This window comes from Acanthochromis polyacanthus, chromosome 16, assembly GCF_021347895.1.
Source record: "Acanthochromis polyacanthus isolate Apoly-LR-REF ecotype Palm Island chromosome 16, KAUST_Apoly_ChrSc, whole genome shotgun sequence".
In the NCBI taxonomy this organism is placed as follows: Eukaryota; Metazoa; Chordata; class Actinopteri; family Pomacentridae; genus Acanthochromis; species Acanthochromis polyacanthus.
In genome coordinates, this window is record NC_067128.1 from 11,254,809 (window position 1) to 11,395,663 (window position 140,855).

General features: G+C 41.7%; 11 protein-coding genes and 1 long non-coding RNA gene across 15 annotated transcripts; 6 read left to right on the plus strand and 6 right to left on the minus strand.

Annotated features, from left to right (window-relative positions):
* Positions 1–1,599: 1,599 nt before the first annotated feature.
* On the plus strand, positions 1,600–16,575 carry ppp4r4 (protein phosphatase 4, regulatory subunit 4). Of its 2 annotated transcripts, none has more exons than XM_022212417.2 (25): positions 1,600–3,112; positions 4,439–4,512; positions 6,639–6,741; positions 6,861–7,038; positions 7,141–7,214; positions 7,428–7,534; positions 7,705–7,812; positions 8,329–8,450; positions 8,562–8,684; positions 9,564–9,706; positions 9,787–9,906; positions 10,162–10,239; positions 10,727–10,810; positions 10,959–11,132; positions 11,221–11,326; positions 11,456–11,603; positions 11,705–11,849; positions 11,966–12,004; positions 12,097–12,168; positions 12,248–12,311; positions 12,397–12,471; positions 12,581–12,671; positions 13,986–14,047; positions 14,818–15,409; positions 16,303–16,575. In XM_022212417.2, exons 1-25 carry the CDS (start codon positions 3,005–3,007, stop codon positions 16,346–16,348), a joined length of 3,036 nt encoding a protein of 1,011 aa, XP_022068109.2. In that variant the 5' UTR covers positions 1,600–3,004; the 3' UTR covers positions 16,349–16,575. The 2 variants fall into 2 exon arrangements, with proteins under 2 accessions (XP_022068109.2, XP_022068110.2); XM_022212418.2 differs by having other exon boundaries at positions 1,601–3,112; positions 6,861–7,008.
* Positions 16,576–17,801: 1,226 nt separating this feature from the next.
* Positions 17,802–24,983, minus strand: LOC110963897 (protein Z-dependent protease inhibitor-like). 2 transcript variants are annotated; one of them, XM_022212419.2, is made up of 6 exons: positions 24,845–24,983; positions 22,686–22,982; positions 22,309–22,602; positions 21,850–22,123; positions 21,152–21,299; positions 17,802–19,750 (listed from the first exon to the last, which is right to left on the minus strand). In XM_022212419.2, exons 2-6 carry the CDS (start codon positions 22,972–22,974, stop codon positions 19,559–19,561), a joined length of 1,197 nt encoding a protein of 398 aa, XP_022068111.2. In that variant the 5' UTR covers positions 22,975–22,982; positions 24,845–24,983; the 3' UTR covers positions 17,802–19,558. The 2 variants fall into 2 exon arrangements, with proteins under 2 accessions (XP_022068111.2, XP_022068112.2); XM_022212420.2 differs by having other exon boundaries at positions 22,686–22,985; positions 24,845–24,976.
* A 101-nt stretch (positions 24,984–25,084) lies between these two features.
* xrcc3 (X-ray repair complementing defective repair in Chinese hamster cells 3) lies at positions 25,085–31,290 on the minus strand. Its single transcript, XM_022212422.2, has 7 exons — positions 31,003–31,290; positions 29,908–30,045; positions 29,208–29,420; positions 28,955–29,109; positions 28,664–28,876; positions 26,785–26,822; positions 25,085–26,292 (listed from the first exon to the last, which is right to left on the minus strand). Exons 1-7 carry the CDS (start codon positions 31,055–31,057, stop codon positions 26,073–26,075), a joined length of 1,032 nt encoding a protein of 343 aa, XP_022068114.1. The 5' UTR covers positions 31,058–31,290; the 3' UTR covers positions 25,085–26,072.
* Positions 25,610–26,504, plus strand: LOC127537662 (uncharacterized). The gene is made up of 2 exons (XR_007947439.1): positions 25,610–25,728; positions 26,073–26,504. It is a non-coding gene; the product is annotated as an uncharacterized LOC127537662 (long non-coding RNA).
* Positions 31,291–31,432: 142 nt separating the features above from the next.
* On the plus strand, positions 31,433–56,335 carry brf1b (BRF1 RNA polymerase III transcription initiation factor subunit b). The gene is made up of 19 exons (XM_022212407.2): positions 31,433–31,687; positions 32,691–32,900; positions 43,733–43,813; positions 43,908–44,081; positions 44,221–44,252; positions 44,338–44,410; positions 52,555–52,704; positions 52,809–52,902; positions 52,986–53,112; positions 53,456–53,495; positions 53,614–53,709; positions 53,799–54,113; positions 54,228–54,289; positions 54,598–54,679; positions 54,824–54,876; positions 55,004–55,272; positions 55,390–55,441; positions 55,516–55,705; positions 55,820–56,335. The coding sequence occupies exons 2-19, from the start codon at positions 32,717–32,719 to the stop codon at positions 55,855–55,857; spliced, it is 2,112 nt and encodes a 703-aa protein (XP_022068099.1). The 5' UTR covers positions 31,433–31,687; positions 32,691–32,716; the 3' UTR covers positions 55,858–56,335.
* LOC127537666 (uncharacterized) lies at positions 40,097–43,726 on the minus strand. Its single transcript, XM_051960569.1, has 5 exons — positions 41,596–43,726; positions 41,436–41,513; positions 40,772–40,942; positions 40,570–40,666; positions 40,097–40,478 (listed from the first exon to the last, which is right to left on the minus strand). Exons 1-5 carry the CDS (start codon positions 41,599–41,601, stop codon positions 40,210–40,212), a joined length of 621 nt encoding a protein of 206 aa, XP_051816529.1. The 5' UTR covers positions 41,602–43,726; the 3' UTR covers positions 40,097–40,209.
* LOC110963891 (BTB/POZ domain-containing protein 6-B) lies at positions 45,325–51,581 on the minus strand. Of its 2 annotated transcripts, none has more exons than XM_022212410.2 (5): positions 51,438–51,581; positions 49,907–50,198; positions 49,019–49,109; positions 47,553–47,671; positions 45,325–46,538 (listed from the first exon to the last, which is right to left on the minus strand). In XM_022212410.2, the coding sequence occupies exons 2-5, from the start codon at positions 50,113–50,115 to the stop codon at positions 45,506–45,508; spliced, it is 1,452 nt and encodes a 483-aa protein (XP_022068102.1). In that variant the 5' UTR covers positions 50,116–50,198; positions 51,438–51,581; the 3' UTR covers positions 45,325–45,505. The 2 variants fall into 2 exon arrangements, with proteins under 2 accessions (XP_022068102.1, XP_022068103.1); XM_022212411.2 differs by lacking the exon at positions 51,438–51,581 and adding an exon at positions 49,271–49,391 and having other exon boundaries at positions 49,907–50,029.
* A 1,291-nt stretch (positions 56,336–57,626) lies between the features above and the next one.
* On the minus strand, positions 57,627–63,044 carry LOC110963903 (activator of 90 kDa heat shock protein ATPase homolog 1-like). Its single transcript, XM_022212430.2, has 9 exons — positions 62,449–63,044; positions 61,170–61,360; positions 60,313–60,395; positions 60,112–60,229; positions 59,929–60,026; positions 59,685–59,846; positions 59,102–59,203; positions 58,369–58,420; positions 57,627–58,256 (listed from the first exon to the last, which is right to left on the minus strand). The coding sequence occupies exons 1-9, from the start codon at positions 62,526–62,528 to the stop codon at positions 58,099–58,101; spliced, it is 1,044 nt and encodes a 347-aa protein (XP_022068122.2). The 5' UTR covers positions 62,529–63,044; the 3' UTR covers positions 57,627–58,098.
* Positions 63,045–63,631: 587 nt separating this feature from the next.
* Positions 63,632–69,446, plus strand: vipas39 (VPS33B interacting protein, apical-basolateral polarity regulator, spe-39 homolog). The gene is made up of 19 exons (XM_022212408.2): positions 63,632–63,681; positions 64,117–64,209; positions 64,869–64,974; positions 65,082–65,219; positions 65,302–65,340; positions 65,418–65,482; positions 65,597–65,653; positions 65,744–65,836; positions 65,930–65,963; positions 66,268–66,370; positions 66,479–66,506; positions 66,623–66,696; positions 66,895–66,970; positions 67,377–67,511; positions 67,912–67,953; positions 68,041–68,217; positions 68,313–68,402; positions 68,498–68,602; positions 68,675–69,446. The coding sequence occupies exons 2-19, from the start codon at positions 64,117–64,119 to the stop codon at positions 68,693–68,695; spliced, it is 1,476 nt and encodes a 491-aa protein (XP_022068100.1). The 5' UTR covers positions 63,632–63,681; the 3' UTR covers positions 68,696–69,446.
* Positions 69,447–69,572: 126 nt separating this feature from the next.
* Positions 69,573–79,322, plus strand: LOC110963892 (probable G-protein coupled receptor 132). Its single transcript, XM_051960570.1, has 3 exons — positions 69,573–71,007; positions 76,471–76,541; positions 77,820–79,322. Exon 3 carries the CDS (start codon positions 77,866–77,868, stop codon positions 78,937–78,939), a length of 1,074 nt encoding a protein of 357 aa, XP_051816530.1. The 5' UTR covers positions 69,573–71,007; positions 76,471–76,541; positions 77,820–77,865; the 3' UTR covers positions 78,940–79,322.
* Positions 79,323–86,269: 6,947 nt separating this feature from the next.
* cdc42bpb (CDC42 binding protein kinase beta (DMPK-like)) lies at positions 86,270–120,036 on the minus strand. Its single transcript, XM_022212402.2, is given in 39 exon segments — positions 86,270–87,078; positions 87,229–87,290; positions 88,048–88,156; positions 89,419–89,649; positions 89,844–89,961; positions 90,847–90,964; positions 91,059–91,143; positions 91,227–91,324; positions 91,443–91,797; positions 91,888–92,129; positions 92,208–92,270; positions 92,574–92,790; positions 92,874–92,955; positions 93,452–93,591; positions 93,675–93,811; positions 94,020–94,125; positions 94,743–94,814; positions 94,895–94,969; positions 95,704–95,783; positions 96,757–96,854; positions 96,942–97,090; positions 101,820–101,925; positions 102,011–102,135; positions 102,257–102,362; positions 102,468–102,712; positions 103,083–103,193; positions 104,118–104,360; positions 105,929–106,062; positions 106,670–106,777; positions 106,905–107,142; positions 107,414–107,662; positions 108,138–108,338; positions 108,638–108,731; positions 109,578–109,726; positions 109,811–109,906; positions 109,985–110,068; positions 115,837–115,928; positions 119,677–119,766; positions 119,769–120,036. Coding segments are annotated over 39 exon segments (5,301 nt in total). The 5' UTR covers positions 119,839–120,036; the 3' UTR covers positions 86,270–86,955.
* An 11,139-nt stretch (positions 120,037–131,175) lies between these two features.
* On the plus strand, positions 131,176–140,808 carry LOC110963902 (photoreceptor outer segment membrane glycoprotein 2-like). The gene is made up of 3 exons (XM_022212429.2): positions 131,176–133,628; positions 136,283–136,529; positions 139,003–140,808. The coding sequence occupies exons 1-3, from the start codon at positions 133,048–133,050 to the stop codon at positions 139,255–139,257; spliced, it is 1,083 nt and encodes a 360-aa protein (XP_022068121.1). The 5' UTR covers positions 131,176–133,047; the 3' UTR covers positions 139,258–140,808.
* The last annotated feature ends 47 nt before the right edge of the window (positions 140,809–140,855 follow it).

Genomic DNA, 140,855 nt, shown 5'->3' on the forward strand with positions numbered 1-140,855 from the left:
TAAACTATGACGTTTTTGAAGACATACTGAACTATGACATTATTTTTTCCTTTTAATATTATCTTTTGGGCTTTCTTCAATTTTTTATTAATAGGCATAGTGCAAGAGTGACAGGAAATGGGGCAGAAGAGTTGGCGGAAGACATGCAGTAAAGGGCCATGAGCAGGAACCGAACCCGGGCCACTAGGTCGGGACCAGCTCCTGTACATGGGTTGCCTGCTTAACCCGTTGAGCTATACGAGTGCCCCGAAGTAAAAAGTTTTTGATCAAATTTTAGACGACATACGAAAGTATGACGTTTTTGATCAAATTTTGGACGACATACTAAACTATGACATTTTTGATCAAATTTTGGACGACATACTAAACTATGACATTTTTGTCCAAATTTTGGACGACATACTAAACTATGACGTTTTTGATGAAATTTTGGACGACATACTAAACTATGACGTTTTTGATGAAATTTTGGACGACATATTAAGCTATGACATTTTTGATCAAATATTGGACGAAATACTAAACTGACATTTTTGTCCAAATTTTGGACGCCTTACTAAACTATGACGTTTTTGATCAAATTTTGGACAACATACTAAACTAAGACATTTTTGGTGACATTTTTGACGACATGTGACGTCCTAAACTAAAACGCTTTTAATCAAATTTTGGACGACATACTAAATGATGACATTTTTGTTCATATTTTGGATGACATACTAAACTATGACATTTTTGTCCAAATTTTGGACGACATACTAAACTATGACATTTTTGATCAAATTTTGACGACATACTAAACTATGACGTTTTTAAACAAATTTTGGACGAAATACTAAACTGACATTTTTGTACATATTTTGGACGACATTCTAAATGATGACGTTTTTGTCCAAATTTTGGACGACATACTAAACTATGACGTTTTTGATCAAGTTTTGGATGACATACTAAACTATGATGTTTTTGATCAAATTTTGGACGACATTCTAAACTATAACGTTTTTGTCATATTTTGGACGATGTACCAAACTATGACGTTTTAGTGATATTTTTGGACGACACACTAAACTATGATGTTTTGGTCACATTTTGGATGAAGTACTAAATTATGACTTTTTAATATAGTTTGTACAGCATACTAAAACAATGAAATTTTTGTCACATTTGGGATGACATAATAAACTGACGTTTTTTACACAATTTGGACGATATTGTAAATCAGGACGTTTTAGTGACATTTTGGATTACATACTATGCTGTAACATTTATTCTAAGTTGTTTTCATTTTCAGTCAGGTGTGTTTATAGTTAGTTCACAGTCAGGTGTCATCATACAGGTAGTTTGATCATACAGTTAGTTTACAGTCAGGTGTGTTTATAGTTTTCACAGTCAGGTGTGATCATACAGGTGGTTTTATTCTTCAGGTGGTTTTCAGTCAGTCTGCAGGTGACCACACATAAATTGCACATTAACTGTTCTCAGTGTTTCATCTGTGCGTTTCTGTGAGCATCGGTGTGAAACCACCATCAAGTCTCTTAAACTGGACTTTGTGAATGAGCTGGATCACAGACAGCCGTTTCCATGGAAACCGGTTTAGCTGCTGCAGTGCGGCCGTTAGCCTGCAGCTAGCCGCCCTGCTATTCATCACCCGGTCCTGGTCCGGTTTCAGCCCGGTTCGGGTGCCAGTCTGCGGTCAGGGCCGCTTCATCAGCAGGTCAGACAAGTCTATAAAACCACACTTAGACATTCGGACTTACTGCTGTCTCACAAATGTCTGTTCACATTTTTAGCAATTTTAACGCCTCACAGTTTGTGTCGCTATGATGTCCTACCGTAACAACCTGCTGTAGGATTTTGTAATAAAATCAAGATTGAGGAAAATCTACCGACAAGATGTATTTCCAAATAAAATCTCAACCTTTAAACCCTATTATTTGAGACAGCTCGGTACCGCCCTCCGTGTGGGAGCGACCAGACGGACCCGAGTTCAGAAACACCGACTCTTTATTAAAATAATTGCTCGTTGATGTGAAAAGTGTAGGCCGAAGTGAGTGGGACGTTCCGTTTCATCAAACATGCCATTTCTTTAAGGTCTATCGGACTGCCAGCTTCACCCATGAGCACAGACGCAATACAGCGCTGAAATTTTAACGCAGTTCGGCGTGACGCTCCTATCGCACAGACCTCCACCGCTGAGAGGGCTGGAGAAGGTCTGGATTTGATCTCAAGTGGGGTTTTTGGACTACTTATATGCGCCGAACTGAAGAGGATACCCTGTTGATCTGCTCCCTGTCTCATTTTTTAAATATCTCGCCTGTTCTTTAGTAATGATATGCTTTAATGTGAGTTTTGAGCTGGACTCTGGTGCTGATATAGCTTCGTTTGGAGATGTGGGTCCTGCTGGTACCCCGAAATGAAGAGAGATTTTATATGACACCTCTGCTTTAGGTTTTAATAGGTCGTTGGCTTAATTGTACTGGAAATAAGAGTTAAAACCTCCATTCTGTTAACGGACTCTGGTGTGTTGTTGCCTCCGCATTAAAGAGAGCGAGGATTGGTTTGGAAAGCGTCCCGGGGATGGTGTTTGACAGTGGCAGGCTATGGGGTCTGTTCCCCACTCCAACTAACACTGTGGGATGTTATAGATGTTCCTCGGAGAAGTGGAGATTTTACTGAAATATTCGCAGCTTGTGGGACACTGTGGGCGCCGAATCGAAGACCGATCAGTGTTGATTTGTAATATGTTTGCTTTGGAACTTCTGACCGTCCACTTCGCCTGCAAATGAGCGAATGAATGTTATATTATTAGACTTTTGAGCGGAGTCTGGCGTGACGTTCCCTCCGCCGCGGACAGAGCGAGCAGGGATCTCCTTGGAAACGGCTAGTGACAGTCCCCCGCCCCTCCCGCCCCCTCCTCTCATCAGGGATGGTTGGTACTGAGATCCACCGCCTGCTCTCCCACTAACAGCCAGTAGCAAACTGGGCCGCTTCCAGTGAGCAGATGTTCCCCAGCAGAATGGCTCTGAGCCAGTCCAGCCTGCTGTGCGGTCCGCTGGAGGAGCTGCAGGAGCTCGCCTTCATCGAGAGGCCGATCCGCAGGAGTCTCAAGGTAGGTGTGCATGTCAGCTTGTCAGCTTGCTCAGATTCACGTTCTCATGAAGAACTATTCCCGCACACATACATGAAGCAGGCGCTCATGTGTCTCCAGCACATGTGGGAGACATGAGAAGTGACGATGATGATGGTGATGGTGATGATGAGAAATGTTGGATGAGTCAGTGGGAGGAAGATCAGCGGCCTCCATGCAGGAAGCAGAGGGGAGACCCGCTATCTGCGCAGCATGACGCAGTTTGTCCGTCTGTCTCTCCACCTGTCTGTCTGTCAGCGCAGAGAGACAGACAGGTTTCAGGATCTCCTCCTCCTCAAATCCAGTCAGCAAAGAAATCCGAACATCATTATGCAGTGATCATCATGTTTGCAGAGCAGGCTTGTGTGCACAGGAGGAGTTGAAGCTGTGAACTAATGCATTAATAAATAATCCATGTATGATTAAACAGTCAGAGGTGTGAGAGACAGCAGCAGAGTGAGGGCTGATGACACATAATTAAAGCACAGAAACACAAATGCTGACCAGTTCATCATCATTCATTCATTTTAATTGAATTGATTTAATTTTATGAGGCTTGAAATCAAGGTTTGAGTCAGTGTTGTAATTTATATAGAGGGTGAAAAGGAAACACCTAGCACAAGTCAGTTTTTTTTCCATCAGAATGAGGCACAGAGATGTGACATTAGAGACAGACAGACAGACAGACAGCTGGAGAGATAAACACTTGACTATAATGAAAAAGACAAAAGGAGGAGGAAGAACAGTTCTGATTCTTTTTACACGGAAGCATCAGCATCAATAACTAATCAATAAAAGGAATCAGAAAACAGTCTGATGTCAGATTTCCACCTGTAGCTGCGGGGGCGGGGTTTCGGGGGTGATTGTGTCACGAGGGGGCGGGCCCGTGGGTGTTCTTATGGGAGAAACCCGACGTCATAATGACGCAGACACACACCCCCGTCTTCTCCCACACACACACACACACACACACACACACACACACACACACACACACACACACACACAGTGTATTCCTATCCTTGTGGGGATCTACCATTGACTCCCATTCATATCTAACCCCTAACCCTTACCCTAACCCAGACCAAAACAATGCCTAACCCTAAAGAAACGTTTTTGCACTTTCACTTTTTTTAGTAACAACAACATGGCACACACACACACACACACACACACACACACACACACACACACACACACACACACACACACACAGAAACACCTGTCTGAGGGTTTTCATCACAGGCAGATCAGACAGATCACTGCCGGGTGATGAGTCGACTTGCTGTGTCTGTTGTTCCCCATCAGACTGCAGAGGAGATCGATCAGCTGACTGTGGACGAAGACTTGAACGACATCGAGAGGGCCGTCTACCTGCTCAGGTGAGATCTGACCTGCAGCTTTAAGAACACAAGTGGGACCTCTCCTCTGTGGAGTTTAAGCTGGATGAGAGAGGTGGACCTCAGAGCAGGACTCCAGGCTGGAATCTCACCTAAAGTCTGCACTACATCAGGCCAAGCAGCCACACACTGGTTATTAACTGTTTAAGTCAACTCACAGTTTCTGAATCTGGATAGGAATGTGTTCACTTAAAAAGACATGGACATGTCTAAAGCTGCATATTTCCCATGAGAAGAACAAGCGCTATACTAATATGAGTACTTTGTGATACAGACTGAAAGCAACAAATATGCCAAAAGCAATAGCAAAAAAGTGAGGTGAAAAAAATCTCACTGTGAATGTGTACAAGCTTATCAATCTCACTGCTCATCATTAAATGTCCCATACAGCAAAAATTCGGTTTTATTGTGGTTTAGTGGTTGTTATAAACTTGGAGGTGTAAAATCAAATCTGTTAACATAACAAGACATTCCTGAAGAAAACCTCACAGCTTTACAACCCAATAACACTTTTAATGCCCTGCCAGGTATCAGCTGGGGAACTAATAGCTCAAACTTTGTATAATCCTCACTCTCACTGCCTGCTGCTTCTAGGTGAGACATTCAGAAACAAAATACGCCAAATGTTCTGCTGTTGGCTGTAAGAGGGAACACAAGAGTCTTCATGCACTCCCAGCAACTGAGAAACTGAAGATCCAGTGGATTCTTTTTTTTTATTGATGGAAATGTCACTACAACAACAGGAAAATCCCTACAGTTTGCATTTGTGCTGCTAATGTGGCTAATGCTGTCGTTAGCTGTGATCATATGACCTCAAGTCAGAGCTATGTGAAATTGGACTGAGTATGAAATAGTGACTTAAGTGAAGTCCATTAAGACTACATGTTAACTAGCAGTCACTTATGAGCCATTTTACCTCTGCACCGCTAACCTACTGATTTTGTAACTATAACGCTGTCTGAAAAACGACATAGAAATAACAGCTGTGCTGTGAATTCTTAGACAAAAAATGAGAGGCTGTAGAAAATCCTGGTCTCATATATTCATTCACGTCAGTGCCATCTCTCCCATATAGTCAGTTAAAATTAAAACGAGTTAGTTAAAATTTCCATAGTGAACATTAAAACTAGCAAAAAATAAGACTAGTTTAAAATTAAAACCATTTACATTGAATGAGATGAGTAAAAATAAAACTAGCTAAAGTTAAAACTCGGTAAACTTAAAACTAGTGATGATGACCACCATTTAAAATGAGACCAGTAGCAATTAAAAGTGGTTAAATTAAAAACTAGTTGAAATAAGACCAGCTACAATGGACATGACTTAAATAAGGATAGTTTAAATGAAAGATACTTAGAATTAAAACTAGTTGCAGTGAACGTTAGTTAAAATGTGGCTGTCTACATTTTAAAGTAGTTACAATAATAAGTAAATATAAGACTAAAAATTAAACTTGATAAAATGACTAGTCCAATGAACACCAGGTATAATAAAACTAGTTCAAAGTAAACCTAATTAATTAATTAAACTTAAAAGTGCTCACGAGGAACACTACTAAAAATAAGGATAGTCATATTTAAGGCTAGTTAAAATATAAACAAGTTAAAGTGAGACTAGGGAAAAACACCAGTGAAAAATAACTAGTGACAATAAACACTAGTTAAAGTAAGACTAGCTAATATCTTGGGTTGAGAAACAAGAACAAATAAACAAGCTTTTATATGTATGAAGATTTCAGGAGGCCTCAGGCGGAGCACAAGGCTCTCAGTTCTCCAGCAGTCCTCCTTCACTGTGACCCAGTAAACCCTGGAGCTAATTAAACACTGGAGGTAATCAGCAGTCCCATCCCAGAGGAGCTAAACTAGTTCACTGAACTGATTCGTAAACAGGACAGTGGAGACAGGAAGAGATACTGGACATTGGAGTTCATAGCTGGACATGTGAGCCTGTCCTGGTTCCAGCTGTAGAGTAATCAGGGTTCAGGTTTGGGTTCTTGGCTTTTTGATGTGGAAACATTCTCACTTCACATTTTGCCGACCATATATCACCCCTCTGTCACCCCTCTGTCTGCTGTCTGACTCCCCTTTGCCCTCCTCTCTGCTCCTCAGTGTGGGTCAAGAGGTGCAAAGGGCCAGTGTCATCAGTAACCTCCCAAGTCTTGTCCGCCAGAATCCAGCTGAGACTTTTCGCCGTGTCGTACCAAAAGTTCGGGTACGTATCATCTGCCAGAGAAGGAGGATGAGGACAGGATGTGGACAATACTCCAGGACATGACAGGTGTGTTGTATAGGTGTGTCTCACAGGTAACCTTTCCTGTCCTTGTGACCCAGGAGGTCCTGAATGGAGCTGGGGGTGAAATCCAGCTGGCAGCAGCAGGGTCATTTTTAACAATCCTCCAGGACGACATCATCCTGATCCACACCCACACCTACTCCATCCTGAAAACTGTTCTGCTGCACCTGAACCACCGGGACACAGGTAACCCACACCTGTACTATCAAGACACAGGTAATGACGCCTGAGCAACCAAAACACACCAGGAAATACACCTAACCCACAACGTGTTGACATCGCTGTAACAGTTGCTCATTTTGCCATCTTTATTGACAGTGATTAGCAACGCCTGGTTAGAGACTCTGCTATCAGCCATCAACGCTCTGCCCAAAGAGACCATTAAACAAGAGGTCAGTTAATGATCAATATTTTCCAGCAGAACTGCTCTGGATTCACCTGCTAGTAACTGATTAAAATTGCATGATTTAAGTGAGGGACTGCATCACAAACAATGTGAACAAAAGATCTGAGAATGACTTCCATTTTTTTAAGATTTCTTTGTTTTCAATCCTGCTATACTTCTGAACCTGCTTGTCTCACCCTCTACCTGTCTGTCTCTACAGGTGCTAAACCCTCTCCTGTATCAGTCTCAGCTGTCTCACTCGCTTCAGGCTCGTCTGGCCAGCTGTCGCATTTTAGGGAAAGTTGCCTGCAAGTTTGATTCTCACATGTGAGCTGCATCACAGCTTGTACCATTATATACTCTGAACACTCTTCTACGACCCATACAGCATACACTCTGAACACTGCAGTACTATTGTAATATAGCCTATCTTTGTACATGTGCTGATCAGGTGTCATCTCACCTGCTCTGATACTAACAGTATTTCTGTGCATCAGAGTGAAGAAGGAGCTACTGCCACTGGCTCGTTCTTTATGTCAAGACCCGGAGTTTGAGGTCAGAGCATGTATGTGCCGTCAGCTGGAGGGTATCGCCAGAGCTACTGGGTAACTGCCAGCAACTGACAGCCACACACGAACCTAACAAAAACCGAATGAGTTCTACACAACAATCAAGCATAGACCTGACACCGACTAAATGGTGACCAAACAATGACCAAATGACAATCAAACAACTACCAAATGATGACCAAATATAAACACAGCAACGACCAACATTAACCCAACTGCAAACGACTACCAAACACCAACCAAACAAGAACCTTATACCAACCAAGCAACCAACATATAGCTATTCACAACCAAACATAAACCAATCACCAACGAAACAAAGACCAATCACCAGCAGAACAATAACAAAATGATGATCTACCACAAACCTAACTCAGATCAAATAGCAGCCAAACAACCAGCAACACTAACCAGTAACCAAAACAACAACTAAACAACGACGTAACATAAACCTAACACTGATCAAATGACAACCAAAAGCTGACCATACAACAACCAAATGTAACTTCAACATGCTGTGTGATAAGACAGTGTGTACTGTCTGTCCTTCAGGGTGGATGACACCAGAATGGAGCTCCTCCCTGAGCTGGTGGAGCTTGCTGGAGATGAGGAGAGCACTGTCCGTCTTGCTGCCTTCGACACCATCATCAACCTGATGGAGATGATGGACAGCGGTGAGTCGGAAGTTTGGTTCTATTCAAGTATTAGTTCTTCAGGCAGAAGAAGTAAGTCAGCGGTGCAAATCTCTCTAAACATCTGGTTTATTGTGTCCTCTTCCTCTTCAGATGACCGACTCCATGTTGTGATTCCCCTGGTGATGTCGGTGTGTGAGGCCTCATCGCAGGCAGATGAGGCCATTGTGGCGTCTCTGTCATTCCAGTTTGGGAAGCTCTGCAGCGGACTGGCAGGTGAGATTCAGCACAAAAAGTGGAAGACGAACGCACTTTGGTTTAAATTGATTTCATATTCAGAACAAAAGACTGATTGTGTAATCTCGATCAACTAATAGACACCAGTTTGATAAGCAGGTATAGGTCTCTGTACTAGAGCCAGAGAGCTGTATGGCAACAGTTTCTGGTGGGTTTACTCAGCAGCAACTGGTCCCAGGAAAGGGGTGAGGCTAAGAGTGAATCCAGAACACAGATGAAGCAGTGGCAGCCCTGAGAGAGGAGCTCATCATGAGCACCTAATGGTCAGGTTAGGGTTAGCACTGTAAGTGGGATGTTGGCATGCACATTTTAATACATTTTAGCTGTTTAAACTTGTTCCAGGGATATGGGAAGTCAGTCTCTAAGAGAGAATTAGCCAGTGTCTATGCCAAAGGTAAAGTGTTACCAGCTTGATGTAGTTGATGTTGTGTCCCCATGTAGCACCAGGTCTGGAATCACACTGGACTTCTGGGATCAGACTCTACTTTTTTGAGTTATCCAGGGTGGAAGATGCCATCCAAGAGGGTCATCTGTATTGTCAACACCTTCTCAAACAGTGTCATTCGCAAGTGTCTCATAGTTAGACCATTCTGTGGTGTGGAATGGCTCCACCTCATCATTCTGCTGTAGGGAAAAAATTTAGTCAACACTAGTCACTGCAAAAATGCAATTCAGTGCGTACAGTCCTCTTTGAATTCAGGAGTCACTGTTGCCTTGGGACTTCATGGTTTGGCCGAATGACAACAAAACCTAGAGAGGATGGAAGGAACAGCTTCATTGGAACTAGTGTAATGTTTTTTGTAATTGGTCTGTGCCAGGTGGATCATCACATTTCTGAGTTTTATCACTTCATTTCAGGGTCTCTGTCAGATGAGCAGAAGGGCCGTTTACTGCAGAGGTTTAAGGTGCTGTGTGTCGCGGGACTGCAGACTGAAGGTAACCAGGCTGACGGTAACAACGAGGCTACGCTGATTCGCTGCAACTGTTGCTACAACCTGCCGGTACACAGGCAAACACACACTCAGCTTCAGGGTTCCTCAGTTCTCCAGGTGGTGAGATCACTTTGTGTTCTCTTCCCCAGGCCATGGTGGTGTTTGCAGACTCGGTTCACTTTCTGTCGGAGCTTTACCCCTCTTTTTCGAGTCTTTGTAGTGACCCAGAGGTCAGCGTCCGGCGAAGTGCTGCAGCCAGTTTCCATCAGGTGAGATCACCATCACCACAACACTAACGGTCCTACTGGTGCCCCTGGTGGGTGCAGCAGGCATTACAGTCTTATTAAGGTTCAGTAATGGGTTTGTTTGTGGGAACAAGAACTGTCCCTGTAATTAGGCTAGCAGCTTTTTTTGGTAGGAAATCAAGATATAGCATTTAAAATAAAAGATGACACATCACAGCAAATCACTCTGATTGGCTGTCTCCTATGATGTCACATGGTGTCCCTGCATCCTCCTGTTAGGTGGTGAAGCTGCTCGGTTCAAATGTCCAACTTGTCCACAAGGAGCTTCTGTCTCTGCTGCAGGACGATGCTCTAGAGGTGAGACCCCACACCCACCAATACTGTTCTGCCAATCGGGAAGCATCTCTGTATTCATTACTTTAGTATCCTATAATGTCACAATGTTAATGTTTGTTAGGCCAAGTTTTGTATTTTATGTTTCGATAATATTTTATGGGGAAAACAATCAGCAGATTAAGCCATAGTTAAAACAATCATCATATGCAGTCCTATACAAAATAGATTAAAATGAGCTCCACCTCAACCAGCTACGAGAGTAATATGCTACTTTTACAATAATGCATGAAAAATCATCCAGTGATATGATATTTAACAGTTTTACTCTCACACAGGACAGTTTTCTGCACCACTTTTATTTTTAATGCTTCAAGTACATTTTTCTGGCTATATATATGTATTTTCACTTGAAGTCATTTGACTTACAGCGCTTTTACTTGTGACAGTGTTCATTGGTACTTTTACTTAAGTAAAGAATCGCAATCCTCCCTCCACAACTGCTGTTTAGGTGTTGGATGCTTTGATGAATTACTTGGAGGAAACTCTGGAGGCAGTTCTATCTAGGGGAGAGAACCTTGCCCTGGACAATAAGGTCAGAAGTAAAACTCAGTTCAATGTGGTTTAGTTTCTTCTCACGTAGTTTCTCTTTCCATGTGGTACTTGATCTTCGAGCTGACTTTAAAAATGACATTTCTGTTCTCCTGTGTTGTTCGCTCGTGTTGTGCCGTGGTCATCCTCAGTTTCCAGAGCTGCTGTCGGCGCTGCTGTTAGCAGAACAGAAAGTTGGATGTTCTCTGCGTTGGCGGCTCCATGAGAAGCTGCTGCAGCGTTACTGCTGCCTGGCCAGACTGCTTCCTGGAGAACTGCTGCACCAGAGCTTCTCTCCTCGTATCTTTATTATCCTCACCACTAATGTCAGCACTACCAGGCGCCACATCACACAATACCACAGGTAAACCAGGCGACAGACAGGTAACTCTGCTCTGCTTGTTTTGGTTGCAGAAAGTATTGCCAGTGCAGAAGGAGGCGGCTCGTACATTTTGCACTTTTCTGCGCTACAACCGCAAACAGGAGCAGCGCCAGGAGATGATGGAGCGACTGATCCAGGGTCTGAACATTTCTGCTTCTACTGGTTCCTCTGTTTCTTTTAACAGTAGAGTCAGCATCACTTCAATCTATGTGAAAAAATTACAGAACCTCTGTCAGGATATAAGACATATTGTGTTTATGATCTCAGATCTGGCTCAGGGTCGCAGTTACTGGAACCGTCTAAGATTCCTTGATGTTTGTGAAACTGCCACCGAGATTTTCTCCCGAAAATATTTCAACGAGCACTTCTTGATCCCAGCACTGGAGCTGGTTCATGACCCTGTTGCCAATGTCAGGTAGATCCTCATCATTCTTTTCAATGACACAGCTAAAATCTGCCTGACATCACACATAGCACATCTGTCTGTCTGTCTGTCTGCCTGTCTTTTTTTCTCAGGTACAAGCTGTGCCAGTTGTTGCCCAGGTTGCGTTCGTCACTTCGCTTGCCAGCTGACAAACAGCTGCTGCAGAAACTTGACTTCTGCGTCCAGAAACTTCTCTGCAGAGAGAAAGACAAAGATGTGGTGGCCACAATCCGCAAGGTAACACCTACCAGAGACCAGTCGAGGGTGTTGCTGTAACATTTAAACCTGCCAACCAGTTTATTTATGAGGGATGAAAGTGATCAAAGATTAACTGTGTCCATCATGTTTTTCAGACAGTGTTGGAACTGGACAAATTGGACCTATCAGAACCTGTAAGCAGCTGGTTTAATGAAGGCCTAAATTGTTGATACATCAGGTTCACTTCTATCCTCTAACCACCTTGGTGTCTTGTGTCTGTGAACAGTTTCACAAGAGGCAGGAGAGGGACTTGCTAGACCAGAAGAAGGAGAAGGAGGAAACTCTGCTACTGGAGATGGTGAGGCTGAGCTTAAAAGCTGGTCTTCAGTTTTTAACTGGTCTGTGTTTTTTTTTAATGGCATCTGTTTTGTCATCAGGAACAGCTGGAGCGCCAACAGAGCGATGGAAAGCTGAACTCTGATAAACATACGGAAAGAAAACGTAAGCTGAACTTTTACTTTATAAAAAAAGTCACAGAAGAGGGTTGTATTTGCAGTCCCGTCTGTAAACCACATTTCTTTGACAGGAAGAGACAGTAAGACCAGTCTGTCTGCAACAAAGTCCATGTCAGTGTCTTCGTCTGGAACAGTCGCGTCCTCTGGTGAGATGGAGAGAATGAAGATGAGCTCCAACTCTTCCTCATTGATGATGATGATGTCATGATGGTGAAGGTGATGGCGTCATGATGTTGATGATAATCCTCTGTGCAGGTAAAGAAATGAGGAAGGCTAAACTCTCTCGGAGTCGGTCCCTCAGCAGTCAACCAACATCGTCCAAACCTCTGAACTCAGACCGAACTCTGTAAGAATTCAGCTCAATTGAGTTTTTTTATTGCACCAATTCATAACACAAATAATCTCAGGGCACTGTACATCGTAACCTTGCAAAGGCTATTGCAAAGCAAAACTCCACAAATCCAGCAGCTAATTCCACTGAAGAGGAGCCTTATGGCTGAAATCTCGCATTCTGCTTCTAGAAACTCTAGGAATAAAAAGGAAGCCTGCACTCTGAGACCAACGTGCTCTGTTCGAATAGTACTACGAGTTCTTTAAGATAAGTTGGAACATAGTTATTAAGAGCTTTGTGTGTGAGGAGAAGGGTTTTAGTCTCTATTCTGTTCAGGATTTTACAGGAAGCCAGTGTAGAGAAGTTAAATGTGGGAGAAATATGATCTCTGTGGGTGGTTCCCGTCAGAATTCTAGTTGCAGTATTTTGGATCAGCTGGAGGTTTTTCACAGAGTTATTGGAACATCCTGATAGAACGTGATCATAACTGTCCAGACTGAAGGCTACAAATGTATGGAGTAGTCTTTTAGCATCACTCTGAGACAAAATGTTCCTGATCTTCCCACTATGGCAGCTGAAATAAGGCTGCCCTAAAGACTTCTGTTTTGTGTCAGTTTAAGGATTCACCTTGTTCTAAAATAATTTAAACTTTCCTGTTTGAAATTTCTAATTCATCATATACAAGCCTTAATGTCTTTAAGACATGCCTGAAACCTATTAAGTCTAGCTAGATGTCACCTGCATTGCAGTGAAGGTTTATGTAGTGTTTGCTAATAGTAATGCCTAAGCGGAGCATGTGCAAAGTGAATAGTATTGGTCCTAGCTCAGAACCCTGTGGAACTCCATGATTAACTGTTGTGGGCATGAAAGGATCATTGTCGACATGAAAAAACTGGAATATATCTAAATGATAGTGATGATCAACCAGCCTAGTGCAGTTCCTTTAATCCCAATGACATGTTCCAGTCTCTATAATGAAAAGTTGTAATCACCTGTGTCAAATGCAGCACTGAGATCCAGCTGAAGAAGAATAGAGATGAGTCCACTGTCTTAGGCTATAAAAAGATTATTGGTGACATTGGCCAGTGCTGCTTGTGTGCTATGATGTCCTCTATGTCCTGACTGAAAGTCTTCAAACAAACAATTTTTGTGCAGATGGTCATATAATTGATTTGCTCCAGGTTTTTCAAAGGTTTCTACACAAGGGGGCGGTTGGATGAAGGTTCAAAATTACCTAAAACACCTAAATTAAGAGGTTGCATATTGAAGGGTAAAACATTCATTAACCATGGTTTACTAAAATTTAAAGCACGTTTTTTGGTGTTTCAGGAAAGTCAAAGAGCTGAGCAGCACATCCGGATCTGGGAAGTCCTCCATGTTGTCCAGTAAAGGTACAGCCTCCACACACCCTCACACAGCCAGAACCCTGACATTCAGTGGCCCAATCGCAATCTCCACCCTAAGGCCTAAGTACTAAACCCTCACAGACTTCACTGACATCACAGCTGGAGTGTCTGAGTGTGTGAGTTCATGAGGGCTTGAAATGATATAAAATGGAGGAATGAGACACGCTATAACAACTGCACACTTTGCTGTAAAACAATATATCATTATTCAAAAAAAGTGAACTTGGACTCCTGTATCATTCTGGGTAGTTTATCACTCCCTCTGTCTGGCATTACAGTATTTGTACAATTTACAAAACTACCAAAAATCAGGAAGGCAATGACCATCTATAAATTCTGTGCAGATGTTTCACTGAAAATTCAAACAACTCTACAAAACTGCAATAAATATTCATAACGCGAGCAGCCTGTGCAGTTTGACAAACTTCCTAGCCGATTCCTTGTACACAATTCATGTGTGGTTTGTGTATATGTTATGTTTTGTGGGGGTGCAGGACAACCACAATTGTATGTCAGTAATTTTGCTGTGACTCATGTGCAAGCCCCTCAGGAATGCCTGCAGATATCTGAACTTACAGAACAAGCACATATGAGCATTGGAAAGTCCACGTCAGAGCCCTCATGTACTTGACGATTTGAGAGTGGGACCCTCCAAAGCCCTAAAGCACTTAGAAACACATCTGAGAGTCCATTATTCTGTTAGTGTGGAGATAAGTATTGGGCCAGTATTCCACATCACTTCTTGTGTCTCACAGATGACTCCCTAAGGACGGCCCACTTCACCATGGCCACCCAGTCCGCCACCTCCATGCCGGTCTTGATCCGCAGCAACACGACTAGCCTCCTGGACAGGGCCAGTACTCTGGATCAGAGAGACCATAGATCCAGTACACTGGACCACAGAACTAGTAACATGGACCACAGGAACAATATGATAGACCTCAGAACCAGTACCTTGGACCATAGGACCAGTGCCAATGACCAGAGAGACTACAGAACCAGTACCCTGGACCAGAGAGACTACAGAACCAGTCCCTTGGACCAGAGAGACCACCGAGCCAGTACCTTGGACCAGAGAGACCATAGGACCACTACCTTGGACCAGAGAGATCACAGGACCACTACCTTGGACCAGAGAGATCACAGGACCACTACCTTGGACCAGAGAGACCACAGGACCACTACCTTGGACCAGAGAGACCATAGGACCACTACCTTGGACCAGAGAGACCATAGGACCACTACCTTGGACCAGAGAGACCATAGGACCAGTACCTTGGACCAGCGTAGTAAAACGATGGACCGTGGGTGTGGGGTGAAGGACAGCCAATCCAGGAAGCTCTCAATGTGAGTTCAGGCTGATAGTTCAACCTCACAGTTTAATGGTCCCATGTGATTGTCAGGTTCTGCAGGTTTTACAGTTTCAAAGGCCCCTTAGACCAGTTTCAGGATTGGCTCCAAAACTAAGTACCATTGGAGCTTCTTCTTCTTTTTTTTAAAACCAATTTAAGATCAGTCCTTTACAAAGCCACCTGGATGGTTTGGTCTTTTGTGATTCCACTGTCAGAGCCTTGGTTTACTCCTGCCTTAAGCCTTGTCTAACTTTGTTTAGTCCTGCTATTGTTTAGTCAACACATTTCTCTAAATTTGCCCTGTTTAAACCCAGTCTTTATTTAGTTTAACTCTTGTCTATTATCGCTGAACAAGGAAGACACCACATGTCGGTGGGTGCCCGATGTCAAATGGTCACTGCAGAGGCGGGTGTTGAAGTGAACCTCAGTTCTCCATCTCATCATTCTTATGAAATTTAAATGAGAAAGCAGAGCTGTTTCACAAATTCTGCCATCCATTGAAGATGCATTTAAATAGCTATCTAGTAGACTGTAGACTGTAGCAGGTGTAGTAACTCATGATTGAGTGGGAGCACCACAGATGCCAGTGTGCTCTAGTTTAGTGTGCTCTAGTTTGGATAATGTTGTAGTGTTGAAGTAAGATACTCATGTACTCATGGCTCCACTGCATCAGTGAGCCATAATTTCTTGAACCTAAAAATGTTAAATTTGTTGAAAATATTGAACGGTCTAACTCCACAATCCCTGTTATTGAGCTCTGACTTCAGTCTGGTCTAAACCTGGTCTGATTTTAGTTTTCACTTTACTTCTGAGTATTAGCTAAATAGTCTGGTTACATTTTAAAAATAATCAATGTTTTTTTCTTTTCTTTTTAAAAAAAATCTCTAGAAACAGGAAGTCGAACTCTTTTAGTGTCCAGTCAGGACGAGACTGAAGATGGTGGTCATCATCCTCCACCAGGCCATCAGCGAATCAAGGAGAGGTTGCCATAGAGACAGCAGTTACAGGAGGCTACCCAGAATGCAACAGGATATCATCTCTGCCTTACAGTCACAAACAGAGACAGTAGAGTCTGACTTCTATTTATATCTACTGAGCACTGTGTATTCTAATGATTTCATTCTGCCACCTGATTGGTTCAGTAAACTCCACTCATACAAACTTTTGGTGTCTTCTTATTGTTTTCGGCTGCTAAAGTGTGATTAGTTGGATAAATGGTGAAGTCACAGCGGTGGCTTTACTTTTTGATTGGTCTGTATGATGGCTGCGTTGGTCATGTGAGGTCACTGAGATTTTGTTGTAGGGGTTTGATAGTTTCATATTGGATGGGCACCTAACAGTAACACCTAACAGTTAAGTTTCAGATTTAACATTATAAACTAGTTGTAGTCATATCCCAATCATCTATGACATCATTCTGCAGTCAGAACAGCATTTGGATACATGTATTTCCGTTTGGACTAGTCAAAATTGTTGCAGAAACTGTTGCATTTCGCCACTCATGTGAGACTTCTCTTTGAATATCAATCCAACAAAGAGTTTGACCTGTTTTAGCAGAAGTAATGGTAGCTGCTTTGGTGGATAAGCTTGTTCAAAAAGTTAGTATAATAAAAAGAGCTTAATGGTTAAAGATGTTTTAATGGTTTAAATTACCTAGAAGGCTGCTCTGACATGCCTTTAAAACAGCTTGTCATACACAGTTGCAGTTTCGGTGCCACAGTATGTCTGAAAACCAAACTGCTTCCGCCTTCGACTTTCCATAGCTTTTAATGTGACTACAGTCTTCTACAATGTGATTTTAACTTGTCAACAGTCTCACTCCAGATATCTGTAATTACATTTTGATACAAAAGAATTCCAGTTCACAACATCTATGTTATTTTGACTAGTTCAAATATAATTGATATAAAAAATGACAAAGTAGATATGTTGAGCGGGAATTAAACATATCTTGAACTACAACCATGACTAGTCAGGTATCTTGAACTGGAATCAATACTATCCATAATTCGACTGCAGATATCCACAGTTCACATTGCAGATATCTGTAGCAAGAAACCCTATATGCGCACATGGTAAAAGTGACGACATTTGTCCAGCTCAATATGTGCAAAATGACAATTGTGGATTGGATGAATGATGACATAGATACCTGAAATGTTCTTTTTGACAAATAGATCTTCAATACGTATCCAGTTTAGCCACTAGTTGCCAAAGCGGCTTGCCATACGTTGCTAAGATAAAACTATGGATGTTTTCAGAGCTCTGATACGGTGCCATGATTCAGCCTTGCTCATGATCCAGGTGAGTAAGTATGCCGTCGCCAAGTCTTTATTACATTTTAAGGATATTTCATCGTTTCTAAACACATTACAGTGACACAGAGGTAAATGTTTGACAGTGTTTTAATGTTAATACACTATATCAGAGAAAACAACGGTACAATGAGTGTTTTCAGTAACTGCAACCAGTATATATGGTGTCATAGTGGCTGTCATGCTGACATGCTAATTAGCTCGAGACAAAAAATCTAGCCGAGGCTGATCGGAAATAATTAGTTATTCGTATTTCAGTGTTGTTGGTCACATTTAAACGTCTCTATTACCCACCACACCTCTCCCAGCAGGTTCTGTTTTTCAGGATAATAAGTAATGAGTCATGCTTTGAGTATTCAGACTTTCTTTCAGTTTTCTTTCAGGACAGAGAGGTTAAACAAATTCACACTGCCTGATAATAGTGCAATAAAGTTACATACTTTTCACCTACAGTGGGTAAGGTTACATTACTTCATTAGTTTACCATCTGGACACTTTTTTGTTGCTTTCATGGTAAAAAATACTGAGGCTGTTATAGCTTATATTAACAACTATGTTCCAAGAGGTACACAAAAGGGTGGCATCAGCTAATAAATAACTCAAGCAAACATTCACAGAATCATAAGTGTTGTCCTGTGAAATGTCTTTACTAATACCAAGCATGTATTATATCTGAAATGTGTCTGACTCGTTAATCAAACTATGATGTAACACTTTAAAACAACATGGTGTTGACCTGTGATCTAAAGAACTCATCTGTTAGTTAAGACCAGGTCGACCTCCCCTCCTTTTAATTTGGACTCATTTTTACATCCTGGACTTATTTAGAAATTGTCAAGAAGACCACATTATTAGTTTCCATCAGTGCTCTGAGCTAAATAACATCTGCTAACTAATATGCTCACAATGACAATGCTGACATGCCAATGTTTATTAGATATAATGGTCATCATCCGAGTTTAGCATGTTAGAATGTTAACATTAGCTAATTAGCAGTAAACACAAAGTAGAGCTGAGGCAGAGAGGAATGGCGTAAGTGTTGGACACATATTTAGGGGTTGGATACGTTTACATGTTGACCTGATGGTGGCGCTATAAAGGGTATTCATCATAGTCTGTCCAACAGGTTTTGATTTCAGTTTAAAACAAAGTGAATGACGGGAGGTGTGATGCTAATGCGATCATATCAACATGATGCAAACATAATAGTGACTAGTGCTACTGCAAACAGGATACTAACATTATGTCAATATGATGCTAACACTATATTAGCATTAAACTAATATAGTTTTAACATGATGCAAACATATTAACATAATGTCCACACAATATTAAGAATTATATACCTTGATGCTAGTGTAATAGTAACATGATAACTTAACGTTAACATGATGCTAGCATAATGTCAACATGATGGTAACATAACTGTAACTGCATGGATAAAGCTAACACAGTGCTAATATAATATTAATATGACGCTTCTACAATGATAACATAATGGTACTATAATGTTTACAAGTCGGTAACAGGACACAAACATAAAATTAACAAAGTGCTCAAGAACAGAGAAATGATTGAGAAGTAAAACATAATGCAGTGCGGTAAATATTTGTTTTTACTGTCTATTACCTCAGGACCCCTCATGTTTGTCTTGGAGTATCTTGGGGGGATCCTGACACTCCTGTTGGTACAGACCCTGAAATTAGTAATACATACTGGCAGTAAACAAAATAAGAACACAATCGAGCTGTCATTGGATTAAATTGTTAAAATGTGAAAATCCAACAGGTGTAGGTACAGCAACCAGGCGGACGGGACATAGTCACTTATCACTGAAACTTGGAGGGGTCATTCACTCGGCCCATAAACATCAGACTGTTGGTTCTTTCATGGTAGATGATGAAGACGAAAGGTCTGTTGAAGGTCAGTCGAGGAGGAAGCGATCGGAACTCAGTGGCTCCACCTCCTGTAGTAGCATCACCACTTTGCTCATCTACGGAGATCATGGCTTTATGAAAAACCTGCAGACGAAAATGCAAATAGGTAAATGATGTGAACAAGAAAAGCACTCAGAGAATGCAGTTCTTCGCCAAGGCTGCTCAGTCGTATGATTTCCGACGGATAAGGCCCGAAAGGTCCACAGCTGTGGATTTGTAGTAGGATCCCAATCATGTGATCATCAGCAGGCAGCTGACATAGCTGACTATTTCACAGTGACATGGAAATCCTTAACAAATCTGTGGATCCAGACTATAAGCTGCATCACTGATAAAATCTAATCAGTTAGTCCATATGTGACTTCTGACTTTCACTGAAAATTTCCTCCAAATCATTATTCTGTTTTTCAGTAATGTTGCTAACAGACACACAAACGTTGATCGTCACATAACTCTGCTGCTTTCCTTGGCAGAACAATGAATAAAGACTTTTTGTACTTGCTGATAATTAAGGAGAGCAGATGTGATGTGTGTTTGTTCCATGATGAACTCAGTTATTGATGGTATCATGAGGTAGGCTATACAAATCAGTGATCAACTCTAGGGTCATTCACTTTGTAGCAGCCAAAGAAGCCCAACCAACACAAACAACAATGACAGGAAAACAAAAAGATCAGCTCATCTGTTCAGAAACCTGCAGCTGATCTGATTCACTGGGTTGAGCATAGGTGTAGCACTGCCAGAACAACAGTTGTGAGGGTAGCATAAACCAGCTAATATTCATACAATTCTTTACACACCTGAAAATCTAAAGAACATTTGTCATCACTCTGCTTTGGGGGGAAATGCTGTGGTTTCTGTGTATTTCTTTATCTTAGGTGGTGCTAAGCCCAGAGTGTAGCAACGATGTCCCTGCAAAATGGGGACAGAGGAATTGTTCTCACGGAATGTTTGCAAGCAGGGATTTGTCTGGAGCACTCTGGTCCAGCGTCCTCAGGTTACAATAGGTCCAACCAACAAACAGTGTAATTTTGTCTATTTTGCCGGAGAATTTTGATTGTCTTTTCTCATTTTTGTCATGGCCAGGTTGCTTGCTCTAAGTATGTAAACTCGCAACTGTTGGCATAGTGGCTAAATATTCTTAAAACCAAGCCACGATTTAATTGTCAAAGGTGCTCTCCAGTACTCCTCTGGCAGCAAATTATTCCTAATTGTGACTTCATGTTTTGAAGTGATATGTTATTTCCTTTCTTTTGTTTTTTGGTGGCCATAAAAGACTCACTGCTGCCAGCTGCTGCAGTGGAGGCTCTCACTAGAGTCTTCACATCGGAGCCTTTGTTCACGAATTGTTGCTGGGGGACATATACAACATCATCTCACATTGTGCAGATGAGGTCAAACATTTTTAATGGTTCTAAATTTTAGGAGAGTTCATTTTCATGCATTTAAAAGTTTTAGAGTTTCATCTTGAGCTTCTTCTCTCACCTGTGTGAGCTTCGGTCCTTTAGCTCCGCCCATATTGCTGGTGTCAGCATCGTCCTCAAACACCTGAGTGATGTCGAGAGTTTGCAGGATGTCCTTCAGAGAGTAAGACTGCTGTAGCTTGAAGCGAGGAAGCTGCACCTCCAACTTGCTGTTTACATCATAAAACAAGAGTTTTAGTGCAGTGTGACAGAAATGTTCTTGAAATAATTATCTGTGAATGTCAAACTGTGTGCAGCTCACTGGTATTTATGGTGTCATGATGAGTGAAGGAGGGAAAGAGGGAAGGAAGGAAAGAGGCAAAGAAGGAAGGAAGATAAGGACAACAGTGATAAGAAAGTAGGAAGGAAATGAAGGATGGAGGGAAGAAAGGGAGGCTGTAAAAGAGAAACTAAAGAATGAAGGCTGCAGAATGTAAAAGAAGAAAACCTACTGAAAAGAGGAGAGGGACACAACAGATTGGAGAACTGAGCAAAACAAGAAAGAGGAAACAAAAGAGGAAAGAAGAAGGGCAGGAAGGACAGATGGATGTAAAACGTGAGGTGAGGAAAGATGAGACAGGGAAGGTTCAAAAAGGAAGGAGGTGAGAGTAGGATTAAGGAACTGAGTGTGAGGTGAAGGAAGAAAGGAAATACAGAGGTGGCTGAAGGAGGGAATGTTGCAGTAAAAAAGAAATGTAAAGAAAAAGAAGAGCATCTCACGTCTTCTTCAGCTGTTGGATCCAGCCCCGGACCTTCTCTCCCGTCACTTCCTCCTCCACACTGGTGATGTCCACGTCTTCATCGGGCAGTACAACCAACATGGCCGCCCCGTCCGTCATCGGCAGCTTCAACACACCGGCCTTGACTGAGCGGTCGTATGCCAGGAAGTACTTACCTGACCCGAACATCATTGGAACCATGACAACGTGATACTTGTCCACGAAGAAACGCTCGTCCTGAGTGGATGACGAATTAAAAGTCGTACTGAACTGAGCTAAAACACAGAAAAAAAACTCACTTATATACACAATAGAGACAACTCAAGAGCGCGATTGAAAATGTGACTCCTGAAATCTGCTGGGTCTTGTGCATGAAGTTTTTAAAAACACTTGTGATGTTCCAATAGAGGCTCAGGTGTCAGATAACCCAGTGTTCTGATAGGTAACAGGTGACACATACTTTGGTAGGAGGCCACGGTGGTAATCAGCAGCTGAGTTTGGGGGTCCAGGTTGGATACCAGCTCTTGGATACGTTTTCCAGTCTTTTCGTCCACCCAGCGGTTAATGGTGTCCATGGCTTCATATGGGGTTGTGTAGGGCAGACTCTGAGCGTTCCCCCTGAACTTTGTCTGAACCAGGTCCCCATAAGATGAAGACACAGAGAAACTCTGAGCAGGAAGGACAGCCATGCCCTGCTGGAAGTTAAAACCTGCATTCTCCTGCAAGATGTTGTTCCTCAGATTCTGAAAGACATCTGAGAGCAGCAGATATTGGTTTAAAACCCAAACACCGTCTTAAATCCAGTCCTTGACCTCTGACCTCCAACACCTGACCTACCTGGGATGGTCTGAGGGTCCAGTCCGGTCAGTGTGAGTCCCTGCAGCAGCTGGTCCTGGGTTGGACCGTTGGTGGCACTTAACAGCGCCAACAGTCCAGCAGACACCGTGAAAGGACACAGGAAGACGTTGTCGTCAGTACGGCTGGCGATGGCTCGGTAAAGCCTGGCAGCAAAGTCTGCGTTCTTACTGGACAGATCCTTCACTGAGGCATCAATGGTCTGAGAGGAGGCTAGGCTAAGTAGGACGACGAGGAGGCCGACCAATGAGAGGGGGGTGGAGGGAGTCATGGTCTCCTCTGCTGAAAGAGATCCAAACAGAAGCTCAGTTCTGTAACAATGACAGGATTTATGAAATAAGAACACATCTACAGCAGCCTCTGACAGTCAGAACTCCATCTGCAAAACTATGATTTTAACAGAAACACAGAGCTGACCAGCACTAGTGGCACTTTTCCACTGGCACCTACTCAGCTTGACTCTACTCCAATCAACTGGTGTAGGTCGTTTTCCATGACAACTGAGTACCACCTCATTGTGAATGGAGTCATCATTGCATGGCGGCCCGGAAGCATAGACATCTTTGGCTAAGCATATGTTTTGCTGCTATCAGCTCAACCACAATGCCTTGGACTAAACAGGAGGCTTGAGCACAGACGATCTAAGTTTACTGATGACACCACCATCATAGGACTGATTACAAACAATGATATCTATAGAGAGGAGGTCCAGCATCTGCGGCGATGGTGTCACCATAACAACCTGAACCTCAACACCGGAAAAACTAAAGAGATGATCATGGACTTCAGGAGATCAAAGCAAACGGAGCACTCCGGTCTCTACATCGATGGAGAGGAGTTAGAGAGCTTCAGGTTCCTCGGTTTCCACATCTCTGCAGACTTCACATGGTCCACCCACATCAAACACTAGGTGGGGAGGTCCCAACAGAGACTGTACTTCCTCAAGAAGCAGCATCAGGCTCATCTCCCCCAAAAGCTGCTCACCAACTTCTACCGCTCCACCACTGAGAGTCTACCAACCTACTGCTGTCCAGCGTGGTTCAGCTGCTGCACTGCAGAGGACAAGGAGCAGCAGAGGAGGTGATTGGAAACACACTACCCCCAACTTAGAGACTTTTACAGCGGCAGACTTCAGAGGAAAACCAGGGGAATCACCAGAGACCTCTCACACCCCGGACACTCTCTTTTCTCCCCCATCCTCTCAGGTAGACGCTTACAGGACACTTAGAGCAACAGACTCAAAAACAGCTTTTAACCACAAGCTGTCAAATATTTTCTCCCTCCCCTTTGAAAGACAATATCACACACCATGCCCCATCCCAAGTGTAATATTCACGTTTAAGTGCAATTCATATTATGTGCAATAATCATGCATAGAGCAGGTCTCTAAACACAAACTGTTTCCACACTGTATATCTTGCTCGTATATTTCAGTTGCACATGTTTTTAGTCTGTTAATATTGCTTTATATAGTTTATTTTTTAATGCTGCTAAATGGAAAGTGCTAAACTTATTTTCATTGTTGTTGTTTTTTTTTATGAGAGTGACAATAAGGCTATTCTATTCTATTCTGTGGCGGCTTTAGTTAGACCGACCGCACCTCTTTTCCCTCTGCTGGGAGGATTATGAAACAAACTGACTGTGACTGGGAGGCATGGATCCATATCCACAAATCTGGTTTATTGCAATAAACCTCTAATGGACACTTGCTGTTTGAGAATTTATTTTTCGTAGAATTTCCACAACCATCAGGCTGCTTCCTGTTTGCTCACCTGTCACACATTAATAGCGTAAATAAACATAAATATTCACTGCCTGCAGTTCTTTATTCTCATACTAATAGCTCTCAGGATGGACACATCCGGTCTGCAGGGCCGAGCCATCAGCATCCTATGACGTCATCTGTTGTTGTTTATTTTCTGTATTTCTATAACACGCTTTGAAATGGCATGATTGCCTTTGTATCTGTGCTGCTGCTGATCAATCGGCGATATTGATCATCTGCTGTCCGTGCAGTAAAAACCTGACGCACTGATGAGACAACCACGGGTTAGGTTTCTTATTGACCAATAACTGACTACGCAGCCTCTAAATCTGCTGCTGTAAACAACAAACAAACAAACAAACGTCATCAGGCTCACCTTCAGATCCTCCTGATGATCTTCCGATTTTGATTTTCGATCTTTCTGCTCTGAATCGTCACGCGCTGCGCATCACCGTTAAGCTCGCGCCCACGATCACCACCGGAAGCAACAGGGCTGTGTCCGAACTGTTACTTTCAAAATAAAAGTCTTGTTACTTAAACATAAAAGAAACAAAGACCTACAGTAGAGTCCAGACGTTCCAAGCAACCATGAATTTACAGAAACACTCACAACCTGTTTAATCCGGTACTGATTTATTAAAATTTTATCAGACATATGTATCAGTTATAATAGGGTAACCTACTTTCTGCGTTCTCTGTTCACGTTTCAGTCTTCTTTTTTACACCAGTCCTTCTTAAACTACAATAACACATTGAGAAGATTGACAAATACTCAAACACAGGAGAAAGAAATATGAAGACAACAGCTTCCATTTCAGATGTTTCATATTTAGACTGCAAGGGATGAAACATCTGTAAACATGTCATTTTAAAAATTCTCACATCTCACTGACCAGGTATTTCTATGTTAAATAAATAGTTAAATCAGCAGATCAGAATTGTGACAAATTGTTCGCTCTTTCTACGCTTTTATTTTGATTGAAACAAAAACATTTGATGCCGGTTGATGTTGTCCATCTTTACAGAAGTGGAGCCGCGCAGGCGCACTGTCAAAAACATGATGGAGTTTTTGTCATGTTGTTTTATATGAAGATGTGGAGGAGGGACAGGCAGTACAAAAGAATATAACTGCCTTTACATTTAAAAATGTAAAAAAATATGTTTTTTCAGCCGTGACAAATCAAAAGAACTTGCTAATAATTATAGCTCTCACTGCTGATGACGTCAGTGAGGTCTGGTTGACAGCTCTACAAAAATCCAGTGAGTAAACCTATGACTTGAGCTGCTGTTTAACTATATGAGAAGTTGACAACCAGTAATAATAATGCATTCAGAGCATAAACATCCCATCAGCTGCAGTAAAGATTACCGATGTTCACATATTTCTGGACACTCTTCATTTTGTGAAAAGTGCATAAAACAAAATGATCTAATTCATAACCACCAAAATAAAACTTCCGCATTAAACCTGAGCTTAGCTTTGTGAACAAGAAAGCATATTAGAATGACCATATACAATTGCCCACATAGTGTAAATAATATAATCATTTGAATAGGCTGTTGTGCAGACAATATTTAAATAAAGTTTGTTTCTGTATTTACAGTCAGTCAGAGTTCAGGACTCCTCTCATGCCCTCCCTCCAGACAGCAGCATCTCGTCCGTCTCGGGGCAGGTGAGGAGCAAACGCCACTTCTAACCTGCGAAGGATGCTGCTCTGGTCGCCACGGGTTACCGCCTCCCGGAGACGTCGCAATATCAACCGAACCATCACCTGATTGGCCCAGGCCAAACCCAGAGCAGGGGACACGCTGGAGGATGAAGGACTGAGACAGACACAGAGAAGAGCCAAATATAAAACACAGTATGCTAATTAGAAAAAAATAAATGCACACAATTTGTTAAACACTGTTTTTATACTGATCTTAAATGAGGAGAAATATGCAGACTGACAGCATTAGTTTTATGTATTTTAAGAAGATATCACAGAAATCGATCATCTCATTCAATAAAACATGTTTAGTTTCATTTGAATTAACCAGATATATCCAATTGAGGTTAGTAGTCTGACAATGAAGGAAGAGAATATAGAGAGGGCTAATGATGGTAAGAAAGGATGCAGAGGAGGAAAAGAGGGAAAGAGGAAAAGGGGGGATAGAAGCAAAGCTGAAAGAAAGTAAGAAAATGAGGGAGTGAAGGACAAAAGAAAAAGGAACGAAAATAGAAGGAAAGAGAGAAGGAAGAAAAATAGGAAAGAAACAAGGAAAGAAACAAGTAGAGATGGCAATCGTGTGACTAGTCAGAAACATGAATTTTACCCCAAACTGTTGTCTGATTGGTTGAAAACATCTGTGACCTGAAACAAACAAACATCAGGTGGTTTTTATTATTGATCTGAAATCATCAGCATACATCAATAAATGGGAGCGTAAGGAGACAGAAATCAGTCAGAGGCCGGTTAGTCTGACTCACTGGATGCAGATTGTGGGTATAAGCTTGTCCCTTGCAATGCATTTTAAGTGTTTTTTCCCCTTCCACTACCTGAATGTTATGTTTTTTAAAATTCACTTCACTATAGAAAACAACAACCTAACACAACTATAATTTCAAGTTTTGCAGAGGATTTGGATCATCCAGTGAGGCAGCTTTGCTATTTTTATTCTGTGAATTAGCCTTTTTTTTAATTCTCTTCTTATTCCATAAATATGTCAGCAGATACACAATTTCTTACAAAGATACATTACAAACTTTTTCCAAATTTAGAAATGAACAAACATACAAAACAGGTGTTTAAAAATCATTAAAAAAAAAAGGAACACCTACATGCACACCAGAAAAAGAGATAATCCGACCCAACAAAAAAAAAAACCCAAACAAAAACAAAACAGAAAAAAAACAAAAAACAAAATGAACCTGTGTAGCTGAGAACCAGGGAGTGTCATATTTCAGTTTATGTCAATTAAAGTCTGATCTATATGGGCTGATAAACTCAATCCAACCATTCCAACATTTCTCAAACATATCTGTGTTGAGTCTCAATGCCAATGTTATTTTCTCCATTACATAAATATCATGCACCACATTAAACCAGTCTTCTATAGATGGGGAGTCCTGACAGCCATTTTTTTGTAATGGCTGGCAACCAGCAGAGTTTTAGATAAGTAGATCTTAGGGTACCCAGTAAGTTGTGGTGGCATCTTACCAAAGTATAAGACCTGGAAAGAAAGATCAATCGTGGCTCCTAAAACCTTCTCCATGCTATCTCTGATCGCCTTCCAAAAACCATGAATCCTAGGACACCCCCAAAACACATGATAATGGTTTGCCCCCAATTTTCCACATCCTCTCCAGCAAGCAACCTGCCTCTCCTTGAATTGTTTCTGAGCTCGTGTTATAAAGAATCTGACCATATTTTTTCAGTTAAATTCTCTCCAAGAGAGTGAACTGGTTGTTTTCCACTGCTTGTCATTCAGGTCTTCCCACTCTTCTAGTGACATGGTAAAGTTTCCCTCTCTTTCCCACTTCTCTTTTATGTGGGATGTATTCACCCCATTTAACTCTAAGAGACCCTTGTATAATTTGGAGATTGTTCTAAGTCCTGTGTCTGCCATATAGGCTGAGATGAAGACTCCTAATATACCAAGTCCAGATTTTGATTTATTCAAGTCCACTTTATTTAATATTTTGCCAGTATGGAATTAGCCATTTTAATGACAGTTTTAATTCATCTGTACATAGATTTTCTACCAAAACAATTCCACCACTGATATTTTCAGGTGTCAGCAAGCAGATTGGTTCAGTCTCAAAAGAAAACAACCTTTTGAAAGGGAAAAAAGGCAATATGTAAATTCTTGGCATTGAGGAAATGGCACAGGAAAGAGATAAAACAGTAAAAGGAGCCACATACTTTGCTTAACTTCTCCCCTTAAGATTGTCATCACACAACTAAACAAGCAAGAGCATTCTTCCCTATAGCAAAAATGATGTGTAACGTTTCTGTAGTGCAGAATGGGCTCACTTAGTGGGATTAGAGAGCAGCTGACTGAACCACACACTGATCCCTCAGCTTGAAGTCCTGATTTTCCACCAGCACAGAGACGGGACACCTGGTCTTGGCGCAACCTGCCGTTCACATATGTGGGAATTTACAGAAAACCAGAAGCTCTGCCATGGTGTCAGAGGACAGGTTTGTGTTACCTGGTTGATGCAGAGGACAGGTGTGGTGAACTCCTGGCTTAGGTGGTGCAGTGCAGAGGAGAATGTCAGCAGCTGTCTGTTCCTCTCCAGCCAATCATCAGCCTGGAACTCAGACCTGAACAGAGCCGCCACCGAGTCCACCACCAGGAGCCGGACCAGACCCTGAGCCAGCAGGAGAGGGGCACGGCGGGACAGACACACCTGGAGGGAGTCCTGGAGACAGACAAAACAGTCAGTCTGTATATTTGCCACCATTTGTGACCTGATCTGAGGCCAGAAGCTAAAACTCACAAGGTCGGCAGTGTGTTCAATGTAAATGTTGTTGCTGAAATGGAGGCTGCTGATCAGAGACGGAGGGACGTCGGAGCGCAGACTGGGCTGTTCTCTGATCAGCTGCTGCAGGCGCTTGATAGGAAATGAGTCCTCGGTGCAGATATAAAGCGCTCCTGGAAACATGCCAGCAACAAAGTCACACCGGGTTCATCAAAATGTTCAGTGATTCAGTCGCTGACCTGAGCTCAGTCCTGACGGTGCGTTCACTGACCTGAGTTCAGTCCTCCGTGCTCTTTCGGATACTGTACAGACAGACAGAGCTGCAGGGCCAGCTGAGTCTTCCCTGCGCCACTTTCTCCTGACAGCTCTGTGATGACCCCCGCAGGCAGACCCCCCCGCAGCAGCTGGTCCAGCACTGGACAGCCCACACTAAGTCTGAGGCCGGATTCGATGCTGGGACATTCCCCCCGCTGCAGCTGGAGGGCTGAAAAGACAGGAAAATGTGGGTACAGACTGATACAACCCCACTGCTCCAAGGAACATTACGGGAGGTCATTCCTACCCACAGCAATAAGACTATTCAATATGTCTGTATCTGGCAGTTCACACACTCTGCCTGCTGACTAAACCACTGTACATACTGGACACCTTACATTCTAAATGTTATTCATTACATCTGTAAACTACCTGCACCTGTTTATATCATTGCACATCCTTATTTGCACATTATGTTCATTTGCACATTTCTGTATCACTCTTGTATATTCTTGTATATACTGTTAATTTTTTCTCTCCATAACATATTATATTTTATGCTACCTTCACTTTATACCTGACTCTAATATTCTGTGTTGTCTTGTTGTTTACCCTCTTGTTGTTGAATATCCAGCTGCTGTAACAACAGAATTTCATTCTGGGGATTAAAAAAGTCTGTCCAAATGACCTCCAATCGTGGTATCATCCTCTCTGACCTGTGACTGGAGGGTGTCTCCTGCAGGTGGTGGCGGCGGCGGTGAGCAGCTGCTGGACGTCAGACAGGGACAGACCAGTGAGTGTCTGCAGGTCCAGACTCGAAAGACACAACACCTCCTTGACAGACTTCAGTTTAGCTGGAGGGAAGAAGAAACATATGGTATCGATAAAATAAATGAAGTGATCTGTTTGTGAAACAGAGCAATTAGATTCAAGTCTTTACAACAAGACAACAGCAGTAACAGTGAGTTGAGCTAACTTATGTTCATGTGACCTTTGCCTGTCATACAAGTTTTATAGAATAGAATAGAATAGAATAGAATAGAATAGAATAGAATAGAATAGAATAGAATAGCCTTTATTAGTCCCACAAGGGGAAAATTGCAATGTCACAGCAGCAAAGTGACAGTAAGAAGAATCAAGAGAACACATCTATAAATTAAAGACAAAAGATATATACACTATATACAATATAAATTAGAAAAACTGAAGAACACAAGGATACTAACAACACAAATTTAAGAACATTTACACAAATGAATTGCACATTTTTAGGTATATTTCGACATGACAGTTAGCTGTCATTAAGTGACATCAGATTTAATACCCAACATCTAGCTACATACACAGTACGTTTATATGTATATACTGGTATTACTATTAAAACAAAATGCTAAAAAAAACATTTTAAAGTTACATCTAGTGGGTGACCATATTTTATTAGGAGCAAAACAGTAAACTGTCATATTTTTGTCTTTGGACGACCAACAGTTTACTTTAGACTAAAGATTTAGGAAAGATTCTTTAACCTGAAGATTATACTGCAGCTTTCAAAATGAGATAGGCAAAACTCCAACCAAAACCCATACAAATTCCACTCGTTTTAACATGCTATCATACGATGTAGTTATATGAAGTCTCAAAGAATAATACTCAAATGATTTAGCAGTATATTTTAATAAAGCATGGGTCCATATTAATGTTAAAGACCATAACCTATCATACTATGTTTAATCAAGCTGTATTTATTCTAAGGTTTGATTAAATATTAAAGTGCAACATTTCTGAGTGGAGTCTGGTGCAGCGGCTGTCACCTCTCCTCACGGCGGCTAAGATCCTCGGACTGAGCTCCAGTTGATCCCAGTTCATCTCCCCGCCGAGGACATAATACCTGCTGCTGCTGGACTCACAGTAAAACCGCACACTCGGCTTGTCCTTCCAAACAAACCTGTCTGGTTGTTTGTTTGTTTTCTTTCCGCCAGTAGAACTTCGAAAAACACCCGCTCGAACACGAATGTCATCACATGGCGCCGGTTGGAACCATTCTGCGGGGGTGACGGTTCCCGGTTCATCTCAAAAACCGAGTCTGTTTCATCATAATGTTGTGTAATTATGCTTAATATTGTGTAAAATAACGCGTATTAAACGTAAAAATATTTAAGTTTACAATGTCGACAGTTTGATTCCGCTGTTTGTCATGGACGAACTACCCGCGAGAGCTCCGCCTCAGTGACGTCAGTTCAGCGCGCCACTGGAGGAAAACAAACAACACAAAACATTGATTGGAATACTGTCCTGTGATCAATAACTGATATGTAACTGTAGACAAATCGAATTGTTATTGTGTTTAGTTCTCTGGCGCATGAATAACCACAAAATACTACCATAATACTACAAAATTAAAGCTGGCGACTTAAAGGGTTTTAAAACTGTTTCCAGCCGTCGACCTGGACTCTATTGTTTCTACCGACTGATTCTAGTGATTGGTTTCTGCTGCTGGTGAGTTGATCGGTTAACCTAAGATTGGTTAGACTACTAAGCAGGATTAGTTAACACGGGTCGTCCAAGTTGTGTGCTGGCTGAACGGTTGAACATTGTGCCCCTGTATCTTAGAATCCCGTGTTCGAGTCCCGATTGGTACGGTGCTCTGTGGTGTTGTTAATTTGTGCAAATGTAGATGTTTACTCTATGATATTAATTTCTCTTGGGATTTTCGAAAATCTTGGATTCAGTCAATTCAGGTGGAAGCAGCTGAACCTCCCATTTTTGTTGTTAAAGACGTTCACGAACCAATAAGGAAAGTCTGGACTTTTCAACATTTTAAAAACCAAAAAGAGAAGTAAAGTTGTCTTCTACTAATGCTCATGGTATTACCGAAAAGCTACACATATGTATCGCAATGTTTCTTTGTATCCCGGTTATTTCCTTTTGACCGCAGAGAGTACATAATAATGGCAGATTCACAAGCCCTGAAATTGCATTTAGCAGAAATTGTCTTTTTTCTGACTTAGAAAAAAGTGTAAAATGTCACATCACTGTTGGCATGTCAGTTAGGGCCATGGCCAGGCACTTTAAAGTCCACAATTGTACCATTTGTTGTCCAAGAAATCATTTCGACCTGTTCTGCATAGACGCGCCAACAATATGATTCTGCTCTCCAAAATATCCTTCAACTTCACCTAACCATCAGGGGTAGTCCTGACATCCCACAAACAGAATCAAAGTCTCTGTAACTATGCATCACAGATGTGTGGCACTATGTGATGCAAATAGTAGGCAGATTCATTCATCATTTCAAATGCAGTGCAAACTTAGCTGTTTTTTGTCCATTCTTTTGTAGGGATACTGTGTGTTGGAACAAATATAACCAGATTCAAAAGAATTTTAAGAATAGATAGAATTTATTAAAAAGTTAATGTTTTAAGGTGCTCTGATAAGCTGAATATGAAGAATCAGCTGTGGATGCTTAACCCGGATGACCTCACCTCCACCTTCTTCTCAGGTGGTGCTGACCTCTGACCCTCCACCATGAGCTCCCGGGTGTGCAAGACCTGTGGGGGGTCTGACATTGATGTGGACCAGGCTCGAGGCAGCGCAGTGTGTACTGGCTGCGGTTCGGTTCTGGAAGACAACATCATCGTCTCAGAGGTCCAGTTTGTGGAGGGAAGTGGAGGCGTTTCATCTGCTGTGGGGCAGTTCGTCTCTGCTGATGGTAAGACAAATGCTTCCACAACTCTGTCAGAGCTGTGTGTATGTGTTACAGTATTACATACCATTGAAACACTAAATACTTGTGTTCCTGAACACAGTACAACTTACAATGCACACCACCACCACAACTTTAAATGAGTAGGTTAAATCAAGAGGTCTGTGTAGGTTCTCATTCATCCAGGTCATGGTTATCCAAAGTGGTTTAAATCAATCCACTGGACTTTAAGAAAGTTCCTTGAAGACATTTCACCTCTCATCCAAACAAGAGGCTTCTTCAGTTCTGGTGGTGCCTCAGCTTTAAACCTCTGTGAGGTGTGTTCAGGGCTATTATTCCAATGGCCAATACCAAGACTCGTCTGACTACTCAACGATGTGACATCTGTGCATTTCAACGACCCCCACAGATACAATGACCATCGCTGAGTAGTCAGACGAGTCTTGGTATTGGTCGTTGGAATAATAGCCCTGAACACACCTCACAGAGGTTTAAAGCTGAGGCAACACCAACCACCACCAGAACTGAAGAAGCCTCTTGTTTGGATGAGAGGTGAAACATCTTCAAGGAACTTTCTTAAAGTCCAGTGGATTGATTTAAGTAACTTTGGACTAAATTTAAGAGGTTTAGCTTTCAAAAAAAAGATACAAAAGCTCTATTCACAGGCTCATAACTTGACAAACTTCTCTGCTTGTGACAACACAGTAATGAAATGAAACTAATGATGAATTGCATTTCTGGGGTCACGCCGAGTAGTAACACAGCATCAGACAAATGAATGTAAAGAAACTTTATTGAATCATGGTCTGCAGACAGTGTTTGTCCTTCATCAGCTGGCCTGTTTACCTGAAAGGACAGAGACGAGCATCAGCACAGCTGCTTTGTAGAAACTGTGCAGAACACCTAAAGCTCACCAGCACATTAGTGATATAAACTGATCATAATAGAAACAACATGACAGAGGAAAGAACTTCAGTTTTTATAACAATTAGCACAAAAGAAGTTTGTTCAGCTCTTCTGTATTTTGTAAAATCTTCATTCTGACTTTAGCTGTTGACTGCGTTTAAGTAAGGCTTCAGGATTCTTGAATCAGATCAGTTAGTTCAGATTAGAAGGCCTAAAAGCTCATTTGCCAGTCCAAAACGCAAGCATTGATTGCTATCGTATGATAAAAATCTTATTTCGGAAATAAAAAACATTTAATTATAAACATCATGGCAGATTAATGTTTTGGTGGAAGATCAAACTATTTTTAATTTCTTCCTCCATTTCCCGCTACGTATTAAGGTTCTGATTAGATCTAAGATTTGACCAGCTGTGATGTAATAAGTTTATTTTATATCTGCTAGTTTCATTCAGACGTTCGCATCAGTCCAACGAAGTAGCATTTATTGTCAGATTTACCTTGGCGAACCAGCATAGACTCTGCTCTCTGATCTTTCTAAGCTTGGTAAATTTCTGGTCATTGTAACAAATACCATTTTATTTCATTTTTAAATCTTGTTTTGGGTCTGAGTATGACAAAGGGCAAGATGACTTAGGTTTTTAAATCACATAGTTCAGATTTAAATGGTCATTTCCCCTGTTTTAGGCTCCATTTCAGTTCCTATTTAATGTTTAAATAAAATATTTGAAAACACTGATCTGTAGTTCAATTAAAAACAGCTTTAAAGGAAATATGTTTGCATTTTTCAGAGTTCAGACATTCAGTAAGTACTACTAAAGTAGACGTAAATTTAAGAAGAGTCATTTTCATGAATCTCAACGACGTCTGCATTGTTTACTGTCAGTGGTACAACTTTTTAACATCCAGCTTTATAGTTAATACGGTCATTGTAACATCTGATGGAGATATAGGCTCCTTTCACATTATCTCAGAATTGTACAGAGTTAAAAACAAAAAACAAAAACAAACTCTACACAAGCTATAAAAGCCAGTTTTCACGGTCAGTTTTAAATCTTGCAAAAAACCAGGCCAAGTCTGAAGCTGGTCTGTGGCCTTCCCTGTTCAACAGCTGAGGTGAGCAGAGGGAAGAAAGGTAACATGTAAACTCTGTCCTTGTGGTTCTGGAGTTTTTACACTGTGGTGTATGAGGATCTAGTGCGAGTGCTGGTTGTGTTGGTACCTCTGAAGATGCCTCGATGAATGCTGCCCCCACTCTGACTGGACACACCACTACAGCCAAACCTGCTCTGGATCTTCAGGGTGGAATCTAAATCTTTAGAACCATTAGGACCCGTGTGGGGACCAGTAAACCTGGCTTCTCCCACAGATGGCTTCTGGCCCCCTACATTCAGTGTGCTGGGTTCAGTTGTTTGATATTCTCTGACGGTCTGTGGTGTGAAGCTGTGGTAGGAGATCCTGCTTCTTCCTCCTGTGGACACGGAGTCTGGGATCTGGGAGTTCTGCAGGCTGGACAGGTCATAAGTCTGGAGTCTTCCTGACAGAGCAGAAGGAGGTCTGACTCTGATGTGGGATGCCCCTGATGATCAGGGTGGGTGGGAAAAAAAATAAAAAAAATCAAACGGCTGAAAAAATAAAATCAGTAAAAAAAATTTAAATCTATAATTGAGGCCGTTTCCTGCTCCTACCTGCTGATGGTAAGATATTTCTCCAAAATGAAGCAGATTCCTGTCCTCTATTTCTTGTCTCGGTGGCTGATTGGATATGCTCATGTCCCCGCTGGTTCTGGCCTGGATGGACCAGTTTTTGCTCATGTCCCTGATGCCAGCGGGGAGAAAGGACCAGATTCGGCTGGTGTCCCTGCTGTTTGGAGGACGTGTAGACCAAGTTTTGCTTGTTTTCTTGGCGATGTTCCTCTCTTGGGTTTGAACCCAGAAGCTGTTGGGATGTCCAGGGGTTCCCTCCACTGTTGACAGCTTTGGTACCGGTGGTGGAGCCGGATGGAATAGAGATTTGTGAGTTTTTCTGCAGGGCAAGAGGTTTCTGATTGAGATGAGGACCAGAAGACACAATTTTGCTTAAAGGTTTTACTCTTATGTTCTGCACTGCAGGCTGAACATTCCTCCTTTCAATAGACCCAATTTTCTCCAGGTTTTGGTCAACTTGGCTGGTTGCAGTGGACATCAGTTCACTACTGACTAACAACTGTGGCTCTCCAGATGAATCAGGGGCATGATTTTTGGATGTGTGTTTAGTATCAGCAGGATCGTATTTCTTGTCTGTGCTGGGCAGGTGTAGCTTAAAGCTAATGCGGCCTGGTGTTTGAAGGGCTGGCTGAAACTGATGCATTTGATGCTCATACTGACTTTGAAGCAGATTGAAAGGCCTTCCTCTCATGTTGGCCATTTCCATCCTACCACCCAAGGATTTGTAATTGCTCATAGTTGGGTGGGTCTCATGTTGCTGACTCAGGTCTGGCATGCTGAAAGAAGATTGGGCTGTAAAACTCTGAACTGGACTCTGCTTGACAATTCCATTTTGGCCAGAAGTGGGCTGGCCCCATGTCAGGGCAGAGTGCCAGAAGTTGTCCCTTAAACTGTTTAAACCTTGAGGTGTAGGAGTCTGACTGGAGCTTCCCAACTGTTGAACAACTGAAGCCTTATTATGCATGCCAAGTGAATCCAAGTCCAAGCCTGGAGATCCTTCATTGTGTCCTGAAATTTCTGCTTTTACTTTTGTGAAGTCCACACTTGGTGTGTGGAGATGTGACAGCTGGGCTCTGCTGTCTGGCAACAGATCATATCTGGGAAGAGAGCTGTGGAAGTGGGAATCTGTTGAAGATGAGAATACATTTCGGTCCTCTGTCCAGGACATGAGATGACCAAGAGGAGGTGAAACCTGTTGAAAGACTTGGTGTGTTTGAGTTTCAGGAGAACGACTTGGGTTTGGAAAGTTTAATAAGGGGAGCAGCTTCTTGTGTCCTCCTGGCACTCTGATAAAGTGACTGGGCCCAAGTTTTGGTGGAGGCATGATACCGGGGTGAGGCAGAACTTCTGCAGCTGGAGCTGGGTGAGCATGGTTTGTTGGGGTGTTTGTGGCCCTCGCTGAACCCTGATCTGAACAGTCTTTAGTAGCGAGTTTTTTCATTGAATCTGTCAAAATAGAAAACCATTTTAAACATTTGTGACTAACACCAAAGTATACCCACATCATTAAGAACTCTGACCTGTGTGGCTCTCAAAGACTTTGACTGAACCAAATCCAGGAATCACTGATTTGAAGATCCTCTCCACAGACAGTCTGTTGACCGCACTGAGAGGATAGAAGCACCTCACTGTGACCCTGTTTTTAAAAAAAAAAAAAAAAAAAAAAAGAGATTTTGTCATCATTATGTTAAATTGAGTTTATTCTGACATGGATGGTTCTTTGATTACTCACTTGAACTGAGATTCCCTGGAGATGAAATTTGGGCCATCTGTCATCAGCAATCTATCATGGAGGATTTCGTTCTCATAAACCATGTACCATTCTCCGACCTGTTAAAGTTAGATACAAATCTTACCAAACCTGTACGGTATCTGAACTGTCACTGGAGTTAATTCATAGTTGTGTCCTCTGTTAATTTTGATATAAAACTGTCATATTTAAACATCCTTTAGGCGAGTCACATAATGTAGTATTGTACATGGCAGAAAACTGGAAAAAAAAAAATGAAGTGCTCAATTCACTGTCACAGGAAAACCAGAAAACCAAAAAATGTTAACTGTATGACTTTGAGAAGTTGGTACCATGAATGAATATATATAGTTTGGACATACCGTCTCATTTCAATCGTTACGCTCATTGAGAGAATGCCAAGAGTGTGCAAAGCAGTAATCAAAGCAAAAGGTGGCTATTCTGAAGAATCTATGAATATAAAACATGTTTTGACTAATTTCATACTTCCTTGTTTACTACATAATTCCATATATGTTCCTTCATAGTTTTGATGCCTTCAGTGAGAATCTACAATGTAAATAGTCATGGAAATAAAGAAAAACCATTAAATGAGAGGTGTGTCCAAACTTTTGACTGGTAGTGTATGTATTTATGCATTTTTGCCTTGAAGAAGTAATTTTAACAAGTAATTGGTCAACAGAATCCGTTTGCGATAAATCAACTGGTCAGTGCTCCAGTCTTTATGAGATGAGAGTTTTACCATGGCTCTGGTCCCACAGGAGTCCAGCTTGAACTCAAAGAGGGCTCTGGCTCCGTCAGTCTCTTTAGGTTTACAGGTGGGGTCCAGCAGAGTGGTTTTCTCAGGTTGAACTGTGGGCCAGGTGGAGGACGGGGTTGTCACCACCGTCATGGTCCCGTCTGGAGAGCAAACTGACATCACAGAATTTAGGCATTAGTACTGCGCCCAACTCATGGACTGGAGCAATGAGGACTGTGGAAAATGTGTTGCTAATTTTCAACTTTTTTTGTTTACACACCATAATACCATCTAACCCACTTCAAGCCTGGATTAGCGACTCTCTTTAATGCTCAGTTTTAGCTTTGTCCTGAATTGGTTTCAACATGTACACAGTTTTGTACACAGGCTTTGAACTCGACCTCTGCTGTCTTTGAGTTCAGTTCTCAACTCATGTTTGGGAGAACTGAACAAATTTTACATGGAAGTCAGGTTGTTCTTCAGCCTTCTACCTGTAAAGATGCAGGTTACCTATCATGTCCTCAGTTCTGAAGAGGCAGCGTTTGGAAGTGGATGTCTGGATCTCCAGAGTTTTGGAATCTCTCAGAAGAAGCTTAAATGTTGCATAAAAGTTTGACAAGTTTATTTCCTGAAAAAAAAAAAAAAAGTTAAAATCAGAAGGGCTGTAGGGTTGTGACGAGCCTACCTATTCATTATAAGATACTCATTAATCCATTTAATGTCATGGTCTCTTACTTCATATGTGTACCCGACGGAGAACACAGGGACTTCCAGGGTGCTTCTGTGGCTGTTGTTGTAGAGGCGATACCCTCTTTGGGCCACAAGTTGTGGCGTCAGAGGTTCATTGTCGATGCCAACCTCCCAGATAATATGACTATGGGGAGGTTTGGCTACGCTGAAGGAGATTCCTTCATCCGAACACTGAGCAGTGATTTCTGGAGGGACTTCAAGAAGAAAGGTAACATTTTAAAGAAGCTAGACTGGTGGTATTACAGGTTTCAGTTCAAGAATAACTGAATTACATCACTGTAGATCAATAAGAGGTCTTCAGCTGTAGACTGCAGTGGAGAGTAAGAATATGTACTTACATCTGTTGAACACTCGTGCTGTGATGAATGTGTGGTAGTAGTAGGAATTTCTCTGAGGAAGGATGGTTAGAGTGAAGTTTAGATCTATGGAGTATTCCACTACACCTCCACCCAAATACTGTTGGAGAAATGAGCAACAAAGCAAGCTTAAAATCACATTTTCAATCTCAAACTTTTCTCTAGAAACTTTTAATGAGATCACTGTTGCATTTACAACTTTCATTTATGTCACATACTAATGGTATTATTCACTTTCCAATAATGCCACATGGATAAACAAGTTTTAGTCTTTCTTTTGAGACATCAAGTAAATTTGTGTTATCTCTGCTCAGGAGATCACTAAATCTCCTTTCTGACACTTGGACAGTCACCAGTTGGCACCAAGGTTGAATGCAATAAAAAGGCAAGAGCCGTGAGCTCTGCTGAAATGGCCAAAGGAGGTGAAACGGGATCTACTTACCACCCAGTGCACATTTTCATCCTCAAAGGGCAATTGGAGCTCATAACTTCGACTGCCATTTGTATGAACAACAGGACTGATGCTGAAGCCTTGCTGTGATGTGTCCGACATTGGCAGCCGCTTCCCATTGATCCAGATGTCCTCTAAGATGACATCACTGGGAATGTTACCCAGGTAGACGCTGAACTCTTTGCCACCACTGACTGTCTCTGTGGGAAGAAAAAGTAATGAGAAAATGTTTTCATGTAGAAATATGACCATGGCTATAGGTTTTGCCTTCCAGTGCAGACCTTCACATGGATGGAAACACTACAGGTATGGGTTAGAGTGATGCTTAGAGCGGACTGAGGTCTTACTAGTTTTAAAACCGAGAACCTTACGATTGAGACTAAAGGGAGGACGGCAGACCAGTGGCGTGTCGAGTACTCGGAGCATTCTGTGCCTGGTCTCAATGCTGCTGCCGTCTTCATACAGCAGAGAGAAGATGTGTTCGTACAGCAGGAAGATTGTATACGTCTCCTTGTACATGTTGTTCACCACCAAACTCTGAAGACAAAAAAAAAACAATCAATCTACCATCTGCTGTTTGTCAAATTTCTGATATGATTTCGTCTGGTTCTGCAGCCGGCATTAGTCAGCACGTGTTCACAACAAAAGGATTTTGAGAGTCAATATCTTGTCCCGGTCTGAAATTTGGATGGGGGTGATGATACCTTCCTGTAGCCACCTTTTGCTCCAAAAGGAACACTGATCTGGATCATTCCTCCTTGTTGGACAATATTGAATCCCCTGGAGGTCATGGTGGGTTCATCCAGCAGCATACTCTCCACCCCCAGACTGACGCTCCGACTCTCAAATCTTGCTCCCTCCCTGACGAGAGGAGTGAGGACCCGGGGGATGTCCCAGAGGAGCCGGTTCCCATCAAAAGAGCCTGTATCTGGGTGAAAGAGCAGATGCATCATGGGCTCAGTTTACCCTTCCTACAGAAACCAGCCTCCTGTTCTGGTGTGTTTGCGGGGAGAACTTACTGACTGTACAGCCCATAGACATGTCAATCATCACCATGACCAGCTTCTGCTTAAAGAACAGAGAAGCCTGGACAACCTTGACAGAGACACCATCCACCTAATGACACACACATTAAACAAGGTAGCACAGAGCACTCCTGCCAGGAAGCATTTATTACACAGATCACTAACTGACTCCACTCTTCTATTTATGGTTACCCACCATTGTGATCTCAGCATGCGGCTGTTTGTATGGAGATCGAAGCACCACCCTCTGGGCGGTGGTGGTCAGGCTGTAACCCCATCTTTGTGCCTCAGTGACAGACATGGAGGAAACCTGCCCATCACGTTGCCTGAACATCAGTTGCCAAGTCAAGCTCGCCGTCTTCTGAGCCTGAAGGACAAATTATGAAGCCTCAGTACCAAGGTCTGAAGTTATGCTGCAGAGTTAGCATGAGCAAGCTGCAAAGTCCAAATCAATACAGTAACAGGCTATGTGAAACAAGAGATCTCAGCCTGTACTGTGGCTCAATAAAGTTAAAGTCTTAAACTCTAGAATGCAAAGGGAGAAGAATCAGTGACGGGAGCTGGTTTATTGGAGTTCATCTGCAGCTGCATTGTGAAAGAGCAGGATGTGCATCTGACTTACAGCCACTACAGAATAAAACGTTGACAACACAAACACCTGACGCAGCTAATATTTTTGTCTTTTTAGCTAATGGATGCATGAATATACCAGCCTTGGTGTTCAGTACTACTCAGAAGATTGAACACATTGTAAGTAGATTCTTTAATTCTGGATCAGTTAGGATGGAGGATGAACTACTGAGGAACAGAAGACAACTAAATCTACCATTGTGATTCATCTGTGTGTTGGTTTGATTTACCTGAGAGAAAGCCTCCTGCCACACCTTTCCACCGTCCCCCTGGTGACCTCCACATGAAGACTCTCTGTTCACGTTCACCTGTCGACAATATCAGATCTTAAACAAAATCCTAGATTTTAGTCCATTTAGTCAAGCTCTCAATGGTAGAATTTGTTCTGACCTCCATGTAGTCCTCCTCACAGATGACCTCTCTGTGAGTCCAGGTGAGACCAGGACAGACTGCAGAAACAGACTGGCTGGTCCATCTGCCACCACCATCACTCACCAACACATTAAAGTTGAAGGTGAACACTTCATCATTCTGGAAAAAGCAAACACCAAACTCATCTAATACAATTGTGTTTTATAGTGCTTTATAGAGTTTTAGAATGTTTTATAGCGTATATTGGTGGTACACTTAGGGAGTGGCTCTTTAAATTTTGTTGTACCTTGTACAGTGACAATAAAGGCTTTCTATTTCTATCACAGCTGGGCCCTCTTTCAGAGAGTGGGTGTAGTGAAACCTCTGTTTGCAAACCCTAAGAAAAGTAAAACTCTGGGCAATCTGTCAGATAACTCCTTTCTCCAATCCTGTTTCCAAGATGACATCAGGGTCCACATTGGTACACATTCATATTTTTAGCTCCACTGGATTTAAAGGGAGGCTATGGACACCATGGAGACATAGTTCTTACTATATTACATTTTTAATCTGCCAGAGTCCACTTGTATGAGTCTTTTTCATTACATGTGCAGTAGGCCATATCTATGTATATCTTGCATGAGCGCTTGGCATGTGCACCATCTTCCTTAGAGAGTAGTCGCTGCCAGACTTGGACAGATGGTCAGAAGGTACAAAGAATAACACCAGCCTTAGAGTTGGTTAAACTTGCAGCCTGAAATAGACCCCTGAACTTCTGCTATCATTAAGGAGAGCTGCCTGGATGTGGTTCAGGTGGCGCTACCTGGTTCTGGGTGAAGCAGGAATAGTATGAAGCTCTGAAGGTGGTGTAGCCATCCATCTTGAATGTGCTGATGGTGTAACCACATCGCGATGCGAGCTGCTCACCAATAGAGTGGATACCATTTCCATCTGCATCAGAACGTTACACACAGACAGATGGTGAGATGTTGGACTGTCAAAACAGTTTGTTTGTATTCAGAGAAGATGAACTGACCGACGGCCTCGAAACGAGGCATCTGTCCTGAGGCCACGTGGATCCACAGGTAACGATCTCGACACTCAGACTGGACAAAACCTGCTGAGACAAAACATCTGAAATGGTATATCGATTGACAGGAACCAGTGTCATCAACAAGACATGAAGCATCAGCAGGTCAAAAGTCAGCAGCCAAGAGTCACGGTCACTTTCTGTGGTTGTCAAGAAAAGTATCACAGGAACACATTTTCTTAGTAAAAAAAAAAAAACTTTATCAGCATTGAAAATAAACACCAACTAAACAATCTGTAGACATGCCAATAAACACCCTGCATTTCCAACAGTAACGTGTGAATAAACCAGTAAAACCAGTTTACCATCCAGTTGGCCTTCAGCTGTTGTTCTTTCTGTGGACTCACAGCAGAAAAAGATGAGTCTGGGAAAACAAAGCAATGAGATTCAGATTTAACCGATCAAGTGTGATATTCATTTTACCTGTGCAGATAAGATGTTTTATTGAACTCACCCAATGACGAACACAGCAGTTTTCATGTTGTAGCTGCAGAAACAGAAAAAGTTTGAACAATGTCTCAGTCTCTGTGGAGGAAAGACTTACCCTCTGCAGCCAGGTGAGCTAATCACCTGATTGTCATGGAAACAGAGGAGACAGTCCAGGTGAGGCTGATTGAATGTAATTACAGCTGGAGGCTCAGACTGAGCCAGAACGCTGCAGGAAGTAGCTATAAGTGAATGTTTTAAGAGGCTTTTTTGAGATGAACTATGTCTTGACTGGAAATCTGCATTAATACACTGAAAGGATTAATAGTTAAATATAGAGACAGCAGCTTTTGATGATGTTCTGTGAAAGCTGAAACATCTGCACAGACTTTATTTTAGGAATCCTGACGTCCCACTTGTACAAACAGGGAGTGACACAACGATCTGATTTGATTATCAAATAGTAAAATGATTGATTAGCTCTGATTCAAACATCAACACTCAATGTTTCACCATTTTTTCCATTTGTCAGCCTGAGAATCCAGTTTCAATGAACTTTATCTGTTTTCTTTTACAGTGTCAACAAACACCTGTCTGCCTGACACTGCCTCTCTCTGCCTGTCCATCACTCTGACACTGCATCTGTTTGTCCGTCTCCAGGTCCAGCCAAAGCTCCTCAACTCGGTTCTGGTTTCCACACCAGTGTTGGTAAAGAGTCCAGAGCTCAGACACTGCAGAGCGGTGAGTACTGCACGAAAACATTCATTAGATCTGAAAGTCCTGGTTCTCATATAAATCGGGAGCATCAGGTGTAATGAACCCTGTGTGTCTGCAGGTAAGCGTCAGATCCAGCAGCTGGGCAGTCAGCTGCAGCTCAATCAGCACTGTCTGGACACGGCCTTCAACTTCTTCAAGCTGGTCGTCAGTAAACACCTGACCCGAGGACGCAAGACGGAACACGTCATCGCTGCGTGTCTTTACCTGGTGTGTCGTACAGAGGGGACGCCACGTATCCTAGCAGCCATGATGACGTACTGAGCATGTGTGATCTAATGTGTATTGAAGACAGGTTTCGGTCGGTCAATCTGAACCTCAGTGTGAAATTTAACCTCCAGAGCTTCTGCTGGTTTTCCTGAACTGTGCCTCAGACATGTTGCTGGATCTGAGTGACCTGCTGCAGGTACGACTGACCTCAGACCTGCATGACCCTCTCAGCAGACTCACAGTACACTTTTAGTACATTTACTGTTGTTTTATGTGTCCAGGTGAACGTTTACATTCTGGGTAAGACCTTCCTGCTGTTGGCTCGTGAGCTCTGCATCAACGCTCCCGCAATTGGTGAGACTTTTATCCATGTTTCTGACCGTAAATATTTTCAGTTGAATTGTAAAACTTCAAGGTATCGCTACAACAGGTGTAAACCTTGTGTGACACCTCTGCAGAAAACCAAACTGGTGGTTAAACCCTCAAATCTCTGTTGCTTTGTAATTACATGGGTTTTACTGTCAGAATTGAGTTTGACAAGCAAAAAAAAAACCTCATCCTTGCCATAATGAATAACTTGAATGAATATTAGATTAAGATTTGAGAGAACAAACAGTAACATGATGTGGCCACTCATAACACACAGATAAGCAGCACTTAGAACCATCTTTATAACAGCCTTTATCACTTTAAGACCCCTCTGCTGGGATGAGTAAGGAGTAGGCCAAATAAAACAAAGAGCTGTTTACAGTTAAAAGTCCCTCTCTGGTTATTGATTAACAACCTTGAAATTGTTCTCCATTGATCCAAATTATGTATTTAATGAAGAAGAAAGCATCTAAAGTACATCATCATTAAATCCTCGTGCCTTAATGTAGCTTACGTAGCTGTAACTATGTTGTTGCTTCCTTTAGCATGTGCAGATCTATGCCTCTTTCCCCACTCACCATGCTGCTCTTTGCAGTTCCAGCACTCCAGCTCACCTATGAGTCTGCTAAAACACTACAAAACTACTCTTCATGCTGTAACCAACACTGCCATGTCCAATATGTGAAGATCCAAATGTAAATCCTCCTTCAGGAGCTGCACTGTGGTTAAGTTATGGAGCTACATTTCCCATGAAGCACTTAGTCTCTGAAGGCAGATTGAAGGCTAAAGCAGCTAAATGTGGCTGTTAGTGACTCTAGTGGAAGCTCCATGTAATTACAAAATAATTTATTAAACATCTCATTAATAGGCCTCATCACATTAAAGACAAAACAGCATACTTTAGTTTTAGTCACACAAACTTTAATGTTCACTAATTATTTCTTTCAACAAACCAATCAATCCAATCACCTTCCATGTCACTGAGACAGTCTGTCAGAATCCAAGCTCAGTCTCTGACTGCCCCTCTGTGTGTATTGATTGATTAAAGGCCTTAGGTCCTTTAATCCATCAGGTTTTTGTTTAGCAATAGAAGACCAGTTCTGGAATCTGCCCCCCCTGCACACCGGTGCCATTGGTACTGTCCGAGGAACACTGGAACTGAAAGGTCACTTTCCCACACTGCACTTCAGTCATCCCCTCTTGGCCAAAGTAACTCAGCTCGTTTCCGTCCAGGACCGTGCTGACTGTGTAGAAGGTGTCTTGTTCCACCTGAACCGGGTGTTCAAACCACACGGGGAAGGTGCTGCTCGATCCGTCTGACAGGAACTTGGTGAGGTTCTGGGCCAGAACAGTTCCCTGCCTCTTTAGTTCGATTTTCACGCTGTACTCTGCCTTCCCGCCACTGGACCCGTACAGACCGAGCCCAGCTATGAAGATCCTCCGGTCCACTGCGAACTGGATGCTGTCACAGCGGCCCCTGTAGCGCCACTGGTTGCTGCGGTAGGCAGAGGACTGGAAGCGGTGGCACCTCTGCGGCACCAAACCAGTCCGCTTCACCACAGGGAACTCCAGTCTGGGTTTGCTGGTGGCGGTGAACCATAGGAAGACGTTGTGAGTCTCTTTCAGCGTCAGCACGTCTGACTGCGCCGCCCCATCTGCAAACTCCTGCAGCGTCATGGAGGGGATTCTGACCAGGTATAGAGCCTTACCCAGCACTGTCCGCTGGTTCCTGGGGGTCACCGTCAAGCCCTGCCGCCCACACTCAGCCGCCGCCCAGCTTAGAACCGCCTGAAACACTACAATCTCGCGAATGTTGAGTGTCTCTCTCTGCAGGATGATCTCCAGTGTGGGCAGGTCAATCTCACAAAAGCCCTCAGACCTCAGAGCAAGCTCAGCCTGAGCATCAATCACCTCCCAGCAGCGCTGCGTCAGTTCAGGCTCCTCAAATAATCGGCTCTGAGACAGCAGGACACAGGCATTCTTTGCTTCCAGGCTCGTCTCCAGGAAGGTGACACAAGCCTTTGCCAGGGCGGGGACGATGTACTTCTTAGCAGCGTAGAGCGTGGCGAGCACAGTGTCAGCCTCCAGCTCAATCTCATCACTATACATGTACCTGAGACAGAGCACACAGCAGGATCAGGATGTGTCAAGAGTCTGAGACATCCGACACACAGGACAACATGCATGAATTTAAAGTGGACTGTAATTGGGTGTTTTCTATTAACAGTCTGGAGTCCAATCAGAGAATCATCTCTTAACATTGTAAACACAATGGATATGCTAGCAGGAACATCAGGATTGGCTATCATGTGGCACCAGTACTCTGGAATGGATTCTGGGTCATGTTTAGTCATTTGTTTTTCACTTTTCCATGAAACTTAATTTATTTAGATTAAAGGGGCTCAATTTTTTTGCAGTAAACTGGGACTCAAGGACTCTGACATACGGTTGAGGGCTACTAGAAGAACAACTGTTGTTCCAAGTGGAACAGAACATAAAGTTGGTGGGTCACTCCCAGTTCCACTGTGTCTTTTAGCACGACACATTCAGTTAATATATGATGTTTTAATATCCCAACACATTATGAGATCGGGTTGAAATCAGGTCAGGATGGTTTCTGTTCATCAGCAAGAACTGGAAGTGAGATTTTAACAGTTTTACTCTCTGTATCTACCATTGATATTGAGTGCTAAAACCTCTATCTATAGCATGACAAATATAACATGCAGATTTTAACTCATAAATATCAGACATCTTTGATGTTATCGGGATGATCCCATTGAATATTCAGTTCAGGAGATTTCAGAGTGAATCTGTAAACCCCTCACATAGCCAAACAGTCTGGATCAAACCTCTATTCAAACCAAGGAGATAAATTGGCCTGGAATTCCTGCACTGAGAAAGACTTGGACACTACAGGAATGGACATGGTGAAGGCGAGCTGTCAATGAAGTACATGATGCCTGAAGCTTGGTGATTACTCACTAGCATGCTAGGTACATGCTACCACAACGTTAGTAACTCCCAGTAGCACTTGTGGACCTGTTTGAAATCCAAAGTGACTTAAACACAAAGTGTGGAACATGGTCTCAACTTGGTGTTGAGTCTGGGCTCAGACGAGACTCACTTTAACAGGATGAGGAAAGCAGCTGGTTCCACATCCGGGATGATGATCTCAGACTGTCCCTCTGCCAAATCTCCATAAAACATGGCTCCAAACACTGAGCTGCCCACCGCCAAGACATACTGCAACACAGACAGGAATCAAATGGCAAATAATCTTTACCAGAGGACACAACAGGAGGAAAATATAAAGGGCAGAAAAAGGAGTCTATAAAAGACTACTTGGAATTTAAAGGATGAAGGTGAATCTCAGAATCAGTGGTAACTGGGGGGACTAAAGCTGCACATGGAAATTTCCACTTTGATAAAAAACACATTTCCATAAAGAACACAAATGGCAATATTTGTTTAACCCTTTGATCAAAAGTGGCCCACATTCAATTGAAAATGGGTATCTCCTGACCCACACTGCGAATCAAAGGCTTAAGGTTCAAACAGGTTCCAACTTCAGCCCAACACTGTTAGAAAAAGGAATCACAAAAATGATCAAATTTAGTGGTCCAACTAAAAGTATTTGGAGTAAACCTTTACAATATTGCAGGGTCCAAAGAACTAAAAGAGGTACTGCACACTTAAATGTGTTTTTGTTTTGTATTTTTTTTATCTGTAAGCTAAAATTGAAACTAAAAAAAAACTTATCTAATGGGTTGAAAATGGGTCAGCACACCATCTGCCGTTTGAAATCATCCCCAACCTTGCAAACCCAATGCTGACGGTTGGAACTTCTGTACATGATGAAACTGATCTAAAAAAGAACGTTAATGTCAAATCTGACGTGGGTGGCCTGGCTCCTCCAGCCTCCATCCTTGAGTGGGAGTCTGTGAAAGCAGCAAATCTGCTCTGTTAAATGAGTGGCAGAGCGGCACAGTCAGCAGCACAGCAGCCGGCATAGACGTCAATGGATGTGAGGGACCAGGACATTCTGACACTTTTACCTTTCTCTCTCTGAGCGACCACTCTGCATGTAAACATCGGCAGATTCACAGCACGGCTGCTGTCTTTAACTCATGCTGATGAGAGGTTTTTTAGATGATGATGTGGTTATAAAATCAGTAGTTTACAGGTGCATAGTGGCAGCTTGGAAACTGCTCATTCAGTCACTATTTTTTGCTCATTTCATTGTCTGATGAAAGAAAAACGTGTAAAGGAGAACAGTTTAATTGGGATTTTGGCTGTATTAAAATGCACCGTATGTCACTACATATAGTAGGACAGAGGTAAACAGATGTAAACCCATTGAATTCAGGTTGACTAGGTCTCACAAGAGCTCCAGTTTCAGGGATAGCTGGGGCTACAGCCAGCAGTTTAGGAGCACCAAGGTCCTCTACCACACTGTCAGATTCTGCGTCGCTTTCCATTTTCTTTGGCCTCCGGCACCCTTCCTCGCACACGTCGTCTTGCACACATAATGACATTTTTCAAAATTAGGCAGTGGGTGGATTGATCCTCAGTGTGGACGAGGTTGTGTACCTTATGAGCAGGAACTGTCTGAGTCTCTCCTGGGGGACCGACGACAAAGTGGACATCAGCCATCTGTTCGTTGTTGAACATTAGAGCGTTCCTGCAAATGTACAGCACGGCATCAACAAATAACGACGCCTTCAGTCAGTTTTATTTATCAGTTTCAAAATAGAGAAAGTATAAAAAAATTAAAATTTGACTCGTCTGTCCCCACTTTACTGACAGCGAGGGATGTAGTTGTGTTGTTGTTATTGTGTTTACCTCTCAGTGATGGTGGCGAGTTGTTGTGTTGTTAATTACCTCTCTCTAACATCTGGACAATTTTCTTGTTCTTATTTACATCTCTTTGAAGGCGTGGACAGTTGTTGTTATTTACCTGTCTCTGAGGGTAGGAACAGTTGTTATTTACCTCTTTCTGAGAGTCGGGACAGAGGTATTGTTGTTGTTTTTGTGATTTGCCTCTTTGACGCTTTATTTCCACATAGTTCTTTGCTCATATACGAATCTACCAGAGCTTTATCTATTCCTAAGAGAGTTTTCGTAAACATCAACGTGCCTGCAAAACTCCTTCCATTTTATTCCAGCTCAGAGTCAAGTATGTTGAAAAATTGTAACTTTTGCAGTAGATTACAGAGACCAAATAGTGTGCACAGCTAACAGGCTGTTGAGTTGCTTTACGATGACAGTCAAATCATGTAAATGTGTAATTGGAGAAAAAAACTCAAAAACTAGACGGGACAAAGTGATAGCCCTCCGTTAGTAATGATATGCATTTCCTCACATTGAATATCAAGACGTATTATACAGATTTACGAACATAAAGCAAGTCTATGTGGAAATGAGGCGTAAGTAAGAGTGGGGACAGATGTTGCGTTACTGTTGTGGTTGTTTTTTTACCTCTCTCTGAGGGTGGGGTGCGCTGCCTGCCAGCTGTCTCTGTCCTCTGCGTTGTTGTCTTTGCTGTTGAACGGCTGAACGGCGTCTCGCTCGTCGCCGTGTTCATGTGTTGGTTCCGGTTTGCTCAGCTGGATGAAGCTCTTCTTCACGTCCAGCACGTCCACCTCCTCACTGTGAGGGAGGCTGGTGGAGAAAAGTTCAGCCGCCATCTCCTCCTCCTCCTCTTTTTCTTCCTGCTGCTCCTCTTCCTCACAGAGTGGGCGGAGTCACCACCTCACAGCATGGCAGCTTACTGATGGAGAGAATCAGAGAATTATAATCCAGATTATCAGAGCAGCAGCTGGTCCTGCTGTCTGGATGGAACTGCAGTCTGAACAAAATAGCAAATACACAAACCAACAGACAAGCTAAAAATAACCAACTCAGTTTAAACTGATACATGCGTAAACACACTTATACATCTTCTGTTGTGTTTCAGAAGGCATTAATATAAACCATATTTATTGCCTTGGAAGCTGCGTTTTTTGGCTTCAGACACTGGAAGAAAACGCAGATTATGATTTATTTAGCCATCATCCATCTTCACTGGAGTGTCTGCAATATAACGGAATGATTTTAGAGGAAACATCGAATTGGAATTCTTCTCCCAGCTGGTGCAATGGATTTGCCATACTTTTTTTTTTTAAGTCCTGCTTCAGTTCAGTATTTACTGTGTAACAGATTTAAAACATGTGATGCAGCCTTGACACATATGACAACATCTAAATAGTGACTGTAACAGCAGGAGGATGACATCCATTTGTAAATCTCCTGACATTACATTTTACACTCTGTCTCAGAAATACTGCATACCATGTACCCTAAATTACAACCTTTGTGATTTGCTAACTGCATTGTTGCTGATTTTGATTTGCAACTGATTAACTGTTCAACCCCTTTTCTGCAGCTTTGTTCTGTTTATGCGACCTGGTTAAAAATCAATTTTTGCAGTGTGATATGCAGCTGTGAACGAAAGGATTAAGTAACATGTCTGAAGACTTAACGAACTTGACGTGTTCAGTAGGAATCAGCCGGGGCCCAGCAGCACTTTGGAGCTCTGAAGCTCTTTAGGAGGTCAAACAGGCCCTTGCAGGTGTTCTCATGTCACATCCATCAGTCTGTGGTCAGATTCAGACTGAATCCCGGAGCTGTTTGTGTTCATCTCCTCACTAAACAGACCCAGATCATTGGTATCAGTTCGGACTGGAAGCCCAGTACAGACTCCCTGTGTAGCTCCGGTTGTGAACAGACACCACAACTATGTGAGAGCTGCTCACTGCTGCAGCACTCACTTATCAGTAATCAATAATAAGCCGGAAAAAAACTCAGGATACCGTCACCCGCCGGTGCGTTACTATTACAGCCATGTTGATGCTGTTGTTGTTTGCCTCTTACCGATAATCCTCACCATCACTGTCCATGCAACGCCTTGCTAAACACACCGAACCGGGCCGGTTCCAGGGTGCCACAGAGTGTCGGTTGTGTGGTTTACCTGTCAGACTCCCGCCGACCGTCCGTTCCGCTGTGAATGTTAGAATCAGTCCGACCGAGCTGCTGATTGCCTCCTGACGCCATTTTACATCCCGCTGCTGCTTCCGCCTTCGTCACCGACATGCTCCGCAAGATGGCGACAGAGAGCAGGAAACACAATAACCGTACACCTGAAACTGTGTCAATGTGTTATCTATGTTTGAATATTTCATTTATTAGTCCAAGACAGTAACAGATAACTGTAAATAAAATTAACTAAATTATACTGGTCATTGGTTTAAACACAGCATGCAAATAGCGTTTCCTGGGTTTGAGGAAAAGTTTAATACCATTTCTTTTGTAGTCAACCAATCAAAGTTTATTTCTATAGCCCTTTACAACAGCCCAAAGGGTGACCAAAGTGCTTCACAGTGAAAACAATAGAATAACTTAAAAACAATACAGGAACTTAAAACAGGACAAACAATCACATTTGCACTTACAAATTTAGAATACTTAAACCCAGCACATTTTTGTAGCTACTGGTTAGACAAGAGTTCAGTTTAGCTAAATGTGCAAAAAAGTATTTGAGCTGTTCACCAGGTGACACATTCTTAACCACTGAGTTAATTCACATCCTCATTACGTTGACTTTAAATGACAATGAACAGATGTCCAGTACAGAGACGCTCCATTGACTAGTGACTTTTAAAGGCCACCCGAAAATGCAACTTTTTTTTAAAATAACACGATGCCACAGATGACATGAGAGAGACAAGAATGGGCTGTTGCTTGACGCTGTCCGACCATTTGTATTCACAGAAATAGTTTGAGGATGCTCTAGATGGACACAGTCTACACGTCGCAGATGTGTAGCACCATGTGGAGAAAATATGGGACACACTCATTGCTGATTTGTGATTTTTTGGTCTATAATCCCACTCTTGACCTTCCCATTATTATTACCAATATAGTTCTTAGTTTTATACCCTTTCGGCTGTAGAGGTGTTGTGTGATGGAACATTTCATATTCCCCTATGTTTAAAAATGGACCTAATATTCCGTGCTGCTTTTGTAATTTTGTTCTGTATGCAAGAAAACCATTAAAGCATGTCTTCCCCTTTATTCATCCTCTTCAGATCCCTGCCTGTACATTCCCCGTTTTGCTCACATGTTGGAGTTTGGGTTGAAGACTCATGAGGTTTCCATGACGGCTCTTCGCCTCGTTCAGAGGATGAAGAGGGACTGGATGCACACAGGACGCCGACCCTCTGGCCTCTGTGGAGCAGGTACAAAATGGAGATGGTCATTGTGGCAACAACAAACATCAACAAAAGTGCACACAAGGGATTGTTCGCATGATGAAAGCAATGAATCTCCTTCCCCTTCTCAGCTCTCCTGGTAGCAGCTCGGATGCACAAGTTTCGTCGTTCGGTCAAGGACGTGATCAGTGTGGTGAAGGTTTGCCAGACCACTCTGAGGAAGAGGTGAGACGTGAAGTAGATCCCAGTGGTTGACAGTAGATAACAGTAGATCACAGTTTGTCTGCATCTTCTGTCCTTCTATGCAGGTTAACAGAGTTTGAGGACACACCCACCAGTCAGCTGACCATCGATGAGTTCATGAGAGTAGATCTGGAGCAGGAGTGTGATCCTCCGTCCTTCACCGCCTCACAGCACAAAGCCAAGATGCAGCAGGTAGATTTGTCTGTTTGATTCCCTGCTGCAGATAGATCTCTCTGTCTCTGATTGGCTGCAGCAGGTAGATCCCCATGGCACTGATTGGCTGGCAACAAGTATATCCATCTGTTTCTGATTGGCTGCAATAGGTAGATTTGTATTTGCTGCGACAGGTAGATCTCTCTGACTGATTGGCTACAGCATATTGATCCATCAGTCTCTGACTGGCTGCAACAGGTAGATTTATCAGTCTTTGATTGGCTCCAGCAGGTAGATCCATCAGTCTCTGATTGGCTGTAGCAGATAAATAACCGTCAATGAGTAAACCAATTAAATAACCTTCTATTCTTGTCATCTGCAGCTGGAACAGGAGCTGGCAAAGAAGCTGGATGAGGTCGAAGGTCAGTTACTAGAGATTACTGAGGAACTTAAGAAATCTTTCAGGACAATAGCAACAAAACCAACAGTTTTTTGGGGGATATTTTAAAGTACTAAACCTTTTCATTCTGGTCCTGTCAGGAGAGATCAGCTGCTACAAAGACGAGATTGAAATTGAACTGGAGAAGAGTCGACCCAAACTGAGAGGAATCTACGCAGCCTACTCCAAAGAAATCAGTCAGTCCACTTGTCATGCATCAGCTGTCTCTGTTTGAACAAATTCACCAAAATACAAATCTCACATCTCTTAAATTTTTGTTTTTCAGACCCAGAGCATGAGGAGGTTTTGTCCTCGGCATCAGAACCTGAGCAACCGGAGGCCGAAGATGCTGAGCTCCAAGCTGCCACCCAGCACCTGACCCAGGACTTCCTGTGTCAGGTGATCCAAGAGGAGGAGGGGCTGGGCAAGAAGACAGACAACTGTGAGCAAGAGGCGGGGCTAGAAAACAATGGGTTGGGGTCACACCGTCAGGCAGCCCCTCTGGCTGTCATCCTGGGAAAAATGCCGAGTGCCGCTAGCCTGAGTCTCCAACAGACCTTCCAGACAGTCGATGATTCAGAGACAGGCGAGAAACCAGATGGTGAGAACAATTAACATTGTTACATCATCGTGAAGTCAGAAAAATGTGCCGTTGTTTTCTTAAGCAGAGTCATTTTAGGACACTAACCTGTTGTCTGTTTGTGTTGGTTTTCAGGTGACCAGTCAGAGGGTGGAGAGCTGGACTTGGATGGTATTGACGATCAGGAGATTGAAAAGGTAAGTTCAACACTTGGCCAGCATCATATAGAGAGCTGACCTGCTTATACATGAGCCAGACTTTGGTATTTGTTTTGTTAACTTGTCAAAGGGAGCAGGAAGAAGTGACATTTTTCACATGAAAATGAAGCTGCAAGTGAATCTCAGTGTGAAGTTTTTAGAGTTTCTTTTTTATACCGTTACCAACGTTGTGTCTGTAGCAATAAACTGCTGTTTGTGTCAAGGCAGCCTTTGTAAGAAACGTTAGGCTTTGAAAGGTTGTACAAGATAGTGTTTTATCTCTCATTGGCTCGCTCTATGTTCTGCAGTACATCCTGAATGATAAGGAGGTTGAAGTGAAGACAGAGCTGTGGATGAAACAGAACGCTGAATACCTCAAGGAGCAGAAAGGTCAGGATCTTCATCATCATCATTACCATCTTTAATCAGTCAATATTTCAGTCCATCGATTAGGTTTAGGTTGATGAGCATCCATGTTGACTGTGATGGTGGATTTGAACTCAGGTGGCTGAAGTGTCATGTTTGTGTTTACAGAGAAAGAAGAGAGGATAAACAAAGAGAAGGAACAGGGGACTTACAAGGAAAAGGTGAGTGAGGCGCAGAGTCTCTCATCCTGAAGTCGACTGGCTCAAGTAAAGATGGACTACAAAACTGCCAGATCCTTCCACCACCTGACGTCTCACTGACCTCTCTGTGTGCTGTTTGTGTTTTCAGACGAAGAAGAAGTATAAGAAGCGGGAACAGATTATGGCATCGACAGCAGGTGAGGCAATAGAGAAGATGTTGGAGAAGAAGAAGATCTCCAGTAAGATCAACTACGACGTCCTCAGAGACCTGAACAGAGGGACAGGAAGTACCAGCAGGTCCGCCTCTGACCCCTCTGATGCTACCACCACACAGAAACGACTCAACCGCCGTCGCCGAAGGAAGAACAGTGAGACTAACCGAGAGCTCGCTGCTAACGCCAGCATCATGCGCAAAAGGTACTCGCTGTTATATATTATTTGTGATCTGTAATCAAAAACTTGTATTAAAAATGTCTAACCATAGCCGCAGTCTTTAATGTTTTTCTGATGTTTCATTTTCTGCTTTTGTTTTAGGTTCCGCCGTCTCATTTCCTCCACACCAAAGAAAAAGAAAGCATCTCCTCAGGTGAGCATCCACACTTACACCTGACCTCATGTTTCACATCTGTCATACCTCATCTTAAACTTGTTGCATTTCAGGCTGAAGACGCTGTCACAATGGAAATAGAAGTGGCAGCAGATCCTGCATCTGAACCGACTCCTGATCCAGAACCAGAGCCCAGCGCCGACCCTCCTGCTGCTCCACTCCCTACGGAGGAGGAGGACGAGGAAGAGGAGGTGGAGGTGGAAGTGGAGGAGGAATGTGTCAGCGCCCTGCAGCTTGTAGGAGGTCGGTTCAGGCTTTTATTCTGAAATCCTAAATACAGTGGCGCAAAATATTGTCGGTAAATCTGCTGATTGATTGATTGTCTGATTGATTCATTACCTGATTCATTTTATTTAGATTATGGCTGTGACGCAGAGGAGGAGGAAGTCTTTTAGCCTCACACAGCTCACCTTTGACCTCCAGTGAATGAAGTCCATCCAGGCTGAAGATCTGAGGCAGCTGAAACAGATAAATTTCACACAAATCAGTAACAAATACCAGTCATCGGTGAAATGAGTTAAATAATTACCGATTAAAAGGCGTCTCTGCACATTTGATTTTGATGCTTTTTAAATTTTTGCTGAAACTGTTGTGTTTTTTATTTGTACTTTGATCGTGTTATTGATCTGAGCTCCTGCTGTTCATATTGTAAAAAGATGTTGTAGCTTTTAGATGTTTGTGTATTTTTTGTATGGATACGAAACCAGCTGAAACTTTTATTAATGAACCATTGTTTTGATGTCTTCGTGTATGTGTGTGTGTGAGCTTGTTTCTCATGTTGTTGATGTATTTTAACTGAACTTGTATGAGATGTGTAAACAGACAATATCAAGACAAAACATTCCTTCACAATAAATAAACTGAAAATTGAAAGACGTTGTTCTTCTGATTACCTCAGAAACTGAAGAGTAGAATCAGTATCTTTAACCTGATCTCAGACCAAAGTTGGACCAAATGCTATACCTGGTCCAACTTGATGGTATTTTATGTATTTCATGGCCACAGGTCTATGACTAAAGTGGACTTGAGCTCAGTTTCATCTCCTTTCTTTGACATATTTTGTAGACAAAACTGACAACTTTTTTTAATACATTTGTTTTCAAAGACTGGAAACCAAGAATGCTCTCATCATTAATATATTATTCATGTCTACTGCAGCTGCATGTCAGTTACTGAAATTGATTGATAGATGACATTCTGGCTCCATTGTTGTTTGTTCAGATTGAAAAGGTCATGTCAGGTGGGATTTCTGTTTGAAACCACAGAAACACTATGGCTTTTGTGCTTTATGAATTAAACTGAACTGAAACAGGAAGCACAGAGCTGCAAAAATCTGGAAGGTGCTGGTTATTAAAGGAACAGTTCATTTGTTCAGGTTCTTTCAGAGAGATTAGAAAACTATCAAAGATCAACTCCAGTTTCTGTCAGGCTGCTGAACTCAGTTTCAGAAAGACTGATGTTGATTCTGTCCTGGTCCGTCCAGTCAACATGGGTTTTGTGGGCTTGGTAATGTTTGAAAGCATTTCACACATTATCGTCTGTGTACTGTGGCAGTTTAGGGTACCGAGGTGGTAACCACAAACCCTTCAGTCCTTGTTAAACAAGAGTGAGATCTTTGTCTGTGCTGAACTCCAGGAGCTTTGTCCTATTTCATGAACAGTCTAACATTGCAGTTGAGCTTTTAGAGAGTGTTGGAGTAGTGGCCTCAGCACTGGGTCTTTGATCTGTGTATATGATATGGTTCTGTTAGTTTATCAGACCAGTGAGTACAAAGACAGTTTGAGGTTGTGGTCCTAGTCATGGTCTTGGTCTCATCTGGTCTAGGGAAAAGTACCGCCACAGCTGAACGAGTTCAAGTCTTTCCGTCTCTGATTCACTTTCGAGGGTCAGATAAAGGTGAGACAGCAGTTGGATTGGTATCAGTGATTTGGACACTGAATCGGATGTTGGTGGTTCTAAGGAACTTGATCCTGATGGAGATCTCTGTTCTAGTCCTCAGTTTTAGTCCTTGTTGCAAGCAATACCACAAAATGTGGTTTTCACCCTACAGGCTGACACTCATCTGGTAATCTCTCAGAAACAACACGAAAAAAATGTTGGACTGTTCCTTTAACAGACACCATGTTGGTCCAGAGACATCTGTGTCCTAATAAGAACAAGCAGATGAACAACAAAAAGCAGTCATTTATTCACACAGTGATTCGGTCACAGAGAACCTGTCAAACCTCAAAGAAACATTTATAACATTTTTGAAAATTCTTGTGCTTGGTTGGTTGGTTCTGTTTAGATGGAGCTGGGTTTCACTCTTCTTACTGTTTCCAGTCTTCTGCTAAGCTAGGCTAACCATACACAAAGCCCAACACTTTATTGGAAATTGATCCACCTGAAATACATGATATTGGAGAGCACAAAGAAGAGCAGGACTTTTTAAATGCTGCACTGTCCCTTTAAATCTGAGAGGCCTAACAGAAATATGACTCTGTCCTTAGGGGAGCAGGACTATGAAATGTTGGAGTGCTTCTTCAAAAGAGTTCATTCTGTTGTCTTTGTAAGTCTCATCTTAACCGCCACTCATGCTTTCAACTTGTAAGACAAGCTCCAGGTTTCAGTATCTCAGAGTTTCTCTATGCTGGATCTCAGTATCCAAATGTCTGTTTGATGGCCTGAAAGTAGAACCGGGTCCAGCCCTCCCTAGTGGGATCCTCCTCCCCTGCAGGGACTCCATGACACTCCATTTTCAGCTCCGTCTCATCTCCTCGGTCCTCCATCTCCAGACTGACAGTGGCGTAGTGCTCTAAAGGAGAAATCAGAAAACACAGACATTGCAGTGTCTCTGAAAGCAGCAGAAGGAAGGGAAACACTAAAAACACTCAAACACGTCACAGCATCATAACAGGAAGACTCACCACTGGGCCATGTCCTGAACCGCCACCTCATTTCAATCCTCTGGTCTGGTACCTTCAGGGAGGAGCAACAGTCTAATTACCATGATGACATAAACCTCTAGCCTAGCTTAGCTAGACTGTATTCCCGTTATAAGGGATATACGGGAATACGGTCTAGCCCTCCTCCATTGACACATTTTGACAGGTTTTCAAGCTCCAAGCAGATCAGACTGAACCAATCAGAGCACCAGAGGCGGGAGTTAACGATGCGACCGCAACAGAGCGAGGTTTCTCTCGTGCGCTTTCCTCTGTTTTGCACGGGCTGAATTTGTCCTGAAAACCTCAACAAGAAGCAGCTCTTAAAGCTTTTCTTTTAAAAAAGGATGTATTTTTAATTCCGGCAAGCTGTACGATAGAATGCGTAATGCTGCCCTCCACTGTTGAAAGGGAGAGCTTAGAGTTTCCTCAGGACCCCTGTACGGCGAAGGAAGCTGTTAAAACTACAAAACATCATGGCGGAAAGGCAATTGTTAGGTCACTTAGTGATTGCGTCACACATGTGTTACGCTGATTGGCTCTCTCCAATTCAAGCTGTGATCGGTAGTCCCGCCTCTGGGCTAGATTTGGTTCAATGGAGCAGTTCCAGACTGACTTTATGTGTATTTGTAATACACAATATAAAGGCTGTCTGGTCCCCAGGCAAATAAACCTCCTGACATTTGATTGGCTGTTGATTGATCAGCTGTGACCTCACCAGCTGTGTGAACTCTCCACTGACACTTCCGTCCAGCAGTTGGAATTTCCCTCCACGTCGACCATCAACCACTGCCACAGAGCGCGTAAACACCTGCACGAACTGTGGATAGAGAGCTAATTGTACAGCTGCAATGCTACTACAGTGCTATAGAGACAGAGAGAGCCTTCAGTACTTCTGCCGTATTACAGCATTATGTGCCAAAGCATGGTACTACAAAACTGCAAGAATACTACAGTGATACTGCTGTAATACTATCTGCAGGAGTGATACTATACTATCAGTACTTCTTGATGTGGTCTGTTTTTGGTTTGCAGAATCTGGGTTTGTGGCCTATATGTGGGTTCATACTGTGGTTTGAATGTGATATTGTTTTGGCCTAGATTGAGTCTGGTTTCCATCATTGGCCGTAAGTTGTACTGAATGCGGTTTGGTTTTAGGCCAGTTTGAGGTCAAAGTTTCTTGTGTTACAATCTGTCTTTGTTTGAGCCTGATGTCAACTTGTTCTAGCTGATGTAGTCTGTGTTGATTTCAGAATGGTGTGTTCTGCTCTATTTCAGCCTGTCCTATCTGCACTGGGTACCTCCTGGTTGATGAAGGTCCTGTAGAGTTCATCAGCAGATGTCTGGAAAGTTTCCCTCAGGTTAAAGCTGCAGGTTGGAATACGAACACCTGTGGGACAGGAGGCGGGGCTAGAAGAGCTCTTAGGCGCGGGATTGGAGGTGCATTTGGTGGTGGCACTGATCTATAGAGGAGCATAGGGAAATCAAAGGTCATGACCACTCAATTTTAAGAGGAGCTGGATCAGATCCAAAGGTGGACTCTACCTGGGTTTTGTTGGTCTTGACCTGGTTCTTCTTGGCGGTCTCAGGTGGAGGCTGCTTTGGTCCATCAGTAGTCGGAAGAATCATCCCCTGACTGAATTCTGGGAGGCCAGATGTCAACGTTAGGACAGGGATCACTATACTCCTCTCAGATTGGCTGGTCTTGATAAACTCTAGACAACAGACCTGATTTGAGTTGGTGGACATACTCGCCCAGAGCCCTGCGGACTGCCTTGATTCCAGCCCTTTTCATGAGGTCCAGGAGCGGCGTGCTGGGCTGGTCCTTACACAGAAAGACTGAGATCTGTAAGGGAACAGGATGATCAGTATGATCATCAAAACAGTAATCAGTAGGTTGATCAGTGTGTGATCAGGAATCTGACTCACATCCAGATCATCCTCGTCGTTCTCATCAGACAGGTTTGACACATCAACAGTTCCTCTGTACTTCACTCCACTTTTGGCTGTACCTGTAGACAGGAAACTAACAGTCAGCACCACAGAAGAACACTAAGGCCACCTGCATGACATTAGCGCCCAGAAGGTAAATCATTTCACTAAGCAAATATTGTTCAAGCCCTCTCTGCCTCAGTGACGACCAGTGCATAACAAGTAGATTTTGAACTCAACAGCAGGCTGAGTCTGTGGAGCTTGAAGAACCGACCATCCCCATAGCCTCATAGATCCACCGCCCCTGTTGGAGTCCAGTGATGCAGCAGAGGCTAGCCCCATTGTATGATAGACTGGATCTAAGAATGTCAAATGTCACCTTTCTGGTAGAGAAACAACCGGACCTGGTGCAGGAGGTGGAGCAGTACCAACCGGATATAGTTCATCTCCACACAGTATCTAAACTTCTCTGAGTCTCTGGATGATGGGTGATGGACAGATGGATGATGGGTGATGGACAATGATTGATGAATGATGGATAAATGATTGATGGATGACTGATGAATGAATGATGGATGATGATGATGTATGGATAAGGAATTATTGATGGCTCATGGATGGATGATGTATGTATGCATGCATGGGAGATGGTTAAATTCAATGGATGAATGAAGAAATGAAAGGTGGGTAAATAAATAAAGGCTGAATGGGTAGATGAATGGGGGCTAGATAGCAAATGGATGGGAGGATGGGTCAATAAATGATGGATGGATGATGAGTGGATGAATGACATATGGTGGATGGATGGATGGATGGATGAATGTTGTGGGTGTCAGTACTATGACATCACTGACCCAGCCAGTTGGCCTTCAGCTGCCACTCATAGAAGAAGAAGAGTTTTCCTTTACGGTTGTTGATCGAAGCTTCTCCATCCAGCTTGTTGATGTCAGTCACCTGACAGACTCCCTCTGGTCCCTCCACCCGAACACTGAGAAGTAGCTGACGGAGGTGTTCTGTGGACCAGCTGGAGACGTCACGCTCCGTCCTGATGGGGAGGAGAGAAAGAGAGAGAAGAGGGGGGAGGAAGTTTGATGTTTGAGTCACTCAGCTGCATTCACTTCTCCACCAGCTGTTACGGAACAGTGTAGCCACGCCCACCTTTGACATCACAGACTTTAAAAATATCTGTACATGTGCTGAACCAGCTGCTGGGTCATATAACACACACACACACACACACACACACACACACACACACACACACACACACACACACACACACACACACACACACATGTTTGTACTTCTATCTTAGTGAGGACATCCATAGGCGTAATGCATTTCCTAGAGCCTTACCCTAACCTTAACCATCACAACTGATTGCCTAAACTTAATCCTTACCCTAACCCTAACCAAACCTCAATTCATACCTGTTCTCTAAAAACAAGTCTTCACCCTCAAACATGGCTGTTTCAAAGTGAGGACCGGCCAAAATGTCCTCACTTTGTAAAAATGTCCTCACTTTGATAGTTAAATGCAGAAAATGGTACTCACCATGTAGCAAGTACAAGTACACACACACACACACACACACACACACACACACACACACTAGAATAACCTTTCCCAAAATATCACACACAGATCCTCCAGAATGATCTGGAGGATACTTCTTCTTCTTTTTCTTCTATTAGATGTCAGCAGACTCTGACCAATCAGAACATTAATAACACAGACACTAAACATCAGGGATTTTGGACATTGTTGGTACCATGGGAACAAGCCCAGTAACAGCTACCTGCAAACCTGTGAAAAGCTACACCCCCCCCACATGTCAGATTATTGAGGATTTCAGTTTAAACACACCCATGTTCAGAGGGGATACAGTAAAGACTAGTAGGGCAGGTCAGTGTGGTAAAAACATGTATTTAAAAACTTTCTGATGAGCATCAATGTGTCACATGATCTACAGGAAAGTGCAGTTCTTCTGTCATGTCTGAAATCACTTCTGAGGCAATGTAAGAGAACATCCAGATAGTCTGCAGGTTCTATAACAATAACACAATAATTAAAATTAAGTTTTATTCTGGATTATTAAGTTTTCAATAAAAATAATGATGATAATAAACAGACCAGTGCCAGTTGTTGACGTTGGTGGCATCAGCTCTCTCCTCTACAATCCATCGAGGATCTCCTTCACCCCACTTAGCCATCGCTGATAAGTGATCGCTGTTTACTGATTACTGATTATTGCTTAATACTGACTGAAGTTTAGTATGTTGTGCTGCAGTAACACAGGTTAACTCAGAGGAACACCTGCTGTATTAAACCCACTGTGAGTCTCCTGAAAGTCTGAGTGAATCTCCTCCACTGGCAGCAGCTGAAATTTGAACCATCCACCTCCTCTGAAGACTTTCAAAGTAAAACAGCACACATGCAGGACGCAGGACATCAATAAAATGCCAAGAAACTGGGAAATATCTGCTTGTTCGCTATGTTTCTGCCCTGATCATCCATGTGGTCTGATCTATGCCAGTAATCAAAACAGCAAAAACTGAATCATAACCATAGAATTTATAGACAAAATCTATGTGTCAACAATAGCACTCTATAAAACATTTGTTTCCCTTCTCATCTAACTTTGTAATCACATCCGGACTCACAGACGTCTCCTGACACTCTCATGGGTTCCAGTTTTCAAGCTGGGAAAGAGCAGTATCACACCAACAACAACAGCACATTAAAGTGCTTAATTATGAATATAATCATGTATTTATTTAACAAATTATTTGCTAATTAACTTTGACAGAAACATTAACAGCAACTAGAACACACTCAAGCCTGTTTTTGAACCTGCATGTGTTTGCATTTTGTAAATAAAATAGCAGAATTCTCTATGAGCAGCTTCTGGTTGCTGTGTATCATGGATGTACAGACAACAGTCACTGATTCACTGTGATACTGAAGAAAACCTACTAACATGCAGATTTTGAACAGCCTTTTTCTTTGGTTTCTAAGTGGATTTATGGAGTTTGTCATGATGGGCATCCAGTATAATAATATCTTCATGAAACTGAAGTCACAATGAATTTAAACGGATATGTTTCATATCTGTATGTTCAGATCTGACCGAGTTTTGTCTCATTAAAGCTGTTTCCCTGCTGCTTTCAGAAAACTGCTTTGACGTTCAAATCCAGTCACAGCGCATGTTCACTACAACTGGCGGTAATGCACTTAAAAGTTGCGTGCCAACTGCCATTAAACAAAAAGAAGAAGAAGAAGAAGAAGAAGAAGTAGTTCACTACAACTCCCAGCAGCCATCGCGCAGTCACAAGCTTCCGTAGAGAGGAGCTGCAGCAGGTGAAGGTAAACCCAGCTGATTGATTCTGATCAATTATCAATTTTAAGCTCAGCGGTTAGTGAGTGCTATTGTTCCGGATTACAACCGGCGTACCGACGTCAGTGTTCCCGCCGTTTGTGAGAGTGAAATTAAGAGTCAAATACGGGCGTTTCTGTTAGCATGCTAGCATGCTAATCAGCAAAACAACAGTGTAGCTACACACCCAACAGTTCATCATAATCAGGAGGAGGTAAAACGATATGACGTTTATCACTCTAATAATGTACAATTAAATCTGTGTTTTAGAATTAGAAGCTAACCATTAACTGCGTGCTGTAGCCTGTTGAAGCTAACAGCTGCTGAGTCTCTACACTGACATTTCCTTCATGTCACTGCTGACTGTTCTTGTGCTGTCAGTATGAATAAAGTTAGTTCACACGTGTTTAACTGTGTTTGTCTAGATGACGAAGAGTAAGGCTGATGAGGAAGAATACTGGAACAGCTCCAAGTTCAAAGCGTTCACCTTTGATGATGAAGACGATGAGTTAATCAGGGTAAGACCTGATCCCAGACTCTCACCTGGACCCACTGAACTGAACACTGAGTGACGTTCAGGTGCATCGGTAACACTGAGTGAAGTTTAGGTGGGAATGTTCAGGTATAACTGGTGGCTTCTCTCTGCGTTGTGAATTCAGATGACAGATAGATCTCGTTGGAGGTGATTCCAATTTATTCTCTCTGTACAGTAGACACTAAAAAAACCACGCACACCTGTCCTTCATACAAACTTGGGCTCCTACAGAAAACAAACAATGTACATCAGAATCGGGATGTGAACTCATAAATTTGAATTATGTGACATTAACACACAAATCACAACTGCAGTCACAATCTCGCTTACCTCTCTTTCTAAACACAAAACAAAAGGGGAGAGGTAAGGTGGGAAAAACACATAAGATGCAGTGGGGCGGCCAAAGTGCACATAGGGGTACACAAGCCCCCAGCAAAGGTTCTGCACAACCACTGAGAGGCAGACCAAACTTTGTGTAAATATAAGAATACTGACCCTGTTGCAGATGTGCGTCAGTAACACTGAGTGACAGTCAGTAGCATTAGTATCAATGAATGACACTCAAGTGTGTCAGTAACACTGGGTGACGTTTTGGTGGGTCAGTGGCATCATGTGACATTCACATGTTGATGTCTATGTCAGTTAAAAGAGTCGAGGCAGGCAGTGAACAGTATTCGGCCCCTGGTGGATGAAGACGATGACGAAGACGATGTGGAGAAGGTCAGCTGGAGCGGAGAGCCAGTCGGCAGTAAGACGCCTCTACTGTGCTTATTATTTACACCGGTGGAGAATTCTGGGCTGTGATTGGTTGCAGGATGGTGCCTGCTCTGAAAGCTGCCATACTTGTGTCCTCAGGTATCTCCTGGTCTGTCAAAGAAACAGCCGCATCCAATCAGAGGACAGACAGAGAGCCCGCCTTCCCCAAAATCCCCACAGACACACCATCACTCAGCAAGAGCCAATCAGGATACTCTCTAAGCTCTCTGTTCAAAGGTGAGACAGGTGGAAGTCACACCACTCAGACTGGATGAGAAGTCTGGTTGTGTGACTGAAGTTTTATTGTGCTTCTCTGCAGGAAAAACTAAAGGAGGAAACTTCCAGAGCTTCACGGACAGTGAGTGTCATGACAGAGTGAGAATGGATGAATGACAACACTTCCACTCAAGACTGACTCATGTCTTTGTGTTTTAGCGTTCAGCGAGTCGTCTGTCAGACTCTATGCTCCTGAGCTCCGAAAACCCAAATCTGAATACAAGGTAATAGCAGGACTGGTGGTCAGATTACAGTCTGTAATCTGATGCTGATTATCAGATTATCTTTTTATTATTTTCTGGTGTTTTAATAATGATGTCTTTGTCTTGTGATGTCAGGATTATGTCAGTGATTGGTCGCCTGAGGAGACAATTCAAAGACTGCAGCAAGGAAAGGTAACACCTGTGTGCTTGTAGTACTTCAGGTCATGTCTCTGCAGTACTGTGCAGTATTTCACTGCAGTATTCTGCGTATTTGTGTTCCAGACGGCACCTCTGGAGAAGTTCCGGTCTCTGCAGGACAAACTCCTGCTGCTGGATTTTGCCGTCAGCGCTCACGATGGAAACGTCATCACTGCTGTAACTTTATTTACAATGTGACACATAGCGTGAATCTATGGACTTTATTAACAACTCGATGAACAACAACTGAGCACAGTGCTTGTTTTTCAGGTTTTAATTTATTTAAAGAGGACTCTGAGTAAAGGTGAGTCTCCTGCCCTGATTCTGGACTATTAGACCTGATCCTGGACTGTTAGATTTCATACTGGACTATTAGATTTGCTACTGACTGTTAGACCTGATCTTGGACTAATAGAACTGATTCTGGACTATTACACTTGGTCCTAGACTATTAGACCTGATCTTGGACTATTAGACCTGATTATTCGGTTTGATCCTGGACTGTTAGACCTCATTCTGGACTATTAGACCTGATCCAGGACTATTAGACCTGATCCTGAACCACTATCCAATATTCTGGTGTCTGATTCTTGTGTTTTGCTCCTCAGAGGTTTTGTTTCGGGAGCTTGAGTCCAGACAAACGGCTCTGAGACATTTTATCCACTACCTGACTGAGACCAAAGACCAGAGGCTGCTGCTGGAGCTGCTCAGGTTTACTTGTTACACCTGTTTACCTGTTACACCTGTATGTGGTTAAAGCAAATCAGAATCACAGTTCATCTGGTGTGTTTACATTTGTTTTCTTCTTCTGTACCTCAGAGCTCTGGGCAGGACGGAGGACGTGGCGGTATGTAGTACAACGTAGTAGTACACTCTGTGAACACAGTAGTAGTGCTCAGTAACTGTACAAATGAAGACCAACAGGATACTGATATACATTTCTGTGTGTTTCCATGGTGACAGCTCCTTCAGTATAAAGAACATCTGAGCATTGCAGATGAAAACAAGAGGCGGGACTTCCTGAAGAGCTGCCTCAGGTGAGTGACACCTGCTGAACACTCGACTGATCTGAGTCAGATTATAGATAGATAAATAGATCCCAAGGAGAATCTGGTTATAGTTACACTGTAGTTTCCAGTTCATTGGTGATTCACTCCTACTTGTTTACTGGCGATTTTTATTTTTTACTGCGATCTGTTCATCGTTAGTTGATTTTTTTTTTTTTTTCTTTTCAGCCTTCCGTTTTCTGCAGAGGACTCTGCTCATGTTCAGGACCACTACACGCTGCTGGAGAGACAGATCATCATCGAGGTCAGAAACTGGTTCAGTTCAAATGTATCTTCCTTTAACTGGCTTTAGTTTCATTCTTTACTGAAGTCCTGTCATTTTGTCAGTTAATTAGTCAAACCCGAGTTCTGCAATTTGAACAGTCTTTGATTTAATGACCTACTTTCTCTGCTGGCTGTTTCACCATAAATAGATCTGTGGTTTGGTTTCAAAAGTATCACAAAATGATGAAACCTTTCAAACTTCCATGAGCCTAAGCAGAAATGTATTTTTATTTTGGTTTTTACCGAAAAAAATGTAAAAGATCTATCAGTTTACTTATCAGAGTTGCTCATTTTCCATCTTGACTTAGACTATTTTCTGTTAAAACCCACCGTCAGGTTCAGTTTATCCCAGTTTAATCTCAGTTTTCCTTTTGTGCTGTTGCTAGGCGACCGATCGGCAGGCTGAGCGTGGAGGGAAGGTTGAAATTTTCCAGAAGTTTCCCAGAAGAGCTTCAATCCTCAACATGCCGCTGATCACAACACTGTACTACTGCTGCTTCTACCACTACACCGAGGCGGAGGTCAGATTAGCTGAACCAGGATGGACTGATTAGTTTAACAAGATCAGTTAAACCAGATTACTTAAACACCTTTATTATAGTAGATTTTTTGAAACTAGCTTTGTTAAATCAGATCAGTTAAACCAGATTACTTAAACACCTTTATTATAGTAGATTTTTTTTTAAACTAGCTTTGTTGAATCAGATTAGTTAAACCAGTTTTGACACACCAGATTAGTGAAACCAGCTTTGTTCAATCAGGTTAATTGAACCAATTTTGGTAAACTAGCTTTGTTTAACCAGATTAGTCAAACGAGATTAGTTAAATTAGATAAGTTAAACCAGATGAGTTAAACCAGTTTTGGTAAACCAGATTATTTAAACCAGAGTGATTAATCCAGTATTTGGTGTTTGTTTGCAGGGAACCTACAGCAGTCCGTTGAACATCCGTCAGACTTTTAAGGTGAGAGCTGACATGTTAGATTTGATCCTGTTTAATGTTGATCTCTGGACCTCAGGGTCACTAACAGCCGTTGACCTCTGGCCTCAGATCTCGGAGAAACAGTACTTTGTGACGGCGTTGGCGGCAAGGGCGAAGCTGAAGGCGTGGTTGGACGTAGACGCTCTGTTCACCAGCAGGAACTGGCTCGGCTTCACCAGGAAGAAATCTCCACTGAGCTTCCATCGAGTTGTCGACATCCTGCAGAAGAACTCCGCCCCCACACGGGTGAGGGGGCAGGGCCAAGCGGCAACATTTTTTAATAGTGGGGTGTTGATTATTGACTACTGACAGGTGTGTTATTGATTGTCGATAACCTTCAGGTGCTGCAGGACTACGTTGGGCTTGTTGAAGACCCGGACACGAGGATCAGTTTAGCTCAGAAACATAAATGTCACGACATCGTCATCAACGTGAGTCTAATGAAGCTGCTGATGTTAATTTGTTAATCAGTCAGAATCATGCTCTTTGTGATGTCATGATGATGCCGTGTCTCTGGGCCTATCAGACCTACCGGGACATGAAGGACCGGCAGCTGTTGCTAGGATACCGGGGGAAGGTGGGGCGAGGCTCGGCAGAGGAGAGGAAGATCGACGAGCTGCTCAACAACCAGGTGAGGAGGAGGAGCATCTTCATCACCTGCATCATGTGACCCAACTAAACTGTGTTTCTTCTTCTCTTTTAGCAAATCCGCTGGAAAAATTGAGAACAGCATGCAGTCTCAGAGACTTTTGTTTGGAGTTTTACCGCGTGAGATGAGGCTGAGGACAACAGGAGAGTCCAGTCGGCTCACATTTGCATCCATCTCTTTGGTTGCTGAGAGGAGCGCTTCATGTGACTCCTCCCACAGAGCACAGGGTGGGCGGAGCTTATTTTTCCACCGAGTCATTGCCGTGGCTTCATCGTCTTCTTGCTGAGTCATCGCTTCGACATTCCCAGAATCATCAGGATACTGACCTCCGTCCAGGCAGCAGTAGTGGAAGCATGCCTCCTTGGTGGAGGAAGGAAAGAGCCATTCTACAGCTGGATTTACATTTCAAGTTTATTGACGTTTTCTTCAAAACTACAACATCTGACACAAGAAGGAAAAAACACGTTCTGATGTCACACATTCTCTGCTCCCTGCGTTTCATTTAGTTTTAAATTTGGCATCAGGTTCCTAAAGTGACAGCGATGGCCATGTCCACGTTTTCAGTTGAGGAATTTTCTGTGGCAAAAAAAATGATTAAATAGCATTAACTCTTTGAACTCTAAGCAGTTTCTGAGCATTTTTTTTTTTTTACCTCCTGTCACATTTTTACTCACTGTGGGCTCATTTTTGACAGCAATGTAAAGTCCTGCACCCCTATGGAAACAGAATAACCATGACTAAAATGATGAGAACTCAAGCTGTTTTTTTTTTTTTTTGCAGGATAACTGTTATAATACCACATATAATAAAAAATTGAAAGTTGGAATTCTTTCATTATTTTTCAAAAATCGACATGTAAAACATTTTTCTAAGTGTCTACAGGTATTCCAAAATGGAGAAAAAGTGACTTTTCATACTATATAGAAACATTTTTTACACAGATTTTTAATTTGTCTCCATACTTGCCTCCTCTCTGCTCTGTGTAAACACATCCTGCAGTTCAGCCAAAAAAAAAAAAAAGTGAATTTTTGTCACATGATTTTTTGGTCACAGCTGGGTCAGTGAGTTGGGAATCACAGCAGTGCCAAAAGATAAATCTATGAAAAACAAAAAATAAAGAATATAGAATAACAACTGAATAAATCTGTTTAAAAAGAAGGAAATAAATGTGTAAATATAAAGAGGACTGAATAACAGAATAAATAAAAAGAAATCTTTTAAAAAATGGAAATAAATGTGTACATAGAGGAATAAATAAAAAATCTATTGAAAAATATGGAAACATGATGGTAAATTTTGTCTTTGCTTTTTCTGTTCTTTGTTTTTTCCAGTATAGGCTACTCACCCTGGACAGAAAGCCCAAAGTCATTTACTTGATAGCCCAGTCCATCAAGTAAAAGCAAAGGCAAAAAGGATAAAAAGGGAAAAGCAAACACAAAATTAATCTCTATATTTCCATATCTTTATTAAGATTTCTTTCTCTTTATATGTACACATTTATTTCCTTGTTTTAACAGACTTACTTTTTTATTTATTCTTTTATTTGTTGCTCTTTATATTTGCACATTTATCTCCTTTTTAAAAAAAAACAGATTTATCTTTTATTATGGCACTCCTGGGGTTCCATATTTGAAGGCCTCTCGGTTGTGTGAAGGAGCGCTGAATATTTAGGTTTTTACAGAATCCTGTTAGCGTGCAAGGATAATGTTTGGCACATTTTTATGAGGCCTGTTGGGGAAAAAAAGTGATTCTGATGAAATGCCCAAATTTTAAACTTAAACATTTTAAACTAAACTACACTTTCTCATAAAACTGCACATCCAACATTATTCATTATAGATTATGTTTGATTTAAGGAGCGCATGAACGGAAATATTATTTATCTGTCTTGGGTTCTGAAGTGAAAAATGTATTTTGGCAGTCATGTTTCAGCCAACATGTGGGACGTTTATTAGGAAGGAGTGATGATGAGGAGGTGAAGAGGAAGAAGGAGTTTGTAGTTCCAGCTGTCACCACAAGATGGCGGACTTGTTTCTGCTTTTTAATCTTCCTACTTTCGTTTAAATCCAATTTCATCTGACGTCCCTGATCAACTAATTTCCCAGTCCTGCGGTGTGCATCGAGGCTTCGGCTGGATCGACCAGAGTATTGATTGACTGATCATCAGCCAGCCTCCTGTCAGGCTGTGGTTTATTGCTTACGCTTCCGGATGAGTGAACGGATGAGATGAGGTGATGAATTAAAGATGAATATAAATAAGTGATGCTGGTGTGTGTGTGTGTGTGTGGGGGGGGGGGGGGGAGGGCACGTGACCCGAGCCACTCCGCGAGACGTCACTTCATTCAGAAGCAGCACGAGGACGGAGACGGACGATGCGCGAGACCACGGTGAGTTTTTAACCTGTCAGAAGTACAAATACCGTGATAGTACTGGTACACATGTCACGGTATTTATGTGAACTGTTGTAATTATTATACTGAGAGTGTTTACTGATGTTATCAGTCTGTAGTACTAACGTTACTGTGACTTCCAGGTACTGAAGTACACTGTGCTGCTTGCTACAGTAAACTGACAGTTCATTATATTATTGACCATGATGTCAGTAATACTTATGTTATTGATAATGATGTGATCAATCATGATGTTATTGATAAAATATTACTGAGTAGCTCAGACTGACCTGAAAGCTGGGATGTGATTGATTAATTGAAATATATCAATTTTCTCATTTTAAATTTTTGCAAAGTTCCAACATTATCCAATCAGTGAGAAGGCGGTGATGGAGGAGAGAACAATGGGAACAACAACAGTGAAAGCTCATGAAATATTCAGTGAAATTTAAATGGGAAGTGAATCTAAACACTGAATATTTCTATCAGACTACTAGCAGAAGTATTACACACTGAAGTACTACAATATGCTGATTTTACATGTGTAATGTTACTGCAACAGCATCCTGATTGTGCTCTAGGGAAAGTTAGATCATCCCACTTTATTCCCGTGCTCAGTTTGTGCTTCGCATTAACATCTCAGGGAGCACACAGATTTACATAGCTACGTGTGTGAAAGTGTACTATGGCTGACTGAGGCTTTAAATAGTCCAGGAGAAGAGATGCAGGTGTTGATCAGAGGAAAATGTTCACCTACAAAGTCCTGTAGCACAATAACCTTAAATTGACATGTTTTTTAAGCTTCTGATTAATTTTACGCTTATAAAAGTGATAGAATTATCTACAATATATGATAGATATTTATTATTAAAACTTGTTAAAAATGACAGAACCAGTACTTATTTTTCTGTTTATTGTCACTATTTGAATCCAATATTGGAAGTATGCTTACAGTGTTAATTTGAATTTAACAGTGTCGTCTGGTCAATAAAAAGGAAATATTTGTGGAATTAAAATAAATTCAGAAATGTATTTTAACTGTAGTTTTATATGAAAAATGTAATTTTAAAAAAGTGTTTCTTTTGTGGTTATTAACCCTCGTGTAGTCCTGCGGGTCAAATTTGACCCGTTTTAAAGTTTGAAAATGTGGAGAAAAAAGAAATTTTTCTTCTGAAACTTCTGATGTCCACATTTTCAACATTTTTGGGAAATTTTTGAACATTATTTGGTGAAAAAAATGAAATGTAAAAAAAAAGAAAAAGTTTCTTAAGAACATTCACAAAAAATGTTTTTTGGTGAATGTTCTTAAGGAAAATATTAGAAGTTTTAATGAGATATATATGGAATCATTTTAGATATTTTTTAGAAGATTTTTACTAATTTTTTGAAAATATTTACCAGAATTGTCATGCCACATCTTGGAAATTTTAAAGGAATTATTAGAATTTTTTCCTGAAGGTTTTGCAAATTTTCAGAAATTTGGGGATTTTTTTGCTGAATTTTTGGATTTTTTTAGGACAAGGAAACAATATTTTTTGATGTCTGTAAATGAAGACAACAGGAAGGTTAATACAGCAACTGCAGCAACTTCCACTGGAACAATCAAATGTGTTTCCTTTGTTGCTCGGCTGCGTGTTTCCACAATGCGGTAAATGATTAGCATTGGCCACATTATATAACACATTTTGGGGAAGTTCCTGTGCACACTTTAATGTCACTGCCCCAAATCTGCTGTGGTGACGTTGTGAAATTTGCTTGACATGACGGAAAAATATTCTGACTTCAGTGAACAGATTAGACTGAAATGAATACTAAAATAATTTTAATTTAATCTACAAAAGTAGAGAGATATGCTGCTATTCATAAAAGATTTAGGGCTACAGAAATGAATCCAGGTCTAACATCGACACTGTGATACTCTCAGTACACGTTACTGTAAATTATGAATATAATCTGTTTGGTTGTAATCGGTTGTCATCTGCAATGCTAAACTAACAATGCAATCCTGCACAAATCATGCATTTTCACAATTTTCTCCATCAGTACTGCAAAATTACTCAGTACATTTACTACAGCACATATTTCAAGTCGTTGTACTTACCACTTCATAATACTTTATACTTTTACATCATAAATCTGACAGCTGTGGTTTATTTCAACTAAATATTGCTAATGATTCCTATAAAATCATGTGACTCCCTCACTGATCATGTTATGTTTATTACTCCGCATAATTTGCGTTTTTCATCCAGTTCTTTAATATATTTAGCAGCTTTTGAACTTTTACTATTTTTACTTCATCTTTAATATCTTGTATTTTCTGCTAGACAAGCATAAAGTTATTGATTAAAGTAATGATACACACATTACTTAGGAATGTGATGTCTGCAATCCCCACAGTTATTGTTGCAGCTGTCAACAATTAATAATTAATACTCTGCCCCACCCACCTCTAGCACTAAGCACACCTGATTGGCAGCTGACTTGAAATTTTTATAACCCGTCAGCCAATCAGAACGCAGTGTTGTGATCCCTGTTTCCAGCCTGGGCAGCTGACCAGAGAGCATGGTGGGGATTTATTTTGCTTTTATTTTGTAAATGGAAGAGTTTACTTCGGTTTACGTTCTACGTTCAACTATTTAAAGCTGAATAACTTCTGAAAACATCAGAGCCCTTAATGGAGGCACTGGGACCTTTAAATGTAGAAACATTTGTGTGTTTATCGGCATAGCAACATAGGATGTTACATTACAAAAGTACAAAAACAGGGCACTTTGAACACAGCACCATTCACTCAGTCAGCTCAGACTGAGCCGGGGAAGGATTTCTGTCCTTAAAAAAAAAAAAAAAAAAGACAAAATATAAAACAATAAAAATACCATAGCTTAAATATTTCACTCATATAGGGTAACTATAAATTGCAAATATTAGACACTAGAGTGAACCAAGTAAATCAAGAAAAAAACGTAAAAAATGAAATAAAAATACAGCTCGTTATCACATCAGATTCATATGTTCAAACAGTGAATACAGTTTGATTGCGTGTTTATTTTTAACCAATCTCAGAGATTTAGAGTAAAAACTAAAATCGTTCTTCTAATGACTAAATATGACTTTAGTTTTGAAATACCTACATCGCTGAATAAAAAGCTTTTCACAGTGAAACTTCTGATGTCCACATTTTTGAGAAATCTTTGAACATTTTTTGGTGGAAAAAAAGAAATGTTAAAAATGTTTCTTAAGAACATTCACATAAAAATCAACCAAAATCCAGCGAAATTCGCTGGATTTTGGTTGATTTTTATGTGAATGTTCTTAAGAAAATATTAGAGGTTTTACTGATACATATGTGATCCTTTTAGATATTTTTACTCATTTTTTGGAAGATTTTTACTCATTTTTTGAAAAGATTTATAAGAATTTTCTTGACAAATTTGAGGGATTTTTAAAAATTAAACTTTTAAGGGAAACTTTTAAGGCATTATTGGAATTTTCTTCCTGAAGGTTTTGCAAATTCTCAGAAATTTGGGGAATTTTTTGATGAATTTTTTGATTTTTTCAAACAAGGAAATAATATTTTTTGGTGCTGGTAAATGAAGACAACAGGAGGGTTAATCCTGCTGGTAGACTGAGTGAGGGTTCCTCTAGTCTGTATTCTAGATTCTTTCAGACTATAAGGGAGGCAAAGATCCTCCATCAGGTGACGGCAAAGGATCAAACAACAGCTGTTTTAGGGTCAGAAGTCAGTCAGATCTGAACTTGTGCACTTTAAACATATGTTTAGATTGTGACGTGTGACTTTCACTTCCTGAGGGTATCATTGAATCTGAAGTCTGTGAGAATAAACCTCCAGAAATCAACTTAGAAAGCAGAGAACGATCACTTCAAATCTGCCTTAGAATCTAACCGCTTTAAATTTTCTTCATCATCACAGTAACAAGTCACAGTTTCTAAAGAGAGAAGTCAGCACACAGATTGTTTGACGTGATAAGAGGTGCTGTACGTGTTTGTGTGAGTGTTAACTGAAGTCCTGTAGGTGATAAAACATGATGGGGTTTTTACATCTGAACTCAAACTGCAGCTTCATTTGTGACTCATGTGGGACTGAACAACTGCAGCTGAACTTTTTCATGTTATAGGAACCTGAAACTCACCTGAACAGAGCAATACTCAAAGTGTCACACGTCCCCAAAATGTGTCATTCAGTTTCTCAGCGTAAGATACTGCAATGTCACTTTCTGTCCACATCCTCTTCAGGAAGAAAACTCTCTCTGTGTCTGTGACTGATTGCTCAGAGCAAATCAGTTAGCAACAACAGCTGACACAGACTTGAATCAAAACTCTTTACCGAGTTTGTCAGACAACGTCGTGGTTAAAAAATGAGTATTTTAATTGTGCAGAGCTGCAGCTTGGTTCTAAAGTGACTGCTGGTTAACGTGCTGCTCTTTCACTCAGTGTTTCATACTTGTCCGGTTATGTGGCAACAGTTACTGACAGTTCAGCTGTATTAATATACAGTATGTGTGAGAACAGAGCAAGTGTAAGCTGCTAAATTTAGGTTTCCCTGAAGCACAAGAGGCGACATCAAAGTACTGTACCCCACCTAGCCTTTGTATGCTAGTTTAAAATCAGTTTTGGAGTTTCCATCATCTTTAAATGTTCTCCAGCGTTACGGTTTCCACAGAGCTCTGACCTGTGATCACACCTTCAAAGCTGATGTTAATGTTAGCCACATTAGCTACAAAACATGCTCACACTTGTAATATATCTATGACCGTGGTGACGCTGCCATCAAAAATATAAATACTTCTCAGGATCTTCAGTTCCTCATATGCTGGGAGTGCATCAAGTGTTCTCTCTGGCAGATAACAGCAGAACATTTGGTGTGTTTTGTTCATGGCTGATACGTTTTAGAGTTGGCAGAGGCAGTGAGAGGGCAGGATGATGTCATGAGCTAGATGACTGTTGGTTTTTAGTCGCTATGTAGAAATGGAGTAAAGCTCAGATTGACCTGTAAAGCTGGGAGGTTATCTAGTTAAGAGGTGCTAGAAGCATTGCAGACGTAAGTGTTCGTATTCATACTGCTTTTATTTTACACCTCCAAATTTATAAAGCACAGAAAAGACTTAAGACTGAACGTTGAGAAACAAGAGACTACAAAGATGTCCACCCCTACTTCGGTAATATTGCTGCGGACATTACAGAAGCGTCAACCAACAGGAAGCAGCAGGAACCATTTCCTCCAGCAGCTTCCTGTTTCATTAGCCAGTAAGATGATAGTGAGTCCGCATTTGAATGTCTGACAGTGTTCTGAAAAGCTGAGAAGCTATAAGCTGCCGGTACAGCGCAGTTTTCTGTCTTTAAAGAGTCACAGATGAGTGTTTGGGTCTAAAATTGATGATGTGTAATGGAAAGTTGCAAAAGATTCACTGACTCACTTTGTTTCTGAAAACTTCACAGTGACTCAGAGGAAAAGAACAAGAACAAGAGGAAGAAGGAGAAGAGAGAGAAGGCGAAGTGGTTAAATAAAGGTAAAATATCACAATTCTATTATATTTGTATGAATTAGAAAACTGTATGAAAACCTCGTATCTCCATTTTAGTCAAATTGCTTCAAAGCTTTTCAACAGATTTAATCAGATTCATCCAAACCGCAAAAGAAGATCTGCTCGCTTCTGAAGTGGAGAGTGACTAACATGGAGATATTTGATTTCCTCTTCTCAGGTTGTGTTATTGTGGCACTGTTGTCTTAGGTTTTAAGGTGTTGTGACCTTGAGAAGAAACTAAACGTTTTCCCACGATGGGGTTTTCCTGTAACCATCAGATACAGGCGGCATGTTTCCTGCTCATGACATTTCAGCAGAGGTTCTCTATTATCCATTTCCTGACACAAAGGTCACTCAAATTTCTCAACTTCACATATTAATCAGACTTGTAGGAATCAGTCATTGCCATCAGTTGCTTTGCAATTTTCTCCAACTCAAATTTGAGACATGGTTGCCTCATGGGGGGCTGTGCTGCTCTTCTAGAGCTTTTGGCTTTGTCACGTTCTCCTCACCAGCAGATGTCTAATGAAAGATGTTGATGTGATCACGAAGACTGTTCAAAATGGGATTACTAGTTTAACCCTCCTGTCGTCCTGTGGGTCAAATTGATCCGTTTTAAAGTGTGAAAATATGGAGAAAAAAAAAATTCACTGTGAAACGTCTGATGTCCACATTTTCAACATTTTTGGGAAATTTTTGAACATTTTTTGGTGGAAAAAAAGAAATGTTAAAAATGTTTCATGAGAACATTCATAAAAAAAAATCGACCAAAATGCAGCAAAAATCGCTGGACTTTGGTTGATTTTTTGTGAATGTTCTTAAAGAAAAAATTAGAAATTTTACTGATATATATGTAATCACTTGAGATATTTTTACTCATTTTTTTGAGGATTTTTACTCATCCATAGTATATTTGTGTAGGTAGATAGAGCCTATATTGAACACCCTTTAACTGCATCTGAGTGAGAAAATGTGTTGAAATTGAGTGAAGAACAGTTTTAATATGATATCTTATTTGGGGGATTTTTAAAATAAAACTTTTAAGAGAAACTTTTAAGGAATTCTAGGAATTTTTTTTCCTGAAGGTTTTGCAATTTTTCAGAAATTTCCGGGTAATTTTGCTGAATTGTTTTCAGACGAAGCAATATTTTTTAGTGCCTGTAACTGAGGACAGCAGGAGGGTTAAAACAAGAAAAAAAAAGAATCCAAATCCAAACCATGAGAACCTCAAGCTGTTTTCTCTGTTTTCATCCCTCCCTGCAGATAAACTGGCCTTGAATCTGATTGGCTGCCTCTCCCTGTGGACGTCATGCTGCCGGTGACTGAAGCAGCTTCCCAGAGAAACAACCTGAGTTTCAATGTTTGTGAGCCGCGATACGAGGATGGCCGCCTGCCTCTGACGCTGCTGTACAGCACCGTGTTTGTCGTCGGTGTGCCCACCAACCTGCTGACAGTCTTCCTCACCTGGCTGCAGGTGCGCAGGAAGAATGTTCTGGGCGTTTACCTTTTTGCCCTGTCGTTGTGTGACGTCACCTACCTGGGCACGCTGCCTGTGTGGGCAGACTATGTCAGCCGAGGACACCGCTGGCAGTGGACGTCAGCCGCCTGCAAGCTGACGGGTTACATCTTCTTCAACAACATGTACATCAGCATCTTCCTGCTCTGCTGCATCTCCTGCGACCGCTACATTGCTGTCGTCCGCAGCCTGGAGTCCCGCGGCCTGCGGCGGAGATGCCACGCCATCCTCATCACCCTCTCCATCGTCCTGGTGGTGGCCCTGGGTCACATCCCCGTCTTCATCATGAAGGAGGGCGATACCACCAAAGGATCGCAGCGCTGCTTCGAGCCGAGTCACAGCAGCGCCACGGTGGCAGGCTTCAACTACGCCCGCTTCATCGTCGGCTTCTTCATCCCGCTGCTGCTGCTGGTGGTGACAAACCGTGGCATCCTGGTCAACGTGCAGCGCAGCACGGGGCTGCGGCAGGAGCAGAAGCAGCGTGTCCGTCGGCTAGCGGTGGCCGTGGTAGTCCTGTTCCTGGTCTGCTTCGCCCCCTACCACATCATCCTCCTGACCCGGGCGGTCATCTTCCACTTCCCCCAGCTGGAGAACGGCACCTGTCTGTTCGAGAATACCATGTACACCCCCTACACCATCTCCCTCGGCCTGTCCACCGTCAACAGCGCCGTCAACCCCATCCTCTACGTCCTGTCCAGCGACAACATACGCAAGGAGCTGAGCCGAGGACTCGCGCAGTTCTGCGGCCGAGCGCTGCACCGATCCAGCAGCAGCCAGAACAAGATCCAGCCCTCCAACAACTCCTTAGTGCTGCAAGTCGGGACTGAAACTGAGAGACAGGCAGCAGGAACGCCACCAGAGACCTGATGGACCGGCCTCTATACAACCCAAACAAACACTGTCCAGACGACGGTGTCTGAAGTACGCCGGCCCTTCGGGGTCACCCAACACATGGACTCTGCTGGTCTCTCCTGCAGCAAACATCATGGAGTCACGTGAAGGGTTCATCCTCTGAAGAGCATGATCCTAGTAGGACCAGAAGGTGGTGAGAAGTCTGTTCATGGACCACAATGATGGACGGATCTATGCACACATCAAATAACAGGACAAAATGTGTCTGAGACTCTTAAAGGAACTGAAATGCTGTTTTCAGAAGCAAATTTTTCCAACTGTTTTTAACTAAAATCACTGTGAAAATATTCTTTGTTGTTCAGTGTAATTATATTGACGATTAAAATGGTCAGAAAAAGGCAGAAGTCATGTGACATTTGTCATCGTAATAGTAATAGTAGCAGAGGTTTCACATTAAGTTTGCTTTCATTGGTCAGAAAGTGTTCGTGTTTAACCGTGAATTCTGTCATTTTAAAGAAAGAATTCAGATTAAAAAAAACTTAAGCAGCTCCTATATCTTGAAGCAAACAGATATGGTTTAAATGCTCAAATTCATGTGCAAGTTACTGAAGAGTGTAGATTAAACATCTTCATTCACACATGGAAACATGTTTTTCTGCTCTTCGTGTTTCTACTCAGGAGGCATTCAAAAAACACAGAAACTGATTCCGAAGGTCTCCAGAATCCTACGAACTATTCGCATGAAAAGAAACATTTTCTCAGTAAAAAAGTAAATCCAACTCTTTTGCCATTTCGGCTTCATTATGACACATACATGTTGATTAAACAGATGTCCTTTCAGCTTTGAGCTTCAGCAGCATTTCTACTGTTAGAAGAATTAAAGAAGAAGGACGAAATCCAGCAAACCAAAGGCAGGTCTTTCAGTTTTAACCCTCCTGTTGTCTTCATTTACGGGCACCAAATGTCTGAAAAAAAAAAAAAAAATTCAGCCAAAAAAAAAAAAAAAATCCCCAAAGTTCTGATAATTTGCAAAATCTTCAGAAAGACAATTCCAAAAATTCCTTAAAAGTTTCCCTTGAAAATCTTCCCAAAAAAATCCAAAAAAATCTAGTGATTACATAAATATCAGTAAAACTTCCAATATTTTATTTAAGAACATTCACACAAAAAAAATCAACCAAAATGGTTGATTTTTTTTCGTGAATGTTCTTAAAGAACCATTTTTTTTCCCCCACCAAGAAATGTTCAAAAAAATTTCCCAAAAATGTTGAACATGTGGACATCAGAAGTTTCACTGTGACAATATTCTTTTTTCCCCACGACTCAGTTTGACCCACAGGACAACACGAGGGTTAAAGAATCTTTTGGGACCTTTAAGATCTGCATTATGCTTCCCTCTGAATGTAGGCGAATGAGAGACCAACCGTTTTCTGGAGGCGCTGCATTACAGGTGATACCATAAAAACAGAGCTGCTTCAGGTGTTAACATTTGCACCACCATCCAGCTGTTGCAGTGGTTTCCTGTCTGAAATCATCGGGCTTTGAAAAAAGCTGCTGAGCTGTTTCCTGTTGCCAAATTCACGCTTTGCACTCTGCCGGATGTCTGTTGCCATGACAACAAAGGTCAGACAAGAGGCAATCTCACCTGTGTGTCTGATAGCATTTATCAGTGCTAGACAATCAGTAACAAACACAACAGTGGTCTTGTCTCCAGAACACGTCTTTCAACTTTCAACCCAAAATACTGCAAAGATGGTTCATTTCACCATGGCTGTATAACTTCTGTTCTACACCGACTGTTTCAGCTACTGTAGCTGAAAGTTGAGCTGTCATTGTTCACAACTCCTTCAGGAAGAAGACTCTCTCTGTGCCTGTGGTTTACAATACAGAGCAGTACAGTTCAATCAATCAAAGTTTATTTCTATAGCCCCTTACGGCAGCCCAAAGGGTGACCAAAGTGCTTCACAGTGACAACGCAAGAGAAGAACTTAAAACAATACAGTAACTTGAATCAGCACAAACAGTCACATTTGCACTCACACCTATGGGCAAGTTTAGAATAATCACTTAACCTCAGCACATTTTTGGACTGTGGAAGGAAAGCGGAGTACCTGGAGGAAACCCACGCTTTCATAGGGAGAACATGCAGACTCTATGCAGAAAGATCCCGGGAAAGACGGGACACGAACCAGGGATCTTCTAGCTGCAAGGTGAGAACCACCACGCCACTGTGCAGCCCGTAAAATACACAATAAGACAATAAAATACACAGCAACAAAACAGCACCAAAAGACACATCCAAAAGAAATAAATGTAGCAAAATGTCACCATGCTGCTAGATATGAAAAGCCATTTCAAACAGGAAGCCGTTGATTGGAAGACCTCACAGCTCTTTTTTGGTCCTTTAAAGTTAAAAGCTCAGATAAATAAAGTGAAGCAAGACCATTAAGAGCTTTTAAAGAAATTCCTGACTGGGCTGGAAGCCAAGTGGAGAGCATAAAGGACTGGGGGTGTTTGTTAAAAGACGCGCTGCAGCGTTTTGCATGGGTTGCAGGCGGCGGATAGATGACTGGGAGATGCCGATGTAAAGAGCACTGCAGTAGTCCAGTCCTGAACTGATAAAAGCATGAATGGCTGACCACATACAGCCGACACTGAGTGAATAAGTGTGAGACCAGAGCTTTCGATCTTCTAATTTTCTCTCCAAACGATCATTTTACATGGAAACACAACTTCATTTAAACCAGTTTCTAAATTTTAGCCATGCAGAGCAACACCATGAGTGACTGTTGGTTAACATTTATTCTTAACGTGCTTTGTTGCAGTCACTACTTCATAACTGTTCAAGTGTCTGACAACAGAAGCAAAAAACAAAAAGAATGTAAATGAGAACAGCTGCATTGGGAGTATTAAAATACAGAATATGTGAGCACAGAGGGCAGGAGAGAAGGAAACAAATATAAACAGCAGTTGAGTTTAAGTTGCACAGAAACCCAACCAGATCTTGTTTGTCTGTTTCAGATTAGCCTTAAAGTTTCCACCATCTTTGAATGACCCTCAGCTCTACAGCTTTCACAGAGCTCTGACCTGCTGGGAGAGCATTAAGACTCTTGTGTTCACTCTTGCAGCCAACAGCAGAACATTTGGCCGAGACATTTTAGAGTTAGCAGAAGCAGCTCCAGAAAGTAAATAAACCTGGTGGACTAAGAGGCAGCAGCTGATTCTGAAGGGCAGGCAGTGAGAGGGAGGATTATACAAGTTCTTCAGTTTCTACATAGAAACTAAATACAATTCTGACTGACTCGTAAAGCTCGGAGGCCATCTACAGTATCTGTGGATGGCTTGAGGAATAGTAGAAGAAAGCATCTTCATATCTTAACCCTCCTATTGTCCTCATTTATGAGCACAAAAATGCTGTTTCCTTGTCTGAAAAAAAATCCAAAAATTTAGCAAAAAAATTCTCGAATTTCTGAAAATTTGCAAAACTTTGGGGTAGAAAGTTCCTATAATTCCTTAAAGGTTTCCCTTAAAAGTTTTATTTAAAAAAAAAAATCTCCCAAATTTGGCAAGAAAATATTTTCAAAAAAATGAGTAAAAATCCTCCCCAAAAAATCCTAAAAATATCTAAAGTGATTACATAAATATCAATAAAACTCCTAATATTTTATTTAAGAACATTCACATAAAAATCTGATTTCACATAAAAATTTGATTTCTTTTATTTCACCAAAAAACGTTCAAAGATTTCCCAAAAATGTTGAAAATGTGGATCAGAAGTTTCACTGTGAAAATGTCCCCCCCCCCCCCCCCCACACACACACACACACACACACATTTTCAAACTTTAAAACGGGTTAATTTGACCTGCAGGATGACAAATACTGTTATTTTACACCCCATTTATCATTGTACTCCAAGTTTTAGGACATACAAAACACAATGAACATGGATTTTTTTTCACTATTTGGGACCTTTAAACTCATCTCCAGCTACTGCTATTGTCGGATCAATAAACAGAAAATTCTACCACATTTTACCTGCAGAGACACGCCTGTGATTACACCCAAGTGACAAACAGAATATTAATCATTAGAAGCAATAAATCATATGGTTTTTGAGGTGGCAGCTGATTCACAATGATCCACAACACCGATGTGAATGGAAAGATTTCTGGATAAACATGAGGGGTTATTAAAGGATCTGTTGTTCCTCGATTTACCTGGAAATACACACACCTGAGCCGACTGCTGCTTCAAACTACACAAAAACTGTGTACTTCTCCTGTTTTTACACTTACTTTCACACAGTACTTCTTATACTGGTAGCATTTCTTATTTAGAATTCAGAGATTTAGATTTGTTTACTCATCCTTGTACTATCTGTTGTTGTTGCTAGGCACTGCTCTCGATACAAGTTAAATTCCTTGTGCATACTCACTTGGCAATAAAGGCGTTCAGATTTGGATTCTGCAAAGCAGCAACAGTAAATTTATATGCATATACTACATTTATACACCACACAGAGGAAGTGACCTGGATATGTCTGAGTGTGGTTAAGAGAAGTGCTTCGTGACAGGAAGCTGCACAGCAACGGTTGCTGTCCTGCGAGTCAAAGCCGAGGGCAAATTCTATCCAAATCCTTACAGCAATAATGACTGACACACAAACAGAGAAATTAAATGCGCAAATCAAAACAACAAGCAGTTAATTACTAAAACACTACAAAATCAAGTGAAGCACAACATAAATAAATACAGTAAAGAACTAGAAGAGTAACAAAATAGTAAAGGTTTACCTGTAGGTGCTGTTGCTGCCCTGCTCGCTGTCTGCAGGCATGTAGCGCTGCAGACAGTTCGTTGGTTCCTCTGGAGCTTTTTATCGCCCGATTTTATCTCAGCTCTGGTTTCTTCTTTTTCGTTGTTACTCGTTTCAATCTGTGAAACCAATTTAGCATCGAATGCAGTTGAACCAGAGCCCAAGTCTCATTTAGTTTTTGTGTTTTTCTGTTTGTCTCCAAAGCAAATTACACAGTAAATGAAAAAAATTAATTTAAAAAAAGTGCTTGAAAATGGAAGTGATTTTTTTTTAAAAAGCACAAGCTAGAAAATAAATTTCTTTTTCTGAAAAGTGTTTCTGGAACTTGATAATTTTACTCCTTGTGCAAAAATGCACATAAAGGAATATATGAATAGAAATTAAGTAATTGTTGACAGTTATATAACTAAGTTTCCAAAAGAAAAACAGCTTGTATCTGTGATTACTTACATTCTAATAAATACATACTATCAAGTCCGAAATTATTTCACCCCTAACAAATTTTTGGCTTAAAGTTGCTCAGAAATGTAAATAAAAGCTGAGAAATTATTTTTTCCACAATGACACCTCTTGTACATCATCTTATCTTTTGGGAAACACCTGTCATTTCCAATCAAAAACAAAACTTGATGGTTGAATAAAAGTAACTTAAAATCTAAATTTGCTAGGGGTATGAATAATTTCAGGCTTCACAGTATATATATATATATATATATATATATATATTTGAAATTATGTTTTTTTTTTTTTGGGATGTCCTCCCGAGTGACGTTAAGTCTGCATAAGTAAGGTAACAAGGCTGCAGCTTCACCCCTCATCACAAACATGTTTATGAAGTCCTGCAGTTTCAAAAACAATATTCTCAGCCTTCCCACTGAGGAAAGCCAGGACATGTTGTTGAAAGCTCCAGGAGCAGAAGACGGTGTGTTGGGATGACTCTGAGAAGCTTCATTCATTTACTTTGTTTTGAAGCAGAGCAGCAGGAACTCTGACCTGATTCCTGCTCCGTTCCGATTGGCTCCGCTGTCGCTCTGCTCTCATCCGGACGCTCCGATTGGCTGACAGCCCGAGTATAAACAAGCATAGAGGGCCTCATTAATCATTAAGAACCTGTCAGACACAACTGAGGGTGAAATTAATCATTGATAACTGACCTGAAATCATCACTGGGCTGAATTAAATATGACAAAAACAGAATGAAGTCTGGTTAAGAGCCACATCAAAGCTCCACGGAATATGCTTTAAAATGCTTTTCTCTTTGTTCGATGTCTGTTTTTAATTAGAATTTGTGTTTCCCGTTTGTGTGGTAGATACTAATCAACAGTTTCACAACTGCTTGTCACTGTGAACTGCCGACACATTACATACAATTGAGACATACCAAATTTCTCTTTAAACTTCATATTAGGTGAGAAATGAGCTGTTTGTCAGCGTGTTCCCAGCAGCTTCAGCTTGTTCATGAACTGCGTGTGATGTAACTTGTGAGTCAGAATAAACAACGCATACTTGATGGAAAATTACAAAATCCAACCGGATGCAATACGACATCGGGTATTTTTGATTTATTATATTTGACGTACTCTATATTGGGACATCTTCATCTGGTAACATGGACAGTGGAACACACCCACAGTGCACACACTCAGAGAGGATGTGAAAGTGATGTCAGACAGTTCAAGGCCCCTTTTTCACCAAGCTGGTTCCAGTGCTAGCTTGGAGCCAGTGTCTGACTTAGCACTAGTTTTTTTTTGTGTTTCCACCACCTAAACACTGGCTCCAGGCTCCAAAAACTGGTGCTTTTCAGGCACCAACTCTTAGCTGGGCCAGAGTTAAGAACCAAGCACGTCACGGGCTAGGTTACAGTGACCGATGCTCTGTTTGGCGGAAACATCGAATTGCCATTTTTAAACAGCCAAGCGAGTGGTTTGTTTAACCGCTAAGTAATGGTTGCACACGTAGTCGAAGCTGAGTAGCCAAGCTAACGCTAACATGTTCACCGTTAAGAATCAAAACATGTCTGACAATTACCTGTCTTCTCAAACGGAGTCGCCATTGCCTGTGGCTATGATGAAAACGGGTAGCTTCTAACAGTTTATTTGTTTCTGGATCACAATGTAGTCTTGATAAATAAGGAACAGCACTAGCATGGTTACGATGCACGAACGTTGTTAAACGGCTACACATGAAGTGACGTACTGACGTTTCACGGTGACGGAGTAACGTGGCTCTAACATGGCTCCTTGTCAACGGAAAAGCAAATTGGTTCTAGAACCAACGAAGCACCAGCACCAAACTAGCACCTGGTTCTTTTTGGTGGAAAAGGGGTACAAGAGGAAAATCTCTAGTCAGAAATGGTTTCTTCAATTCTAGGGTGTAGAAAAATAAACTGTGAAACTTGTGAAACCATCATCAGCATCAGGTACTGTGTAGATCTACCTCGCTAACTAAATAACCTTGCTTCATAGCCCACCCCCCTGTGAAGATGTTGTTTACCTGTGCAGATGATTCCCGTTGTGACACAGACACTCAGATTCTCTTCAGGTTCATTTATTGTGTTTTTGGCTGCTAACAGTTTATCGTTACAAAGATTCTTTAACTGGTGATTCTGGAAGAAACAAAGCAGTAGTGTTCAGGTGTGACTCCTCCCCACCTCACCTCACCTGCCCCCCGCCCCTGAGCGGAGAGGGTGGGGGGTCAGGTCAGAAGGAGGCGAGGGGCCAACAGGAAAGATCATCACTGACACAAAATCAAAGATTATTTTTCTCCTACAACAACGACAACAATGATGATGTGCAACTTTAACAAAACTTTAAAATTAATTCTTACAGTGTTTTTTCATCAGAGTGAGACCTCCCATTTGTCAGGAGTTAGCCACAGTTAGCTCAGCGGCTAGCAGCCCGCTAACGCTCAACTGGAAGTTATTTAATACAGAAGAACAGGAGGCGACTGGTCCCACAGAGCCAATCAGAATAAAGGTCAAAGGTCATACACAGCAGCTGTCAGCAGGGAAGGGGTTAAAACCGGAGGGGTGGGGCTTCCCAGCAGGTAAAATCCAACGAAATAAAAGCAGCAGGAAGCTCAGACTCACCCTGCTACAATAAAATCCTCAAAGTAAAAGCTCAACTCTCAGTGTGCAGCCTGATTGGTTCATTTGGGGCGACACCCATGCACCCTCAGGTGTGTGGGGGGCGGGGCCTCAGCTGTGCGAAGGCGAGGCTCAGGGCTCAGAGTCCAGGCCGTCCAGGGTTAGCTGGCTGCGGTGGGGGGAGTTGGGGCTGGGGGGGCTGCTGGGATTGGAGCTGTTGGAGGGGGTCGAGTGTTTGGTGGAGTCCGAGTCCGGCTGGTCGAGAGACATCCACAATACATACAGAGAGAGAGAGAGAGGATCATCAGTGTATTCTGTATTGATTAGTGTCAAGTTCACACACCAGGACAGCTGTTTGTTTCCTTAAAGGGACAGTCCACAGTTTGTGTAGTGTGTGTGTGCTACCTCTCGGTCCAGGTCTGGGTCAGGTTCACAGATGCTGCGGGATGAGGCTCCACCTCCAAAATCTAAACCAATAAAAACACAGAAGACACTTGACATCATGATCTGTAACTCAAACAGCAGCTGGAAACACCTGCACAGGTGTGGTACATTGCAGGATGATGACCATGGACACCGACTGAAAGCTCTTGAAGCAAATTTAGTATCTGAAGACTCTTTCTTCAGGTGTGTGGTACAAATACTGGAGTTCAATGCAACCAGAGGGCTGTACCACGAAGCAAGATTAATGGATTAGCGAGGAATGTCAACTCTTAAGTCAGTATTTTTGTGGCTCTCTTTTACCTGGCTAGATCGCCATGGTAACAGATGCTATGGAGCTAACCTGGTCTGGAGCAGGTTATGTTCAGAGTTTTGGATTTAAATCAGTTGTAATGAGCGTCTTCCTTTCTCCAGTTTGTTTCCTGGCAGTTCTCTCTAAATGCTAAAAAGTCTCAGCTGAGGGAATTTTATATTTTTCTTTAGTGTCCCTGCTGAGCTGTAAATTAGTAATCCCACTGAATGAAGCTGTACAGTGACAGTTTGACACACTGTATACATGGCATTCCCATAGAACCCAACAAATATTCAAGTATTACTGCAAAAACACAATAATTTGTTCATAAGTTTAGTTTTTATTTACTGCAAACTCTGTTTACACTGCAGCTGATAGAACACAGATAGAAAATTGATTATTCCATTAGACTTAATTTGTGATACCACCCTCAGGTTGAATAGGTCTGTTTTTGTGAAGTTTTGAGTTAGTTTAAATGTGTGTGTGTTTACCTGAAGCTGTGCGTGTGATATGACTCTTGCTCCTCTGTTGCCGGGAGATACTGGACAATGGGCGGGGCTTATCTTTAATGGGGTCGTCCTGAGAGGAGGGCAGCACGCTCTACAGACACACAGGAGGCAGCGTTACACACAGATCAAAACATCAGGGCTGTGTAGTGGTCCGCAGTGTGTGTGTGTGTGTGTGTGTGTGTGTGTGTGTGTGTGTGTGTGTGTGTGTGTGTGTGTGTGTGTGTGTGTGCGCGCACAGTGCCCTCTGGTGGTCGTGTTGCCTTCCTGCTCACAGCTCCAGTTCCAGACAGGAACACAACAAATAAAATCATCTCTGCAGTTTGTGCATTTTGACCTTCTGACCAAATAACCGACTGATAAACTAAGAAAAAGTTGGCAGATTAATCAATAATGACTCCAATCAATGTCTGCAGCTCAACAGTAAAACTTATAAATTTTTAAAAAAGGAATCCAAAATTCCTTATTTAACATGCTCACAATTGACAATCGCCATCTGATCCTTGATGCCAGATATTTACAGTTTGAGCTGACTGAGTAGATGTATTGATCTATCTCTAAAGCCATGAACAGAATGCTGTGACAGAATATTTTAAGTTGACCTTCACACTTCAAATAGTTAACTAATTCACCAAAAAAGGTCACACTGCTGCATTCAAGTCACATCTGAGTTGGAAAATGGTGAAAAATACTGCTCGCTGGATACTGTTTGACTGACGGGACCAGAAAATGGATCTCTTGTCTTTTAGGAACTTTATACTGGTTCCCTGCTCCAGCGGCTGTGGTTTGGTTCTCCTCACTGAATCCATGGATCTATGGGCAGAGGCAGCAGGTGTCACCAACACAGCAGCTAGGTCTCCAGGTCTGCTGGTTTTCCCATGAGCCTCTCAACCTCCTGGATCTGATATAATGTCCCTCCAGATCATTTTAATTTCTCACAGTCAGAAGTGGAGCGAGGACATGTGTCTGGTTCTAGCTGCTACAGTGGGGATGGTCTTATTTCATCCCTCAGTGAAAAGAAATAATCCTTCAGAGTGTCATCAGGACAGTAGATCCTACCTGTTGCCCAGTGACTTGTTTCTGCAGTTTAAGTCAGGGAAATCCCAAACTTTATATTATAAACACTTTCCTTAGTTTGTCTAAAACAAGATCTTTATGATCAATAAATGCAAATTGTTACATAAATAATTGATAAAATTTTAAAATCTGAGATGTTGACACGTGAAACCATTTGAAACTGAACTATTTTGTGACTTGAACGCTGCATCGACCTAAACAAACTACCCACTGCAAGCCAGTGTGGGGGGAGATGGGGAGCAGGGTGAGGAGAAGAGAGAGAGAGAGAAGCTGGCCTACCCTTCCCAGAGAGGAGGTGGAGGGAGAGGAGGAGGAGGAGGAAGAAGGCTGCAGGAGGCTCTGCTGGGAGGAAGAGGAGGCGTCTTTCTGCAAGAAGGCGCCGGCCGACGCCGACGTCATGTGATAGACGTGCTCAAAGTTGGAGGGGGGAGAGATGAGGGTGTGACGGGAGGAGGAGGAAGGGGAAGGGGAGGGAGACGGGAAGGGAGAGAGGGAGGTGACATCTCCAACCTGATCATTGAGGAGGAAGGGGAGGAGGAGGAGGAGGAAGGGATGAGGGAGGTGAGACAGGGGGAGGAGAAAGACAGAAGAGAGGAGGAGTCAGTGTGATGAACAGAGCTGTCAGAGGGGAGGAGGTGAGGAGGGTGAGGGAGGAGAACATGCCGGCAGGAGTAGGTGCAGCAGGAAGGAGGAGGAGGAGTTACCAGAGGGAGGTCCATCAGGACCTGCATGCCGTCTCCTGGTCCCATGTGAGCCACGTGGTTGAAGTTTGTCGGATTAGAAATCATCTTGGACCTCAGCTCTGGATCCCTCAGCATCTCCCTGAAAACACACAAACACAGCACGGATATACAAATAAACAATACAACACAAACATACAACAGATAAATGCACAAACATGACAAACAACACACAAACACTATGCAGACTAATAGGACGTAAATAACGTGCATGAGTTGCTGTGACTTTGAGTGTTATTTTGCTGAGTCACAAATTGCGATTTATTTTGAAAAACAAATATCTTACTTTGTCCAGTTGCTGTTTTATTTTGCTGAGCTACTGCTTTGTATTTTGCTAAGTCAGTGCTATTCTATTTTCCTGAGTCACGGCCTTTTATTCATTAGTCATTGTTGTACAGGGTGTCCCAAAAAATGTATACACACTTTAAATAATTGTAAATTAGGTGTTTTTTATCATTTGTTTAATTTTCAACATGTAAAATAATTTACAAACATCATTCTAATGTTTTGTCACTGCCTGATCTCAAACTGATGTCTGTTCTGGTCCAGACACTGCCAACAACGCGAAGCGATGGAATAGCACACATCATGAAACAATTCCCTTGGTATTCACGTTCAATGGTTGCTCTCAATTCAGTGACTGTTGCAGGTCTCATTGCGCAGACTGTCTTTTAGGTATCCCCATAAAAAGATGTCCAGTGGTGTGAGGTTAGATATCAGCTGCTAAAAGGTATATACATTTTTTGGGACACTGTATATTTTGCTGAGTCACTGTTTGATTTGGTTGAGTCAATCTGTGTTATTGTGCAGTCCCTTTGTAATATTTTGCTAAGTCACTGCTTCATTTTTACAGGCCACCGTTTTTTCTTCTGAGTCACTGCGTTATATTTTGATGAGTCGAGCGTTTTATTTTGCTGAGACATCATTATTTTATTTCTTTTAAAGAGACGCTTTTGAATTTTATCACCTCCTCTGTTGAAGTCGCTCCTCCTCAGGAACCTTGAAGAGAAACTTCCTCTTGCTGCGAGTTCGAACCATCAGCTTCCTGCTGTGGTCCGATGTGTCAGGGATGGTGAGGTCACCCTCTGGTGACACACAGGTGAGACAGGTGCAGAGATGTTAGCTTCAGCAGTAATGGGTCGTGTTGGCGTCCATGTTGTTTGGACTGAGGTGTCTTACCTGATGAGGTGTTGCTGAAGTAAAGCAGACGAGGGGATTCTGAGCTCAGCAGGTTTAACGTCCCTTCAACATTCAGAGGTCTGATCTGAGGACAAAGACATACAGATTTTCAGCATTACTAAACTGTGATTGGCTGGTTCTGAACTGTTCCGGGTTGCGATTGGTTACCTTGCGGAGGGAGATGGTTTGGACCCACTCTGTCGTGTGAATATCAAAGACATCAACCCCATATTCACTGTAGACCGTCAGGTGAGATGAGTTAGAGCCTGAGGAGAGAAGAACAAATTAGAGGCCTATCAAACATCACCTGATAATCTGCAACACCTGTCTGAACTCACTGATCTCACTTCATTTTACATTCACTTTATTCAATGAATAACATACTGCATGCGAGTGGCGTGGCAGGCCACATTAGCTCCTGGGTCCGGGACCGACGGCCCTGTCCATCCACGTAGATGCCGAGCTGGCTGAAGCAGAGCAGCAGCTCGCTGGAGCCGACCTCCAGAGCGTGCAGAGCATCCAGCGGCTGCTGGGCCAGGAAGGCCAGCGACGGGTCGGATGGGCTCACCAGACTGATGGGGGACGACTCCCCCTGCAGGGCCAGCAGAGCGAAGCCAGAGGGGTAACCAACACATAGCCGCTCCCTAACCATCCCCAACCACTGCACCAGACCTGGAGCCTGCACCTCCCACAGCTTCTTATGGTGGGGTTTCGTTCGAGTGATCTCATAGCACTGAACCTGGAAGGGAGGCAGGCACAACTGAAGCATTAGGACAGGGACAGAAGCAGAAGTAAATGTCTGGTCCAAGTGAGATGACAGTTCTCTGACCTGACGTTTGACGGCAGCCAGCAGGCAGGCAGCGCCTCCGGGTCGGAGCACTCCTGTGGTCAGAGCCTGGCAGCCTTTGGTGTCAGCCAGCTTAACGTCAAAGGAGGACTCGGCGCCCTCCAGCATCCCCCAGGGGTGAAGGTGAACATGACGGTTACGACCGCAGAGGAGAGCAATGATTTTCTCCTTTGGGATCAAGTCGATCTGATAAACTTTCTTACTGTCGGCAGCTCGCACAATCACTGAAGACAGAAAACAGGAAGAGTTATTACTGTCTGTCTATTTGACCGTTTCTATAACCATTTGTAAATGTGCCTCACCGTCTCTGGTGACTTCGACCACAAACAGCCCATCTTCTGTTCCCAGAGCAATCCTCTCCCGATCTACAGAGACAGAAAATGTTCACACATGGGTTCCTTTACAATTCTGAAAAAAAAACAACTAAAAATACGATGAAGACGATATAACGCAAACGATTAATAGACTGGACATTCACTGAAAAACTCAATGAAGGACAAAAAAAATCTAAAAACTTCTTGAAATACTGTCATCCACCAGGGCCAAATCCCTTCAGAACCTCACTTATTTCTCCAAACTACCAAACCTATTTCTCAAAGCACACCACAACACCCTTCCGAAATCTCCAAAACCTTCCCCAACTACCAAAACCCTCTCAGAGAACTGACCAAGCACTGCAGCAGACATCGTGGTCTTGATGATGGGTAGTGAGGCATCGTAAGCCTCGTGTAGAACGTGGACCTGCTGACTCTTTAGCAGGTTCTTGGACAGGATGGTCTGCAGACCCTCCAGGATCCGGACCCACTTCCTCTTTTCTACCTCGCTCTCTGCCAGGACTAGCAGAGAGACAGAGGATAGCTGCGAGATCAGCTGCGACGACGTTACCTGAATACAACGACAACAACAGTCAGGAAAAAATACAGATTAAAGGTCAGACAGCAAAGGTCCAGAGAGGATGGGTCTCCTACCCTGAAGATGCAGGGGATGTCCTTCCTGGTGGCATGGATCACATCTGATGCTAAGACGGAGCTGACGGACAAATCTTCATCTCTGAAACAAAGACACTTGTGATTATGTTCTTCAAACCAAAGCAAAAATTACTCCAAAGAACAAATACCACTACCTGAGAAAAACTCTGAAAGCTTCTCTAACCTTCACAAGATCATGTAAATCTTCTCTCAACTACCCAGACATTTTAAGGACACCCTAACCTTTCTCAGAACTACTTGAATCTTCTCCAAACTACTCAAATCATCTGAGGACCTGAATCTTGACAAGGATTCCAGACTTTCCTCACAAATTCTACAAATTCATTTAGCAGATGCCTTTATCCAAAGCGGCGTACATCTGAGAGTAGATACAACACAAACAAGGATGTAGTCAGGAGAAAACAACCTGGATGACAGCAATAAAACAAGTTCAAGAGTCATAATAGGACCATAGTGTCTACAGGCAATGCAGACAAAACAGGATTTTTTTTTAAAAATTTTTCTCCAAATCTCCAAATGCCTCTGCCTTGCTGACACGAGGTGAGTGCCAGTCATACCTGAGGTCGAGGACCAGACTGGCCATCACCCCCGGCTGGGTGGACTTTCCCTCTGGGATGTCATAGAGAAATAGTTTACAGTCAGAAACCACGGCGTATGCCCGCTGCCAGCCCTTCTTCACCCCGCTTGGCTTTGGGATCTGACAGAGAATAACAACACATGAGGTTAGTGCTGTGGAACTGCTGTACAAATACCGTATCACTACTCTGTCTGCAATCTTACCCTGACGTAGCCCTTGTAAGCAGTCCCAATACCCCTTTGGACGTCGACGCCCTGCGGCCTCTTGGCCTGTTCTGCAGGGATTGGGCAGACCAGAGGGGCGTGGTCTTTACAGGAAACGTGACAGATGAAGGAGCACACTGATGACAGACACAAAGAGTTAGACTGAGAAGTGCTTAACATGTGACAGAACCACAAATGGAGTGTTAAAAAAACAATGAGCATCAAAATCCACTTGGGGCTTTACAACACTGCTGATGACTTGATTTAGTAAAACTTTATAAATGTTTTAAGCCACTTTCTGATCTGTTCTACTACTACTTCTGTCAAATCAAACCTGAAATTTACCTTCACAGGCGTATCCCTGTCGGCAGAGTCCCACCATCAGAGAAGTGCAGTGTGTGCACTGGGTTGGAGTGGAGAACGTTTTGATGCTCAGCTGGTGAGCTTTGGGCTGAAAGCGCACGACACATGAATAAGACTTTATGGAACAGAGTTTCAGCAGTACATGCTTTAGATAAAATACGTCATCAGCATTCACCACAATACATTTCAGCCTTTAAAAAATCTTGTCTTAGCACAGAGAATAAAATGTAAGACCTGTCATTGTCATAGCAGTCAGGGAACTAGTGTGGGAAATAAGGCTGACACTTCGGGATATGTACTTAAATTTATCAACGTGTATATATTGTTGTTATTTTTGCTCAAATCTTCCTAATCAGGGCAGAAACAGCATTAAAATTCCACCAAAAAGGATCAAGCAGCCTCAAGCAGTTTGATTCACTGCTAGCTCACAGATATTCAACATCACCTGCAGTCACACTGACACATTTCACTAACATTTTGGATAGCATCCAAAGAGGAATATCCACACCTTTGTAAATTCTTAAAAACCGTCTAAGGCCTTTTATCGAAGAAACAGTTCTTAAGATTCTTCAACATTGTCAACACTGAGAGGTGAAGATTCAGAGATGTAGGACTCCACTCATGGCTGCTACATTATATCCTGAATTAATCAGGTCATTTCTCCTACAGTCAGGTAACATCACACATGGAAAAATGGCGGCGTACTTTTGGTGTGGTCAGCGCTGAGCTCTGGTAGGTGGGGGAGGGGCTGGCTGGGACTGACGCTGCTTTAACTTCCTGTTGACAAACAGGACTGGTTAAGTCAGGGAACACAACACCTCTAACTTACAAGTTCAAAAACAGAACTTGTGACTGACCTCATGTTCTGAGGTGGTGGAGGGCGAAGGGGGCGTGGTCTCTGATTTCAGTGGGGTGGAGTCTATGTCTGTGGTCTGCAGATGAAAAAAAACATTTAGAGAAAGTCTGACATCAAGACATGGCACAGAAACATTACAGATGTTTTAAAAGATCAGATTTAATCAATCTGGACTTTCATTTATGATTTTATCCAGTTCTATGTGACAACTACAAGAGTTTGCTTTCACATACTTAGAAAAATCAGTGAGATCTTTGACACAGCAAGCACACATGTTTAGCCCATGTTGCTGCTCATGTCCTGGTTAGCACTAAAATCGGACTAATGTAGTACTACTGTAGTATTTCTACAGTGACATGTTGAGAGAGTTGACTAAAACATCTGGTTTGATATTCACAAATATGAATCTAAGAAAGAGGGCTAAGGGGAGTCTTTTGTCCGGGTGGAATCAAGCAGTTTGGGTGGTGTTCATTTACAGGGGCAGTGTGGGCAACAGCCAACAAACCCTGTACGCTACTTCATTAGTACAAAGCTAGTAGCTACAACAGTGGTTAGACCAGATGACTAAATGTTGATTGTAGGTAAAGTCACAGGTACGCTGAGGACTACAACCTGGTGGGTGAAACTTACTTCTTCCCAGAGTGCGAGCAGTGAAGAGGCGGAGCAAACTGACGCCTCAATGTTACAAAGAGAAACAAGCAACAGCAACTTCAGACATTGCACCGAAGTGACATCATCATGTGATGTTCTCTGCTGGGTTCCTAACTGTGACTGGTCCTAAAGGAAAGAACAAACGGACAAGGGACTTACTCTGAAGGTGAGGTCGGGAGCCAGAGGAGACGTGTTGAAATACTCAAAGATGGAGTCCTGGAAGTCTGGAAGTTTCAGTCCTGCAAAAAGACACACTAAAGGTTACGTACATGATGCTAGTCTCATGGTACTCATGTCCGAACAACTAAAAGAAACTTCAAATCCCTTTTAGATCCCATGATTGATCCACAAGAACACTGCAATCCTTGACACCCGACGGACAGCAAAAATTGCCTCATAGCCTCTTAATAATTCTGACATTCCACTCAAATTCAGTTTGGTGCAGCTCAAAGATTCATTTCTACCTACAGAGCCAGAAGAACCCCTTCAAGGATTACTAGGATCCAAACTACCCTCAGGTCATTGTTGAGACCCCATGTCTGCTATCAAGAGTTCTGTGACTCTTAAAGGATTGCTGGAATACTCTCAGCAACCATTTTCATCCCCTGCTTTGCTTTTGCTTCAAGAACTATGAGAATCTCAACGAATATCAGAAGCCCTACAGTACCCCTAGAATATTCCACAATTTTATCCATCTCAAGGAACCTTTGCCTGTTACTGTAATCCTTTACGGACTGTTGGAATGTCTAAAAGATCTCTGGAATACCCTCCAGAACCACTCAACTGCCCCTTAGAGCCCTTACAAAATCTAGCTCTCTTTAAACACATAATTACCTTTAAAAACCACAGAGTTTATTAAACAACACATGAAATGGTTTCTATAGGACTTTCTAGATCTCAGAAGAACCTTCAAAAATCCTGAATACATGACAAACACCTCAACAAGACCTCTGCTAAAATACCCAACTGGTTTCAGTTCACTTGATGAAAGCTAAAGAGCAACTTAAACACAGATTAACTGATTGTTGTTCTGTTCTTTTTTAGTAGAAGTGAATTCTTGTCTGAATAAAGGTGTGATGGAGTCCACAAAGCTCTGTAAACTGAGCCTAAACAAAAGGACTAAGCTCACACTGGTAGGGCTGGACCCAAATATCCAAATGACGGTGGTATCCGAATATTAATTTTGAGGAAGACGTTAACAGGTAATCTCACCTTTGCCGGAACGTGAGTGGCTTTCCTCCATCTCCTTCTTTAGACTTTCCACCTGCTCTCCCATCTCCCTGCCTCTCTCCTCTGACTCCTTCAGTTTGCTGTAGACAGATGGACAAAGACAGATGAGACAAAGGAACAAACAGCTGAGGACAGGAGGATAGACGAGGAGACAGTCCACCTCTGACCTCTCCAGGTTGATGTTGGCAGCCTTGACTTTGCGCAGCTCCTCCTGAACCAACTGTTTAGCTCTGATCTCAGCGTCCAGAGCTGATTGGAGCTCCAGACGAGCAGACATGTCCACTTTCTGACTGCGCCGCACCTTCCACAAGGGGTCCTACAGAGGGGGGAGAAGCGAGTGTTACAGATGAACAACATCATACAATCCCTTCCTAAATGACTTCGACATCAGCACCCTTCTATAACCATGTGTCCCCTTACAGGCAGCAATAGATGTAGCATAAAGACAATTGCAGCAGCCCGTGAGCATAAAATCATTTGATGTGATGCCATGTGAGATGATTTCATCAATGTTGCTGCTGGATGACATAATCACATGACATATTATGATACCAGCCCTTACTGGTTCCTGGAAAACCTTGTTTCAGAGCACTGGTCAGTGAAGACTCTATAAGGAACAATGGGGCGCTCTCAAGGACCCTTTGAAATCGCTTAAGATTATGGGGACGACCTGCCAAGATAAAAAACCTCCAAATACATTCTGCAAACCACAAAAATGATATCAAGGCTACTGGGATCCTTTAAGAACAAAAAATACGCCTTTATCTCAAAGATCTTCAGTATTCCTTTAACCCTCGCGTTGTCCTGAGGGTCAAATTGACTCGTGTTAAAGTTCGAAAATGTGGGAAAAAAATATACTTTGACAGTGAAACTTCTGACATCCACATTTTCAACATTTTTGAGAAACTTTTGAAGATGTTTTGGTGGAAAAAAAATAAATGTTTAAAGAATGTTTCTTTAACCCTTTAAGCTGCAGTCAATTCCAGCCGTTTTCAGTACAAAAAAATCGCTAATATTCTATTTTTAAATAAAAAAATTAAGAAAAATACGGGGAATATTGGACGCACATCGTGAGGTGCATTTCCTTGAAAACGACCAATTCGTGGATTTTATACCGACTTCAGGATATGTTTTGGACAAAATAGTTTACTGGCTTGTGTTGTCTGGATGTAAATGGTTGGATTTTGGCCGTTTTAAGTGGAATCTTTTTTTCTGTGTGTAATAATGAACCCCGGAAATGTGAGTCGCGCTGTGTACATTAAAGCCGTGTATAGAGAACGGATGGATGAATATTCGTTTTTGTCGGACAAATGTGTTTTTCTCACCCGCTGTGGTAATCGCATCTGAAAGTGGTTTATAATGGCGGATTCATGAGAATCTAAGCTTTCCATGAGCGTATAGTGTTTGTATAATCGCGTTTGCAGCCGTCGGACATTCTTTAAATTCCTATGCAAACTAGTAAGTGTACCGCTGGCGGTACACCTACTACGCACTGAAGCGTAAAGGGTTAAGAACATTCACAAAAAAGTCAACCAAATTTTTGATTTTGGTTGATTTTTTTGTAAATGTTCTTAAAGAAAATATTAGAAGTTTTTAGATATTTTAAAGATTTTTTGGAAGATTTTTACTCATATTCTGAAAATATTTACAAGAATTTTCTTGTCAAATTTGGGGGATTTTTTTAAAAATAAATTTTTTAAGGGAAACTTTAAAAGAATTATTGGAACTTCCGTCCTGAAGATTTTGCAAATTTTCAAGAAATTTGGGGATTTTTTTTGCTGAATTTCTGTATTTTTTTCAGACAAGGAAACAATGTTTTTTGGTGCCTGTAACTGAAGTTATCTGGAGGGTTAAAGACTACTGGATCCTTTTAGATAGGGATGTCCTAATCAAGGTTTTTTGATCTCAATCCAATCCAAGTTATTTAATATGTAGTATCTTCGATACCCATACCATTTTCCAAGATAATACACATCAAGTAATAATGATTAGTTGTAGTACCTGGTTACACCAACAAATGGAGTGTCTTAATGTTTAATACTCTGAGGAGATGGCCACGTTCGTGTTGGCAAGCAGAGAACGGTGTGTCAGGTTGGTTCATAAAGGAGCACTGTGACAGAGACTGGTATGAAGCCAGATGATATGAGGCCAGTGACCCAATTATCAATTAAGATAAAGTAATACAGGGATTTTCCATCTCAAATCGCATCTTATTGCAATTTTTGAAGCTGTGATTTACATCTAAAAACCTTCCTTAAGCCTAATGAATCACAAGAAGTCATTCCAGGAAAACGAGAATGCCCTAAATTCTTCAAAAATCTCTAAATAATCCCTGGACCCTCCTTAAGGTTCTTAAGAATATGGTACCCTTTAATGACTCCAGTACCTCTCAAATACACTTAGAACTACTATGAAACAAGTTACTGCTCAGACCCCAGGACTCCCCATCAAGACTACTACAGTTCTTAAAGGGACACCCAGAATTCAATCAAGAATTTTGAAAGACACAATTCTGCTTCAAAAACTATGAAAACTCACTTAAGGACTCCTTGACATCCTCTGCTTTACTTCACAGTATTCACTACCACTAGATCCCTTGAGACACTTTTAAAACCCTCACGATTGCAAGTAGGCATTAAAGAATTACCCATTTTAAAATGTCTAAAGATCACTAAATGCTCTGAGGCCTGTGGCTCTCCCTCATAATCACCCTACGGGATTCCTGAGTCCTGATTCCAAGACTGTTCTCAAAAGACAATTTCCACGAACTCTGGGAGTCCTTCCTTCGTACCTTGTAACTCCCTACACAAACATGACATTCTTCAGTGATCTTGTGAAATAACTCAAGCACCCTTAAAATCCTGCGCTCCCATTTGAACACGATCAACAAGCAGAAGCCATTCAAAATTATCCTAAATGTATTTTACCAAGAATGACAGACATGCAAGCCAGCAGCCATGCAGGTTTCTTAAACAAGCGATACAGCGAGTCCCGATTTCCTGGAAGTGGTGGCCAAGACACTCACCCTCCTGTCTCCACCAATAAGAGGCCAGGGCTTCCTAGGAGGTGTGGCCACTCCTGACTCAGGCTGAGATGGCAAGTTAAAAGAGCAATCACCACAAAGATACTACTGACACAAGTACAGACAGAACTACAGAAAGCACACACAGAAGTACAAAGTACTAACAGGAAAAACTTCATTGCTAAAAGTGTCGAGTGTAGGAAAAACAAACAGCACACACAAAAGTACAGACAGACCTTGAGACTGTAGTCCAGACAGAAACAGACAGAGCTACAGTCAGTGTCTGAAATGAACTTTCTGACTGAGCTGCTAAGAGCACATATGAAAAAAAATCTACTGGACACAACACTTCTTTTTTTTTTTTTTTTTTTTAAAAACCTGAAGAGAAGAAAAAAACATAGGATCTTTTTTGTGTCCCACAAAAAAGGTGAGTGCAAACTGTGTCACAGAAAGTTTGGAAAGGAAGGAGGAAACACCTGAAACTCATCTTAGCAGTTCAGAGACACAGAACTATATGTGAAAGAGTTTCAGTTTGTATTTTCTATGAGCAACAAAACGTCACAATGACACCATTTGTGAATTCTGCCAACTGCATCTGCTGTACTAATGGTCCACAGGCAACACTGACAAAGGCTAATTTTATCTGGGTCAGGCAAATGCAGTCATAATTGATAACAACTTCTTCTCAAGTTCTACAAACAGCTTTATGGTGGCTTTTTGCCACCTTCTGAATTGAATTGTGAATCTGAAGGAGTGCTTTGACATGTTGTATCCTGTTGTAAAGACGGGTCTGTCATATATATATATATATATATATAGTCCTATCTCCTACATGACCTGACCTTAGATGGAGCAGTTTTTTGCATTTACAACTCATAACTTCAGCTGGGTGCTGCTCATAATGTTAGTCAGCTACCATCATTATTGTTCAGTCTGTCAAAATATAGTAGAGCATGCATGTGTTTGTTTATTAGCCCACTGTGTGTGCTAAAAGTTTTATTGAAATTCACATATTTGATTATTATTTGGGATGCACAGTGGATCTGTGGTTAGCACTGTCACCTTGCAACTAGAAGATCCCTGGTTTTTGTGCCGGCCTGGGATCTTTCTGCACGGAGTTTGCTGTTCTCCTTGTGCATGTGTGGGTTTTCTTCTGGTTCTCTGGCTTCCTCCCACAGTCCAAAAGGTTAACTGGTAATTCTAAATTGTCCATAGGTGTGAATGTGAGTGTGTTTGTTTGCCTCTATGTGTAGCCCTGTGATAGACTGGTGACCTGTCCAGAGTGTCCCCTGCCTTCACCCCAAGTGAGATGGGACAGACTCCAGTCCCCTCACAACCCTAATGAGGATTAAGCAGCATAGACCATAGATGATGGATAGTACAGACAACAAAATGTCTCGTAGGACAGGAGGACAGAAAACACTGCGCCTGTACGTGACACCAGAACATGGTAGAGACTCTGAGCATAGTTCATTTATTACACAATTATTTTTGTCGTGGACAGCCTTTTGAGATTACTCGCAGAACAGAAAATATACTCGTATATGACACTTGAAACGTGTTACTTTCAGACCCTACAGAAAGTACAGACACAAATTCATACAGACGTACAAACTACATTCAGAGCTACAATATAATTGTGTCAGTTAATTGACGTATTTCAAAAATATAATACTTTAAATATTTAGAAAAGTTCTGAGTAGAGGGCCGTTCTGTTGGCAAACACGCCTAAGCAGGCGGAACATTACAAACTGTAAGACAGTGGACAAAGGTAATGTTTAGCTCATCTGAGGAGGGACATGAGTTAAGTATCAAACCAGGTAAGAACACCTGGAAGCTGCTCACCTGGTTTTGAAATCAAAAACATGTGATGTGGGTCATGTGACTTCTGTAATATATGTTTCAGAAGACTGACTCTCCAGGATTTGACCTTCCCCATGTGTCCAGCAGCACTGAGATCTTTGAGCACTGAACTGGTTTTGTGTGTGTCTGTGTGTGTCTGTGTGTGTTTGCTGTGGTTTACCAGAGGTCTGGTTCCCAGGCTGGAGCTGCGCAGAGTTTCCAGCTCCTCCGTCATCTTAGTGGCCAGAGCCTGCAGGTAGCCTCGAGCATCCTTCTCATCACTGACCCTGAACACAGCAGACACAGCAGTGTTTAACACACAGCGGCTCGAGGTGGCCAAACACTGAGCCATCAGTCTGATTAGTGACTCACCACTGGATGATCTCTGCGATTTGAGCCTCCCAATGAGCCACGCTCTCCTTCTTAGATGACAGATCCTGGAGGTCATCCTCCAGCTGTCGATTCTGAGCTGTCAGGTTGTCCACGAACGAACAGAACTGAAGATGATGGTCAGAACAGAAAGTATTACACGGTAGTACGAGTACTGCAGCAGTACAACAAATAACAGCCATGTACTAACAGTACTACAACAGTAGTATTACAGCAGTGTTTAGTCACCTTGTCTGTCTCTGCTGTCAGTTTGCGGTTTTCTTCTGTCAGCAGGTTTTTCTCTCGGTCATGTTTCTCCTTCAGAGCAGCAACAGCTTCATCCATCTCTGTCTGCCTGCAGAGGGACACACAAACACCTGGTTCAGGACTCACCTGTCCTGTATGGAAACTTATTTAAAGACTCACCTGTCCCTGTTGGCAAACCTGGTTCAGAACTCACCTGTCCTTCTTGGCCTTGTCCAGCTTGTCTCGGAGCTGCAGCAGCTCCTTGTTGGCAGCGAGCTGCGCCCCCTCGGACTCCTGCAGGTCTTTGCGGATGTTCTTGATCTCGGAAGAGTGGGCTGAATCCCTTCTCAGCAGCTCCTCTTCATAGAACAGGACTTTCTTATCGAGCTCCGCCTTCAGACGGGACAGCTCCTGCTGAGACTCTGCTCCCCCTGCTGCGGCTCCTCGGCCCTGCTGAGACTGGAACCAGAACCACAACTATGATGACCCTTTTCTTACTGATTTGAAGTTATTGTTTGATTTTATAGGTACAATTCAGCCTTAGCCTGGTTCGGAGTTAGTTCAGTCTGTGTTTTTTGTTGGTTAAGTTTTGTTGAGTCTCGTTCAGTTTTGGTCAGTCTGTTTCAGTTATGAGTCCATTTGGTTCATCTTTAGATTAGTCTTGGTTCAGTTTTGGTCCAGTCTGGTACAGTTTTGGTTCAAATGAAAAGAGCGGTACGAGGCACACACAGCACAACACTTCATTCATCCATCTATTTAATCATTCAGTAAGTACAATACTGATCATCTACAGTGCAACGGAAGAAGGTGAGTCTGTGCTATATCTAACCTTTAGGCTCTGCAGCTCCGTCTCCAGCTGTTTGGAGTAAACCTCGCTGTTTTCCCTCAGCTTTCTCTCCTTCGACGCCTCTGCCTTCGCCTCGTCCAGCTGTGCCTCCAGCTGACAAATACACAAACAGAGCTTTTATTCTGAAGAGCACTTTGACAGACCAGCGGCAGAGCTGGTTTATCTAATGTTCTGTTTTTTGTTGTGATTCAGTAGAAACAAAGTAACTAAAATGCTAGATCAACAATAGATCACTCCAATGCAGGTGTTCTTCAAAATAAAAGTGTCCTAAACGGAGAGATGGCGTTGTCCTACTAAACTGACAGAATCTATCGCCCTCTGGTGGTCAACAGGAGAACATGCGGCAAATAAATGACATTTCCCTTTCTGGGACAACACTAATTCAGTAAATGAAGATCTCATTAAACAGCACATAAAGCTCTTTCCGGATGAAGACTGTGAGATACAGCTGAAAGCTCCAGACAGAGACAGTGGAGGATCTCGACTTCAGACTCCTAAAATTATGCAGAATTTGGTTTACATTTTATCTACATTTACTTCTCTGCAAATCAAACAGCTCAATACCCTCATACATATTTGTAGATATAAAAGATTAAATAATAATAATCCACCTTCTACAAAAAATGCAGCTGAAAACTACAAATAGCAAGAACAAGTATTTGGATGATGAGTTCACTCTACTTTTGTCTCTTTTGTAATATTTCATATTCACTGAGGCCTGACTCAAGACCCACTTATTGGCTTCGTCTTTCTGGCTTTCAGCCTTGCGCTAGAATGTTCATCAAGAAATGTAAATTTGCACAGAAACAAAATGTCCTTATTTAGCTAACTAGTTTAATGAACAAACTCTGAACACAGCCAGTAAGTTGGCCCGGAGTGGAGATGTAATAAAAAGGTCAATTTTTTTATTTAATTACTATTAGTGTATAAGTATTATCTAGTACTACTGCCACTGCATGTACTAGTACTACATGTGTTAGTACAGCTGTGTAACACTATCAGAAATGTGACAATCACCTCCTTGCGGGATTTCTCCGTCTTGCGAATCTCCTGTCTCATGGTGTCCATCTTCTGCAGGAGCGTGTCCATCTCCTCCTCCTTGTCTCGGAGCTGACGTGACAGACGTTGCTTGGAGGAGCGGAGTTCGGCCATCCTCTCCGACAGCTCGGAGAACTCCTGCAGGGCCAGCTTCCTCTGAGAATGTGCCTCCTTCAGCTCCTTCGTTTGACTCCTCAGACGCTCCAGAGAGTCCGCCAGCTGCTGCTCAGAGGGAGGAGAAGGGTAATCAGTGTGTGTCATTAGCGAACAGAGTGGGGACAAAGTGTGGGCTACAACACAAAATAAACCGTTTCATTTTCAGCAAGAAAAATCAAATTTTTTTTTTAACAGAACCATTTATTTGCCATAAATATGACGGCTGATGAGTAGTATTTTTGATATAAAATAAGAAAAATAACTAATATGAGTGCTGTTAAAGTGTCAGATCAATCAGGGGCATCGGTAAAAGTGGTAGCACTGTTAAAATTTTAACAATAAACATCTCTAACCCTCACACTGAGCAAAATAAATTACACTAATATGGATAAATGTTTAAAAGTAACTGTTAGTCAATTAATTGTTTAGCGTTGTAATAATGCATTTGTAATGACACTACACCTGATTTTCTTTTACATATTTAACATGTGTACTATTTAACATTTAGTTAGTTTCAGCTCAGTAGGAAGTAAACAAAACAGATAATCAAAAGCAGCCACACAACAAGATACTAATCTAGGCTGCTTATCTGATGTGACTACAAGGTTAGTAATGGGGATAACTGTCACTGTCATTGCAAATTCTTCTTTTTACCAACAGTCATTTAGCTTCCTAAAAGTCCTTTCTGTAAATTTCAGTTTTGGAGTCACTAATCATAACCGCAAAGTATTATGTCCTGTTTCTTCAGCGTGTTAGTTAAAGTTAATCAAACAACTATTTCGAACTTAGTCTGACTGTAACTTATCACCCTTCAACATCTCCTGGCCCGAGTGTGTTTGTAAATCCAATCTGAAATAGTTAGATCATTATCTGAATTGTTTCAAAAATTTCGAAGCGTGCAGAGCAGGGCAGATTCACTGATATGGCTGCAGTAAAACTCTGTCTTGGTTTATTTTCACTCCTTCTTTAACTGAATGTTAGCACTGGCATTGGTGGGAGAGATTCTCAAACCATTTCCAGAAGTAAAACTATTAGCCCTCGGTAAAAATACTGTTAAAAAATAAATCCTGCAATAATTATTTCCCCAATAGTGAAAAATGAAAGAAATTAAACTTAAAAAGAGAAAATAAAGCAGTGCTTATATTGTTCTTAATTTGTTTCAAAATGAAATGATAAGAGCATAATTAAAGCTGCAGATTGATGAACAGTCTCGATCAGAGTAGTCGTATTATCTAAATTTTAATGATACCAATTCCTGGTACTGTATACTACAGTGTGTACTGTTTGTCAGTGTGTGTACTGTTTGTCAGTGTGTGTACTGTGTAGCAGTGGGCAGTTAGACTCTACGATCTGTGGAAAATAGCTAACTGTAATATTTCTGACAGATATGTGATTTGATTGATTTAATTTGTTAAGGTGGAGCTTCAGGTCAGTATTCAATGAGTAGCGGACTTAAAACATATTATAGAGCATTACTGCATCAAAATCCTGACCATCAACACCAGGAGGAAGGCATCAATTTGTAAAATGTGGGTCAGTCATGCTGTATAATAACCTAAACTGCAGCAATTCACTATTTGCAATGTTTCAAAGAGCGATTTTATTAGTCAGTTTTAATGTGCAGTACTATTTACCTTGTGGACGTCATCCTTCTCCTGTCTCAGGGTCTTCACCTGCTTCTCCAGAGTCTTCAGTTTGGAGGCAGAGCTCTCGTAGTCCTGTCTGAGTGTGACTGCCTCCTCCAGCTGATGCTCCAGCCTATCAGAGTCTGTGACATCACAGGGGCAGGGTTTACAATACTTATACAGGCTAATGCCAATGGTGACTGACAGGAAATGTCATGTCAGCAGAACATGCTAACTACGCTAAGATGCTAACCAGAACAAACCATAGTAACTGCTTAAGGTTTGAATAGAGCTACTGACACTAAACCTCAATCATTACACCTCAACTACCACGTACTACGGCTGTTTCTGCAAGTACTGCCATTGGTACTAAATCCGGTAATGCTACTACAGCTGCATTACTACTACTGCAGCTGCTGATAGTGGTTGTTTCACTCATATAGCCACTGGTACTGAAAATAAAATTTAAATTTTTCTACCGCAATGTTTCCCTCGTCCAGCTACTATAATTATTTTTACCTCGTTGTGCTACTGTCACTAAAACTGCTGCTTCTTCTGCTACTAGCGCTGATTTTAGTATTTTTACTAACACAGCATCTGGTAGTAAAAATATAACTGCTACTGCTAAAGCTACTGCCAGAACAGATATTATAACTAGAACTTCTTTATCTTAAATGTTAAAAAAGAACTGTGTTTATAAACAACTGTGTTTTAGACTGTTACAGCCACAGTAACTCCTCCTCCTCTGACCTGCAAGTTTCTTCTTGAGCCGCTCAATCTCCTCGTTTAGCTTCTTGATCTCTTTGTCTCGAGTCAGAGTTCCTCCTCGAGCTGGAGCCTGCAGCGCCTGAGTCGATTCTGCAGTCACAGACACAAGCTGAGGTCAGAAGAAGTACTGCAGAAGTACTACGACACCGGAATCACACACACTTGAAACTAATTGCTGGGTTCAAGCAAAGCATTTAACAGTTTGCGTCGTTCTCACCCTGCAGTTTGCGGTTCAGTTCTTGTTTCTCCTGCTCCAGTCGGCGGATCCGCCTTTCAAATGCCTCCACCTCCTGCCCTCCGCCTTCTCCTCCTCCATCTATCGCCTGCCGGACTCCCAGTGCTGCCCGGCTGACGGAGCTGCAGTCAGAGAAGCAGCTGTCGGTGGTGTAGGTGAAGCCGACAAAGGGGAGGTGCTGACCAGTGAACCCAGTGTGGGACACTGGAGGTCCAATGTCCTGCAGGAAAAACACTGTCAGAATGGAGGACCTGCAGGAGTCCTCTTTAATCTGTGAGTGAGTTCATACTGTGGACATATGGGAGGTCATGGTGCCATTAAAGTCTACAAGGTCAGGACAAAGTGTAGCCTGAAAGATTGGATGCAGAGACAGAGACTGACTCTAAAGACTACTGAGACATGACTCTGACAGGTTAGGAATGGGAACACTGGTGAATGTGGATTTATAATGGCATTGTGTTTTTGTTTTCTCTTCCTAGTCTGGTCCTCACCGGGTTCTTCAAGACGTCATCGTCTACATCAAAGTTGGAGGTGTCGGTGGGTGACGACACGTCTGGGATGTAAGGGGCCTCTGCAGACCGGATGTTTTCCCAGTCGATCCCCCTGAAGAACGGGTGGCTCTTAAAGTCCGAGATCCCGTTCAGGCCGAGTCGACGTTCCCTCGAGCAAAGCAGGCGCTGGATCAGATCCTTGGCATCTTCGGACACATCGCTCACATGAGAGGGGAACTGGAAACGGTCCTGGAAAACACCAGAAAATAAACATTATGAGGCAATTTGACAGCAGTGAGAGAGGAAGGATGGATGGAGATACAGAGAGAGGGAGAAAGTGAGAGAGAGACTGGCAGAGTGATAATAAGATAGAAATGGAGAGCAGGACGAGGCGTCTGTCCACTGAGGGACATGTTCAGATTTAGAAAAGAAGTAGGACAAGAGTCTGGAGACAAACACATAACCTGGAAACAGCAGCAGAGGACGAGCTGAACATGAACCAACACTTCAGGAACAGTGGGATTACAACAGCAATCTGAATGTTCTTACAGGTCAGCATGATTACTCTCTAAAAGCTCAATCTGATTACTTTAACAGCTCTACCTAATTACTCTACAGCAGCTGTACCTGCTTACTCTAAAAGCTCTACCTGATAACGTTCACAGATAATAAATCCAGAGAACAAACAGGAGGCAGAACTCTGTGTTCTTCTTGTGTTTCTGACCTCATGGTTCATGATCTTGCCATAGGTTTCCACCAGCGACTCGGCATAAAACGGCGTTTCTCCGTACAGCATCTCGTACATACAGACTCCCAGAGACCACCAGTCGCACTCTGGTCCGTAGCGGCCCATTCCATCCTCCATTGCCTGCAGGATCTCTGGGGAGATGTAGTCCGGGGTACCCACTGCCACTGAAGACTGCACCTGCATCGACAGCACAGGAGAAGTCCTTGAACTTGTCCTTGAAGAAATCAGTCCACTGGAAAACTCAGCCTGGACACGTAGAACTAGCTGGCATTAAAACTACATCAGTTATGTGTAAAGTGAACTTTACTGAAACTTCCAGAAGTAAAGTTCTATCAATATCTAAACCCTTTAAACTCTAAAACTCAACCAGTTAACACTAAACTTTAAGTCACTGTGAATGAAACCTGGTTTACTGAAAAACTAAGTCAAGTTAACATTACACAGTAGAACTAGTGTTTTGGGTGTGAGAGCGTTACCGTGCCGTCTTCCATCATACGGAGGCAGGACCCAAAATCTGCCAGACGAATGTGGCCGTTGACATCCAGGAGGACATTATCTGGTTTAATGTCTCTGTAAAGACCAAAAACATTAAATTCCCTTAAAACACTCAGACCATAAACATACTCTATACTGCCGATGTAGAATACCAGCGCTCATCGACAGTTACTTTTCATCACAATGAGTCTGTAGATAGCAGCCGATACGACAATCTGTTCTCAAGGTCCACTAATTCACTTGTTCTAAAGTTTTTCATCATGTCTTGTGATCCGTTTCAGTGAGACTTTTACAATCCTTTTCAGAATTTAACCATGTTTGCTTGAAGGTGGAGATCAAAGGCTGTTTCTTAACTGAGACACAGCTTCAGGATCAGTGTGACTCAGCAGAAACCTCCGCAACAAGCCAGTTAGTGTGCAGAGAGAACTAAACAGAAATACTTCACATGCTTTATCATCTATGTGAGCCTTTTTAAATAAAGTTGTGAGAGTTTGAACAGCCGCAGTCAGCTTCAGTTGAAAGATTAACTGGTTTCAGGAAGGAAGGTGGAGGCTGAGCAGGATGTAACTACATTTCCCAGAGGACACTGCTGCCAGGAAGAACACACTTCCTGTCTCTGTGTGTGTCTGTCACACACACATACCATGACAACAATGATTTATGAATCAGTGTAAAACAGTCATGCGACTGGCAGAACATTTTATTCCAGCTTCTGTGTTTGTACTTCAGACATGGTACTTTACTGCTGTTACCATCTTAACCAGATGAGCGTCACTGTGCATTAGTGACCACGCCTACACAAGGTTACTATGGAGACCCGAGGCCACGTCCCTCAGAGTTTACAATGCTATCCAGAGGCAACGCCCAGGTGAGTTAACAGTACAGAGTGTCAACATCTGTACACACCAGTTTAACCAGTACCTGTGGATGTAGTGCTGCTGGTGGATGGAGTGGATGGCCAGCACCATCTCAGCGACGTAGAACTTGGCCATATCCTCAGGAAGACGGTCCTCAAACTTACTGAGCAGAGTCAGCAGGTCCCCGCCCACGTAGTAATCCATCACCAGGTACTGCAGTACAAGTACACACAGGCGCATACGTTACTTTCACTGCTGTGACAGCGGGAGTACTGTAGCAGTGCTTGCAGTACTAACCAGGTAGTTGTCGTCCTGGAAGGCGTAATGTAACGTTGTGATCCACTGACTGTCTCCTTTCACCAGGACTTCGCGTTCCTCTCGGAAACATGCCGTCTGCACAGAAGAAGAACATGTTATATCACGGCAACACGTTACACATGTCCTAATGAAGATGAAGATGATGAAGCCCACCTCAGCTCTCTTTAGCATCTCCCATTTATTGAGGATCTTCATGGCGTAAACTCTCTCCGTGTGCTTCATCTTCACCACAGCAACCTGAAAGAGAGAGAAGGATGACAGATATTAAGACAGAGATGGTGAGAGACATCAGTACTGTACTGTGTTTACAGAATCTTTACATGCAGAATTGTGCAGATAAATTTTATAAGAACTCAGAAAAACACCAAGAAAGTCACTGAAAATTGACATTCAAAAGAGACCACACACATATGTTAACCATCTATGTCCTTTATATGACCCTCTCAGACACACTGAACGCCTTCACCACAACACTGCCTTCCAAACACTAAACAGAGGAAACCACGTTATAACGCAATGTAAAGAATAGTGCTGGACCTGAATATCTGAATATTTGATCATGACGGTGGTATCCCAATATCTATTTTGAGATCTGAACATTTGGATTGTGCCCCTCCCATCAGACCATGTCGCATGATCGGTATTGAAATCATCAGTTCCTCTGTCCCCCGTCAGATGATACAACCTGAACAGATCCTAATATTCAGCTCAAACCGAATCAAACATTCGGATATTCGTGATTAATCGAGGCCGAATATCCGGAGCCCAGAATATTGCAATTCAGGCCAGCATTAGTAAAGAAACCCATTTGAAACACTGGAATGAAGCTGCTAAAAGAACGAAGAGGAATTAGCAAAATATCTCTCTGCTGTTGGAGTTAATTAGCAGAAACAGAATCTAACCGAGTACAAAATCAGTGACCACAATTTGAACAAGGCAGGCAGAAAAAACCCCAAAAGAAAACAGAATATGTGATCAGTCTTGGGAAGGTGAGACAAAGATGCTCATCCTCCTATAATGCAAAACATTCGATGAAATAAGAAACAATTAATGGTTCATGAGGATGACTGCTGGTGAAATGTAACTTTTTAACATTTGTGCTGCATGAACAGCTCTGCCTCAAGCTGCTCCCCATGTTTACATTTCTAGTTTATTACATTTTTTCCCCCCCTTTGTGAAACGCAGCGCTCACTCGTCATGTCAGGACACATTTAGAAATGTAGAGAAAATATGACTGACTTTTGCATGTAACGACTTATTCCTGGATTTTTGGGGTGTAAGACTATTCAACAGAACACCAGCACAGTACATTCTGATCAACGTGCCAAGAGCTGACATCGATAATGTAGGAAACAGCAGACAGGTATACATAATCTTTTGCATAAATATGCCAAAGCATTTGCAATTTGTTCAAATTAATGAGACACTGCTGTCATGTGCAAAAGTAAACTGACGATGTTAAATTTCAGTTCTGAGCTGTGAAATGTGCCAAAACGATTGAGGAAAAACCTCTACCAAGCAGTAAACATGCTTATTTTTGCTGGAAAGTTGAGCATTTTAACATGGGGGTCTAAGGGGATTAGTCTAACTCACCAGATGTAGGATTCGAGTATAAGCCTGCCATTTCCGCCATGCATTTCATGCAGCCTTCACCTCCCGTCCTGCGATTCCCTTCTGCTCCCTTTTCAAAATCCCTTCAGCTACAGGAAACAACAACAACCTCCAAGTGGAAAAAGCCAAATCTTCCCCATAATTTGGATAGTGCAGGAAAGCAGGCCTGCTTCGTTCTTTGGGTGAATTAGCCATGATGTTCCACTAAAACGATTTTGATTCATTTCGTCACAATTTCGCAGGGGCACCGTTGCTGCATCTTGTGTTTTAGTACCGTCCAAGACAACTGGGATTGGTTTGAAGAAAAACAAACAAGCCAGTTCAAGAGAACAATATTGGTTGCAGTCAAACCGTCATCTGGCACTAAGTACCGTGGCAATAGAGCCACCAAACTAATACGAACTCACTCAAGTTAACATTTAAGAAATTGCAGTTTCTGCCTCATGTGTATTGGTCTTATTTTTCAGCCCTGGAGGTTGCCACTTGGTTCCTCCCTGATTTCAGATTCTTAACTGGATAATGGTGAGGTCCTGCTACAGTCATAATATGTTTCAATGGATTCAATATTCACTATTTTGCAGATATTTTTAACTGATTCCTGATAGAATACATTAAATTGTAAATATGCTCATCTGACTCTGATGTAGCTGCTTGTGTATTTATTAGTCGCCACCACTGTCCTGCCCCCAGCAACATCTGATAGGTTACATGTCAAGAGTGATAGCTGATCAACCCTGAAGGGCAGATACTGAAAAGCTCTTTTTTAATTAAACTTTGGCAAAAATAGGTAAGTTTTCTGTTGTTGTGGTTTCCATTTTCACCGCAAATGTATACTAGTTCCACATATCGTGTGTGACTGATGGAGACTCAACTGCAGGATTCTGGTTTCAGATCTACGATGTGGTCTTCATGAGGTGTCAGTTCCGACTGTGTGACTAACAAAAAATAATAATAACAACCATGTTGTTTCAGGTCAGTTTGACTCACAAAGACGTATCACTTCTGCAGAGTTACCACACTCGTCTCCATGGTGACCAGGTCAAACATGTTACAGACATGTAGGCTGGAATGTGTCAAGAGAAACCACCAGCTGAGCTGGTCTGAGCATCCGAGCACAGCCACGCCACGAATACCAGTCTGATGAGCGCTCCACCCAACACGGCTCAGCACCACACCTGGACTGGACCTGAACTCGATCATAGTGAGAGCCGCCCAAGCTGCTCCCAGTGTTTACGGTGTATCTGTGTGTTTGTGAGGACCAGCCTGAGTCACTGACAGTGAGGGCGGTCCGCGCAAGAACGGCAACACAGACCTGTGTGTGTGTTTGTATCCTGAGGCGGTGGGCAGGTGTGGTTGCGACACACCTTTCCTCTGGTATGTGGACAATGCACACACAGACACACAATAACACACACCCTTTGTGCTGTAAGAAGCCCAGCTGGTAAAGAGCAGAGCCTCTTACACGCTGTTCCAAATTGATGAACTACATTACCCACAAGCCCCTGTGATGATAGCGCTTAAAAGAAAGAGGCATGTGTAGCAGTAAAGTCTGTGTCCTTCTGCCCGAGTGAGGATCGATATTATTCAGAGGACATGGAGGTCGTTTACTCTGGACCTCGTGTCTTCACAGAGAAAAAGAGAACAAACACTGCAGCAGCAAAATATTGTCGGTCATTCAAAGTGTGTGTCAGTGTTAAAGCCAACACATGAGCAGAAATCTAAGCTCTGTATTTTCAGTTTGTGACCCCGACATCTAACAGGATGTTAAATTGAATTCATCTGACGTTCTCTGTACTTTGCTTTCTGCCCCAAACCACCAGCTGGGTTGGATTTTCAGTGTTTAATAAAGCTTGCAGTTTAAAAAAAAAAACAAAAAAACCTGAGCAGCTCCAACCGTTCAGTTCCAGCTGCTTATTTTTTATCTCCACAGCACTGACGTCAGATCAGCTCACCTCTCACTTATTCTAGATATTTACTGGATCTTCCACCTCCTGTTACTCTAATAGCTTTCAGTCCTTCGTGTGACGTCATGTTTCTTTGACGAAGCTCTGAGTTGTATTCTTGCTGCTCAAATAAACCTCCTTTTCTCCAAGTATGAGAAACCGCTGCATCACTGCATTCTGTTTTTTTTCTGATTCTGATTCATTTACAATTAATGTCCAACAATAATTTAACGCAGAGTGAAAAAAAGTTAAATATGTGAAGAATTAACGGTGGAATTTCGAAAACACTGATGAATCGCAGACAAGTTTAATATGTGGACTTGAACTGGAGCCGTTATCAGACTGGCTGAAGGTGAACGGCAGCAGCTGAGTTAATGACTAACAGCAGCTAACAGACACATGCCGACACACTGAGCTGCAGCTCCGCAACCACATTTACATCTGCATGTAGGAAGAATCTCAATTCAACCTCCACATATCAGCAGTTTAACTCAATTTATTTCTTTTTTTTAACCTAGTTACTATAATTTTCTTCATTTGCCCATTTCTCCAGTGGTGCGGCAGCTTCACTGAACATTGAACTCGAATGAAAATAGACTTTTCTACCTCAGAGGAGGAGAAATCATCTCTGATAAGGGAGATTTCTGAAGATGTCTGGTGTTTTCACCAGAGAAAGTTGAGAACACGCAGAAAAGTGGGTGAAAATGCAGCCGATCATATGTTTTGTTTTCGAAACGAAGGAGCATTAGCTGATCTTCAAAGAGTCTGGCGGCAACATTTCAATAACGAACAAAATTGTTTTTTTAAATCTCTTCTCTATAGACAAAAAATATTTTGTTTTATTAGAACTTGACATAGGTTTCCTGTGGATACTATGAACTAGTTAGTTTATGAGAATGTCAGAAGAACTAATGCTTTTGTACAAATTAGATATCCTACAGCTGGGCAATTTATAGCTAAAATATTTGTCACAATAAAGATTTTCATATCTGTTGATATTCATAATTACTGATCATTTTAACCAACTATTTTTAAATAAAAGCCAGAAGAAAAAATACTTCCTTTTAAGCAGCTCCTTAACCTATTTATCACAGGATGGAGACACCACAACGGATTCTGTGCAGCCGAATGTTGCGTCTGTCAGACTGCTGAGAGTTCAACTACTGAGCATATATAATCAAGCAATTTTGTACTGTATTGATGAATTGCTTGTACATATCGCTATTGTTCAGTCAACCTTTTTCCTTGTGTTTTTCTGGTGCTGTAGTTAGTAAAGGCTGCATACCGCAGCTGATTCTCAAGACAGTGGACAGTAACAACATGTGCAACAACAGGTTCACTGAAACCAGAGAAAAAACAAAGCAAGAGTCGTGTCTGTCATGGTGTGAGAAGTGACAAGTTATAGACGGCCAAAAGCCAGAATGCAAACATTGTCGCAGAGCAGGCAGGAAGTTTGTTTGCTTTAACAAATCAGCTGCTTACATTGCACTGTTTTTCTTCTCGTCTGTCACATTATGTCCTTCATAGTTGGACTATATTGTCCTGTATGTTGGACTCCAACAACCGTCACCGACAAACGCAGTCCCGGGTGTTATCTTATCTCTGCGAGACCACCTGACCACATTTCTGCTTCTACTACTAAAAGCGATAAAGGCCGAGCTCCTGCAGGAACCACAGAGGAAGGAGTCAGGAAGCTGTGCGTTATAAACAGGAAATGCAGAGTTACACTGGACTGGATACGCTTCCTGTTCGTGCACAAGGAGGAGGGCAATCAGTCCACAAAGCTACAGGTAACAACACAGGTGAGTCTGGGTACACCAGCATACAACTCACTGATACACACAACGGCTGTGTTCCAAATCGCACACCTTCGTACGCACTGCAGCTGCCTTTAGAAAATACATGCTGTAGCATGCAGGATGCATAAAACTAAGACATATTACTTTGTCATAATATTGCGCCTTCCATCCACTGCAGTCTGTGAAATGAACCATCATCTGTCTGAGCACTCTCAGCAGCTTAAGCTTGTTTATACTTGCGATGTTACTGTTTGTAGTTCAGAAAAGCATGCAGCCAGATGTAGCAGGACGTCCTGGTATTTTTGGCACCGGCTACTGCATTTAAGCTGCAATGCACTTGGGCGTACTAAATGTATTTCTGCCGTATTACACAGTATGGCAGAACTTTTGGAACACACCCACTGACACACACTGCTGTTAGTTCAATAAAGCGTCCCGTTAGCGTCACATCCGCTGCCTGCACTCGCCTGGAATCTGTTTTCACGAAAACTTCCTGTGTCTACTGAGTGCTGTTTACCAACGGTGACCCAAGTGAGCAGTGAAGTACTGAGAAGGAAGATAAAGAGGAGGAGGAGAGAGAGGAGAGAGGAGGCCTCCTGGCAGATGGAGACCAGACGAGGCAGTGAGGTCAGGCGTCAGGAGGAAGTCTTACCTCTCCAAAAGCTCCTCGTCCGATCACCTTCAGCATCTCAAAGTCATCCCTGTGCAGCCGCATGTCCTTCACCGTGGTGGTGAACGGTTTCACTGAGGACACACAAAATACATGTTAGACAAACAACAGAGATAACCAAAAATAAACAGCAATTTAAAATGAACTTCATTCAACTTGATCATACTGTTTTTGATTTGATTAAATTAATAAAGTTTTAGTGAATCCTATGCTTTGCCTGTTAGGTACTTTTGTATAAGGTGGTATATAAATGAAGTCGCTTGCTTTTAATGGCTGCACAATATATTATAGATAGTGCAACGCAAAGTAACACAAACGAATTCAACCACATCATCCTCAGTTTTTCTTCTACTGGACACTAGAAGAAAACTCAGACCAGACACTCCTTCTCCGTGACTAACCTACAAGAAAAATCTGTCTGATAGAACATTGCTTACTATGATTTAAGGGTTTGTTGACAGGGATTACTCACATGCAGGCTCCACATGTGAGAAACAAAATGAGCGAGGAACAGGAAAGAAACACTACAAAGGAAGGTTTGGCTCCAAAAAATGCAACGTGAGTTGGAAGGAAATATTTTGACTACAGGAAGGATGACGCTGACCCAAAACAGGTGCTCTGTCAGCGGTGTCTGGTAATTGTTGGTCATTACGACTAATTTGTTTGACCGCGTAAATCTGAACAACAAAGCTCTGCATGACGAATGTGAAGCCCTATCTAAAAGTCATCCAAGCCAGCAAAAACTATTTCAGATACCTCTGCCAGAGCTACAACAGGTTCCAAAAGGCAGAGTGTAATTACTGACGAAAGATATGCTGCCAGTTAGCACCAAAGAAAGAACCAGTCACTTGACAAACAGTACATAAGCCTAGTTTTCTCAAGTTGCCATCTCAGAGCTGGATGAAAAATGCAAGACACAAGTTGAAACAGCGCTGTCACAACTGTAATATTATGTTGCAACAATAGACTTGTGGTGTCCTGCTTCAGTCTTAACATCATTAATGAAAAGTTCCATTTGTAACAACGCCGTGCCTCGACGGTCATACGAGGGAAAACATCACAACAGAGATGAGAGAAGCGTCGGTTGTGCAAGTGCTGTATTTACGAAGATGTTTCGGTGCTTTCGCAATATGTGTTGCTGAATAACTAAATATCTTACTGTCTGTTTTTTTCCAATATCATACAGCCATATGAACAACAATAACACACACTGACAACATGACAGATGAATGATGGCACAGAAGACACTCATAGCGAAGAGTCGGGGGGCACTAAGACCCTGCAGACTGTCAAGCCTCTCATTCATCTTTTATTCATCTGATCCGGATCAGTTTTATCTGGGTCACACACATATTAAAACACACACATATACATATATTAAAATGCACACTGTGACACTAAGACACACATCAATAGAAACCAGAATAGAAACCACATCAGAGAAATTTGGGTTCCTCCTGAGAGGCCGACTGAACTGAACACGTCTGCAACCTTAAACACCTGCAGGATCCTGAAGACCGCCCACTGTCTGGAGGTAGACTTCAACCTGATGATTCAGACCATCAGTGCTTTAAAAGCAGCTGAAATCAGATCGACGTTCTGCTCAGATCCATCCTCTGGAGCATTTCAAATCAGCAGGAGGGGCGGTGCTCAGACAGCTTCACAGAGCGAATCAGATCCTGAATCTGTTTAGACACAGATTCAGAATCTGATCCACTCAGACACAGCTGGTTAATGGCGGCGACAGAAAGCGACAATGAAATAACATCAAAGGCGATGTCACAGCTACATACTGCATCGACAGGATTATAAGGCATTTCAGTCATCATTGTCACAGTAAAACAGTCACAGGGATCTTCAGAAGTCCTGCTGGTTAAATGGGTCAACACTCGCTAACCTTATGACATGGTGGTTACACACTACCCACAATGCATCACTCCGTGCAGAAGACCATGCCACTCTCACCATTCAAACGTTTTACATATAAGTGTGTCTTCCTCAAATCCATGAAAACCTGCTGGAAGTTTAACAAAACCAACTATGAATCATGTTTAATTGAAACAGACGTTAATTCATCCTATTTGGAAGGTTTTCCTCAAATTTTAGTTCAGGTTAGTTGTTGCTGTTGTTTCTTATCTGTGATCAATCAATCAGTCATCAATCAACTGATGTCGTCTGTCACTGATCAATCAGGGTCAGACTCTTGGAGAAACAGTGAAACTGTCGGAGAAACATCAGGACTCAAACAGCTGCCTGTAAGGAGGTCACACTAAACCAGGACAGACTGTGTTTAACAGGAACAGGCTGAACCAGGACAAAGTGGGCCAAACTGGGTCAAACTGGCCAGCGAGCATCTGCAGCCTCCACACCGAGCACACAGTCATCTACTGTACACTGTGGACTTATTGTGAACTTGTCATTTAAACTCGCCTGGTCCGAGGGCCAAACCTGCAGCTGGACCACTGTGCTGACAGGGTTCTGGGAACAACACAACTGTTCTGGAAAACCTTCAGCCACCAGAATCCCCAAGACACCTTGAACTGGCCTGGACCCCACAGTGCTCTTTCAGAAGCCCCAAACCTTTCAGCAATTTCTCTTAAGGAGCAATGACCCTCTCTGGAGCGCTCCCAAAGTTATTTCAAGCTCTATCTAGACCAGGGGTGTCAAACTCAGTTCCTGGAGGGCCACTATCCTGCGTGTTTTAGATGTTTCCCTCTTCCAACACACCTGATTCAAATGATCAGCTTATCATCAAGCTCAGCAGAAGCCTGATAACGAGCCTGATCATTTGAATCAGGTGTGTTGGAAGAGGGAAACATCTAAAACATGCAGGATAGTGGCCCTCCAGGAACGGAGTTTGACACCCCTGCTCTAGAGCCCTAAATCTCCACAAACCTCTGAAATTAGCTAAGGCTTAACTACCTTTGAGCCTTAGCTAAGGACCACACCTCTGTCAATTTCTGAACACTGCCAAAATGTCACTCAAGGGTACTTGAACCACCCTGGATGCATATGGAACCCTAAAGGACATTTACTCCTTACTCATGGATGACTTTCTGATCAACATAATATATTAGCCGTGTCATTAAAAGAGATCTTAACCTCCTTGAAACCCTTTTGTAACTCCAAACCTTCCCCACGGACTCCTCAAACACTTCGAGAACATTCTTCAGGATCAATGTATCCTCTACCAAAGATCACTGAACCCTTCAGCAGTCTCCCAAGGACCCTTGAACCTTCAGATCCAATTTCACAGATCTGTGTTATGAAGCCTTTGACCGTCCTGGAGCCCGTTTCAAGGGCCACTGAATTACCTTGAGATGCCCATGAATCTCTCAGTGAACATTGGACTCCTCTGGTGAACCCTATAAGACCCCTGAAACTCCATCAAGAGCCACATTTCAGGATCCATGGGACTTTGAGTCCCTCTTGAGCTCCCTGTAACCCATGTCAAGGTCTGTCAGGGATCCTGAAACCTCTGCGGAACCCTATAGAACCTCTGATCCTCCCTGAACAACACTCAAAACCCTACAGGATTCTTAGAACCCATTCAAGAACTCATGTATGCGGTTTCAAGGACCTTTGTTATAAAGCCTTAGACATTCCCCTGTTTCAAGGCTCCAGGAACGTTTAAGGACCACCGCAAAAGACCCCTGAACCTCCCCGGTGCATCTTAAGCATCCCTGAAGCTCCCTCAGTGTCTCTGGGGAGCACCTGGCGGCCCCATGGAGACTGTTGAGGGATTTCCAGACCTTATACGTGTGTTTCACGGCTTTCAGAGATGAGAACAGGTGTGGCCCAGGACCAGGTCCAGGAGCTTACCCCACTCGAGGAAGTCGGTGATGTGCTTCTCCCTCTTCAGCGGGCAGTTGGAGCACTCCGTGTAGAAGCAGAGCAGCAGGTCCAGCAGCTCTCCAGGCAGCCCGCCGCCTTCTGCTCCAGCAGCAGCTCCTCCAGCTGCTTCAGGCGGACCTGAGCCGACATCCTGACCCAGGACGGTCACTGCAGCTCCCGATGAAACACCCACCACAGCCCACCGCTCAGTCCTAGTGTAAGCCGCCGCCGAGGCTCCGCTTCCTGCCGAGTCGTGCCGAGCTCAGCCTGCTAGCAGCAGCAGCTAGCTCGTTAGCTCCGGAAAACATTCCCGACATTTTGAGCCGCCTGGGGTGTCGGTGAGTCGCTGATCTTCGCGGTTACCGTCGCTCCGTTGCGTCGGTGAACCGAACAGCCTGCAGCCCGCGTCTGTCCGCCCTCCGCATCAGCTTTAATCCGGTAAATCTGGACTTTCCTCTCAGAAATCGGACGTCGGGCAGACCGTCGACTCTCAGGTTTGACCGTCGCTGTTCCATGTCCGCCGGTCGGTGTATCAGCCCGGTAAGAGGTCCAGGAGCTCCGGGGACCGACTGGGCTGGGCTCAAAATGTCCGTCAAACCCGGGAGGGAAGAGCGCCGGGGGATTAGAGTCGGTTTTTGGTGAGTTTGAGGGAGCTGCCGCGTGTGCTGATCACTGGGAATATGGCTGAATCCAGGTCGATCATCCAGTGCAAGTTGCTGAGAACAAACCCACTTTCGGTCACTTGGAGCTCACAGTAAAACAAGCGTGCTCAGCAACAAATTGTCTGCTAGTGGGCTGTTCACAACGAAGTATAAACTGAACAATATTTAAACAGCATGAATTTAAAAACACACATGAATACAAATACGACAAGTAAATGTATAAAAAATAAATTAAAAAATACAATAAAACGCAAAAATACAAACATAAATAAGCACAAATAAAGCATAAAACAAGAATAAATAAAAATGGGCAATTTAAAACAGGACAATAAAAACATTCTTGTCAACATTGATCATGAACTAAAAATGTCAAGGAAAGTTCCTCAGGGTTACTGTTTGCTGGATGTGTCTGTTTTTGAAATGTTGGGCTGGTTTAAACAAGACATTATATTAATCATCCTGGTAAAATTAAGATTTTTGATTGAATGGTCAATCAAAGAAAAAAAAGCAGAATATTTGATAGTGAAAAAAACATCTTTTGCTTTAAACCTGACACAATTATTGCCATGAAACTAATCAAACTAATCTCACATTTATCCATTAATTAATTTTTGCTATTTCACGAGGGCATTTTGTCAGTTGACAAAGGAATGAGCAACTATGAATAATCATAGAATCATATTAAATGTAAACTTGGTATTATAGTTACCTGAGACATGAAGTATAAATTTGAACTGTTTTCTGATATTTTAAATCCTAAACAATTGAATAATTGATTTTAAAATGAAGGTTATCATCTTTTTATTATTTAATGGAAAATTAAAATGATTCGTTTTCATTTACATTTAAAAAAAGTATATTAACCAAATTAAAATTTCAAAATCGGAAAAAGTATCACGTTAAAAGCTATTAAAGCTGTTGTCTGTGCTTTTATTGTGCAAGCCGCCACTGCTCTCCCGGATGTCACTTCCTGCTGGTGTTTGCATCTTGACGCTCCGTTTTTCCTCAGACTTCAGTCTGACGCTCCCTGAGGAGCATCGACGCCCCGCCCTCCTGCACCGGAAACGCTCCGGATACATGACGTTATGGCGTGATTGACAGGAGCCGGGAGAGACTGGTACCCACCCCTGACATCACCCAGTGACATCACCAAATAAATCAGTAAACAAAGAGTACTGTTTGTTTGTTATTTCTACAATAAAGTAAACAATCAATGAGGCATCGACAGCAGAATATATTTAATTCAATTTTTTTTGTTTTGTCGTTTCATTTTATTTTATATTTCATTTTTAAAAACCATGTTTTGCAATTTAGCATTTTATTTATTATTAATATATTTTATTTATTAAATTTGTAATTGTTTGCTTTTATTGTGTTGTTTATGTTGTTTGCATTGCATTTCTTTTTCATTTTCATTTCATTGTATTTTGTTTTATTTAATGTGTTACTGCATTTAATTTTATGTCTGATCATTTTTTTCTAATTTATTTTAGTGTTTTATTGTATTTTTGCTTTATTTGTGTAATTGTTATTTTTATTTGTTTGATTTATTTTGTGTTTACTTGCAGTTCTTCACGTTTTCTTGTATTTCTATTTTATATAGATTTATCATGTATTTTTATTTTATGCTATCGGACAAGGTACGTTTTATCCGTTTGATTCCTGGCTATAAAACACACAAGCAGAAACAAAAAATCAAGCCGTTTTTCCGTTTTTTCGTTTTGAGCAAAAACAAAAAACAGGAAACGGTTCGTTTTTTCGTTTTTTCGTTTTGAACAAAAAAACAAACAAACAGGAAACGGTTGGTTTTTCGTTTTTTCGTTTTCACCCCAAAATGAAAATACGACTCAATATTCCGTTTCATTGGTGGGCGGGGCTTCGGAGCCTGCCAGTGCACAATAAAGCTCCTGCCCATCACAATAAAGCTCCTGCGCTGGCATTCATAGACAGACTGACTTTCATTGTATTGCCTGCCCCCACTGCACTTCCCCTAACTCTAAATCAAAACAAGTCGTGTACACAGTAATGACAGTCATAACCAGTGGTGTAGTCTAGTTTTTTCTACTGGGTATACTCCAACCTCATAAACCAAAGCCAGGTCAGGTCAACGCTGCTCGGGGTATTGTGCAGCGAGAAATACGGCCGCCGTCTTGGTCGGTCAGCCGCTCCACTCAGCGCTGTTTGACAGCGCATTTAATCCATCTTAACTCTGAAATATTAAAATGATTTTCACGCGTTTTTTATTTTATTTTTTTGCTACAAACGTCATACATGTAGCTATGATCAGTGATGTAGTCTACGTGATACGCAGGTATACACCCCACACTAGAAAATTTTCCAAATTTCTGTATACCCACTTACAAATGCGCAAAGATACGTATACCCAGGGGTGTAAACACGCAGGTATACGCCTTATACCCACTAGAAAAGGTCCCGAATTTCCATATAACCACTTAAAAATGCGCAAACACATGTATTAGTATGTTTTTTTTGACATAACGTTCACTTTTCTCTGTGTCAGGAAGCGGTGAAGCTGTATGGGACGGGGGAAGGTGTCTGGCTGAGAAACAGGGCTCACTAAAGGCCGACCGCGGTCCGGATCCGGACCCAGGACGCCGTCTATACGGGTGTAAATTTGACAGGTCGCTTCTATTTTACCGGTGCAGGGTACAGCTTTCCAGTGTTTATCATTGGTCTATCGGCTCAGAAACGCACAGACCAATTATGTAGGAGTTCAGGCATCCACGTGATGCTACTCAGCCAATGACGTCGCTGAATCGCATCGCAGCTTCTGCCTTCAAAAAGCAGCTGAGAGATGAGGGACAGAGAGGACAGTAGTGATGGAAGTTCAGCTCTTTTCAGAGAGCTTTTGGCACTGCTTCCAAAGAAAAGCCGGTTCTTTCGGCTCCCAAATGGCTCCTAATTTATTATTCTTTGTAGCCTCATGTTTTTGCCTAACCTGGCAAATATGAATCATTTGTGTTTTGACAAACTCTTTTTCATTCAGTGTTTTTATGAGAAGCTTTATAATTGACTCATTTTGTACATTTGCTCTGTTACAAAACAGGTATTCTTGCTTTTGTTTATTATTTCAACCAAACTTTTTTGCACAAAAAATAAATGAACAAAACTCTGCACATGAACCCACAGAACCAGAACAGAACCAGAACCAGACTCAGTATTCAAACCGTATAAATGTCCTCAGAGCAGGCTGACATTTAGAAAAAATCAGATGGCTGAGCTTGGATGGGCTGATACATTTCTTCTTTCAGTGAATATCTGCCGTGTTTTGAGAAGATTCTCTCAGATGGAAGAAGTTGTCTCTCCTCCATCACCTTCACCAGGTGGGGCAGACTGAGGCCTTGTCCTGCTCCAGCTCAGTGGGTCGTCTGCTGGTTGGATGAGGGCTTCCTCTCGATATGATCCTCCATTACCACATCAGCTGGAGGATTTCTCCTGAATCATCTCCTGTAGCTCTTCCATCAAAGAGCCTCCACACAGCAGAAGTTTGAGGTTCCTCCTCCACTTGGTCCTCTAATGGTGGAGGTGTCAGACTGCTGCTCTTATTCTCTGAAGTTTCTCATCAACAGCTCTGTTGTCACTGAAGGCAAGCTTCTTTAATCTAGGATCCAGTAACATGTTTTCTGCTAGGACAGTGTTAAACTCCATACTCCATTAAATACGTTAGGAGTCGGCTCTTCAGATTTACTACAAAGCATCGGCTCTGAGAGTCGTATCTTTTGTGCCTTATACATCTCTAGAGGACAGACTGTGGTCACATGCTGACCATGTTTGGCTCAGCAAACAGCTGTAAGGCAGCTTTCTCAACTATGAACATAATCAAAATATGTTTTGAGAACGGCTCAAACAAGCAGCAGCTCAGTTCTCCCATTAAGCAGCAGAGATATTAGGGGAGTGATATGAGACAGACAAAAATGTAAAAGTGTTCAAATGTTTACATTTATGAGATTTATGTATTGTTAAAGATGTATAGAAGTTGATTCAGGTTGTTCAGTCATGCTTTTTTAAGTTCTGCACTTTATTCTAAGATATACAGTTACATAAAAGTTATTTATTAATAAATGTCAAAATGTTTTTGAACCGTACTGAATTTATTTGACGGTCAGTTTTTGATTACAGGCAGACTCTAATAAAACTACCAGGTTACATCAGCATATATCACAGTAACTCAAGTTAGACATTATGATGTTCTGGACCTTTGCTGACTGGACCTCTCTGAATTTTAGCTGAATACCCCTGGCTTAGAAGAAGAGGGACATGAGTCTAGAACTTCTAATGACCCAACATCAGTCAGTGGAGAAAAAATAAGAATAAGAAAGCAAAGCTAAATGAAACTATTTCAGTGTTTTAATAAGCCTGTTGCTTGTCCTGTGAATACTGCCACTTTAGGGAACACTACAGCTGGAGCTAAGGTTAACATTTAGGAAAGGGAGCCTGATGAAGAGGAAACATCAGGTCTACCTGATGAAGAGGAAACATCAGGTCTACCTGATGGCAGGAGGAGGAGCTGCTGACGCTATAATGTCTATAAGTATCTAATTGGTAGTTTGAAATAAAGGAGCTGCTGCTGCGTGTGTGTGTGTGTGTGTGTGTGTGTGTGTGTGTGTGTGTGTGTGTGTGTGTGTGTGTGTGTGTGTGTGTGTGTGTGTGTGTGTGTGTGTGTGTGTGTGTGTGTGTGTGTGTGTGTGTGTGTGTGGACATGTGAGTGCACGCGCACATATATGAGAACCTGACCTGGCTTTGGTTTATGAGGTTGGAGTATACACACTAGAAAAAACTAGACTACACCACTGGTTATGACTGCCATTACTGTGTACACGACTTGTTTTGATTTAGAGTTAGGGGAAGTGCAGTGGGGGCAGGCAATACAATGAAAGTCAGTCTGTCTATGAATGCCAGCACAAGAGCTTTATTGTGATGGGCAGGAGCTTTATTGTGCACTGGCAGGCTCCGAAGCCCCGCCCACCAATGAAACGAAATATGGAGTCATATTTTCATTTTGGGGGTGAAAACGAAAAAACGAAAAAACGAACCGTTTCCTGTTTTTTTGTTTTTTGTTCAAAACGAAAAAACGAAAAAACGAACCGTTTCCTGCTTTTTTGTTTTTTGCTCAAAACGAAAAAATGAAAAAACGGCTTGATTTTTTGTTTCTGCTTGTGTCTTTTATAGCCGGGAATCAAACGGATAAAACGTACCTTGTCCGATCTATTGCATATATACACATTTTATTCCAGAATTAAAAATTAATTTTAAGCTATATTAATTTTTTAAATATGTAATTAAAAGTTTCACTGTACCTTATTTTTAGTTTAATTGTTCAGTATTTTTTATTTTATGTCTTGTACTTTAATTTAAAATTCATTGCTTGTTTAGTGAATTTAAGGATTTATTGTTTAGTATTTTAATTTTATTGCATTTGTGTTTTATTTTAGGCTTTTTTGTATTATTAGTATTATTTCATGTTTTCTTGCGTTTTTATTTTATTTTAGATTTCATTGTTTTACATTTAATTGTATGTTTTTTCATATTTTATGTATTATATTTTATTTTTCAATGCAATATCTGATTTATTTTTATTTTGGTTGTTCAGTTTTTTTAATTTAATTTCATTGAATTTTAATATATTTTCAATAAAAAATGTAAATATGGAGACATAAATGTCATGCAGCAAGCCTGCAGCTTGTCTCTCAAGTCTTTCAACAAACTCAACACAGAGCTTTCTTCTCCAGCAGTCTCAGATGCATTTTATCTCTACTCAGTGATTCTGCTCCTTCTTTCATAATGTATCACAACCTGCTCTCAGACACACGAAGCATCAACAACTTCATAGTTTCTATAAGTGAGCACTTAAAATAATGGACTCACTCTCATCGTTATATCTATATAGTTCAGGGGTGTCAAACATACGACCCGCGGGCCACAACCGGCCCGCTAGGAGGTCCAATCTGGCCTGTGGGATGACTTTGCAAAGTGTAAAAATTACAGAGATGACATGAATAGCAATTTATCAGTAAAAGTAACTGCTATAATACAGTTTTTCTCAATTGATAAGACACTGTTTCTGAAAAATAGCACACATTTCCCAGCACACTGCACACTATTTTCTTTACACAATTCACAAAGCACTGCACACTTGTGTCAAAAGCGCACTTTATTGTCAAATTTTGTATTGTTTTCAAAATTAAGACACACGAAGCAAAAGCAGGACACTGCACTGCTAAATACAACACACTCCTCTCTCGCTGTTTTCACATGAAGTGTAAAAAAAAATGATATCGCCCTCAAAAATGACAACTTAAACACAAATGCATCCTATAAATAAATCAGACGGGGCCATTGCAGTGCCTGACTGTACAACATAAAATAAAAATAATGCTAGACAAAAAATACAGCACTGTATTGTACACAGTACAGTATACAAATATTTACACCACATCTGCATCAATTCCTTCAGCCTGATCAGGCCACAGGACCTCATGAAATTGCACTTATTTTTCTCAAGAAATTTCCGGTTGCTTATTAAATGTGAACATTTTCAGAATGTTGTTGGAGTTGTCATTGTTTACAGGTTATTATGCTGTGATTATACTGGTCCGGCCCACTTGAGATCAAATTGGGATGCATGTGGCCCCTGAACTAAAATGAGTTTGACATCACTTGTATAGTTGAAGAGAATCATCTTTTAACATCTGAGATCTTTCTGTTTAAGGCTAATATTGACTTATTGTAGAATATTGTTCACATTCCAGCACCACAGCCTCAGTTGTAACATTTAGTGCAGCTTTAGGTCAACAGGAGCTTCCACTAGAGGGGAGTGTTCTGTTAAATTTCAGTCTACCACATTTGGACAGAACTGGGATGTAAAATTCTTTACCTTTGAGTGCGATTTTTAATGTAGTTTGGAAACGTGGTTGAAGAATCAGGTTATAGAGCTCAGAGACACTTAAGCTTTGGTCCTGAGAGTGGATTATTAATGGTGTTCTACCTGGTTGGAAAGTGGCTTTGGTTTGCTGTTGTGTTCTTTTTGATTGGTTCGTATTTACTACAACTGACTGTTGTCTTTTATCTCTGTAACTTCATGTCACTCGTAGCCTCCATCCAGGGACTAATGATAGAAAATAGCAGCATCTGATTGATGTATTGTGCACTGACACTGCTAAATAAACCATAAATAGAATAATAGAATCAAATAAATAAATAATCCGGCCATGCTACACCAACCAGCACACTGCCTTCAACGGCAAACGCAGATGTCAGAAAACATGAAATACATGAAGCTGTCAATAAAAGACAAATAGACTGTGAAGTAATTGTAAAATCTAATGCAAAACACATAAAAATTTATGAAATAGACACTATTTTTGTGTATAGTTCTGTGCAAAACTGAACAGCTCCAGTTTTCGTACGGAAATGACATCACGTGGAGCAGGTCATGTGATCTGGAATTAACACATTTCCTTGAGAGGTGTTTTTGTAATGGATAACTTGAAAGTGATTTCTCAGACACAGATACAATTTGTTATTTTCCACATAAAATTTGATATATTGCCAAAAAAGATACCATCATGATTATCTCAATTTAATAAAAAGAACACAATCAAAACAATTTTTGAATAAGCTCATTTTATTATTGTTTAGCTGATTAGAAAGTGGTTGTTATAAATTTAGTTGACATTTTAGTGATATCCAGTCATTTTTATTAATAAGTGATTGTTTCTATAATAAATAATTATGAAATTTGTAAAGACGTGATTATAATGAATATAAAAAACATTTTTTTAGCCTTTAATAAAAATGTATGCCACCTATCCTAAGGACTTCAAAAGCCCCTCAAATTATATATTGACCCAGTTAATTTCAGAATCTTCCAGTAAACTTTTTAGCCTTTTCTACAGTGGCTTTCTCTTTGCTACTCTCCCACAGAGCTGGTGAAGAGCCCAAAACTTGAGATAAGCACCACAGAAAAGGTTAGCATCAACAGTAAATAACCTCAATAACAAATTCACTGAGGACCCTGCTCCACTAAAATACATGCAGTTTAACATCTAAGCGTCCACAAATCCACACAGAGCCTTGTCTGATGAATGTCTCACACTGAAATGTTGCAAATACATGCACTTCTGCAAGTTAAGGCAGTGAGTGGGAGTAAGTTTGAAACTTCTGAATATGCTCGTCCTTCTCCTACGCACCTGTCTCATGAAATAGATGTGTGAGAGGAGTTCCTTTGTCTTCAACCATCAGCCGCTAAATGAAGCCGATATGTCGTCCCTGCATGAAGACGGCTCACTGTGTTCTGATTCTTACAGTATTTGTATTTCACGACACTTCAGAGTTTTGTTTTTTACTGCAATACATCTGTCTGACAGCTGTGATGACCGTTTGCTTTTCAGGTTTATATTTTATGAACATAAATATGAAATAACGAAATGAAATAATGTCCTCGTTCCATCTTTAAAGAGCTCAACATACCGCAGTCTGAGGACACGCGTGAGACATGAGAACTGCTCGCTGGTCAGAAAGACGCAGCATTTAGAAGAAACGCTCCAAATCCAGAAACAAGCTGTGAACAGTGCAGACGTAACAACATGACTAATAAAAAACAAAGCAACACGGGTCACCATGGCGACAACAAGCACATCCCAGCCGTGTCACTTTTTACCTGGAAACAGCCATCTGTGATGTTTGAAGCTTGTTTCTGCATTAAATGTGTTTTCTACACAAAAAAGAAAAGAAAATACAGTCAAATGAAATTAAATAATGCAAAAACTATACTATTGTAACTGAATTACAATTAGAATAATCTTAGAATACTCAAGATACATATAAATAATGGCATTTGGCCAAATTACAAGATGCAATCTATTTGTGAATCATATTAAGAAAAGTCAGGGTTTCGCTGTTAATTCACTTAATTTCAGTTTAGTTAAGTTTCATTTACATAGCATCAGTTTATAATGTATGTCATCTTCAGTTACTTCACACAGCAAAGTGAAGACCTTCCAACATTTATACAGAGAAACCCAACAAATCCAACGTTTTTCAACAAACAAAAAAATGCCGTTTTGCTTTTAAATCCATGTAAAATGTTCAGTGTGTGGAAATGAAGCTGTATCTCAGATTAAAGCAGCAACAGTTACCGAGGAGTCATTCTGATGATGTTATTAGTCATTAACCAGCATTAAAAATCTCCTCAAACTGCGACAGAGTGAGTCAACAGCATTTTACTTACAGACATGAGGCAGCAGAGGGCGCTGGACGCACAGTGAGCTTAAGATTTCAACAGACAACTACTAAATTTTGCAGGGAATATTTATATTTTTAGTTATTTTACCAATTTTCCCAGTTTTGTTAAATTACTAAAATAATATATTATATTTACAATATATTATAAATATAGCTGAAGAACTAAATTGAGAAAAATCTGTTCACAAAAAATATATATTTTAGTAATTTTCCCAATTTTGTTAGGTTAATAAAATACTATAGTATGTTTATAACATATTATAAATATTACTGAAGAATTAAATGGATACAAATCTGCTAAAAAAAAGTATGTGTATAAGTAGCCATTTTACCAATTCAATTAATAAAACAATATATTATAATATCTTCTAAATATTACTTTAAATCTATAATTATATTATAATAATATATTATGTTGCAAAAACACAGAAAAAAGTAATAATTTCTATGCTAACTGTAAAAAAACAATACATGGGAAAAACTATAAATAATGCCCACATCAAAAACCTGCTTTTTTTTTTTTTAAAAAAAAGGTAATTTGTTATTTTACGATGTTTGACTGCAAAATTACACTAGATTGATCATTTTTGCAACTATTATTTTACAGATTTTTGATAATTTACAGTTGATATTTAGTTGAATTACAGAAAAAAATTATCATTTTACATGTTGGCTGTATAAAAACAGGCAAAAAAATTATACATAATGTCTTTTTGAAAAATCGGTATTTTCACAGGGAATTTTTTTTTTTTAGATTTTTTTGAATTTTTAACAATTTGTGACTATAAAATTACTGTTTTACTGTAATTCAATCAGCTTAAAATAGAATTATTTTACAAATATTTGCCGTTATCGTCACAGTTATTATAGGTTTTAAATGTTACAGTATTACATCTTTTTGAAGAAGACGGGTTAAATCAGACACCAATACTTCAAATTAAATTTGTGAGGGTTTTTTCCCAGTTTATTTTACATTTAATAGAAATTACCCAATGAAATGTTGTTCACAAAACCTGTGGCACAATACCTTAACAATGATATGAGAAACAGTACCAGAAACAGTACTAGAAACATACAAAAAATAGAAACCTACAAGAAACATACGGCTGTGGCACCTAGTGGATAAATAAAACACACATTATTACCCTGTATAAACTCCCGTGCTTAACACAGTAGCAAAAAGAAGTTACAAATACAATGCATAGAACAATACATTAATATTTCACGGAACTGAGAAGATAAAATAATACACTGGAAGGCTCATACCTAGCACAGGGACGATTAGCACCAGCAGCAGTGTTTTCGTTCTCTAACCATTGGTACTTCTAAGCACAGTAAACGGACATAAAGTGGATTTTCAATGTAAATAAAAAACAATTTACCACTCTGTCACTATATTTCATAATTCAGTCTTTCATAACACGGCATTATTAACATTTTCTTACTGTCCCGATCCGCTACCATTTCTCTTAACACAACTTCCGGTATCTTATTCTTTTGACCTCAGAACTACCGCGAATACAACAATCACAATACGCCCCCTGCTGTCCAAAACGAAAATCAGCAGAAAAGCCACAAACAGGGATTTCAGTGGTTTTCAGTTAATTTAATTGTCTCTGTTTACCACATGTTACATTGACATATTTTTTCTGGAACTTTTTTTGCTTTTTATTGTTTGTTCTCTACAAGTTTGTTTATTTATCCATGTTACAATACACACTTCTAAATTAATAAAAGAAACTTAGTTTAAATACTGGTCCCACTCTTCCTCATCCTCGTCACTTTGTCCTCTCTGTCCTGTAGTTTTCCACTCAGCTCTGAGGTAATGTTCTGTTGATGTTCTCTTAATGTTCTGTTCTGTATCTCATCCTCAACAAACAAAGATAAACCTTTTAAAATGAAAATGAGCTGATAGACGTCCTGCTGATGGTCCAGCTGGTTGAATAGGGGTGTTGGAGAGTTCACAGCTTACTACAAGGCTGATTAGCTGTAAGGAGATTACAAGCACAGGATGGCAAGTTAACGGACTCTTCAAAACTCCTTTTCTGGGCTGCAATATTTCCTTCATGGCTCTACCTGTGGCGGGAGTTGCCTTGCCAAAGGATGGTGGGAGGTCGGAGTGGAGACAGACCAGCAGCTGAAGTTAGATGTTCGACACATTTATGTCAGCAAAGGTAAAAATCTGTCCGTTGTTTTATCCTCAGTGAAGCGTAAACTGGATGGACGAGTGGATCTGGGACGCCATTTTCACATCCACTTGTCTTTGTTTGCATTTTGTTCATACGTAGATAAAAGAATAAGTCATTGTGTCGTAAAAAAGTTTAAAAAAAAAAAGCTCTGAAGTAGAAGTTTTCAGAAACAGTTTTCTTAAATAGTGAAATCTATGAATTAGACAGATAAAAATAAGAGAGTACAAGAGAAAAAAAGAATGTTTGAATTTGTGTCTCTGTTCAGTTGAATCAGAATATTTCACTGCTGAAGTAACTGATCAGAATGAGAAACTGTCTGTGGAGCTGCTAACTGGCTGGATGTGATTATATGATTCATCTGACTCAGACCGAAGGGAAACAAACACACAACCAGTGTTCTGATGATGTTCTGATGATGTTTTGTGATATCAGCCCCACTTTTATTAAACTCTGAACTTCTTCCTCCCCTGCAGTGGTCACACGCTGTCTTTGGAGTTGCTGGATTGCAGTCAAGAGTGGCTAAAATACCTCGCTAAGCTCCTTATGACACTCTTCTCCTCTCACACCAAACGCTGACCTCTGACCTCTGAGCCCATCTGACCTGAACATGAAGCCTGCAACTCGACTGTATGAGCAAATTATGACATCTTCCTTATGACAGGAGGGTCTGACGCCTTGAGTTTGGCGTTTTTGTCAGCCAGAGCCACAGATTTACAAAACCGAGCAGCAGGCATCGAGGGTTTAAACAGACATGATGTTGTCCAACAGACAGACTGTGAAGTCTCTTAGTGTATATTTGTGATGTTGGGCTGTATAAGCAAAAGTGACTTGACACAAATGGAGAATAATGCAAAACATCCAACCATAGAACACCCCTGGATACAGCTGACTGTAACTTTTAAAACCTACCACTGTTCTGGTGCCTTTATCTTCACAAATTAATTGAATGAAAGAAACTCAGGACTTCTAGAATGTTTCAGTTATTGGTATTTAATGAAAAGGTGACGCCTTAACAAACCTCTTAGAAGAAACTTTGAGGACTCAAAGAGGCCAACAAACAGCCTGGATCCAAACTAAGGAGGAAATGATTAATTGAATGAGATGCTGACTGGGATTATGACAGGAGAGAAGATTCCGATGCAGCACCTAGTGGTCCTAAACGCTGCTGCACCTTAATAAACTCCAGTTTTTGACCATGCTTGCAGCCTTTTGGACGTGAAACATTTTCAGACCGGAGGACCGACATGGCGGTCGGTAGGGTGACCTTCAGCAAGGCAGAGAGAGAGAAGCTAGCCGAGGTTCTCTGGCTGCTCAACTGGATCTCCGTGGTGACCGGAGTGATTCTCTTCAGCCTTGGCTTGTTCCTCAAAGTAGAGATCCAGAAATGGGCGGAGGTGATGTCAGAATATGGGACCTTCTACGTGCCACACATGCTGATCACCACGGGCCTGGCAGCCTGCTGCATCAACTACCTCGGCGGGCAGATCTGCCTGGACTGCGCCGACACCAACAAGTTCCTGCGCTGGAAGCTGGTGATGATGCCCTACATCATCTGCACCTTCTTCTTCACGTCCTGCGTCCTGGCCGGGGCGCTCATGTGCTACAGCATCCGCAGCCAGCTGGAGGAGTCCCTGTTCCTGGGCCTGAGGAACGCCATGCGGTACTACAAGGACACGGACACGCCGGGCCGCTGCTACCTCAAGAGGACCGTGGACATGCTGCAGATCCAGTTCCAGTGCTGTGGGAACACTGGGTACCGGGACTGGTTCCAGATCCAGTGGATCAGCAGCCGCTACCTGGACATGACCAACAGCGCTGTGGTGGAGTAAGTGGAACCACATCTGCTGGGAGGCTTTAGATTCCAGTAAATCCTTCAGTTATAGAAGATTCTTTGGTCACCTAGTAGATTTCTTCAGATTCTAGTGGCTCCAGGTTAACCTTTCAAACTTGAAGGACTTTCTGGGCATTTGCTGCTCCCGTCACATTTTAATTCACTGTGGGCTCATTCCTCACAGCATTATGAAGTCCTGCACCTCTATGGAAACAACACAACCATGACTAGCAGTAGAAAGAACTTAAAATGCCTTTAGTGCCGTATGACACAGTTACAATTCGAAATGTAAAAACTAAAGCGGATTTGAGTTTGAAACAGTTTGCAACAGAAACATCACATCACAAATGGTTATTTCAATCCATCAGAAAGTTAAAGATCCCACAATTCTTTCTGTGTTTGCAGTTTCTGGCTTTGATAATTTGGGATTTAAAATGAAACATAAAGTGACCTTTAAAACTCACCGGTGGGTGGCTGGTCTACAGTTCAGAGGATTAATACAGATCTACTCTGATGGTGGGAATTCCTCGAGAACCTGGAGGATTCTGTCAGAATTAGAAATTCCCACAGGTTTTCAGTGAAGTGTAGAGCTTTACAATAGATTAGCTGTTTGTGATGAAGAAGCACTGGATGCAGAAGCAGTAACCAAACGTAAACAAATCAAGCAACAGAATGTGCGAACAGGCAAACATTGTCAATCATAAGGAAACTTCACAGATTCTAGTAGATCCTACTGAACTCTACAGGAATCCAGATCCATTAAACGCCACATTTCTGGTGAAATTATTTCAGGTAGAAATAATTCCTTCTTCCTTTGTTTACAGAACCGTTGTTGTCCCTGAACATCTGATTGGTTCATGGAAATATTAGTGGTGATGTCTCTCTGTTAGCAGACAGTAAACAGAGTATTTTCAGATTGAGGCCACTGGTCCACTGCAGTTAAGCCTAAGAGCTGCTGGGGTTAAAAGTCACAGGATTATTTAAGATTAAGCAGCAAAGTTCAGCTCAGGTTCAGATGTCACAATATAACCTGTCTGTATTCAGCACTCAGACATCAGTCCACCCTGCAGTGGTCACTCCTATCTCAAGATTTATGATCACCTCTTAGCGAGGAATTTCAGCAGAATGTAGCATAGAAGTTGCAAATGAACTCAGTGATGGTTTAATGCATCAACTCAAGACATTTCAGCTGCAGTATTCTGAGTATTTGGTTAGCAGTGCAACGACACATTATTTTCTCAGTTAATCAAGTTGCCGTTTGTAATAAAATGTCAGCAAAAGGTGGGGAATCAAAAATTTTCTAGAGTCCAGGATGGCAGCTTCAGATTTCTATTTTATCCAGTCAGCCATCCAAAAATATTCACAATAATATAGGAAATGGAACCTTTATTATTGGCCAAATATGTGTACAAATACACAAGTATTGCCACAAAATAAATACATGTTTAAACAAGGGTAATGGGTTTAAGAAAAGTTTTGCCATTAAGTCTTGCTATAAATAAAAAATGAACCAAAAGTTTAGTTTAAATTGTGCAGATTCTGATGTTACAGGAATGAATAGAATCATTAACAATAAACACAGGGTTATTGACACTTTATGGATATGAGGTAGGTGGATAATATAATAAAGCATCATTGCTGGTGTAAAAATATTAACAGGTGTGTGACATACAGTTTTGTTCAGGTTTACAGCTCAAGTCTTGTTGCTGTCATTACAGATGGCTGTGATACGGTAGAAGATTAAGTAAGCATATATGGCACACTGTAAAAAATTAATTTAATAAAAAAATTCATTATGAAATATTCATAGAAGTTATGAAAATCCAGCAGCACTGGAGCCACAAAAAACACATCAAAAAACTGTGGAATATTGTAACATTGAACAGTGAAAACAAAGGTCAAATATTTTTAAATTAACGACAATTTTAAGTAGATTTAAATCGTGTCATTTTATGGTCACATTATTTACCATTTTGGACTGTTTTTCAATACTCAACATGTAAATAACACTTTCTTTCTGTGATTTTATAAGATATTATCTGTAATTTAACAAAATTAGGAAAATCTGTAAAATAACAGTTGAAAAAATTATTTACCGTTTTTCAGTCATTAACATTTTTTTTCCTCTCAAATAACATCAATGCAAACTTAAATTGTCTTACGCTTATCCGGGGTCGAATCGTGGATGCAGCAGGCCAAGCAGGTCATTCCAAACATCCCTCCCCCAGCAATGCTTTCAGCTCTTCCTGGGGGAACCTGAGGTGTTCTCAGGCCAGATGAGATGTATAATCCCTCCAGTGAGTTCTGGGTCTGTCAAAGTCTCCCCAGAAGCATCTGAATCAGATGGCTAAACCCACTCAAATTTAAATAGTGTTTTAAAAAGTAAGGTTTTGTGGTCAAGCATTCTAAAAGAACAAATTGCTGTTATTTACAATTTTGACCATTTTGGTAGGGTTAGCGTTTACATGGAAACTTGTTACTATGATTTTGTCAGTTATTTTTTGTAATTTAACAAAACAAGGAATAGTCTGTATAATAACAGTGAATACAGGTAAACCTGCTATAAAGCATCTATTTTCAGGGGTGTGGGTTCAGTTGTAGGAGAAATGACTGGTACTACCTAACATCCGGCTTCTCCTCTCTTGCAGCCGGCTGAGGAGTAACGTGGAAGGGAAGTATCTGATGGACGGTGTTCCCTTCAGCTGCTGCAGCACCTTCTCCCCTCGGCCCTGCATCCAGCAGCACCTCAACAACCGAACGGCCCGCTTGCACTACGACCAGGAGAGCCAGCAGCAGAACCTGTGGAGGAGAGGCTGTCGACAGGCCCTGCTGGACCACTACACCGGCATCATGGAGTCCATCGGCCTCACCGTGCTGCTCATCTGGCTGTTTGAGGTACTGACGGGGGCAGAGTTTGCCTGCTGGCTCGGATTAAATGTCTGCAGGGAAAAATCTGTTTCACCTCAAAGACACTTTAAGGTGAAACAGATTTGTGGATACCAAAGGAGGAAAGGAAGCAGGAAGTAAAAGGAGACATCCACAGATTTAGCATTTCTCTCCTTTAACATATTTGGACAATCAAAACTGATGCAGCATTAAAATGAGATGAAATGAGATGTGATACAATACGATACGTTACGATACAATGAGATAAGATACGATAAGATAAAAAACGATACGATACGAAAAGATACGATGCAAAACAATGAGATACAATACAATACAATAAGATAAAATAAGCTAAGCTAAGATAAGATGAGATAAGATTCACATGAGGTGGCACGAAATTAGTACTCGGTCCCAGTTGTAAGCCAGAGAAATAAATAAAGAAAAATAAGCGAAACTACAAAGGAACATAAACAATATACACGTGTTTACCAGTGGTGAACAGATAAAAAGGCATTTTTGCAAAAACAGGATTGATATTGACTTCTCACTGAGGAAATTCATACGTTACAGCAGCTTTACACAAATAAAGCACAGTAGGAAACACAACAACAAATAAAAAAGTTCAAAAATGTTAAAAGTAAAGATATAATAAAGACTATAGACATAGTTAATAAATATAGATTTGATATGATGGATAATGTACTCAACTATAGGACTCACACTGAGCATATAATTGTACTTAAATATTTACAGGAAAATGACTGCTCCATTTTTGTTATTTCATTTGGAGGGCTATACAGAAGAAAGACCGGTGTTACATTATGTTCTTGTACTGGAAGAGCTGTAAGAGAGACACATGATGTTAGCGCACTGAAAAAGCTATGAGAAGAAAAAAATGTTTTGCATGATGGCGTTATCATCTTTTTTGCCCACTCATTCTTTCTTGTCTTCATTACCCACAATGCACTTGGACCTCTGACAGTCAGGTGGGAGACTGGGGTGTGTTAGTAGCAGCTGATGCGTCCTGTGGTAAAGGTGTTGAGCTTTCTGACTCCACCCAGATTTGTTTACTTATTGATCTTCTAGTTCTCAGCTCCACTGACCACATTTATCAGACTTCACTGAGCTCCATCTAAGTGCTTCATTAAGCTGCAGCTCATAGGAAAGTACTGCACATTAAAGGGGAACTTCGGTTTTTTTCAACCTGGGTTCTGTTTTCATATGTCATTTCATACATGTGAGTGATGGAGAAATGAATTTTCGACATAGCTCCAGTATTTAGCCAGGCAGGCAGCATAGCAGCTCAGCTAGCAGCTCAGCTAGCGAAAAGTATGGGGCAACTTGCACCCCCGCATCAAAGTCCGCCCTAACGTGCTTTTTTTCCCCACACTGACTGGCTGGGATAGTCTCAATGAGTGTCCCACAACATACTAGAGATGAGAAGTGAAGGAAAACCTCCACATTACTTGGCGATCGCTATTTGTTGTGGTCTGTATCCAAATCTCGGGACGCTAGAAAGCGAATCTCGTTCCAAAATCGCGCGACTTTTCGCTAGCTGAGCTGCTAAGCTGCCTGCCTGGCTAAATACTGGAGCTATGTCGAAAATTCATTTCTCCATCACTCACATGTATGAAATGACATATGAAAACAGACCCCAGGTTGAAAAAAAACGAAGTTCCCCTTTAAGAGCTGTATTGATACAAAGGAAGTTAACTTTTTATACATATCTGTAACAGTGATAAATTATTTGTATTTAGTTAAGGGATAAACTGATTATTAACCTAACTGATTGTTGTGGCTGACATTTGATTTTTTTATCTTTTTTAATTTTGGGCATTGCTATTTTTAGTGGCCGATCATCATTACATTAAATGTGCTATTTTCACATCCTCTCTCTGTCTGTCATCACTCTGGTCTCAGAAATGTCTCAAGCAAGCAGCAAAAACTGAACAAGAAACGCAAGCTTGTTGCCCCAAACTAGGAAACTAGCTCCTCTCACAGTGGCTAAAGCTATGCTAATGGCTAGCATTAGCAGTTCGAAGGCAAATTTCTCTGAAAAAAAACAAAGCCTGAAAAACAATGATTAATAATGCTTTGAGATTTGGGCCTTAGTGGCCAATAAAAGCCATAAATCAGTGAAAGATTAAGAAAATACAGAAGAACAGCAGACGTACTTGCAGGAGACAAACTGGTCAATCTCAGTCGATCCAACATAAGTAGAGGAGGTGTCCTAATTAAATCACTGCCATTTTTATTTTACATATTCATTTGTAGCCACCCTTATTAATAACATTATAAATGGCAGGTTCTCTGCTGTCACATGCTGTTAAAACTTTACATTTAATGTATATCAGTTCAAAATAGCTGTTATTGGCCTTTCCTAATTAGCAGTAAAATAAAACAAAAAAACAACACATTGGTCTATTCCTACTGTAACGCCTTCTACACTCAATATGCTGCATGTTTCTTTTCCCTTCAGCTGCTGGTTCTGACGGGTGTCCGCTACCTGCAGACGGCCATGGAGAACGTTCTCCTGCTGGGTGATCCGGACTTGGAGTCATACGGTTGGATTCTGGAGAACAGCCTGGCAGAAATGGCCCGGTCCAACTTCAACATCATCAAGAACCTGGGGAAGTGTTACCAAGTGGATGACGATCCCAACATCAACGTCCCGACCGCCGCCGCAGAGCATGAGGTGCCCTCCCAGCAGGTCCGGGTTCCTGTGACTAGCTAGCATCATCGTGGATCACTGAAGCCATCAGCTGCTCTGATGATGCATCCCCAACTGGATCCCTTCCAGAACGCAGAGCGACGAGAATTCAGTGTTCATCCTGAGGGATAAGAACAAAAACTCGATCCAGACAAGCTTGGACAGATGTTTGAAGTCCAGCTGCATTGTCCTCAGAGCTCTGCAGGTTTGATGGACCACCAGCGTTTTCTGCCTTCAGATGGTACGAGTGTAACCACAGCTTTTAAAAACATCGACGAACAACTGTTCATTGTGGTTTTAAGTTTTTAAGATGAGTAAATTTTTGTACTCCAGAGTGCATTACTCAGAAAAAGAAATGACAGGGACATTTTTAAATGTCATGAAAGCAGACTTGTACATTTAGTTTCTAAATGACCTTCTAAAGGTACAAATCTGTAAAGGAAGGGTGCTGGATAATAAATAAATCAGAACAGTAATTTACCTTTTCCATTTTTTAATTTTCCATTTCTGAGGCTGTTGCTAGATAATGTCATCAAGCACCACAAAGAGAAGAACATTAACAGAGGCCTGCAGGGGACAAGATAACTCACAGCTTGTTAAGAGTTTGAAAAACCGGTTAATCTCTGCATTGTCTTTTGTCTTTGGCAGTCAGTTTGGAGCGGCTATGGTTCCCCTACTGGGAGTCCAGATGGTGACATTGTGAGCCGTGTCTTAACCATCAGGTGCTTTTCTTGCCATTATCTGTAATGAACATTAGGCTAAGTCTTTTTTCAAAAGCAAAAATGTTAAGAGATGAGCGGTAGTAGCTTCTCAAATGGAAATGTTTTGTTTCCCCAGTTTTCTTTTCATACATTAAACACTTTTAAACACAAGTTAAACATGTCAGATGTGTTAGCAATGAAAATAACTGCAGCCTCCCAGTTCTCTGATGGAATAGCAGATCTTACAGAGGGTTTTCTGTTTGTACATTACACAGAAAAAAGACAACTATTCAGCTGCTCTACAAGTCGAGGCCACATAATGGAGGATGGAAGTTCATCTTGTGCTTTAGCGGAGCAAATTCGTGACAACTTTACTTAACAGCACGATTTGGAGGAAACCTGGGAATATTTCTTTGTTTCTCTGTAAAAACTTGATGCCTTCATCTGTTTTCTGTCTCTATCTTCCTCCTCTGCTTCCTTTTGAAATGTTGTCGACCGAGGTCTTTGTAGTAACTCATGTTGTTTTTACAGGGTTTGTAGGTGTTAGTTTAAACAATTTGCAGATTTTGATTTAAAGAAACAATGAGAGCAATGTGTTGAAGAGGACTTTTTGTTAAATGTGCAACATTTTAAACCTTTTCCATGTCTGTGTGTGTGGCACAAAGAGGTCTATGACTTGCTTAGACTAGCCTAGCACAAAGACTGGAAGCAGAAAACTGTTCACCAAACTAAACTGTAAACAACAACCAACAGTGTCATTCCTAAAATATCCAACCAGCTGAGGTGTCAACATGATGCTGTGATTTTCTCTCACTGCGAGTTCATGTGCTTTATTTTGATTTTTCTCTTAATAAAGTTCAAATTTCTGATTATGTTTGATGTGTTGTAAATGGATATTCACCTTGTTTATGTATATGTGGC

Bases quoted from the DNA above. Each gene is read 5' to 3' on its own strand.
- ppp4r4 (XM_022212417.2), top strand. From the start codon at position 3,005: ATGTTCCCCAGCAGAATGGCTCTGAGCCAGTCCAGCCTGCTGTGCGGT. The intron at 4,513-6,638 runs GTGAGATCTGAC...TCTGCTCCTCAG, and splicing joins AGGGCCGTCTACCTGCTCAG to TGTGGGTCAAGAGGTGCAAA. The intron at 7,039-7,140 runs GTAATGACGCCT...CTTTATTGACAG, and splicing joins CCTGTACTATCAAGACACAG to TGATTAGCAACGCCTGGTTA.
- LOC110963897 (XM_022212419.2), bottom strand. From the start codon at position 22,974: ATGACTCCCTCCACCCCCCTCTCATTGGTCGGCCTCCTCGTCGTCCTA. The intron at 22,603-22,685 runs GTAGGTCAGGTG...TGCTGCTCTCAG, and splicing joins GGACCCTCAGACCATCCCAG to ATGTCTTTCAGAATCTGAGG. The intron at 22,124-22,308 runs GTATGTGTCACC...TCTGTGTTTTAG, and splicing joins CACCGTGGCCTCCTACCAAA to CTCAGTTCAGTACGACTTTT.
- xrcc3 (XM_022212422.2), bottom strand. From the start codon at position 31,057: ATGAACTGGGATCAACTGGAGCTCAGTCCGAGGATCTTAGCCGCCGTG. The intron at 30,046-31,002 runs GTGACAGCCGCT...TCTTCCCTCCAG, and splicing joins CTTAGCCGCCGTGAGGAGAG to CTAAACTGAAGTCTGTCAAG. The intron at 26,823-28,663 runs GTAACACAAACC...TGTTTGTTTCAG, and splicing joins CTGTCCTCTGCATCAACCAG to GTCACAGATGTTTTCAACCA.
- brf1b (XM_022212407.2), top strand. From the start codon at position 32,717: ATGAGCTCCCGGGTGTGCAAGACCTGTGGGGGGTCTGACATTGATGTG. The intron at 54,114-54,227 runs GTGAGAACAATT...GTTGGTTTTCAG, and splicing joins GACAGGCGAGAAACCAGATG to GTGACCAGTCAGAGGGTGGA. The intron at 55,706-55,819 runs GTCGGTTCAGGC...CATTTTATTTAG, and splicing joins CGCCCTGCAGCTTGTAGGAG to ATTATGGCTGTGACGCAGAG.
- LOC127537666 (XM_051960569.1), bottom strand. The intron at 40,667-40,771 runs GTGGGTAACCAT...GTGTGTCATTAG, and splicing joins CGCATGCTGAGATCACAATG to GTGGATGGTGTCTCTGTCAA. The intron at 40,479-40,569 runs GTAAGTTCTCCC...TCTTTCACCCAG, and splicing joins GTCTATGGGCTGTACAGTCA to ATACAGGCTCTTTTGATGGG.
- LOC110963891 (XM_022212410.2), bottom strand. From the start codon at position 50,115: ATGGCGGCTGAACTTTTCTCCACCAGCCTCCCTCACAGTGAGGAGGTG. The intron at 49,110-49,906 runs GTAAAAAAACAA...GTACATTTGCAG, and splicing joins CACCCCACCCTCAGAGAGAG to GAACGCTCTAATGTTCAACA. The intron at 46,539-47,552 runs GTGAGTCTCGTC...GCTCTGTCTCAG, and splicing joins GCTTTCCTCATCCTGTTAAA to GTACATGTATAGTGATGAGA.
- LOC110963903 (XM_022212430.2), bottom strand. From the start codon at position 62,528: ATGGCTAAGTGGGGTGAAGGAGATCCTCGATGGATTGTAGAGGAGAGA. The intron at 61,361-62,448 runs GTCTGTTTATTA...CCTCCCCATCAG, and splicing joins AACGTCAACAACTGGCACTG to GACGGAGCGTGACGTCTCCA. The intron at 58,257-58,368 runs GTGAGTCTTCCT...TTTCTCCTTTAG, and splicing joins GTTCAGGACATGGCCCAGTG to AGCACTACGCCACTGTCAGT.
- vipas39 (XM_022212408.2), top strand. From the start codon at position 64,117: ATGACGAAGAGTAAGGCTGATGAGGAAGAATACTGGAACAGCTCCAAG. The intron at 66,697-66,894 runs GTGAGTGACACC...TTTTCTTTTCAG, and splicing joins TTCCTGAAGAGCTGCCTCAG to CCTTCCGTTTTCTGCAGAGG. The intron at 68,603-68,674 runs GTGAGGAGGAGG...CTTCTCTTTTAG, and splicing joins ACGAGCTGCTCAACAACCAG to CAAATCCGCTGGAAAAATTG.
- LOC110963892 (XM_051960570.1), top strand. From the start codon at position 77,866: ATGCTGCCGGTGACTGAAGCAGCTTCCCAGAGAAACAACCTGAGTTTC.
- LOC110963902 (XM_022212429.2), top strand. From the start codon at position 133,048: ATGGCGGTCGGTAGGGTGACCTTCAGCAAGGCAGAGAGAGAGAAGCTA. The intron at 133,629-136,282 runs GTAAGTGGAACC...CCTCTCTTGCAG, and splicing joins ACCAACAGCGCTGTGGTGGA to CCGGCTGAGGAGTAACGTGG. The intron at 136,530-139,002 runs GTACTGACGGGG...TTTTCCCTTCAG, and splicing joins TGCTCATCTGGCTGTTTGAG to CTGCTGGTTCTGACGGGTGT.